This window comes from Culex quinquefasciatus, chromosome 1 (genome assembly GCF_015732765.1).
Source record: "Culex quinquefasciatus strain JHB chromosome 1, VPISU_Cqui_1.0_pri_paternal, whole genome shotgun sequence".
In the NCBI taxonomy this organism is placed as follows: Eukaryota; Metazoa; Arthropoda; class Insecta; order Diptera; family Culicidae; genus Culex; species Culex quinquefasciatus.
The window spans coordinates 62,399,546-62,543,724 of NC_051861.1; the positions used below are offsets into that span (position 1 = coordinate 62,399,546).

General features: G+C 38.6%; 4 protein-coding genes, 4 long non-coding RNA genes and 3 pseudogenes across 9 annotated transcripts; 6 read left to right on the forward strand and 5 right to left on the reverse strand.

The window, feature by feature from the left end:
• The first annotated feature begins 20,455 nt into the window (after positions 1–20,455).
• On the forward strand, positions 20,456–22,622 carry LOC119769950 (annotated as a pseudogene).
• Positions 22,623–25,843: 3,221 nt separating this feature from the next.
• LOC6041702 lies at positions 25,844–40,322 on the forward strand (annotated as a pseudogene).
• LOC119765269 lies at positions 35,379–36,568 on the reverse strand. Its single transcript, XR_005276608.1, has 3 exons — positions 36,495–36,568; positions 35,717–35,797; positions 35,379–35,615 (listed from the first exon to the last, which is right to left on the reverse strand). It is a non-coding gene; the product is annotated as an uncharacterized LOC119765269 (long non-coding RNA).
• LOC119765268 lies at positions 38,293–38,860 on the reverse strand. Its single transcript, XR_005276607.1, has 2 exons — positions 38,697–38,860; positions 38,293–38,629 (listed from the first exon to the last, which is right to left on the reverse strand). It is a non-coding gene; the product is annotated as an uncharacterized LOC119765268 (long non-coding RNA).
• Positions 40,323–56,656: 16,334 nt separating the features above from the next.
• Positions 56,657–57,358, forward strand: LOC119769957. The gene has a single exon (XM_038263867.1). It carries the CDS (start codon positions 56,657–56,659, stop codon positions 57,356–57,358), a length of 702 nt encoding a protein of 233 aa, XP_038119795.1.
• A 1,300-nt stretch (positions 57,359–58,658) lies between these two features.
• LOC119765124 lies at positions 58,659–59,807 on the forward strand. Of its 2 annotated transcripts, none has more exons than XR_005276512.1 (3): positions 58,659–59,121; positions 59,175–59,636; positions 59,692–59,807. It is a non-coding gene; the product is annotated as an uncharacterized LOC119765124 (long non-coding RNA). The 2 variants fall into 2 exon arrangements; XR_005276511.1 differs by having other exon boundaries at positions 59,175–59,306; positions 59,367–59,807.
• Positions 59,808–61,401: 1,594 nt separating this feature from the next.
• On the forward strand, positions 61,402–62,301 carry LOC119769959. The gene has a single exon (XM_038263877.1). The coding sequence runs from the start codon at positions 61,402–61,404 to the stop codon at positions 62,299–62,301; it is 900 nt and encodes a 299-aa protein (XP_038119805.1).
• Positions 62,302–96,780: 34,479 nt separating this feature from the next.
• Positions 96,781–97,458, reverse strand: LOC119769963. The gene is made up of 2 exons (XM_038263883.1): positions 97,424–97,458; positions 96,781–97,324 (listed from the first exon to the last, which is right to left on the reverse strand). The coding sequence occupies exon 2, from the start codon at positions 97,222–97,224 to the stop codon at positions 96,781–96,783; it is 444 nt and encodes a 147-aa protein (XP_038119811.1). The 5' UTR covers positions 97,225–97,324; positions 97,424–97,458.
• A 2,106-nt stretch (positions 97,459–99,564) lies between these two features.
• LOC119765612 lies at positions 99,565–100,222 on the reverse strand. Its single transcript, XR_005276849.1, has 2 exons — positions 99,860–100,222; positions 99,565–99,803 (listed from the first exon to the last, which is right to left on the reverse strand). It is a non-coding gene; the product is annotated as an uncharacterized LOC119765612 (long non-coding RNA).
• A 17,371-nt stretch (positions 100,223–117,593) lies between these two features.
• Positions 117,594–118,851, reverse strand: LOC119769964 (annotated as a pseudogene).
• Positions 118,852–118,971: 120 nt separating this feature from the next.
• LOC119765602 lies at positions 118,972–120,505 on the forward strand. The gene is made up of 2 exons (XM_038249846.1): positions 118,972–119,546; positions 119,737–120,505. Exons 1-2 carry the CDS (start codon positions 119,277–119,279, stop codon positions 120,385–120,387), a joined length of 921 nt encoding a protein of 306 aa, XP_038105774.1. The 5' UTR covers positions 118,972–119,276; the 3' UTR covers positions 120,388–120,505.
• Positions 120,506–144,179: the final 23,674 nt, after the last annotated feature.

The window sequence follows — 144,179 nt, forward strand, 5'->3', positions numbered from 1 at the left end:
ACAAACAGCAGAAGTAGGGAGAGCAAACGCACACAGTAGGAGATGTCTAGACGCTAGAACAGAACAATGAATGAAATACAAAACTTTAGACTAGTCCAATAAAATGAGCACCTCTTTTTGATTTCCTACCTGAAGTATTTTGTGTGATTATTTTGGAGTTAAATAAAGTCCCTGCAGTTAAAATGAGCTCACGTGTTAGTTTTTCTGGTCGATCCGGAGCGCTGCTTCCGTCACTTTAGGGTCCGTCCCCAGTCCTTTCCTCCCCAATGCAAAAGTTCTGCGTATCTCCCATGCTTCGTGAAGTTCTCTGGTGGCGGGTGTCGGTACTACCCATGATGATTCATACGGGCACGGGGGGTCCTATACTGGTGAATTTCTGAGGAGCTTTTTCGGGAGGCTGAGCTTTCCGTACCGTTCTTGTGGGTCACTTTGGTACGCTGGCCGATTCGATCTTGCTTCTTCCCTGCAACCGAGCACCTCTTCGAGAGTCTCAAACCGGGCAAATTTAACATGGCGGGCAGTCTCCCTCACGGGAGTGGCGCATAAGCTGCACCGTTTCCAACCGATCGAATCGCAACGGCTACAACATGCTGCCAATCTACGAGAAGGTTTTGGAGACGGTTGTAAGGGAGCAGCTGGTGGAGTACGTTGATCGGGCCGGATTACTTATCGAGGAACAATCAGGATTCAGAAAGCAGCACTCTTGTGAATCAGACCTTAACCTGTTGATGCTGAAGTGGAAGCAGTCTATCGAGAACAATAAGTTTATCCTGACGGTGTTTGTTGACTTGAAACGTGCTTTTGAAACTATTGATCGGCGGAAGTTGTTGGACGTGTTGCGGCGAAACAGGATTAAAGGGGACGTTTGGAGGTGGTTTAAAAGCTATCTGGAGTACAGAACCCAAACTACACGGTATAACAACACAGTATCAGAAGCAGAAGCAGTAGAGTTGGGTGTTCCACAAGGGAGCGTGCTGGGACCACTACTGTTTATCCTATACATAAACGACCTGACGAAAGCACTTAGGCGGGCATGTGTTAACCTGTTTGCTGACGACACCGTGATATATGTTGCTGGAGACAAACTGGACGAGTGCTACGAGATCATGAACGAGCTGGCAGTGTTCGCAGATTGGCTGAAATGGAAGAAGCTGAAACTGAACGTCAGCAAAACAAAATACATGGTGGTGGCAACAAGAAGGAGTGAAAGTAACTGTACAATATCTGTCGACGGTGAATTGGTCGAGCGGGTTAAAGCCATCAAGTACCTTGGTGTAATGTTGGACGAAAAGCTCTCTTTTGCGGAACACGTGGACTACACTATTCGGAAAGCTGCTCGGAAGTTGAGTGTGCCCCACCCTGGGCACGCTAGTGGTGTCCTGTGCCGAATTAATCGCTACCTATCGTTTGACAACAAAATTATGGTCTACAAAACGCTGATTGCACCACATTTTGACTACTGCGCTTCAATTCTGTTTCTTGCCACGAACCAGCAACGGAAGAGGATGCAGATCGTACAGAGTAAAGCTATGAGGATGATACTTAGATGTGACAAATTAACACCAAGAATTTTGATGCTTGACTCTCTGCAGTGGATGTCGATTAGACAACGTGTGGAGTATAGTACATTAGTGTTTATTTTTAAAGTTGTTAACGGATTGGCACCACAATACTAGACAAAAACTGTACAGTGCGGAAGAGACGTTCATCGACATTTTACTAGGCAAGCAGGAGATATCAGATTGCTGAATTTTAAGAAATCGTGCACACAGAACTCGCTATTCTACAGAGGATACAACTTGTTCAACATGCTACCGGAGTCAACGAGAGCGACAACTAATCTTCGTGAGTTCAAGAAACTGTGTAAACTTTTTGTAAGGCAGAGACCTTTGGAATCAGCCCGGGAGCATGTTGACAGCTCCCATACAAACTGAGCGTACCTCTTTTTGTGGGCCCAGTGGGCCTAAGATGGCGGCCTTTGATATCATCTAGCCAAACATTTGAAAATGGCGAATAGTTTAAATTAATATAGTTTTTGCCTACTTTCGGTTTAAAACGACAAAATAAGCATTCTGGAATCATTTTCTTGAAAAACTTGTTTAAAGATACGCCACGTTAAAATATTAGTCTCGAACAGTTGGAGGGAGCGTGCCGCGAAAGCCGTCACGGGAAAAGTTTCCCATGCAAATTTTGAGTTGCGTTTTTAATGGGCGGACTCCGACGAGGTCCACATGCCATCTGTCGGTGGATACGCGCAATTCACGAAAACTGTCATGTTAGGGGACGGCTGTTTGGAATGAAGTGGCATCCCATAGGTGTGGCTGTGAAGGAGAGCATGTCATAACGGTCTGCTTCTCTATATCGGTTCACGTCCTAATGAGGATGTCACTGGGCCGTATATGAAACAGTCCTAAGAAACGCAATTCTGGGCGCGGTAAACCCCTATGTGCTCATATGTGTGTGGAACAGGAAATGATTCCAGTACCCAAAGTGGATGTAAGCAATCTGGTGAAATGAAAAAGACTCTTGAAAGTATGAGCGCCTTGAGATGACAAATGAGAGAGACGGATGGGCATACACGGAAGTAGAGTTAGATTTAGGACACTCTCAAATACGGACAATTGAATTATCGAATGCTCGTAATCCTTCCATGCTACAAAGATGTGTATGGGTAAGAGGTGAGCCATCTAAGGAAAAAACTTGCTTTTGGCTTACCTTTTCTTGCGTTCTCGCATCACACTGCTCGATTTTTTTGACAGCGAGAACTGTCAAGAGCAAATGACAGTTCTCGTTGTCAAATCAGTCGAGCAGTTTGTTTTGCTGAATTTTTCTCCGTCACCGGACGGATGGTGTTCAAAAAATGGTGGCACCTGGAGCGGAAGAAGCAAGATTCTCGCCGCGTTGTGCTGGTCAAGAGGACTCCAGTGGCCCGACTTCTGCGAGTGCAATTTTCGGACGGAACCATTAATGAAAACGGGTATGTTCTGTTTCGCACGATGGGACCGGTGTTGGGTTGGAAGAGCCTGCCAACGGTGATGTATGACGACGAACCTGCGGAGGGCAAAAACCGGTGGGCTGCAAGGTCACACGAAAGGAGTTGAAGCCATAGATTGTGTTCCTGGGTTCTGGACGATTCACACGGTGCCCAAAGATCAGATCGGATGTCCTGTCAAAGCTTTCTGGAGCGAACCAGATAGATGCGATTGGCAGCCAACTGTTGCTGAACGAACCGCACGTGTCCTCGTACCACATTCCCAAGAATCGCAAGAATTTTCCAAGAAACGCTACTTGAAGGATTTGTACACGGACTTGATTAATCCGTCACTGCTGTCAAACCTTCTCTTGGAATTGTGAAGCTCGGGTCAAACATCGGCCAAGCAGCTGTTCCTTAAACATCAACCGGCAAAAACACCAGAAGGTCCACGGCGTAGGAAGCGTCTGCATCGAGCTACCCGGCGTGGTGGCTACGTATACGTTGAGATTAACAATTCAGTGAAAGTTGGTTTTTGTTTTCTTTATTGTTTGAATGTGACTTTACATTCAATAATCGATTATAGTATTGAAAACTCCCCCCCTCCCCCTCCCCAACAAAACGGAAACAATCGTCGTTTTTTTGCTTCTGCATCATGATCCGGCTATCCAGGAGGATCATCAGGCTGTGCATCGGTTATTAGTCCTCATTCCCCAAGCTTTACTATCGATCAACCCAAATTGATACGCGAAGCTGGTAGGTGTTGGACCTCGTGTTGGACAATCATCGCAACGGGTCAGCTCAAGGCATCGACTTGAACATGGAATTTCAATGAATACACACATCTGTTACAGTTATCATGTAACGATTGTTAATTGTAGAGCGGTAAATTTTCTAATATGAATAAATCTTCCGTAATTTTATTCAAATCCTTGTACACTCAAACCCCGATGGTTTGACACCAACTGTTGTCAAACGAACGGGGTCACGTTTTAGTTTGACACTTTTACACGGAGTTCACATACACTACCAAACGTTTGTTTTGATAGAGTGCGTGAGCGCCGTGTAAAAGTGACAGTTCGTCACTTTTTAGTTTGACTTTGACCAACCAACGAGGTACAAACTAAAAAGTGTCAAACGAAAAAGTGACCAAACACCGGGGGTTGAGTGTACATACAACATGAAGTTTAACCTAGAAGGGTTGAGGGATTTCTTCTTAAGGGTTCATTTAGACCAGTGGCTCGGGAACGTCCAGCAGTAACCACCCTTCCTCCAAATACTGCCCAGCTAGTTGAGTGTGCCCAGCTCCGGAATGTTGTAAAAGTGGCCACACGCAAACCAGGCGGTCTCAATTTTTGAGAAAAATGTCGCAAAATCGAGTTCGTTTAATCGATCTCACTGTTGAGATGAAATTTGTTTTGTTTACATTCTCAATTTTGAGTTGGCGTCTTCGAACTCAATTTTGAGAAGGGACTTAGCCGAATTTTGTTTTTGTTCAACTTGGGACTTAGCCACATTTTTCATTTCATTTTTTTTTTGTTGACAGCTGCGGAGTTGATCGCAGGGCAAATTAAACGTCCTCAGGGAAGAATTCCAAAAAATAGGTGTGAAGGTAAACAAAAATAGTAACCTGGAAGCGGTTCCGTAAGCCAAATTAACGGAACAGGTTCGTGGTTCTGAAGAGTAGAGGAACAATCTTTTCCGCTAATTCGGTCGGTGGAACCGCCCCCAAGCCCAATTTTCTGTTGTTATCCCCGCGTTACGACTTGGAAGCGGACAAAAGAAAAATCGGTTCCGGCGTTCAAAAACACTTCTTCTTAGCTGGTCCGTTGGTGAAACCAAGGGGGAATTGACAACATCAAGCGAAGTGACTGCCGGAAAAAAACGGATTTGTTGACATAACCCTAATTTATGTAATACGGTAATACATAACCGATTTTACTATTTTCAGGTTCTAGGACGGATCCGGAATCATCAAGACGGAAGATTCTTTAGTCATCAGCTGATCAAGGAAGAAGTTATCCTGGTCCTTGGTGCGACAATCGTGTACCGTAGATGGCCACGTTCCAAAAGTCCCCTTATGTCCCGGCATCGTAGAATAGAGCTTCCGGTGGCCGTACGCATGGTGACAGTAGGGAAGTCGGACCTACGAAAAAGATCAAGCTGGCTCTTTCCTTGAGCAGCTCGTCCAGCGGCTGGCGAAGTGTACGCAGCAGAGTCGGGACATCGTGAGGCGGGGGCATGTTGACGATGTCCTTCACTTTGTCCGTATCCAGTAGCTGGCCTTGGTAGTTGACCTGGCCTATGAAGCCGCTCTAAGACACGTTACAGATTTTCCTTGTGCTCCTCGGCAGTGAGACCACCGACCAGGATATTTTCGAGATACAGAGCTGTGAACGGAACCTCACTTAGCATGGTGCCCATGATCTGCCAGCACGCGCCGGGGCGCTTTTGACACCGGGAAAAGTCGGTCGTAGCGGTAGAGTCCCAGATGTCCGAAAGAAGGAGGCGAATAGTTTTGGACTCGAGCGCGTTGTTCAAACCGGTTGAGTAGTCTGCACAGATGCGATTGGAACGATCGACCTTGTGGACCACCACAATGGGAGCGGTCCAGTCCGAATAGCCTGCCAACAAATCTGCCGGTTGTCCCTGGATAACGACTTGCTCTCGCAGAAGCACCTTCAGCCGTAGCACCTCCTGCACCGCTTCGGAAAGCGATACAAACTCGGCTTCAGCGGTTGATAGCGACACACAGCTCTGCTTCCTGTACGCCCAGCTCACCGTTCCGCCGTTGACCCTGAACACGAACCTGCTGTTGAATTTTCTGTCCTCACGGTTCTCCGCCCAGTCGGCGTCGCAGAATCCAACGATCCCGCTGTCGGTTCCGTCCTAACTCAGTCGCAATCGATAATCTTCGGTTCCTTTCAGATACCGCGGGTCGCTTCAGCTCGTTCCAGTCGGCCTGCTGGACTTGCGACTCAAGATAGACATCGACGCTGAGATGTCCGGCCTCGTGTTGACGGCAATGTACAGCAGTTTCCGAACGAACTGTATCCCGGATCCAGGGGAACGGTAGACTGCGCGTCCGCAAGTCCGCTGGACTCGACGACCTCTCCGACGTATTTCCGTTGGCTCAGGAAGTAGTCACCTTGTGCGTTCTTCTCGATCTTCATGCCGAGGTAGTTCTGGATGTCTCCCAGAACGCTCGTAGAGTCGAGCAGACCTGCGGACGCGAAGGGGTCCACTGTTCTTCTGGATCCGGGGTACATCAAGCGCGAGTCGGAGGAGGAGCCTCTTCCGGACAACAAGCAGTACCAGACGTTGGTTGGGAAGCTGCTGTACATTGCAATCAACACGAGGCCGGACATCTCGGCGGCGGTGTCCATATTAAGCCGCAAGACCAGCAGGCCAACGCAGGACGAGTGGAACGAGCTGAAGCGGGTCGTGAGGCACCTACATGAAAGGAAGGAAAGATACGCCGCAGGTCCAAACGCCCCCGGTGTACCTTCACAAGCGTTTCGTCCTTGTTAATATTATAAAATTTGTGAAATTGCGTGAATTTGTAGTTTGAAAATTGTACAGGTAAGCGATGGGCAAGTTTATATCAGTTTTTCTTTTAAGAAATAAGTTTAAAAAATAATAAATATAGTTTTTTAAAGTCAGGTTAGGTTTAGATTTCATGTCCTCTTTTTCCTCTAGCGTTTCCAGCTCGTTCTCCCGACAGTCAGTGGTTTGTGCCGTTTGTGCGTATCCTAGGGAGCCTATGTTTCGGCAACACGTCCGCGTTCCGGAAGGTCAACCTCCCGGCAGTGGTTAGTGCGCGTCTCAGCAGCAGCTCGTGTTCCGGAGAGTTGTGGCCGATACACTGACCCGTCTGGCTCAGGAACGCAATGAGCGCATTCTAATGACGGAACTGCAAAAGGAACTAAAAAAAAAAGATACACTCGCTCGGTGGCGAACTGGAACTGCCCGTAACGCGGGAACAGCAAGCTCTTGAGGACAACCGCTTCCTGTCGGATCGGATCTACGACCTGCAGAAAGAAAACGCCTCCATCGAGTGCGAGCTGAAAGCCGTTCAGAACCGGTACCACTTGTAAATGCACGCCTACCAGGAAACGCAAAAGTCCCGAGTGCTGGACAAGTCCACGTCGATCGATTTGAACGAGTTCTGCAGAACTTTTGGGCCTCCAACACTGGTCAACAACATTGGAGGGACCAACCGACGGACAGAAAGCTCGCTTTGACATGAACAACTTGCTGCCGATACCGATACTGGACGCGGTCGTGTCTAACATGCACAGAAAAAAATATGTAAATTTACACAGCACGTAATTGCTGTTTCTTATGTAAACTCAATCAATGTAATGTTGAAATATGATGTAATGAGCAAAAGAAATGGAAATTACTCGATGTAAATCTAAATCTAATGTAAATCATGAATCTAATAGAAACGTTGAGCATGGAAACTCAAATCTGATGAATTTCTACCCGCGTTCGGCTTCCTGTAAATTCCTATTTAATGTAAATCATATATCCAATGTATTTCTGCCAAACGTTGACTTCAAAACTACCCGATCTAAAAATAGTTATGTTTGGTTCTCTTTCTATCGCTCTCATACTTCGCTGGCTCACTGCCTGTGCCTCGACCTGAACAAGCAGATGCTTTAGCCGCTCGATTATAAATTGCGAAGATGGCTCAGTCGGCAGCGGGTAGCAGCAGTAACACCGAGCATCTACCCGTCGCGGCCGTCCCCTACCTGTGAAACAACTTTTTAGAATCAGAATTTCCTTTGCTGCCCGCTTCAATAATTTTAAAATAGAACATAGGCCACACCCTTTTTACTGCAATCAAGTCGAGCTTCTCATTCCCATTGGCCAATCAGAATTAGTTGATTTGAAATAATGTAAATTCCAAAACTAATGTAAATTCCAAAACTAATGTAAATTTTCAAAACTAATGTAAATTTCCAATGAATCTAATGTAAATTTCCAATGGATCTAATGTAAATATACATCATTTATCATGATACCTTTTGGTACATGATAAATAATGTAAATTTACAGAAATATTTTTTTCTGTGTGTGGACACCTACACAGAAAAAAATATTCCTGTAAATTTACATTATTTATCATGTACCAAAAGGTATCATGATAAATGATGTATATTTACATTAGGTTCATTGGAAATTTACACTAGATTCATTGGAAATTTACATTAGTTTTGAAAATTTACATTAGTTTTGGGATTTACTTTGAAATTTACATTAGTTCAAATCAACTAATTCTGATTGGCCAATGAAAAAAGCTCGACTTGGATTGCAGTGAAAAAGGTGTGGCCTATGTTCTATTTTAAAATGGTTGAAGCGGGCAGCAAAAGGAAAATCTGATTTTAAAAGATGTTTCACAGGTAGGGACGCTTTCTCGTCGACGGCCAAGTGGAATAATGCTGGACTGGAATCGAACGGACGACGGGTAGGATGTTCGGTGTTACTGCTGCTACCCGCTGCCGACTGAGCCATCTTCGCATTTTATAAACGAACGGCTAAAGCATCAACTTGTTCAGGTGGGCAAGCGAAATATGAGAGCGATATAACTATTTTTAGTTCGGGTAGTTTTGAAGTCAACGTTTGGCAAATACATTGGATATATGATTTACATTAAATAGGAATTTACAGAAGCCGAACACGGGTAGAATTCCATCAGATTTGAGTTTCCATGCTCAACGTTTCCATTCTATTCATGATTTACATTAGATTTAGATTTACATTGGAGTAATTTCCATGACTTTTTACTCTTTACATCATATTTCAACATTACATTGAGTGAGTTTACATAAGAAACAGTAATTACGTGCTGTGTAAATTTACATATTTTTTTCTGTGTAGTTTCGAGTAGAAATCACGCAATAGAGAAACGCCAAGACAATGCTGAAGCTCGAACAAGTTATTTTTTTTTTGTATAATTGACCTGAAAACCGAAATTACAGCACACCACAATGTTCCTGAATAACAAAACCGTGCGTCGTCGCTAGAAAACCGCTTAACAATGTCGAAAAATATTGATATTTTGAATTTTGACGTCGTACGTACTGATAGACGGACTCAGCAAGGTGTACAAAAGTACCTCGAAAATGTGAACTTTTTGTACTTTGCTTTTGAGTGTAAACAAATTGATTTTTTAATTCATTATTGTTTTGTGTATTGTTTTCCAACGTTTCCAGCTAAGAAGAGATCAGAACAAAGCTTTCTGCCAAATGGTTTTCTGCTGAACGACTTATTCGGCCCAATTAGTTATTCTGCCATTTGTACCATTCCGCCTAATGACATTCTGCCTTTTCTACCTTTTCTGCCGAATGACCCATTCCGCCGATTATTTTTCTGCCGTTCGGCTTTCCGTCGAATGTCATTCTGCCGAATGGCCCAGTCCCGTTGAAACTACTCTTCTGTTTTTAAAATGTTATAAATTCATGTCAAGAAATAATTCCAGCGTTTTAGTGTCATCAATGCGTTAAGTCGTCCTCCCCCTCTTTGAATGGTGTGCGTTTTTCCTCTTGTTTCCCATCTAAGGGATGCCTGAAACTTGTATGGAAAGAGAGAATAGAAACTTGCTACGAGGCATCCCCGCATAAAATTATATGATGATTTGCACTGTTAAAATCATGCAGTTACAATAGATATTATTATATCTGTACGAGCGCAGCTCTTCACGACACCTGACGACAACAAAATGAGCAACGACAAAACTGAAGAAATACAAACAAACTAAATTACATGAAGAAAGTGAAGTGTGAAATTAAATGACATCCCGCATAGTCAACAACCATACAGTCACCATTTGTCGAATGATTTTTCCTAAATGATCTTAATAATACACCAAATAGGGTGCAACCGTACATTTTCCATTCCCCAAACAATCCTACAATTTATTAAATAGGTCGTTAGGTAATGTTACAATACATTTTTACAAGAGATTTTTTTCGTGGATCATAGCCATACCCTACCCCAAACTGTTCAATTCTTATTTTATGTGAACCGTACCACAAATTAATAAAATATGATTTTAAATGGTGAACTGCTTTACCGACACTTACCGACACCATTTGAAAAGGAGGAGCCAAAAATAAACTTTACAAATGTTCTGGGAACTATGGATTCAACGGGAATGGTAAGTATATGATTATTAATGGTGAGCGTTTTTTTTGTAATGTCCGGGATTTGTTACCGCTTGATGATGATGTCTCCTGTTGATTCTTCCGTGGTGCTGCCGCCTTATCTAATTGAGCTATCTCAGTTACATAACGTTTGGCGGTTTAAAATGCATTTTATTATGAAATGTGGCCTCAAAATTTATCATAAATATATCGTAACATGTATGGTAGAACCAAACAAATAAATTATAGACCAATCACATGGCGAACAGTTATCGTTCTGATAATGGTCAATCAATTGTTTAAATTATTTGGACTTATAAAAATTATCACGAAAATAAATTAGCTCCCGGATAAACGAAAACTATATCGATTCTGGTGAGGAACTTAAAAAAACCTTATGAGATAAGGTCACCATTTGTAATAATGTTATTTGGCGGACCTTGATGACTATTTGTCAAATGGTCACCATAAGTAATAGAGTTATTTTAATGTTTGTAATGGTCAACAATTTTCTTGATAACTTTAAAAAACTATTTGCCGATGTTTTTTCAAATGGTTACCCTAAATCATAAGGTAATTTTAAAGTTCAAATGGTTCAAATGGCGAACTTGGATGATTATTTGTCAAATAGTTACCATTTTTATAAAGGTTTTTAAAAAGTTGGCAATGGTGATTTTTTTTCTGAATGACTTTGAAAAACTATTTGAGGATGGTTACTGGAATGGTTATCCTAAATCAAAACGTTATTTTAAAGTTGAAATGATCAACTTCGATACGCGAGTACCATCTATAAATATTAAATAACCGTTCGAAATTTTGCTTTCAAAAAGGTTTATTTTCTAATGAAGCATTTTTTTACTCTAGCTTTATTATTTTGAATAAAAGTGAGCCTCGAAACGTAATAAGGTTTTGCCGTTTTTTTTTTGTTTGTGGAGGGCAGCCTTTCTCGTCAAGGGTAAAAATGATTGGGGGAAGGGGAGGGGAGGCAAAATGTCCCGTAGCCCCCTCCCTTCCTCATTTCGGCGCCCCTCAAGCAAAAAAATAAAGTGATGTTAACAATACGGGAGCACTTTCTTTGAAAATCGTTTCTATCATTTGAAGAATCTCGAATTTGCACGGCTAATTCTTGGTCCCTGCCAATCTTTTCTTAATCCAGGAGGAGTACCCATTCGGCCAGACCCTCCACAAATGGAAGCAATCCGTTCGCCGTGCTTTAAAACGCATGCGACAGCGGCCCTATGTTTGGATCTACCATGATGCAAAAATGGTCCAATCAAAGCAATAGCCCAAATAAACCGGATTAGAACAGTCGACGCATAAAAATCCGCTAACGGCGTACATCTGTCCACCATGCGACAACTTTCCTTGCAAATCCGATCAATCGTGGTTGATCCTCTTATTCTCATCCAGCCAACTAAAATCAAACCGATTAAACACCAGCATCGAAAGCTACATCAGGCAAATGATCCGCCGCTCTTAGTTCTTCAAGTTCTTCAAATAACCCAATACGAAGCCCAACATTTGAGTGTTCGTTTTTTTTAATGTTCTATAAAAAAACTCAAAAAAAGCAGAATCTGTTTTTGGAAATTCTGGTAGATATTTAGTCGCCCGGTGCGTCATCAGCCTCTCCCGATTTCCCATAAAGAAGTTTACCCCAGAATACAGCTCCTCCAAACATCCGTGTAGCAGGTGCAGCTTCTCCTAGTATTTGGCCAGCAGTTCTGGTACGCCTCCTCCACCAGGTCCTCGGTCAGCTTGGCCCCCTCTAAATTCCGAATCAGTTTAGAGATTCTGCTCCGATCGCCCGCAGCGAACATGTCCAGCATGTTCTGCGGCGTGCCGTCCAACGGGTTCTTGCATTCGTCTGCCACCGATTTGACCATCTTTCAGCCAGTTTTTAAGCAGAAATTCACTAAAACAGCACTTTTTTAACAGGACTTGCGACGAAGAATTTTTTGTTTTTTGTTTCGGTTGCGCCGGTTGCTCACACCCACTTCAACTTTTGGGGGGGGAGCGGGCGATTGTCGTGCTTCGCCAGTGCCAGTTAAGACGCTTAAGCAAAGACACACACCTTAAACATTTAAATTTTTGTGTTGCTCACTCACACCAATACCACTCGCACTCGCCAGCACACACACTGCCTCAGTTATCGTAACGCCCAAGCTGTCAAACATTTTTGTTTGTTTTTCCAAACGTGATTAGTGCGCTTTTTTTCAATTTAATCGATTTGCTTGCGAAATTGAAGGTAAGTTTCATATTGATTAATCACATTACACATAATTACATGACGCGCTTCTTTCCCCGGCAACAGATATGATGATTTTCCAGCCTGTGGAACACCGGGACGAGTTGGCAGCTTGCTCCTCCGCCACCTCTTCCAAGCGCACAGCTTCTCCGACGACCAAAACGGCCACCGTGGCCTGACCCAACTCCCGGCAACATTGGCGCCCAATCCGTATCATGCTGAACGCGCTGCTACTCAGGTCGTCGAACCGGCCACTGTCAATCCGGCAGGCAGTTTTTCTAGGCTGCAAGAGCGAACTAATTCTCCGCGCCGTCGCCTCGGCCAACTCAATGTTCCCCGACGGATCAACCGCCGTCGAGCTGGTCAACTCGCTGCAGCGCAAGATGCCAATCCGGCCGTCCAGCAGTTTGTTCAGTCCGTCCTGCCCCAACATCCAGCGCAGTATGTCGGTGCTGAGCCAAACGGTCGCCGGAGCGAAACAATTCTCTGCGCTGCCACCGTAGCAGTCTGTGGCCAACTCATTGTTCCCCGGGAGATCAACTACGACCGAGCAGTCCAACTCGCTGCAGCAGATTCAACCTCTAGCAACTTCAGTGACGTCACGCAACCGGGGCCGGCTGTTTTGCACTTGAGGCGACTACCGTGGAAGCGACCAGCCCGGAGGCCACGAAATCGCTGAAGGAATCCCTGCGGGAACCTCGCCTTCGCAAGACCAAACTGACTCGAAGCAACAAGATCTTCCAGCGGAAGTTGATTCTGTGGCCACTGCAGCAGTCTGTGGCCAACACATTGTTCCCCGGCGGATCAACCGCGACCAAGCAGTCCATCTCGCTGCAGCAGATTTCACTACTTCAGGGACGCCACGCCGACGGGGCCGGCCGATATCGCTTCGGCAAGAGTTTCGTCAGTTGTAAACTCTTTTGATTAGCGTTTGAATTTCATCTCAAAACAATCCTTTTCCGATGGATTCTTACCTGTGTTCCGTTCCCTCGCTATTTTTTACAACTTAAAGTTATAAAAATTGCCTAAATGCAATTTTACCTAAATTTTACTACTTTCAGCTAAATTTTGCTTAATTTACCAAAATTGATTTGACAAATTTAACCTATATTTACCGAAATTGAATTAAATTGTAGTAAAAAAAAATTTAATCCAAACTCGTTTTAAGTAAATTGCACCAAATTTTAATAAATGTTCCTAAACTTTACTTCATTTAACTGAATCTTACTTATTAAAACCAATTTTTGGCATAGTTAAGTAATTAAAACCAAAATTTGCTTAGATTTAAGTTCTATTCCCTCATTTTGAGCTATTTCAGCTTATTTTAACTAAATTGACCTAATATAATCAATGGATTAAACTTATTTTAACTAATTTGAAATTCAAAAACTAATTAATACTCAATTTAAGCTTATTTTTTAAACTTATGTTTACTTAGTTAACTACCTAATTTAACTTGATTAAATTTATTTTAATGTAACTTAATTTTACAAAATTAAACTAAATTGTACAAAAATTAAGTAAACTCAGTCAAATTTACTAATATTATATTAAACTTAATTAATTTTAACTAAGTTCAACATAATTCAACTTAACATTACTAAATTTAACTAAATTAAACACAATTCAATATAAACTAACTGAATTCTACCAAATTCAACAAAGCTCAACTTGATTTGACCTAATTAAACTTAATTTTAATTTATTTTAATTTAACTTAACTCTACAAAATTTATCTAAATTTCACCAGAATCTTAACTTAACTTTATTTAACTTAATTTAACGAAATTCAACATTATTTGACTTAATTCAAAGTAATTAAACTTAATTTAACTTAATACAAGTTTATCAAAATTCTGGGTGGTCTCTCATGCTCATGCTTAATACAAGTTTATCAAAATTTAACTTAGTTTATCAATATATAACTAAATTTAGCTCAATTTAACTCAATGGAACTCTATTTAACTAAATTTAGCTTAACTTAAAAGATTTTTTCAAAAATTATTTTACCTAATTTATCTTTGTTGAACCTGATTTACCTTAATTTTACTTAGTTTATTTTAATTTATCTTTATTTATCTTAGTTTAAAATAATTTATCTTAATTAACGTAATTCAACTTATTTTTACCAAATCTAACTAAATTTAATTCCATTTAAAATAAAATGACCAAATTAAACTAAATTTAATCAAACATAACTAAGTATAACTAAAATTAACTTGTGTTAACGTTATTCAAGTCTAGTTATATTTAGTTAGTTTTGTTAAATAGAATTAAATTTAATTGAATTTAGCAAAATTAAGTTGAATTACGTTGAATTAAGTTAAATGAAGTTGAATTACCTTAAATTTATCCAAAAATAAAGAAACTCAGATAGACTTAGGTAGTTGAACACAATTTAACTTCAAATAACTGAATTGATCTTGGGTTATTTAAGTTAAGCTTTATTTAACTTAATTTATCTTTATTTAACTTAAATCACATTAATTTGGCTTAATTTACCTTTATTTAAATTAATTATACTAAATTTTACTCAATTACACAAAATTTAATTTGATAAATCTATTCTGAACTTAATTTATCTTTATTTTACTAAATTTACCTTATTTATTCAACTTCATTTTACTTAATTTATCTTGAGTTAACTTAATTTAACTTAATTCAACTCAATTTATCTTTAACTTAATTTAACTTAAATTAATTTAATTAAACTTGATTTAACTTAATTTAAGTTAAATCAACTTAATTAAACTTAATTTAACTCAACTTGATTTATTTTTCTAGTAATTTATTTTACCTAATTTATCTTTGTTGAACTTAATTAACTTTAATTTAACATAGTTTATTTTAAAGTCTCTTTATGTATCTTAATTTAAATTAATTTAACTAAATTAACGTAATTCAACTTAATTTTACTAAATTGAATTCTATCTAAAAAATAACTGAATTGAACTAAATCCAATCAAACTCAACATAGGTTAGCTGAATTTAAGTAAATTGAACTTTATTTAAATTAACGAAATTTAACTTAATTTAACTAATTTAACAAAATTAAATTTTAACTAATTTAACTTAATTTAAATTAATTCAACTTCATAAGCATAAGCATAAGCATTCAACTTCATTTAGCTTAACTTATTTTAATTTAACTTAATCAAACTTAATTTAATTAAATTTAACTTAATTCAACTCAATTTAACTAATTTAACTTAATAAAACTGAATTTAATATAATTTAACTTAATTTAATTGAAATGAATTTAACTTGCTTTAGCTAAATTTTAATTAATTTACTTAATTCAACTTAATTTACGTAATTTAAATAATTTTACTTAATTCAACTTAATTTAACTAATTAAATTTAATTAAACCTAATTTATGTTAATTAATTTAAATGAATTTAACTTAATAAAAATTTATTTAACTTAATTTAACTAATTTTAACTTGATTCAGCTTAATTTAACTTAATTCAAATAAATTAATCTTTATTTAACTAAATTCAACTTAATTTAACTTTATTTAACTTAAACTAACATCATTTGACTAAATTTAACTTTATTTGAATCAATTAAACTCTATTTAACGTAATTTAACTTAACAATTTTTTTTTCAAAATTTATTTTACCTTATTTATTTTTATTCAACCTTAATTACCTTTATTTTACTTTGTTCATTAGAATTTATCTTTATTTAAATTAATTCTACTTAATTTTAAAGATTTTAACTAAATTTACTTCTATTTAAAAAATAAACTAAATTAAACTAAATGCAATCAAACTTAACTAAGTTTAACTTAATTTAACTTAATTTAAATTGATTGAACATAATTTACGATAAATTGAGTTAAATTTAGCATAATTTTGTTAACTTATGTTAAATTTAGTTACATTATGTTATATTATGTTAAGTTATGTTGAATGTAGTTAAATTACATCAAATTACGTTAAATAACGTTAATTTACGTTTAATTAAGTTTAATTGAGTTAAGTTTAGTTTGATTCAGTTTAGTTGAATTTAGTTATTTTTTTAAATAGAATAAAATTTATTTAAATTAAGTAAAATAAAGTTGAATTAAGTTAAAATAAGTTAAACTACTTAAAATTTAGCTTAAAAAGAAACTTAGATAAACTTAGTTTATTGAACATAATTTAACTTCAAATAGCTTAATTTAGCTTAGGTTATTTAAATTAAGCTTTATTTCAATTAATTAATTTTTATTTTACTGAAATACCCTTATTTAGCTACATTTATCTTTATATAAATTAATTAAACTCAATTTAACAAAATTTAACCTAATTAATCTATTCTGAACTAAATTTTGCTTTATTTATATTTATTTTACTTAATTTACCTTAATAGATTTCAATTAATCTTTAGTTAACTTAATTTATCTCAATTTAAATTAATTTATCTCAATTTAAATTAATTTATCTTAAGTATCGTGATCAACTTAATTTTTCTAAATTTAACTCTATTTAACAAAAATTTACTAAATTCAATCAAACTTAACTAAATTTAACTGAATTCATCCTTATTTACCTAATTTTATTTTTAATGTATTTAAATTGAACGTAATTTTACAAAAAATTACTTAATTCATTTAAATTCAATTAAACTTAATTAAATTCTAGCTTTAACTGAATCTCACTTTAACTGAATTTAACTGCATGAGCATGAGCATGAGAGACCACCCATGGTTGTCCTTCTCCGTTGCTGAACAGAACCGTAATATCCTTTCAGCACTACTGATCATAGGCTTCGACTACCAAGTGGTATTTCCCTTATCAACAGCATGTATGAATGCGCTGAAAAGATAAAACACCATGATTGCCAAAACAAGATCAGTTGCGAATAGGTAACAGTCATTGGCCACCAACGGCGCCCGCCATGTCAGTTTGTAGATCTCGATTTTAAGGGACGGGAATGTTAGTTAGCGCAGGTTGCTACTAGGGCAGCTGATTTACTCTGTGCTTACACCCCACAAGCGCCAGGAACCTGAAAATTTGTTAGTAGGATAGGGTGTTTGGTCAGGATTCATCATAGAAGATGATGATGCGACCCAAAATCATAGTGTTTGTTGAAAGGTATTATATTTTATTCTCAAGGCAAACAATCGGTTGCTGCGGATGAGACATTTCCCGTTTAACTGTTGTTAAATTTTTAATGAAATGGTTTAATCTTAGACAGCCGGCTGTGGAAAGATATAACCAAATAATATTTATTTATAAAATGAGGTGTTAAACGCAATGCTGCAATGATAGCGTAGTCTGATTTTTAATTATATAATCATTTAGTTCATGAATTTGTTACGGAATAGACGCGACGAACTCAATCATCAAGTGCCTTCCGATCTTCTTTCTGTTAGCTAGATAAGGTATTGATTTTCGTTGCCTCTCGAGCTACGATGCTATGGAGAGGGCTTAACACACAAACAACCGACGTCGAGCCCTCCGAGCTACGGAGCTATGGGAAGGTCTTTTCAACACAAAAAAGACTCGCGCACCACACGACGTTCTTGATGAATCAAAATAATTTTGTTACGCGATAAACCTAGCGAACTCGGATCGTTTTTATCGAAAACTATATCACAATTCACGACAAAAATGCGAAACAAAAGGCACACTAAAAAAAAAACACTTTTCACTCCGAATATTTTTTACGACCACGCGCTCCCTTTGTCAATTATGCACTGATGACGCTGCATTTTCAGAGGGTAATCTTCTCCTCGCAGCGCACAATCCACGACAAAAATGCGAAACAAAAGGCACACACAAAAAAAAAATCACTTTTCACTCCGAATATTTTTTACGACCACGCGCTCCCTTTGTCAATTATGCACTGATGACGCTGCATTTTCAGAGGGTAATCTTCTCCTCGCAGCGCACAATCCACGACAAAAATGCGAAACAAAAGGCACACACAAAAAAAAATCACTTTTCACTCCGAATATTTTTTACGACCACGCGCTCCCTTTGTCAATTATGCACTGATGACGCTGCATTTTCAGAGGGTATTCTTCTCCTCGCAGCGCACAATTCACGACAAAAATGCGAAACAAAAGGCTCACACAAAAAAAAACACTTTTCACTCCGAATATTTTTTACGACCACGCGCTCCCTTTGTCAATTATCTGAATCTCACTTTAACTGAATTTAACTAAATATTATGTCAATCTTAAAATCATATGTTTATTTAACTCAATTTAACTAAATTCACTATTTTCAACTTTACTTAGCTATCTAAATTTAACTTAGTTAACCTAATTTAACTTAAATTTACTTGGTTTAACTTTATTTAGCTAAATTTTGCTGAATTTAACTTATTGTAACTAAATTTAACTTAATTTTATTTTATTTAACTAAATTTTACTGAATTCAACTTAATTGAACAAAATTTTAAAACATTTAACCTTATTTTGCCAAATTTTACTAAATTTAATTGAATTTGTCTTAGTTTAACTGAATTAAACTTATTTTAACTGATCTTAACTTAAATCAATTTAATTTAATTTACCAAAATTTAACTAAACTGAACTATTGAACTAAATTTAACTAAATTTAGCTAAATTAAACTAAATTTTACAAATTTCAACAAAATTTTACTAAATTTAACTAAATTTTACTAAACTTTACTAGAATAACTTAATTTTACTAAATTTTACTAAATTTTACTACATTTTACTAAATTTTACTAAATTTTACTAAATTTTACTAAATTTTACTAAATTTTACTAAATTTTGCTAAATTTTACTAAATTTGACTAAATTTGACTAAATATGACTAAATTTTATTAAATTTTACTTAATTTTATTTAATTTTACTAAATTTTACTTAATTTTACTAAATTTTACTAAATTTTACTAAATTTTACTAAATTTTACTAAATTTTACTAAATTTTACTTAATTTAATTAATCTTTACTAAATTTTACTAAATTTTACTAAATTTTACTAAATTTTACTAAATTTTACTAAATTTTACTAAATTTTACTAAATTTTACTAAATTTTACTAAATTTTACTAAATTTTACTAAATTTTACTAAATTTTACTAAATTTTTCTAAATTTTACTAAATTTTACTAAATTTTACTAAATTTTACTAAATTTTACTAAATTTTACCAAATTTTACTGAACTTTACTAAATTTTACTAAATTTTACTAAACTTCACTAAATTATGCTAATTTTTTTCTAATTTTTACTAAATTTCACTTAATTTTTATAAATTGTACAAAATTTTACTATATTTAACTAATTTTAAACGAAACTTTACTAAGTTTTAATAAACTATTTTTTTTTCAAATTTTACTAAATTTAACTTATTTTTACTTATAGATGAATTAATCTGAATTTCTTCAACTTAATTTATCTTCATTGAACTTAAATTAACTTGATTTAACTTAATTTAACTTTATTTAACTTAGCTAATATCAACTAAATTTTAATAATTAATACTAATTTAAAGTTATTAAAACTATTTTGGTTAGTAAATTTATAATAATAATGTTATCAAATTCAGTTATTTAAACCAATAGGACCAGTTTAAATTAATTTAAACATATTAATTCTACTTTTATTTATATAGGCTAGTTTTAAATAGGTTGATTGGCTTTTATTGTAATCAAAAACTCTTTGAATAAACATTTTAATCTGTTTTGTTTTTTATCACCCTATTCGTATTGATCACCCTAACCACTCTAAACTGAATCCGGAAATACTAAAGAAGAAGAAGCACCCCCAAAATGCGCCCCGTTCCGCCATCGCTTTTTTGCCCGTTATTGTGGTCAAAACGGGCCCAAAAGCGTGCCACAGACGGGCGTAACACAGCGGCCAAAATGCGTAACGCCCGCCTAAATGTTGCATTCTGGCACGCAATGGGCCACAATGAGGGGAAAAAGCGTGCTGAAAATCGGGCCCGCTTTCAGGCAAAACGTCCCCGCTTTTTGGACGTTTTCCGCCCATTTTTCTATGTGGGCAGGTGACAGGACACAGATTGACAGATGAATCAGCGCGAGCCCAGTCACGAAATAGTCTAGCACAGCTGGTTCTGCCAGACTCCTGTAAGAATAGTGGAACATTTCTGCTAGAATGCTGTAAGAATGAGAACTCTTCCAGAATCCTGCTAGAAAGCCGTGACTGGGAGGGCGTTTGCGAAGGAGGGGAGAATTGTCAAAACGGGGCGATACACGCAAAATGTGAGTTGATCATTTTGAGGAATTGCCGGAGATTACCACATTTTATTTTGGTAGGTGTACACTGTAACTGAAAATCGCACATTGCTAATGCGTTTCGCACTTTTTCATACGATTTTTTCAATTCAACTACGTTTACCAAAAAAAATGTAATCGCAGTTGAACTGAATAATTAGTACATTAGTTAGTCAGCTGGAGGTACTCAAAATCAAGTTCAAATCCAAAATGACACTGTCAACTTGGTGTTGCATTTGGTGCAACGTTCGTTGGAGGCATGGCTTTCTACCTATGATATACAGCCTTGCGTTGGAGGAGGAATGTTTGTTTTGATTTTTTACTTTCCCTGTGCCGTCAAAGTTTTTTTTTTCGTTGAGCACGCGGCGGCCGCAGCAGCAGCATCGGCTGGCAGCAACAAAACTGATGGGCATGACGTCGGCCATCAGTTTGGCGGAACCGAAGACGGAAGACCACACCAAGACGGTGGAGCTGCAGAAGTCGCTCGAGCCGTACAACGTGTTTGAGGACGAGTCCAAGCTGAACCACCGGATGGAGATTCTGTCCAAGCTGAACACGCTGGTCAAGCAGTGGGTGCGCAATGTGTCCATCTCGAAGAACATGCCGGAAGTGCTGGCCGAGAAGCTCGGCGGGAAGATCTACACTTTTGGGTCGTACCGGCTGAGCGTTAACCACAAGGGGACGAATATTGACGCATTGTGCGTGGCGCCGCGCAACATCGAACGGCAGGATTACTTTGGGTCGTTCTTCGAGCTGCTGAAGAAACAGCCCGAGGTGACAGTACCGCGCCGTCGAGGAGGCGCTTGTGCCGGTCGTCAAGATGAAGTTTGACGGCATCAAGATTGATTTGCTGTTTGCGCGGTTAGCGCTGAAAGAGATTCCGGACAACTTTGACCTGCGCGAAGATATGCTGCTGAAGAATTTGGACCCCAAGTTGGTGCGCAGTCTGAACGGGTGCCGCGCCACCGACGAGATCCTACGGCCGGTGCCCAACATTGACAACTTTCGGCTGGCGCTGCGTTCGATCAAGCTGTGGGCGAAGTGTAAGTTGAGATTTGGTTGGTATCTTTTAGGGTTTTTGTTAATATTAGGGTTTTCTTCTTTTCACTGTTTTTTTTCTGTTTTCAGAGCATGGAATCTACTCCAACTCTTTGGGTTACTTTGGAGGTGTGTCGTGGGCTATGCTGGTGGCCAGGACGTGTCAGCTCCCGAATGTCGTCGCGGCCACGCAGGTGCACAAGTGCTTTCTGGTGTTTTCGCGCGGGAAGTGGCGCCAGAATCTGGGCTTTCAAGTGTGGGATCTGCGGGTGAACGTGCAGGGCCAGTTCCACCTGATGTCGATCATCACGCCGGCATATCCGCAACAAAACTCGACCTTCCACGTGTCTAGCTTGACGCGGAAGGTCATGCTGAACGAGTTCAACCGCGGCATGCAGATCACGGACGAAATCATGCTCGACAAGGCCGGCTGGGACAAGCTGTTCGAGGCGCCGAGCTTCTTCTTCAAGTATCGCTACTTTATCGTACTCTACACTCGTGACCTCGAACAACACCGACGACCACCTCGAGTGGTGCGGACTGGTCGAGTCCAAGATCCGCTACCTAATCCAGAACCTGGAGCGAATCCTGCCCATCAACCTGGCCCACGTCAACCCGAAGTGCTTCGAGCAGCAGGACTAAAACCAAAAGGACGACGGCGGCGAGGGCGCAGACAACACTGCTCGCTCTGGTTCATGGGGTCAGAGCGGTAAGAGAACCTGAACGTGGACCTGACCGAAAGCATCCAGAACTTTACCGATGCCGTGCATAAACATGCGGTGCGTTGAGCGATTCTACAGCCAAAAAAACGCGTCTCTAACCGAGTTGTTTTCTTTCAGGTGCACATCAAGGTCCTCGAGACGACACGCGACGGCATGAAGATCGAGGCGCGGCACGTCCGGCGGAAGCAGCTCAACCAGTACCTCGACCCGAACCTGCTCAAGCGGGAGCGCAACTCCTTCGCCGTCGCAAATGCGCAAACGACCTGCTCAGAAGAAACTAGAAACTAGAGCGAAATTCAACGGGTTTTGATTCGCGGTGTTTCGGTGAGTGATCGTATCACTATGGCAGCGTTGGGTTTTTTGGCCGCTGTGGAGGTGTAGTGTGATATTTTAAACAAATAGGGCGTTTTGTCCCGGCGAAATTAAGTTTCAGATCCTCTGCGAAAGTTATTCCTTGTTTCGCATAATCTACACCAACCATCAAAGGAAACACAGTCATCAAAAAAGTTAGCACTTGCCTTCTTTTGAATGCAGAATCTCTTTTTGCATTTAATTTCTAAATCAATTTATCAATAATTTATATTCAACGCAAAAAAAAATATTTGCCTTGCGCGTTCTCTCTTTTCTCTTCTCTCGCTACGCTTCGTTACCTGCTCTCGCGCAGGCAAGCGCTTAGCGCAGACAAAAACAGTCTGAAGTGAAACGTTTGTGCGGCTGGTCGTTGTTTACGTTTTGTGCGCAGGTATAATTTTCAAACAAATCATTTAATTTACCAGATACTTTGTTTATATTTTTCTTGTTGATCATTTCAGCGCCGTGGAGAACTTGATAAAAACGGAACAGCTGGTGCTGGAGAACTCGATCGGTGATCAAAAGAGATTTTGCCGGCAGACGGCCGACAATATTGTTCCGCCGAGGATGCGACCAAGCGAACAAACGATTGGCATCAATCAATCTGAATAATCAGATAAGTACATATGATATTTGAATATTATATTCAACTTGATACTTTGTGATTTTTTTCTTCTTACTTTTTCAGGTTTGGCTGATTTTGGCAGTATGATCAACGAAACAGAATCAACATTCAACTAGAATTTATGCCGCTAAAGTTCAAATATTATTGCTGTGAACCATCCGTCAAAAAGTGAACTATTCTGTAAAAAAATAGGTAGGTAAAAAATGTAAGAAAAACTTTTAAAAACTATTTCTCAAAAAGTGTAAATTTGTATGATAAACTTTAATTTACCATTTGAAAACTATTTCTGAAATAGTGAAACTGGGAAAAATGTAGGATAAACCTTAAATAACCATATGAAAACTATTTCCAAAATAGTAGCGCTATGTAAAAATTGCAAGAAAACCCCTTAAAAACCATTTACGAACCATTTCTAAAATAGTAGCAGCAAGGTTAAAAATTGTGCGAACAACCTTAAAATACCATTTAAAAACCTTTTCTGAAGTAGTAAAAACCGGAAGAAAAAGGTCGCTTTTTCGCGAAAATTGACTTTATTTTTACCATTACACAAATGGTAATTTGACGAATCGTTGTTCGGGGATTTTTAAGGTTACCGTTGCTAACCACCCTCAATTCAGATGGTCGAACTTTATGATAAATGGTAGGGTACCATTTCCGATATGGTATTTTTAAGGTTTTCCTACCATTTTTCAAATAGTGACTACGATCTCTGAAATGGTGAGAAAACCATTTAACAAAAAGTTTTTTTAATGTTCTCGTTTATGCGGGCTTTACATACAAACTATATGGCAAACAGGTATATCGTTCCATGAATTGTTGAACAATGGTTTGAATTGTTGGGACTTAGGAAAATTTTCGCTTAATTCAGGTATATCGTTCCATGAATTGTTGAACAATGGTTTGGATTGTTGGGACTTAGGAAAATTTTCGCTGAATTCAGGTATATCGTTCCATGAATTGTTAAAGTATTATTTGAATTATTCGGACTTAGGATTTTTTTTTGCTGTAGTTCAATTGGCTCAATCATACAATACCTGTTTCAAATAATCCTAAGCGTTTGGCGAACAGTTATATCGTTCCATGAATTGTTGTACAATTGTTTGGATTATTGGGACTTAAGAGTTTTTCGCTGAGCTTCAAGTTGGAAATACTACGTCGGCTACACAGAAAAAAATATTTCTGTAAATTTACATTATATATCATGTACCAAAAGGTATCATGATAAATGATGTATGTATATTTCCATTAGATCCATTGGAAATTTACATTAGATTCATTGGAAATTTATATTAGTTTTGAAAATTTACATTTGTTTTGGAATTTACATTAGTTTTGGAATTTACATTATTTCAAATCAACTAATTCTGATTGGGCAATGGGAATGAGTAGCTCGACTTGGATTGCAGTAGGAAAAGGTTGTGGCCTATGTTCTATTTTAAAATTATTGAAGCGGGCAGCAAAAGGAAATTCTGATTCTAAAAAGTTGTTTCACAGGTAGGGGACGCTTTCTCGTCGACGGCCAAGTGGAATAACGCTGGACTGGAATCGAACAGACGACGGGTAGGATGCTCGGTGTTACTGCTGCTACCCGCTGCCGACTGAGCCATCTTCGCATTTTATAAACGAGCAGCTAAAGCATCAACTTGTTAAGGGCGAGGCTCAGGCAGTGGGCCAGCGAAGTATCAGAGCGATAGAAAGAGAACCAAATATTACTATTTTTAGTTCGGGTAGTTTTGAAGTCAACGTTTGGCAGAAATACATTGGATATATGATTTACATTGAATAGGAATTTACAGGAAGCCGAACACGGGTAGAAATTCATCAGATTTGAGTTTCCATGCTCAACGTTTCCATTAGTGTAGTGTCCCTCGGATGATATAAAAGTATTTCCAGCCTCAATTAGATAGGTAGCATTATTTTGTAAATTATGGCATCAGTCTAGGTGCACACAAATGTCCAATTGTCGTTCCCTTTCGTCTTCCGATCGTCGTCCGGAACAGACGTCCTAAGTCGGTCTTAAATAAAGTGGTGTAACAGAAGTCTAACGCGTGTTTCCCTAACCTCAAATCACATCACTTCAGTTGGCGACGAGGATAAAAGAAGTGTCTGGTGAGTTAAATGTAATGAAATAAGTCAAGAAAGCCGGTTAACTTTGTTGGACACGTGATCATATGCGTAACTTCAAAGACAAGTCGAGTTTGAAGTACCCAGTCATGGATCTCAAAATGCAGAATCCTGAATCAGCAGCATGGGTTCTTGGTAGAAGCGAACGTTTCCAGTATCGTTTTTGTGCCGGAAGGAGTAGGAGCCGCTTCCCGAGAAAGCTGAATTCGATCGTCGTTTCCGTGTAGATCTGTGTCACATCCTTGAACGCGTCAGGGCAATTAGTAGCCAAACCGAAAATTTTGCGGAAGATCACGTGGATGTCTATGGTCAGTAAGTAGTCGTTTGTAGTCAGAGCAGTCGTCAGTAAAACAGTCAAGAAACTAGATTCTAAAGTAACCGATGTCGTCCGGTGGTATAAAGTCGTCAAATGGAATCGGTTTCGTTTAATAAGTCGGCCAAGTCAGAAAGCCAAAGTAAATTGAAGGTAAGGTTATGTCGTCGCTAGTCAGTAGTTGTTTAAAAAAATCCTAACCTAACAAAGTCACGTGTAAAAAGTCGTCAAGGCCAAAGTCGTCAGTTTTGTAGTCGCTAGTCAGCAAAGTCAGGAATAACCTATAAATCTATTATAACCTCAAAGTCGGTCAATTGTAAGTAGTCAAAGGTTAAGGGAGGGAGAGATGTAGTGTCCCTCGGATGATATAAAAGTATTTCCAGCCTCAATTAGATAGGTAGCATTATTTTGTAAATTATGGCATCAGTCTAGGTGCACACAAATGTCCAATTGTCGTTCCCTTTCGTCTTCCGATCGTCGTCCGGAACAGACGTCCTAAGTCGGTCTTAAATAAAGTGGTGTAACAGAAGTCTAACGCGTGTTTCCCTAACCTCAAATCACAACACTTCAATTAGATTCATGATTTACATTAGATTTAGATTTACATTCATGATTTACATTAGATTTAGATTTACATTAGAGTAATTTCCATGACTTTTTACTCTTTACATTATATTTGAACATTACATTGAGTGAGTTTACATAAGAAACAGTAATTACGTGCTGTGTAAATTTACATATTTTTTTCTGTGTATGGTACCCTTATGTTTTAACAATAGCTGTTCTGAAAAATCCTTACCATAAGGCGAACAGTTATATTTCTCCATGAATTGTTGAACAATTGTTTGAATCATCGGGACTTAAGAAAATTTTCGCTAAAATTCATTTTTGGCTCAATCATACAAATACTGTTTGAAATAATACCAAACATTTGAGGAATAATTATATCGTACCATTAATTGTTGTGCAATTGTTTCAATTATTAGGACTTAGGAAATTTAGGAAATTTTCCGCTTAGGTTTCTTTGACTAAATCATACCGAGTATCATAACTTTTATCATACCGGCTACAGTACTATTATGTTCTAACAATAGCTGTTTCGAACCATCCTAATCGTATGACGAATAGATACCGTTCATTAAATTGTAGGAAAAAAAATCAACCATTCGAATATGTCAAGATAAGTGTAACAATTCGGGAAATAGTACCATTTTAATTTTGTTATATGGTCGTGACATTATATCAACAATATCACAAATGGTAACCATACCAGAAATAATTTTCTTATGATTTCGACAGTTTCACCTTTGGTATTTGATTATGCGGGATGTAATTGAACCACCCTAATCTTAAGCATACTCACGCACACTAACACAAAACATAAATGTACACACCTCTCATTACAAGTCTTGGCCAAGACACATCAAACACAACACAACACACTACTACACTCACACCTAGCTCGTAAGAATGTAAATAGTAGTTTGTAAGTGTTGTTTTGGATTGATAAATAAACAGGATTTGAAAACTCATTGCGCAGTGCAGTCGCATATCTTTTTTGCTCCCGCGAACCAAAGTTCCGCGCCATCGCGAGTCCGCGGGTTTCTTTTGTGCCTCCGAAAAGCCGCCATCGCTGAGGACTTCGCCGCTAGCCGCTGTCTGCTGGAATTACGGTAGGAACCGATCAAGGAATTCCGGGGCGTCCGGAGACAAAGTTGGAAGCGAGCCACCAGCTCGTACAATATCTATGGTAAGTTAAATGTTGACTTTTTCGAACTTTATTGGAATGACGATAGAGCTACCTTAAAATTCATGGTTACAGCAAGTATTATGGTTCTGTTATTGGAAATCTCATAATGCATTTTTTCCAATTATTTTTACAGTAAGTTTCATTGTAATGTTAAAGTTACGTAGAGTAACTTTTTTTTAATATTGCGAATCTTGTAAATAAAGTATTGAAAACAGAGTTATATTTTAAATACAAAACATTACAAACGATTTTGACAAGCTCAAATCAAATAATATCAAATTATTAAAATAGTAAAGTACTTAAATATAAAAATATTAAACTATTTTCATTTGAAAAGTATTGAAATACTAGAAAAATAAAATATTTTCTTATAAAATATATTGAAAAATTAAAATGTTCAATTATTAAAACATTGAAATATTTAAAAAAAATAAATATTAAAATATCAAAAGAGTCGAAAATAGAAATATTTCTGTAATAAAATATTCGTAAAATAATACTAAATATATCAACATCAACATAAAAAATATTAGATTTTTTCGAAATTTTTACATTTTAGAATTAAATGTTGTTTGATTGCTTCTACACATTGTGAAGTTTTGATACTCTTAAACTTTATATTTTTTGATTTTATTGAGCATGAGCATGAGCATGAGAGATCACCCATGGTTGCCCCTCCGTTGCTGAATACAACCGTTATATCCTTTCAGCACTACTGATTATAGGCTTCGACGATCTAGTGGTGTTTCCGAGGGGAACGACAGTGATCCATTGCGGTTTAATTACGTCGGATTTTGTTTACTTTTTATCATTTTCGTCGATTTCATTCGTTTCGTTCACGCAGAAAAATGTTTTGTAGAATCAGCCTGTACGAGGTTTGTTTCAACAAAAATTTTGTTGAATATAATCAACGCCGATTTTGCGTTGAAACAAACCTTGATTTTCTCAATTCCACAAAAATCATTTGTTGTTTTGAAAAAGTTGGTTTGACGTTTAGCGTTGATTCAACAAAAATCTAGATTTTCAAATCAACAAAATGTTTTGTTGATTCAAATATGCCTTATTTTTCTGCGTGTTAGATTTCATCGATTTAATCCATTTAATCGGATTTCCAAGATTTTATCGGATTTCATCAGAATTTGCAGTGTTTAATCGATTTTTTATTGATTTCATTTTAGTGTGTTCGCAAAGTGACAGATTTATATCAAAACAAAATAAACGTCAAAGCGAAAATCTGATTTTTTTGGAGAAAACGTGTGTGTTGTCCGGGGGGATGGCAACCCTATTCCGACCAAAGCAAACTGACAACAGTCGACATTAGCACGGTTGTCAAATGAGAGCCCACAACAAAAGCACTAGCTGTCAAATGGTAGCCCATAACCAGGGGGTAGCGAAGAAGCCGCCATCTTGGAAGTTCAGATAACAAACACTCAGAATCAGTATTATTCATATTACTTTGGTAACACGAAGTGTGTTATCCTGGTTAAACTCAAAAGTCCCATGCAAATGTGTAAAACCAAACTGAAAAATGTGTAATGCCGATTCACAGTGTACGGGCGCACTGTTTGATCGACCAAAAGAAAAAAAGCAAAAAAGGTAAACAGAAAAATCACTTTTTTCGATATGAATTTTCAGCCAATATTGGGATGGAATCTCCAAGGATATGATAGAATTTGCCATCAGCAACACAATTCACGTGTTTTTTTTCAGGTATTTATCGATTGAATTGCGGGAAATTTGAAAATAAAAAACCCAAACAATGATTTGTTATGGGCTACCATTTGACAGCTAGTGCTTTTGTTGTGGGCTCTCATTTGACAACCGTGCTAATGTCGACTGTTGTCAGTTTGCTTTGGTCGGAATAGGGTTGCCATCCCCCCGCCCATAACAAATCATTGTTTGGGTTTTTTATTTTCAAATTTCCCGCAATTCAATCGATAAATACCTGAAAAAAAACACGTGAATTGTGTTGCTGATGGCAAATTCTATCATATCCTTGGAGATTCCATCCCAATATTGGCTGAAAATTCATATCGAAAAAAGTGATTTTTCTGTTTACCTTTTTTGCTTTTTTTCTTTTGGTCGATCAAACAGTGCGCCCGTACACTGTGAATCGGCATTACACATTTTTCAGTTTGGTTTTACACATTTGCATGGGACTTTTGAGTTTAACCAGGATAACACACTTCGTGTTACCAAAGTAATATGAATAATACTGATTCTGAGTGTTTGTTATCTGAACTTCCAAGATGGCGGCTTCTTCGCTACCCCCTGGTTCAACCTGCTGTCGTTGTACATGCTCTTCGGCAGCGGACTGTTTAATGGTATAGTTGTCGTTGTAGATACCCACGGTGAAACCGACCACCTTCGGAACGTCGCGAATGTCAGTCTTCACTTCATGTCCAGCAGCTCGTCCAGGTTCCCGCCGCGGTTCGTGAAACTTGTGGAACGCGCGATTTTTCTTCAGTCCGTAGGCATCGGCAGAATAGTCAAGGTTGTACATTTTTGTGACTTTGGTCACGGACCGCAGGCGGATTTCGGTCACGCTCTTCACGTAATGGTTGCGAACAGTCACTGAATGCGCCCGCTCTGCCACTGGCGATCTCCACAATCGACCGAGCGACGTCCGGTTGCCCTTCTGAAATCCTGGCCACGGCTAGTTGCATTGAAGCTGGGTTACTCCGACTCCTGCTCCAGAATCGTGTTTTGTGTCCTAATTCTGCAAAGAAATACAATTAATTGATTCGCTAAATATTGGATAAAGACCTAAGATGATAAATACGAACTCACCTGCTAGCGAACGAATTTCAAGAGTGATTCATTGCGTTTGTGATCTGTTGCTTTTGCTGCTGCTGACTATTCCTTGGCTTCGTTTCATTGAAGTTGTGCATCCTGTTACGTTCGATCCGGGGCGCGTTTGAAGCATCATTCTCCGGAACCGGAGTTGAGCATGATCGTCCAGGAGTCGACCAGGTGGTGTGAGGGTTGCGGGTGCGCAGGAGATTGTGGCAGCACTTTAGCACCATTCATAAAGAGGAGAGACGCTACTGGATATTTGTTGAGCTGGAGTGACCGCGACCACCACCGGTTACCGGGGCCTGTTCCTGGGCCTTCGGGAGATGGATCGGTGGATGAATTCCACCAGAGTGCTCTCCAGACTCAAGGCCACCTCCTATGACAGGGCACTTCTGTTAACATCACTTGTTGATTATTCGCTCGGTACACGATACATGGTTCCGGGAAGGTTGCGCTATGAATAAAATGAAGATGAGAGGTTGATGGTTGAGAATGTTTGATGGGTACTTACCAAGCTGCACGACTTCCAGATCAGCTGCGGCTTTCGGAGCCAAGTCTGAAGCGCGAACGGGACGAGCAAGTTCCGTAATGCTTCTTCGTCGTATTCGTCACTTTCAAGTTTGTCTCCTCTCTCTGGTTCTCGGTTTTGGTAACTGCTCTTGGAGCGGCGGCCTTCGCCCAAATCTGTTCGTCCCGGAAGTCCTCACCGGTTTGGATCGTAAGTTTAGTTTATGGTTCTGGTCAGCCAGTGTGAGGACGCCACCTCACAGCGTACTTGCTGCGACCGACCGGCGAGAGGGACGATCGCGTTGGGAATCAAGAAACGCTGCTCGACGGGTGGACTTGCTGCTGGTTCAGACCGGTGAAATATACGCTTCGTGCTTGCTCCGGCTTTTGCTGGAGTAGAGGGGGCACGGGACGACTTGCTTGTGATTTCGCGGACGTACTCCGACGACGAAAATCGGCGAGACGTTTTGTGCTTGCGGGTAGTGAGCGATTTCTTCCCCGAGGGTCCAGCCGACGCGCACCTGACTCGTGCCGGACTCAAACTGATCCTTATGCTGGACGATCTGCACCTCAAACTAGTGCATCTTCAGCAGGCGAGCTTGGTTGGCCTTGCTGCCTCCACCGTCGTCGGAATTGTCATCTTCGCGTAGTGAAATGTGTGGTGGAGCTGCAACCGGACCCAGCGTGCCTCACTTACCGGTCGTGACCGTTTCCCACTTTCCCACTTGGATGGGATGTTCTTAGCTTCTTCTCCGAGCTCTGCATCGGAACGCAGTCAATGTCCTCCGTGGTGACTAGCGGCATCCCGTCGATGTCCTCCTCGTCGCTGTAGATCTTGCTTGAGCGCTGGCGTAGATCTGGACCGGGTTGTCTGGAGAAAAAAATAATGAATTGTATTAGTTGTATGACTTCAAAAAATTATTGCCAGAAGTTAGAATTCCGCTTCCAACAGACCGAGGGACCTAGAATTTAACTGGAATCGGCCACAAAAGCGTCCACCGGCTCGCTATTCTTCATTATCCGGTTTGGGGGAGTCGGAATCTTTCCTTTCCAAATCTTAGCCAACGATTTCGAAAAAAAATCATTGCCGGAAGATACGATTCCGCTTCCCCCAGACCGGGGAATCAAGAATTCAACCGGAATCAGCCACAACAGTGTCCGCCGGCCCACAATTCTTCGTTATCCGGTTTGGGAGAATCGGTATCTTTCCTTTTCCGATCTTAGCCAACGATTTCGGAAAATCATTGCCAGAAGGTTCAATTTCGCTTCCGGAATCTTGCCTTTTCCGATCTTCGCCAACGATTTCGAAAAATCGTTTCCGGACGGTACAATTCCGCTTCCCCCAGACCGGGGAACAAAAGATTCAACCGGAATCGGCCACAAAAGTGTCCGCCGGCCCACAATTCTTCGTTATCCGGTTTGGGGGAACCAGAATCTTGCCTTTTCCGATCTTCGCCAACGATTTCGAAAAATCGTATCCGGACGGTACAATTCCGCTTCCTCCAGACCGGGGAACCAAAGATTCAACCGGAATCGGCCACAAAAGTGTCCGCCGGCCCACAATTCTTCGTTATCCGGTTTGGGGAACCGGAATTTTGCCTTTTCCGATCTTCGCCAACGATTTCGAAAAATCGTTTCCGGACGGTACAAATCCGCTACCCCCAGATCGGGGAACCAAGGATTCAACCGGAATCGGCCACAACAGTGTCCGCCGGCTCGCTATTCTTCGTTATCCGGTTTGGGGGAACCGGAATTTTGCCTTTTCCGATCTTCGCCAACGATTTCGAAAATCGTTTCCGGACGGTACAATTCCGCTTCCCCCAGACCGGGGAACAAAAGATTCAACCGGAATCGGCCAGAAAAGTGTCCGCCGGCCCACAATTCTTCGTTATCCGGTTTGGGGGAACCAGAATCTTGCCTTTTCCGATCTTCGCCAACGATTTCGAAAAATCGTATCCGGACGGTACAATTTCGCTTCCTCCAGACCGGGGAACCAAAGATTCAACCGGAATCGGCCACAAAAGTGTCCGCCGGCCCACAATTCTTCGTTATCCGGTTTGGGGGAACCGGAATTTTGCCTTTTCCGATCTTCGCCAACGATTTCGAAAAATCGTTTCCGGACGGTACAAATCCGCTACCCCCAGATCGGGGAACCAAGGATTCAACCGGAATCGGCCACAACAGTGTCCGCCGGCTCGCTATTCTTCGTTATCCGGTTTGGGGGAACCGGAATTTTGCCTTTTCCGATCTTCGCCAACGATTTCGAAAAATCGTTTCCGGACGGTACAATTCCGCTTCCCCCAGACCGGGGAACCAAGGATTCAACCGGAATCGGCCACAACAGTGTCCGCCAGCCCACAATTCTTCGTTATCCGGTTTGGGGGAACCGGAATCTTGCCTTTTCCGATCTTCGCCAACGATTTCGAAAAATCGTTTCCGGGCGGTACAAATCCGCTACCCCCAGACCGGGGAACCAAGGATTCAACCGGAATCGGCCACAACAGTGTCCACCGGCACGCTACGAAGAACGTTATCCGATTTACGAAAGCGGAATATTGCCTTTTTCGGCAACTGTGCGCAATTCAAAGCCAAACTTACCTCAGCACCTACTCTTGCCACCAATTCCAAAATTGCACAAGTCCCGATTTGACAGCGGACAAAAATCTCGAAATTATTCTAAGTCCAAAAGTTACACCTTTTTCAGTTCGGACCCCTGAACTGGCAAAGGTGTAACTTTTACACTTTTTGCAGTTCGCACTTTACACTTTTTTCAGTTCAAGGGTTGAAACTAGTCGGTGGTGTAAAATCGAACTGCAAAAAGTGTAATGCTGATTCTCCGTGCACACGGAGGATAGGCATTACACGAAATCGAGTTCGATTACACGAAATTCAGTTCAAGTACGATTACATACTTTCGTGGGGTCGGGGGTACACGGAGGATAGGCATTACACGAAATCGAGTTCGATTACACGAAATTCAGTTCAAGTACGATTACATACTTTCGTGTAACAGGGGTCGAACTGGATTTCGTGTAAAATTGAAATTGAAACGTTTCACCCGTTTCACTGGTTGGAAAATTGCATACATGCGGGCGTATTTTCATTTTGTTTCGGATTTTTATTTATTGATTATTAAATTGCAATAAAAACTGGCGCATCAAGTATTTTTTATTATATTCTAAATTGTTTACAATTATTATTTTTTTATTTCACAATAGAGAAATTGACATTTTTGCTGAAATTCAAGTTCACACACTCCGCTCTCAGGTCATGGCGTAATTTTTGTTGCAGGGAGTGGCCATGGCCTCTTGGCAATGCCCATCCCGATCCACAGGTGTTGACGGAAACTTAGCGCCACCGGCAACAACTCTTTCCCGTCCAAATTTCTCCGGATTTTCAATCCGGATCGATCGCTTTGTGGTGCACTAAGTCGATGATGTTGATGAGACTTAGAACGGCTTTCGGGTTGACCTTCAGTAGAAAATCCGGCGGGTCGCGAAGTCGGACCTTCTTTTCCCCGGATCGGGAACAACGGATTTTCCGAGTTGATTGTTGATAGCTGTCACTACAGGTTTGGGGGAGAAAGAGGAAGCCATCGGTTGTTCCTGATGAGGTCCCGGAGTTGGCTGTTTATTTTGGGAAGGTTGGTTGATGTTTCCCGGCTGGGATAAGAGCGCCACCGCCGCCTAGACGTACCCGAACCGAGAGTTCCCGATCCTGGAAGCGCCTGGGAGCTGATGAATCCCTTGGGACGGGATTCGACTTCAAACACTTCGTCCTCCTTCGAGAAGGATACGGATATGGCCAGCTCAACGTCCGAGTTTATGCGGTCAAAGCTGCGCCGTCGCGAGGAGACCGACTGGTCGTAACCTGCCGTGACCACCTTGGCCGGGATCTTCTTTACCGGAACGACGTTCTGGATTTGGGAGGGAGTTTGCGGGTGGGTTGTTGCTGAAAAAGTTTAAACGTTAGTGAGGCAGCCTGACTTCTTCAGTATCCCGGCGGGCACTTCGTCACTTTGCTCTCTCTCTGGTTGCTCTTCTCGCCCAGCCGCGAAAAGATTGAACCGCCGCCGCCGCCGAAACTGTCACTCTTCTTCCCAAGCGCCTCGATATCCTTGAGCGTGACCTTCGAGGCCATCTTCTTCGGCAGTTCCCTTCCGTTTCCGGCGTCGTCAATGTCGTCTTTCAATTCTCCATCCTCCTTCTCCCCGTCATTGAGTTGTGCTCGAGCCGTTCGTAGACGGCACTCCGCCTGCCTAAGCTACCGACCGTCGACACGAGCGATGCCTTATTGTCCGAACACTCGTTGATGATGCGCACAATGTTCGTGGTAGATTCGCCGCCATCCGGAGGTTTGATTTTGTGCTCTAAATAGTGTTTCTGCGATTTGCTCGGCAGAGACACCGCCAAGCTGGGGCCTGAAAAGGTCAACAAGGGTTAAAGGCAAATTCTTCAGCGCTCCTGAAGAGAAAGGATCTTACGGGACACCGCCGATTTGGGTGGGTTGCTCAAGCGTGGCGGAAACCGCCGCTACCGGGACCAGATAGGCCAAGTGTTCCGGCAGCACTGACCCTCGACGACTGCCGACTGCGAGGACAGCACCCGGTCGCGGGCACACTGGTTGCACACCGTCTTCGAGTGGCACAGGATGGCAATGATTTCCCCATCGTCGTGATGCCCATCTAACGCAGGTACTCCTTGTTCAAATCCATCAGCATGTCCATCTGGAACCGGTTCTCAACAAAAACATGCGCGTACTCGGCGGCCGCCTGCGACGGGACGCCGGCATTGGTGAAGAACTTCACCCATGACGCTGGAAGAGAACAAAATAAAAACGGTCCCCCGATAAAGAGCAATCAAAAAATTAGCTCCACTTTTAAAGTGGCTACACAACAAAACCCCCCAAATACTTACAGGCGCTTGCCGTGGGCATCTTTCAAGCCGGACCGAGTTCCGTGGCGCGCTGGGTTCACTTTAGCGTCGGTTTAGCTTCACCTGGAAACAAGTTTAAAAGTTGGGTTAGTTTTCAGTCTGAAAATCCTCCAGTCTGGAAAACCATGAATTCCACTTCCCTCCGACCTAAGAACCATGGATTAACCCGAACCCGGCCACAAAAATATTCACTGGTCCGTAATTCTTGGTTATCCGGTCTGGGGGAACCGGAATTTTCCTTTTCTGACCGCATCCGACAGATTTGTGTTAACTCCTGCCGGATAGTAGAATTTTACTTCCCTCAGACCGAAGAACCAATAATTCAACCGAATCCGGCCACAAAAAAATTCACTGGCCCGTAATTCTTGGTTTTCCGGTCTGGGGGACCCGGAATCTTACTTTTTCTGAGCGCATCCGACAGATTTGTGTCAACTCCTGCCGGAAGATAGAATTTCGCTTCCCCCAGACCGAAGAACCAAGAATTCAACTGAATGCGGCCACAAAAACATTCACTGGCCCGTAATTCTTGGTTATCCGGTCTGGGGGAACCGGAATCTTGCACTTTCTTGCCGCAACCGACAGATCTGTTTATGTTCCTGCCGGAAGATAGAATTTCGCTTCCCCCAGACCGAAGAACCAAGAATTCAAACGAATCCGGCCACAAAAACATTCACTGACCCGTAATTCTTGGTTTTCCGGTCAGGGTGAACCGGAATGGTGCCTTTTCCGGCAACTGTTCCCTAATTGGCGCAAAACTTACCATTTCAACTCCTCTGACCACCAGAATTCAAATTGCACTAAGTCCCGATTTGACAGCGAGCGAAACGTTTCCGCAGAATCTTCAAAAAATTTCTAAGTCCAAAAGTTACACCTTTTTCAGTTCGGACCCCTGAACTGGTAAACGTGTAACTTTTACACTTTTTGCAGTTCGCATTTTACACCTTTTTCAGTTCGAGGGTTGAAACTAGTCGGTGGTGTAAAATCGAACTGCAAAAAGTGTAATGCTGATTCTCCGTGTAGCGAAGAAGCCGCCATCTTGGAAGTTCAGATAACAAACACTCAGAATCAGTATTATTCATATTACTTTGGTAACACGAAGTGTGTTATCCTGGTTAAACTCAAAAGTCCCATGCAAATGTGTAAAACCAAACTGAAAAATGTGTAATGCCGATTCACAGTGTACGGGCGCACTGTTTGATCCGGGGGGATGGCAACCCTATTCCGACCAAAGCAAACTGACAACAGTCGACATTAGCACGGTTGTCAAATGAGAGCCCACAACAAAAGCACTAGCTGTCAAATGGTAGCCCATAACAAATCATTGTTTGGGTTTTTTATTTTCAAATTTCCCGCAATTCAATCGATAAATACCTGAAAAAAACACGTGAATTGTGTTGCTGATGGCAAATTCTATCATATCCTTGGAGATTCCATCCCAATATTGGCTGAAAATTCATATCGAAAAAAGTGATTTTTATGTTTACCTTTTTTTGCTTTTTTTCTTTTGGTCGATCAAACAGTGCGCCCGTACACTGTGAATCGGCATTACACATTTTCAGTTTGGTTTTACACATTTGCATGGGACTTTTGAGTTTAACCAGGATAACACACTTCGTGTTACCAAAGTAATATGAATAATACTGATTCTGAGTGTTTGTTATCTGAACTTCCAAGATGGCGGCTTCTTCGCTACCCCTGGTTTGATCGACCAAAAAAAAAAGCAAAAAGGTAAACAGAAAAATCACTTTTTCGATATGAATTTTCAGCCAATATTGGGATGGAATCTCCAAGGATATGATAGAATTTGCCATCAGCAACACAATTCACGTGTTTTTTTTCAGGTATTTATCGATTGAATTGCGGGAAATTTGAAAATAAAAAACCCAAACAATGATTTGTTATGGGCTACCATTTGACAGCTAGTGCTTTTGTTGTGGGCTCTCATTTGACAACCGTGCTAATGTCGACTGTTGTCAGTTTGCTTTGGTCGGAATAGGGTTGCCATCCCCCCGGTGTTGTCCTTTGGCCAGATACTAGAGCATAATCCGCTACCGTCGGATTGCTCCGTCCAACAGAATCCTCCGGAGCCAAATACGGCGGAATTGAGACACTCTCAGAGTTGAAATTCAATTGTAAATCTGCAACAGCAGTATCAAGCAAAGCATCATGATCTTCCTGGAAGGCGCTGAAGTTTGGTTGTCGGTTATCGGCGCGAAAAGAGAGAAATTTTCTGGTAAGTTCAAGGTTGCTTTGTTGTGAACGAATGCACTGAAAGAAAGGCACATAGTAATATCACATGTCTCACACGTGAATCTGCCCCATACGGTTTAGCATGTGAATGTCATGTGCAAATCACATAGAAAATTTCAACCATGATACATATTCAAACCAAGTGAAAATCATGTTAGATTCATTTGTCATCGCACATGATTATCACATGAAATGCTGATGAAAATTAAATGGATTTCACATTCAAATCTAATGATTTTCTTTTGTTTTTCAAGTGAATAGTTAAAAAAGAGCGGATTGTTTTGTTTTTTGAAGAAAAATACGTTTCATACAGTACATACATTGTTAGCTTTTATTTTTTAAATGCAAATTACATTTTAGGTCTCCTAAACCAACATTTCACTTTTTCACATCACATTTCGACTTCACACGTTAAAATTAACTTTTCGGGCGATCGACGAACCTTGGTTCCGGTGCACAATCCGGAACACCTTGATAATTTTAGGATCTTTGTCGTCATCCGCAGTAATCTTTAGGTAGATACTTCGGAAGCCACTATAAGCAGCTATGGCAGGATGCGGACGATCGAAACTGTTCTGTCCGCAGCAAGTTTCCCAGGAATTCAAGTTAACTTTTCAGACTCATCAACCAATTTTTAATCCGAACCTGGAAATATCAGAAAATTTCTTGCTTAGCGTATATTTTATTAGAGATCTAAATAGAAATTGATTACCTCTGTTTTGCAGTATAATTTTAATTATTAAAGTGCACTTTTCTAGCAAAAAAATCAATTTAAAGGCGCGAGCTGTTTTCTCATACTATTCATGTAGCCATATTGCTTGGAACTAATTTTCACCATTTCAACTTCAATATCTATAACATTTGACATTAACGCGAATTCCACTTGAAAATCAAAGGATAAGTCAATTGGGGCGAATCGAAGTGCGATTTGTGTGAATCAGACATGAAAATCCCATGAAAAAAGAGTGGATCAAGATGGGTTGAACTAACGTGGTTTTCACATCCATTCGACGTGCAAAACATGTGTAGGGCAAATGAAAAGCATGTGAATTTACTGTGTTGATTTTGGAGACATTCACGTGAAAAAGCACATGAAATTGCCATGTTGGATTTTTTCAGTGTGGGGGGAAGGGGTCCCAGACAAGTAGAGATGTTAAAACTCATTTAACTAAATACTGTGTTTATTATAATAGCTTCTTCCACGTAAAATTTAAACTCTCACTCTTTATTACAGCTCGGAGCACTCCAGCTACCAAACGCATTCCTGCCTGTCGGCCAGCCGCAAGGACGTTCAGGTGCCGGTCTGTCCGCGGTGTAGCGAGCCGGTTCCCACGTCACAAGACGTTTCACCGGACGTAACCTTGGGCGCCCACATCGATCAGTTTTGCCGCTCGGAGAAGAATAAAATCTACACCAACCGGTGCACGTTGCGAAATTGCGAAAAAAAAGGAGCTGATTCCAGTTTTGTGTACGGTGTGCCGGGCAAACTTTGTCTCAAACACCGCCACACAAGCGATCACAACTGCCCCGGAACAGCCGCAAACAGCAGTCGAACCCCGGCCATCGCACCCATCTGCAGGGAAACCGTCCAAGCCGTCATGCAGCGACAACAGCGCCAAGCATCCGTTCCGGTGTGGGAACTACCGTTGCGACCATCTAGGGAACCATGTAGGAGGAAGAGGCGCTGACGAGGGCACTGACGCTTTCAATGCAGGAAGAGGAAGAGGTCCGGACGAGGGCGCCTCGTGGCAATGGTTGTTTGGTTGTCGATTATCGGTGCCCTCAACGCCGCCTAACTAGACGTTTCTGAGAGGTTACGTGTTACTCCGCATTAACAGACACTGAAAGAACCGGCATTTATCTACTTCCAACTTTCTCAAGACGAGCATCGCACCAATCGAAACGCTGCTACCTGAACTGAACGCGACCATGACGATTCCGGTGGCTTTCAGAGGTAAAAGAGCTTGGTGATGACCAATCTGGAATAGAGATCCTAAATAGGGAGACTGGTCGAAGTGAATTTGACGTACCCAAACAGACACGAGTTTGACGTATCCAAACGAGCATTTGCCTTTACGCCCAGCAAAACTTATCAGTGTTGCCAAGCTAAAAACATACGTTGCCAGATCGATTTAGCAAGCTTAGACCAGTCTCCCTATTTAGAGTCTCTAATCTGGAAGAGGTGCACAAAAGCAAGAATCCGCTGGACCGTTATACTGGATTTTTACTGTACATAACCTCGAAAAAAGATAATGCGTTTTGTCAATATGGTGAAATTTTAAATTAAGATAATTTATAAAAAAAGAAATAAAGCAAGTCAAAAGTTGGATAGACGAAATAATCAGCCCTAATCAGCCAGTTGAAGTGAAATGTTTTCTCTAAATATGACCTCTTCAGGATGGCTCATAACCCGGATGACCAGGACAATAGGAAGGTTTACCAACGGTCTTAAAATGTTCATGGTGAGTTTGCCGCAAGTGTGCTGTACGGACACTGGAATGACTACCGTTGTCCGGTTCGTGTTTCACTACTTGCAAGATAGAACTCTAGAACTTTAGTAAACCACGTCCTTGTGTTTTTGATTTCGTCCGATTGACCCGGCCACCTCAATTCACCGTTTCACTCCGAACTCTTCTCCGCTTGATGGTTCCTCGCGCCAGTTTCCCCTTTTCCGATGTCTCGGTCACCTGTTCCTATTCCCTGCTCCGGGGTCAGCCTTCACGGCCACTTTCGCACCTGCATGTTCAGGCTCTAAGACCCCTCGTCTCTGTAAGTATTATGCGCACCATTAAAGCTTTTCGGGAACCTGTTTCCTCGTTTCAATACGTGACCACACCGGAGAGTGCTTTGCTAGCAAAAAATCTAAACAAAATTTGATAAGTGTCATTTCTGACATAACGTTTGACAGGTTGCCGATCGATTTCGTCGAGATTTCGGCTCGCTGAAGTCGGATTTGCTTAGCTGAAATCGGATTTGCTCGGATTAGTTGGATTTCACACGCTGAGCCAGATTCAATCGGATTGAAGAAAATGCTGGAATTTGAACCAAAATCCAGGATATTTCGCTGTGTCGTTCCCCTCGGGTGTTTCCCTTATCAACAGCATGTATGAATGCGCTGAAAAGATAAAACACCATGATTGCTAAAGCTAGATCAGTTGCGAATAGGTAACAGTCATTGGCCACCAACGGCGCCCGCCATGTCAGTTTGTAGACCTCGATTTTAAGGGACGGGAATGTTAGTTAGCGCAGGTTGCTACTAGGGCAGCTGATTTACTCTGTGCTTACACCCCACGAGCGCCAGGAACCTGAAAACTTGTTAGTAGGATAGGGTGTTTGGTCAGGATTCATCATAGAAGATGATGATGCGACCCTAAACTATTCGACGCAATCCGGTGCTTTCGGGACCCGCTGCTCATCCAGCGCCGCAACTATCACCACCCTACCTGGATTACCGACGCCGAACCTAGTCGCGCCCTCCGCACCTTTAACCTTCCGTGCAGGTAATGCTCGTTCGGGTATATGTCCGGCCGAAGCCGCAGGTGCTGCCGCCCCCTCATTTGGATTCCCAACCGTTCCAGTTTTTCGTTTCGGATCCACTACCAACCGGCAATCTGGCAGCTCTCGATCAGCGTCTGGACAACCACAAGCTCACAATGCCTTCCAAACACCACAATCAACATTGGCTGGGTTCCATCTTCCTGCAGCCAACAGTAGTCCGGCATTTTCGCTTGCTGCCAACACTAGAGTGCAACCAATCAACAACAATCCACAATCTGTGCCACAACAAAAAGCTGCTCGTCCCCGGAACCGGAAGCAGCTACAGCCCCACTTACAGCCCTTCCTACAACCACCATTAGTTCAACACAATTTGGCTCCTCCTCTTCAGCAAACTGCCCCGGCTTTTACCTGCAAGCATTTCTATGTTAAACCGTTTGACCCCGCAACAACGGCCGAGCAAATCGCTAATTACATCCAAAGCCGTACCGGCTGGAGCTATGATAACTTGTTACGTTTGTTTTTTGTATGGTCTGTTTTGTGATGATATTTGTAAACGAAACCAGTTAGTTTTTCTTAATTTTAATGTGTAAGCACGATAGCAGAATAGATAGATTATTTCTTTCTGTGCGCGCCGACATAAATACGCCACCTGGGACTTATTACATCAAAGTTTTCTTGCAAGCAGAAGGCGGAAACGAAATCCCCAATCGCCTGCACCAACACACTTAATTCATCGTGAGGCAGAGAACGCGGAACGACAACCAAGCGCGCAAGTGGCTTCATTTTGTGCGAGATTACGTTCCGGCAAAGTTGGGTTTTGCACGCTAGTTCCAACTTAGAAGTGAAATTGAAACGGTCCGCGTCTTCTGCAGCGCTGGAAGGATTGTGTTTGGTTAATTCCTCCTATTTTGGCCAGAACAAGGTACGTGTACACGAGCATGTGGATTGTCTTCTCTAAACGGACGCCATCTCCACAGCATCGTTCCGCAGAGAAGCAACAGGAACTGTCCGCAGAGAAGCCGCAGGATCAGCAAGCTTTCCGAGACGATTATCACGGCAAGACGGCGCAGACGGCGAGGATTAATCAGCTCAAGTGTAGCCAAGCCGAGGTAAAACTACCTTGACCTTGATTTGCTTCTATTAACTAAGGTCGATTTCTACATATCTAGATCGCCTGGCCGGACGGAGCAGAGCACCCCACAAGACTCCCAATCGCTGGCACTGATACACAGGACGTTCACCCTCTTTAGAGGCCGTATCAGGTACGTTCCATCAACTGCTGGAAGAAAACAAGTTGAAACTAATGGAATCATATCTACAATAGCTAGCCACAAGCGTTAACGACCGAGTGGGCCACGAGCGGTCACGACCGAGTGTAGAACGCCGAACCAACCCACGGAAGTCGTGCACACATTGGACAACAGAAAACCCTCTCAGAGGTAAATTTGTTCTCGTTCTGGCTGAATCCACTCCTAACGCAACTATCGTTTTTAGGGTTTTCTTTGGGAGTGCTAAGCTGTTCTTCCGTCGCTTGCTGGCGTGACGCACAGCTGTCCATGAGTGAACTTCAATACGTCCTGCCGAAGACCGGCGGTGTACGGCTACAAGTGTGTGTGTGCCGAAAGCTGTAGGAGAAGAGGCCAAGTGAAGTTGCGGTTTTGTTGGGACGGAGTACACGGCGCTGGGAGAGATTCTGTTTCGGTTGAAACCGGTATGAGAAGAAACCATCTCGAGCGGAATTGGTCTGGCGAAGTCGGCGCGCGTAATGTCAGTGAGTGCTAGAACTGTAAGATTAGGGTGCACCCAAGTAGAACTAGACTAAGCAAAACATTTTGGCCAAGAGCCTGGTATTCGATGTTAGATTAAGGGAAAAATTTGCCATTTTGGCCGTGCAATAGAAGAATGTTAAAAGCAAACGTTGTTGGTTGGTATTTATTTTGATGAGCAGCCAAAGGGTAAAGAGCTCTCGTTACATTGGCGCCCAACCAAATAACCCAAATTTGTAAAACTTTACCGCAATCAAATTTTGTATTTTTGTCACATTTTGTTTTTGATGTTGTAAATTTGTGGATGTTGAAGCAAATTTTAAATTTATGACAATATATTTTGATGTTTGTTAATTTTTTGGTTTACGATTCGATTCTTCAAGATGGAATACGCACATTTAACCGATGAAGAGATCAACTACGAGTTGGCTTTGAGACATGTTGTGAATCTCGGCCCAGCCACACATCGCAACAAAGTTCTCAAATTGAAAACATTGGTGCAAGAGGATCAAATCAGAGACACTCATCGCACCAGCTCAGAACATGTCATGAGTCCAACTGTCAACCTGGAAATATGTCAAGTACGAGTAAATGAGCTGCAAAGGCAGCTGTCTTCAGCTTTGAAATCTGGCAACCTTGAACAGGTTTCCCAGACAAAATCGCGACTCTTACACTACCGAGACAGACTTGCAATCTTACGTCCTCCGGGATTTTTAACGGACGCACACCTGTCACTTTGTACCGCTGTTAACAAAATGCTTCGTGAAGCCAACAGTGTTGTGAATCCAGTGCGACGTGAAAATCCAAGTGAGGGTAGCAGCCAGATGAATCGTAGCGGATCAACGCAGAGGATACTTCGGCTGAGACGATTCGTATGGACGAAAGAGAAGCTGCTGGAGGTGAGGAAGAAGGAGCTGTTGGAGGAAATGTAGAAGGAGCTGTTGGAGGAAATGTAGAAGAAACTGGAGGAGAGCAACAACATTCACTAAATAGTTCCAGAAACCGTACTGAACGGCGAGAAACCACACCACCGCAGCAATTGGAGCAACTACCAAGGAACGAGAGATTCAATCCCAGACTGGATATCAACCCGTTCGACGGCATTTCGCGTAGTAACAGGCCGGAAGGTTTCGGTTTCCGGGATAACAACCGGTCAATTCGGGATCATACGCGGGGAGATACACCAGAGAATCGTTTCTCCAGGGACAACCGCTTTAATGAACGCAGACGTAGTCAAGACTGGCGATACCAAGATAACGTGCCACCACTACCGCCCAGGTCAAATCGTCGGAACAATCCAGAGAACAGGAACAATCCAGAGAACAGGAACAACCGAGAAGACTACGAGCAGATGTGCGATGTTATCTTGGAACATCTCTTACGTCGCGAAGTTGATCGGTACGAGCATCATGACGTGCTGGGTGAACGCAGAATGTTAAAGGCAGTCCACAACTGGCCGTTCAAGTTCCGCGGAGAGAAGGACACCACTTCACTGAACAGTTTTTTGGACAGAGTCGAAACTTTCGCTTGCTCGGAAGGAATGACCGACGAAGTGCTGTTGGCTTCTATTAAACATCTTCTACAAGATGACGCTCTTGACTGGTACGGTCGTGCTATGGCTCAGCACCGTTTAGTTTCCTGGCAATCGTTTAAAGCGGAGATTCGCAAGGAATTTTGCCCACTGGTTACGAGCAGATTCTACGTCTGGAGGCCTACTTTCGCTTGCAAGGACAGAACGAGTCATTTGCTAAGTTTTATCGGGATATTTCTGCTTTGTTCCGTTTCGTATCGCCGCCCATGTCGGAGGAGGAGAAACGTTTTATCGTTAAGAAGAACATGAACGCTGATTACGCGACGGTGGTGACGGCAGCGCGATCTGCTACATTAGCTGAAATGGTGGATGTATGTATCAGCTACGACGAGACAAGGATGTTGCTGAATAGGCAACGCCGTTTCCCGATGCCGCATAATGCGCTTTTGGAACCAAACTTTGCTACTCCAGCTATCCAGAACCGAAGCTTCCAGCGTTGGAATCGCGTTAATGCGGTTCAAACACGTTCCCAACCAGCTTTGGAAGAAGGACAACTGTCACAACACTCGGTGCAGCCTGCTGCGGACTTTGATTGTCAAGAAGAAGAGGATGACTATTCCTGGCAGCTAAAGATGGACAACCTCCTAGAACAGGTGAACGCGTTAAGAGTTAGTTTCAATCGCAAATGGCAATTTCAACCTCGACGTAACGGATGGCAAAGTCAACAACAACAGCAGTTTCGATCAAGAGAGGAGCGTGATGGATCACGGTTCCAACAACCTTATCAGCAAGAACAGAAAATTCAGCGCAATGATACCGCAAAGCAACAGCAGAACCCACAACAACTGTTTCAGCCTTGGCAAGCTCAACAACAACAAGAGCAACAACCGGATGCTACACAACAAAATCAGAATCTGGACGTGGGTCCACCCCAGAACCAATCCCATCAACAACCAGCATGGCAAGGACAACGTCGTGTGTTGGTTTGCTGGAACTGCGACGAGGAAGGGCATCGTTTTCCGGATTGTCCAAAACCACAAGCTATACTCTTCTGTTACCGTTGTGGACGTAAAGGTTATTCGTTGAGGAGTTGTCCAACATGTTGTCCGGATTCGGAAAACTTCCAAGCGGGGAATCAGCAGTAGAGAGGGACGACTCTCCGCTTTCCAAAGCTTTCCTCTCACTAGCACCAGATGTCCACAAGCTTAACTCCATTGTCATTAACCCTGGCTTTGATAACCGTCCCCATGCAATCATTAGTGTGCTTGGAAAACAGCTGAAGGCGCTCCTGGATAGTGGAGCAAACTGCTCACTCCTAGGAGGAAAATACGTCAACATCATTGAGCAACTGGGATTACGGAGGGGTGCGGTGCAAGGTGGCATTCAGACTGCAGATGGTACTGAGCATGAAATTCAACACTTTTCACGACTGCCGATTGTCTACAACAACAGGAATGATACCCTGGCAGTGCTACTCATACCGTCGATGCCAGATTGTGTTATTCTGGGAATGGACTTCTGGGAGAAATTTGGAGTGAAAGCAGTGTGTTGCAGCATAGAGTCGACATGGAAGGAGGAACAAGGAGAGGTTGCGGTGAAGGAGTTATCGAAGGATCAGAAGCAGCAGTTAGCTCGTACGGTCGCCAAGTTTCCGGTGGCAGAAGCGGGAAAGCTTGGAAGAACTACAATCTATCAACACAAAATCATCCTCAAAGAGAACCTACCAAAAAGCAACGACATTACCCGATGTCGCCGTACGTGTTGAAGGAAGTCAACGCTGAAGTTGACAGGATGTTGGAGCTTGATGTTATCGAGGAGGCGCACTTTTCCCCTTGGAACAATCCGCTTGTTGCTGTGAAGAAGAAGACGGGGAAGTACAGAGTCTGCTTGGATGCTCGCTACCTGAATTCGGTGACTGTAGATGAAGGTTACCCTATTCCGCAGATGGCGTCTATCATCAACCACTTGGGAGGGTGTGAATACATCTCTTCAATTGATCTGAAAGATGCTTTCTGGCAGATGCCATTACATCCGGACTCCAGACCGATGACAGCTTTCACAATCCCGTCTCGCGGCCATTTCCAGTTCAAGGTGGTACCTTTTGGACTTTGTACCGCCAGTCAAGCTCTGGCGAGAGTGATGACTCATATTTTTGCTGACCTGGAGCCCAAAGTCTTCCACTACTTGGACGATGTGGTGATTTGTTCCAAAACGTTCGAAGAGCACATCCAGCTGCTGGAGGAGGTCGCTAGTCGTTTGAGGAAGGCTAACCTAACAATTTCTCCAGATAAGTCGCAGTTCTGTCGCCGGGAGATCAAATATCTTGGTTACGTGCTGAACGAAAACGGCTGGCAGGTGGATGAAGAAAAGGTGGCATGTATCGTAAAATTCCCAGCGCCTACCTGTCGCAAAGAGGTACAAAGATTTCTTGGCATGTGCAACTGGTATCGGAGATTCGTTGAGAACTTTTCTAAGATAGTCGCGCCGCTAACTGAGCTGACCAAAATCAAAGTGAAGTTCCGTTGGACGGTTGAAGCGGAAGAGGCTTTCCTGAAGCTGAAAGCGGCACTTGTTTCTGCCCCAGTTCTTGCGATGCCGGACTACTCCAAGCCTTTTTCGATTGCAACCGATGCAAGTGATGTAGCGATTGGTGCGGTGCTGACGCAGGAAATTGACGGAGAGGAACACCCCATCTGCTACTTCTCGCAAAAGCTGTCGGCGGCGGAGAGGAAGTACTCAGTGACGGAGCGAGAATGTCTGGCGGTAATTCGTGCTAGAGAAGTTCAGATGCTACGTCGAGGGCGTAAAGTTCGATGTCCACTGCGATCATGCTGCTTTGACGTATCTGAAGTCGATGAAGAACCCTACTGCATTGATGAGTCGCTGGTTGCTTCGCTTGAATGCATTTCGCTGCGAGATCAAGTACCGGAAAGGAAGTATCAACGTCGTACCCGATGCGCTATCCAGGATAGTGTCTGCTGTGGTTTTTCTGCTACATGAGGTGAAGGATCTGTACTACAAGAAGCTGGTTGATCGGGTGAAGGAGGAAGGGGACAAGTTTCCGGACTTCCGGCTGGTCAATGAAGAGCTGTACAAAAACTGTACATGTGTTGACGAAACGGGTGTGAAGTATCATCAGTGGAAGAAGGTCGTGCCGCAGGAGGAACGAGCGTTGCTGATTGAGAAGTTCCATGATTCGCCGACTGCAGCGCATCTTGGTGCTGCAAAGACCTGGCAGAAGCTCCCGCGTTACTACTACTGGCCAAAGATGCAGGAGGAAGTGTTTAATCATGTCAAGTCTTGTAGCACGTGTAAAGGATGCAAAGCGGCGAACTTGAAGATGATGCCGGACATGGGCAAGCAGAAGCCAGCGAAGCTACCGTGGGAGTTAATCTCGATCGACTTTGTCGGTCCGTTGACACGGTCTAAGCGCGGAAACACGGTGATGTTGGTGATCGTTGACTGGATTACTAAGTATGTCATTGTTCATCCAATGCGAAGCGCAGACGCGGTCCGCATGGTAGAGTTTCTCGAACGGGAGGTCTTTCTCAAGTTTTCTCGTCCCCGGATCATACTTTCGGATAATGGAAAGCAGTTCACTTCACTCGTCTTTCAAGCGCTCCTGGCCAAGCACAAGATCATCCACATGAAAACGGCATTTTATTGTCCAATGGTAAACAACGCTGAGCGCGTGAATCGTGTGTTGGTGACTTGTATTCGCGCTTTGTTGGACGAGGATCACATAAGCTGGGATGAGAATCTACAAGCCATTGTAGCAGCGATCAACAGCGCGAAGCATGAGGTGACTGGTGTGAGTCCGCACTATGCCAACTTTGGGCGTGATCTACTGTTGCATACGGACCTGTACACCCAGCAAGATCTCAATACCGCGGATGACCCTAAGGTTGCACAGGACATGCGGCTGTCGGCGATTCGCCGTATACAGGAGTTCATCAACAAGCGGATCAAGAAGAACCATGAGAAGAAGCAGCAGAAGTACAATTTGCGGACGAGAACGGTAGCGTTCAAGGTCGGTGATCTGGTGTGGCGTAGGACGTTCAACCTGTCATCGAAAGCCGACAAGTTCAACCAAAAGTTAAGTCCGAAGTTTGTACCAGCAGTCGTACGGGAAGTTCTTGGAACCAACCTGTATACGCTCGAGGATGTGACCAGTGGAAAGCGCGGCAGGTATCATGCCAAGGATATCAAGGAGGATTGATCGTTATCACTCAGCTATGTCGACAACATCTAGTTGTCAACCAATGAAGACGTTTTCGGAATCACACAAAACACGCAGGACGGAAAAGTTGATTCTTGTAGATTCGTTGAGTTCACTCCGGATCTACAGCCCAGACGGCACTGACACCGTTAGCTCGTACGGCAAAATGAGCAAAAGTTACAGCTATGAATTTCCCAAAAGGTGTAGGACAACAAGCAGAAAATACGCAAGACGGTAACCTAGAAGAAGCAGCAACACATTGGACAAAAGACGACGCGTGACAAAGTAGCGGCAAGCACTAGACAACAGTACAACTACTGGCGGGTTGATCCAGCGACGAACATCTTCGACTCGCTTCGCAGGACGAGGATCATTTTCCTGACACTGCGGATCCAAACCTACGAACTGGACATGCTGCACTTTGTTCAATCGTCTGACGGACTCGATCTCCACGTGAAGCAGCTGCTCAACCTGGGACCAACGGGACTTGACGGTACTACAACACACGCTCACCCAACGTAGGCCTTCCCGGGCTACTTCCAGTTCTAGCTGGAGCTCAACCGTTGCCAGAACGAGATAAACTGGTCCAAAACCTTCGGGTTACCGTTGCCAGACGGTAAAACTGGTCCATCTTCAGCTATGAAGGAGAAACAGATCGCCGGTCGCGATGATCGGGATCTTTGGTGAGCCACAAAACCAACGAGCTATGGAAGCACCTACCCAAGGAGGAAACCACCAAAACACGCTAGCGGAAGCCACCCTCAAATGACTGGATTTGGTGCACGATTCTGTCTGATCCAGTTGTCTCTAGTGATTCGGTTATTCCATCGGATCAGGAACAGTAGATTGTGGGGGGTCGCCAGGAAACTTCCAAACAAAAGTAACGCGAATCTGGGGCGCGGTAAAACCCCTTTCTGGGCTCCTGGTGTACCGAAGGTTAATCCCTTCTTTCCCTTATCTCTGTGTCCTTGTGAACCAATTGTGACTAATTTAACTTCTCGTTTTTTTGTATGATCTGACTTGTTTACCTTTAACAATAAGTTTTGATCATATTTGCGTGTGTTTATCGCAACGATGTGGGGGGGAGGTGGAGAGAAAGAGACTAGGCTAGAAACACATTTACCAGAACTTGCTGGTGTATTGGTTTGTGTTTTGATTTAGTTGGGGATTGCACGATCTGCCGAGCTGAGGGCTTGCATTTTATGTTATGATTGCGTTTGTATTGGTGACTAACAACGCAAGGGTCTGCCTTGTATCCCACTGTCTCTAGCCGAGGTCGAGAAGAGAAGTTTTGAATCTTCCATGAGCTTCTGCCGGCGCTCATGGAAGATTATCTCGTTGCGGTAAAGTTGTGTTACGTTTGTTTTTTGTATGGTCTGTTTTGTGATGATATTTGTAAACGAAACCAGTTAGTTTTTCTTAATTTTAATGTGTAAGCACGATAGCAGAATAGATAGATTATTTCTTTCTGTGCGCGCCGACATAAATACGCCACCTGGGACTTATTACATCAAAGTTTTCTTGCAAGCAGAAGGCGGAAACGAAATCCCCAATCGCCTGCACCAACACACTTAATTCATCGTGAGGCAGAGAACGCGGAACGACAACCAAGCGCGCAAGTGGCTTCATTTTGTGCGAGATTACGTTCCGGCAAAGTTGGTTTTGCACGCTAGTTTCAACTTAGAAGTGAAATTGAAACGGTCCGCGTCTTCTGCAGCGCTGGAAGGATTGTGTTTGGTTAATTCCTCCTATTTTGGCCAGAACAAGGTACGTGTACACGAGCATGTGGATTGTCTTCTCTAAACGGACGCCATCTCCACAGCATCGTTCCGCAGAGAAGCAACAGGAACTGTCCGCAGAGAAGCCGCAGGATCAGCAAGCTTTCCGAGACGATTATCACGGCAAGACGGCGCAGACGGCGAGGATTAATCAGCTCAAGTGTAGCCAAGCCGAGGTAAAACTACCTTGACCTTGATTTGCTTCTATTAACTAAGGTCGATTTCTACATATCTAGATCGCCTGGCCGGACGGAGCAGAGCACCCCACAAGACTCCCAATCGCTGGCACTGATACACAGGACGTTCACCCTCTTTAGAGGCCGTATCAGGTACGTTCCATCAACTGCTGGAAGAAAACAAGTTGAAACTAATGGAATCATATCTACAATAGCTAGCCACAAGCGTTAACGACCGAGTGGGCCACGAGCGGTCACGACCGAGTGTAGAACGCCGAACCAACCCACGGAAGTCGTGCACACATTGGACAACAGAAAACCCTCTCAGAGGTAAATTTGTTCTCGTTCTGGCTGAATCCACTCCTAACGCAACTATCGTTTTTAGGGTTTTCTTTGGGAGTGCTAAGCTGTTCTTCCGTCGCTTGCTGGCGTGACGCACAGCTGTCCATGAGTGAACTTCAATACGTCCTGCCGAAGACCGGCGGTGTACGGCTACAAGTGTGTGTGTGCCGAAAGCTGTAGGAGAAGAGGCCAAGTGAAGTTGCGGTTTTGTTGGGACGGAGTACACGGCGCTGGGAGAGATTCTGTTTCGGTTGAAACCGGTATGAGAAGAAACCATCTCGAGCGGAATTGGTCTGGCGAAGTCGGCGCGCGTAATGTCAGTGAGTGCTAGAACTGTAAGATTAGGGTGCACCCAAGTAGAACTAGACTAAGCAAAACATTTTGGCCAAGAGCCTGGTATTCGATGTTAGATTAAGGGAAAAATTTGCCATTTTGGCCGTGCAATAGAAGAATGTTAAAAGCAAACGTTGTTGGTTGGTATTTATTTTGATGAGCAGCCAAAGGGTAAAGAGCTCTCGTTACATTGGCGCCCAACCAAATAACCCAAATTTGTAAAACTTTACCGCAATCAAATTTTGTATTTTTGTCACATTTTGTTTTTGATGTTGTAAATTTGTGGATGTTGAAGCAAATTTTAAATTTATGACAATATATTTTGATGTTTGTTAATTTTTTGGTTTACGATTCGATTCTTCAAGATGGAATACGCACATTTAACCGATGAAGAGATCAACTACGAGTTGGCTTTGAGACATGTTGTGAATCTCGGCCCAGCCACACATCGCAACAAAGTTCTCAAATTGAAAACATTGGTGCAAGAGGATCAAATCAGAGACACTCATCGCACCAGCTCAGAACATGTCATGAGTCCAACTGTCAACCTGGAAATATGTCAAGTACGAGTAAATGAGCTGCAAAGGCAGCTGTCTTCAGCTTTGAAATCTGGCAACCTTGAACAGGTTTCCCAGACAAAATCGCGACTCTTACACTACCGAGACAGACTTGCAATCTTACGTCCTCCGGGATTTTTAACGGACGCACACCTGTCACTTTGTACCGCTGTTAACAAAATGCTTCGTGAAGCCAACAGTGTTGTGAATCCAGTGCGACGTGAAAATCCAAGTGAGGGTAGCAGCCAGATGAATCGTAGCGGATCAACGCAGAGGGATACTTCGGCTGAGACGATTCGTATGGACGAAAGAGAAGCTGCTGGAGGTGAGGAAGAAGGAGCTGTTGGAGGAAATGTAGAAGGAGCTGTTGGAGGAAATGTAGAAGAAACTGGAGGAGAGCAACAACATTCACTAAATAGTTCCAGAAACCGTACTGAACGGCGAGAAACCACACCACCGCAGCAATTGGAGCAACTACCAAGGAACGAGAGATTCAATCCCAGACTGGATATCAACCCGTTCGACGGCATTTCGCGTAGTAACAGGCCGGAAGGTTTCGGTTTCCGGGATAACAACCGGTCAATTCGGGATCATACGCGGGGAGATACACCAGAGAATCGTTTCTCCAGGGACAACCGCTTTAATGAACGCAGACGTAGTCAAGACTGGCGATACCAAGATAACGTGCCACCACTACCGCCCAGGTCAAATCGTCGGAACAATCCAGAGAACAGGAACAATCCAGAGAACAGGAACAACCGAGAAGACTACGAGCAGATGTGCGATGTTATCTTGGAACATCTCTTACGTCGCGAAGTTGATCGGTACGAGCATCATGACGTGCTGGGTGAACGCAGAATGTTAAAGGCAGTCCACAACTGGCCGTTCAAGTTCCGCGGAGAGAAGGACACCACTTCACTGAACAGTTTTTTGGACAGAGTCGAAACTTTCGCTTGCTCGGAAGGAATGACCGACGAAGTGCTGTTGGCTTCTATTAAACATCTTCTACAAGATGACGCTCTTGACTGGTACGGTCGTGCTATGGCTCAGCACCGTTTAGTTTCCTGGCAATCGTTTAAAGCGGAGATTCGCAAGGAATTTTTGCCCACTGGTTACGAGCAGATTCTACGTCTGGAGGCCTACTTTCGCTTGCAAGGACAGAACGAGTCATTTGCTAAGTTTTATCGGGATATTTCTGCTTTGTTCCGTTTCGTATCGCCGCCCATGTCGGAGGAGGAGAAACGTTTTATCGTTAAGAAGAACATGAACGCTGATTACGCGACGGTGGTGACGGCAGCGCGATCTGCTACATTAGCTGAAATGGTGGATGTATGTATCAGCTACGACGAGACAAGGATGTTGCTGAATAGGCAACGCCGTTTCCCGATGCCGCATAATGCGCTTTTGGAACCAAACTTTGCTACTCCAGCTATCCAGAACCGAAGCTTCCAGCGTTGGAATCGCGTTAATGCGGTTCAAACACGTTCCCAACCAGCTTTGGAAGAAGGACAACTGTCACAACACTCGGTGCAGCCTGCTGCGGACTTTGATTGTCAAGAAGAAGAGGATGACTATTCCTGGCAGCTAAAGATGGACAACCTCCTAGAACAGGTGAACGCGTTAAGAGTTAGTTTCAATCGCAAATGGCAATTTCAACCTCGACGTAACGGATGGCAAAGTCAACAACAACAGCAGTTTCGATCAAGAGAGGAGCGTGATGGATCACGGTTCCAACAACCTTATCAGCAAGAACAGAAAATTCAGCGCAATGATACCGCAAAGCAACAGCAGAACCCACAACAACTGTTTCAGCCTTGGCAAGCTCAACAACAACAAGAGCAACAACCGGATGCTACACAACAAAATCAGAATCTGGACGTGGGTCCACCCCAGAACCAATCCCATCAACAACCAGCATGGCAAGGACAACGTCGTGTGTTGGTTTGCTGGAACTGCGACGAGGAAGGGCATCGTTTTCCGGATTGTCCAAAACCACAAGCTATACTCTTCTGTTACCGTTGTGGACGTAAAGGTTATTCGTTGAGGAGTTGTCCAACATGTTGTCCGGATTCGGAAAACTTCCAAGCGGGAATCAGCAGTAGAGAGGACGACTCTCCGCTTTCCAAAGCTTTCCTCTCACTAGCACCAGATGTCCACAAGCTTAACTCCATTGTCATTAACCCTGGCTTTGATAACCGTCCCCATGCAATCATTAGTGTGCTTGGAAAACAGCTGAAGGCGCTCCTGGATAGTGGAGCAAACTGCTCACTCCTAGGAGGAAAATACGTCAACATCATTGAGCAACTGGGATTACGGAGGGTGCGGTGCAAGGTGGCATTCAGACTGCAGATGGTACTGAGCATGAAATTCAACACTTTTCACGACTGCCGATTGTCTACAACAACAGGAATGATACCCTGGCAGTGCTACTCATACCGTCGATGCCAGATTGTGTTATTCTGGGAATGGACTTCTGGGAGAAATTTGGAGTGAAAGCAGTGTGTTGCAGCATAGAGTCGACATGGAAGGAGGAACAAGGAGAGGTTGCGGTGAAGGAGTTATCGAAGGATCAGAAGCAGCAGTTAGCTCGTACGGTCGCCAAGTTTCCGGTGGCAGAAGCGGGAAAGCTTGGAAGAACTACAATCTATCAACACAAAATCATCCTCAAAGAGAACCTACCCAAAAAGCAACGACATTACCCGATGTCGCCGTACGTGTTGAAGGAAGTCAACGCTGAAGTTGACAGGATGTTGGAGCTTGATGTTATCGAGGAGGCGCACTTTTCCCCTTGGAACAATCCGCTTGTTGCTGTGAAGAAGAAGACGGGGAAGTACAGAGTCTGCTTGGATGCTCGCTACCTGAATTCGGTGACTGTAGATGAAGGTTACCCTATTCCGCAGATGGCGTCTATCATCAACCACTTGGGAGGGTGTGAATACATCTCTTCAATTGATCTGAAAGATGCTTTCTGGCAGATGCCATTACATCCGGACTCCAGACCGATGACAGCTTTCACAATCCCGTCTCGCGGCCATTTCCAGTTCAAGGTGGTACCTTTGGACTTTGTACCGCCAGTCAAGCTCTGGCGAGAGTGATGACTCATATTTTTGCTGACCTGGAGCCCAAAGTCTTCCACTACTTGGACGATGTGGTGATTTGTTCCAAAACGTTCGAAGAGCACATCCAGCTGCTGGAGGAGGTCGCTAGTCGTTTGAGGAAGGCTAACCTAACAATTTCTCCAGATAAGTCGCAGTTCTGTCGCCGGGAGATCAAATATCTTGGTTACGTGCTGAACGAAAACGGCTGGCAGGTGGATGAAGAAAAGGTGGCATGTATCGTAAAATTCCCAGCGCCTACCTGTCGCAAAGAGGTACAAAGATTTCTTGGCATGTGCAACTGGTATCGGAGATTCGTTGAGAACTTTTCTAAGATAGTCGCGCCGCTAACTGAGCTGACCAAAATCAAAGTGAAGTTCCGTTGGACGGTTGAAGCGGAAGAGGCTTTCCTGAAGCTGAAAGCGGCACTTGTTTCTGCCCCAGTTCTTGCGATGCCGGACTACTCCAAGCCTTTTTCGATTGCAACCGATGCAAGTGATGTAGCGATTGGTGCGGTGCTGACGCAGGAAATTGACGGAGAGGAACACCCCATCTGCTACTTCTCGCAAAAGCTGTCGGCGGCGGAGAGGAAGTACTCAGTGACGGAGCGAGAATGTCTGGCGGTAATTCGTGCTATAGAGAAGTTCAGATGCTACGTCGAGGGCGTAAAGTTCGATGTCCACTGCGATCATGCTGCTTTGACGTATCTGAAGTCGATGAAGAACCCTACTGCATTGATGAGTCGCTGGTTGCTTCGCTTGAATGCATTTCGCTGCGAGATCAAGTACCGGAAAGGAAGTATCAACGTCGTACCCGATGCGCTATCCAGGATAGTGTCTGCTGTGGTTTTTCTGCTACATGAGGTGAAGGATCTGTACTACAAGAAGCTGGTTGATCGGGTGAAGGAGGAAGGGGACAAGTTTCCGGACTTCCGGCTGGTCAATGAAGAGCTGTACAAAAACTGTACATGTGTTGACGAAACGGGTGTGAAGTATCATCAGTGGAAGAAGGTCGTGCCGCAGGAGGAACGAGCGTTGCTGATTGAGAAGTTCCATGATTCGCCGACTGCAGCGCATCTTGGTGCTGCAAAGACCTGGCAGAAGCTCCCGCGTTACTACTACTGGCCAAAGATGCAGGAGGAAGTGTTTAATCATGTCAAGTCTTGTAGCACGTGTAAAGGATGCAAAGCGGCGAACTTGAAGATGATGCCGGACATGGGCAAGCAGAAGCCAGCGAAGCTACCGTGGAGTTAATCTCGATCGACTTTGTCGGTCCGTTGACACGGTCTAAGCGCGGAAACACGGTGATGTTGGTGATCGTTGACTGGATTACTAAGTATGTCATTGTTCATCCATGCGAAGCGCAGACGCGGTCCGCATGGTAGAGTTTCTCGAACGGGAGGTCTTTCTCAAGTTTTCTCGTCCCCGGATCATACTTTCGGATAATGGAAAGCAGTTCACTTCACTCGTCTTTCAAGCGCTCCTGGCCAAGCACAAGATCATCCACATGAAAACGGCATTTTATTGTCCAATGGTAAACAACGCTGAGCGCGTGAATCGTGTGTTGGTGACTTGTATTCGCGCTTTGTTGGACGAGGATCACATAAGCTGGGATGAGAATCTACAAGCCATTGTAGCAGCGATCAACAGCGCGAAGCATGAGGTGACTGGTGTGAGTCCGCACTATGCCAACTTTGGGCGTGATCTACTGTTGCATACGGACCTGTACACCCAGCAAGATCTCAATACCGCGGATGACCCTAAGGTTGCACAGGACATGCGGCTGTCGGCGATTCGCCGTATACAGGAGTTCATCAACAAGCGGATCAAGAAGAACCATGAGAAGAAGCAGCAGAAGTACAATTTGCGGACGAGAACGGTAGCGTTCAAGGTCGGTGATCTGGTGTGGCGTAGGACGTTCAACCTGTCATCGAAAGCCGACAAGTTCAACCAAAAGTTAAGTCCGAAGTTTGTACCAGCAGTCGTACGGGAAGTTCTTGGAACCAACCTGTATACGCTCGAGGATGTGACCAGTGGAAAGCGCGGCAGGTATCATGCCAAGGATATCAAGGAGGATTGATCGTTATCACTCAGCTATGTCGACAACATCTAGTTGTCAACCAATGAAGACGTTTTCGGAATCACACAAAACACGCAGGACGGAAAAGTTGATTCTTGTAGATTCGTTGAGTTCACTCCGGATCTACAGCCCAGACGGCACTGACACCGTTAGCTCGTACGGCAAAATGAGCAAAAGTTACAGCTATGAATTTCCCAAAAGGTGTAGGACAACAAGCAGAAAATACGCAAGACGGTAACCTAGAAGAAGCAGCAACACATTGGACAAAAGACGACGCGTGACAAAGTAGCGGCAAGCACTAGACAACAGTACAACTACTGGCGGGTTGATCCAGCGACGAACATCTTCGACTCGCTTCGCAGGACGAGGATCATTTTCCTGACACTGCGGATCCAAACCTACGAACTGGACATGCTGCACTTTGTTCAATCGTCTGACGGACTCGATCTCCACGTGAAGCAGCTGCTCAACCTGGGACCAACGGGACTTGACGGTACTACAACACACGCTCACCCAACGTAGGCCTTCCCGGGCTACTTCCAGTTCTAGCTGGAGCTCAACCGTTGCCAGAACGAGATAAACTGGTCCAAAACCTTCGGGTTACCGTTGCCAGACGGTAAAACTGGTCCATCTTCAGCTATGAAGGAGAAACAGATCGCCGGTCGCGATGATCGGGATCTTTGGTGAGCCACAAAACCAACGAGCTATGGAAGCACCTACCCAAGGAGGAAACCACCAAAACACGCTAGCGGAAGCCACCCTCAAATGACTGGATTTGGTGCACGATTCTGTCTGATCCAGTTGTCTCTAGTGATTCGGTTATTCCATCGGATCAGGAACAGTAGATTGTGGGGGTCGCCAGGAAACTTCCAAACAAAAGTAACGCGAATCTGGGGCGCGGTAAAACCCCTTTCTGGGCTCCTGGTGTACCGAAGGTTAATCCCTTCTTTCCCTTATCTCTGTGTCCTTGTGAACCAATTGTGACTAATTTAACTTCTCGTTTTTTTGTATGATCTGACTTGTTTACCTTTAACAATAAGTTTTGATCATATTTGCGTGTGTTTATCGCAACGATGTGGGGGGAGGTGGAGAGAAAGAGACTAGGCTAGAAACACATTTACCAGAACTTGCTGGTGTATTGGTTTGTGTTTTGATTTAGTTGGGGATTGCACGATCTGCCGAGCTGAGGGCTTGCATTTTATGTTATGATTGCGTTTGTATTGGTGACTAACAACGCAAGGGTCTGCCTTGTATCCCACTGTCTCTAGCCGAGGTCGAGAAGAGTTTTGAATCTTCCATGAGCTTCTGCCGGCGCTCATGGAAGATTATCTCGTTGCGGTAAAGTTGTGTTACGTTTGTTTTTTGTATGGTCTGTTTTGTGATGATATTTGTAAACGAAACCAGTTAGTTTTTCTTAATTTTAATGTGTAAGCACGATAGCAGAATAGATAGATTATTTCTTTCTGTGCGCGCCGACATAAATACGCCACCTGGGACTTATTACATCAAAGTTTTCTTGCAAGCAGAAGGCGGAAACGAAATCCCCAATCGCCTGCACCAACACACTTAATTCATCGTGAGGCAGAGAACGCGGAACGACAACCAAGCGCGCAAGTGGCTTCATTTTGTGCGAGATTACGTTCCGGCAAAGTTGGGTTTTGCACGCTAGTTTCAACTTAGAAGTGAAATTGAAACGGTCCGCGTCTTCTGCAGCGCTGGAAGGATTGTGTTTGGTTAATTCCTCCTATTTTGGCCAGAACAAGGTACGTGTACACGAGCATGTGGATTGTCTTCTAAACGGACGCCATCTCCACAGCATCGTTCCGCAGAGAAGCAACAGGAACTGTCCGCAGAGAAGCCGCAGGATCAGCAAGCTTTCCGAGACGATTATCACGGCAAGACGGCGCAGACGGCGAGGATTAATCAGCTCAAGTGTAGCCAAGCCGAGGTAAAACTACCTTGACCTTGATTTGCTTCTATTAACTAAGGTCGATTTCTACATATCTAGATCGCCTGGCCGGACGGAGCAGAGCACCCCACAAGACTCCCAATCGCTGGCACTGATACACAGGACGTTCACCCTCTTTAGAGGCCGTATCAGGTACGTTCCATCAACTGCTGGAAGAAAACAAGTTGAAACTAATGGAATCATATCTACAATAGCTAGCCACAAGCGTTAACGACCGAGTGGGCCACGAGCGGTCACGACCGAGTGTAGAACGCCGAACCAACCCACGGAAGTCGTGCACACATTGGACAACAGAAAACCCTCTCAGAGGTAAATTTGTTCTCGTTCTGGCTGAATCCACTCCTAACGCAACTATCGTTTTTAGGGTTTTCTTTGGGAGTGCTAAGCTGTTCTTCCGTCGCTTGCTGGCGTGACGCACAGCTGTCCATGAGTGAACTTCAATACGTCCTGCCGAAGACCGGCGGTGTACGGCTACAAGTGTGTGTGCCGAAAGCTGTAGGAGAAGAGGCCAAGTGAAGTTGCGGTTTTGTTGGGACGGAGTACACGGCGCTGGAGAGATTCTGTTTCGGTTGAAACCGGTATGAGAAGAAACCATCTCGAGCGGAATTGGTCTGGCGAAGTCGGCGCGCGTAATGTCAGTGAGTGCTAGAACTGTAAGATTAGGGTGCACCCAAGTAGAACTAGACTAAGCAAAACATTTTGGCCAAGAGCCTGGTATTCGATGTTAGATTAAGGGAAAAATTTGCCATTTTGGCCGTGCAATAGAAGAATGTTAAAAGCAAACGTTGTTGGTTGGTATTTATTTTGATGAGCAGCCAAAGGGTAAAGAGCTCTCGTTACAAACTTTAACTGTCAACGACTGACTTCTGAGTCTCGTTCAGACTCTCGACCACTAACATTCGTGTCGTTCAAAGTTACCGTGCCCGATGTTGTAGCTTTTAATATCAACGATGTCAACTATCAACTTCGGTGCTCGAAACTTTCTTATGCTGACGATTTCAAACTGTTCACTATCATCAAGAAACCCTCAGACTGTCGCTTCCTTCAACAGCAAATCAAAGTTTTCTCCGATTGGTGTCAGCTGAACCAAATGGTGTTAAACCCCACTAAATGTTCAGTTATAACGTTTTCACGGAAGAGGTCGCCGGTCTGCTTCGACTACACACTATTTGAAAACTCTTTAAAACGTGATCGTTGTGTCAAAGATTTGGGTGTCATGCTTGACGCAGAACTTTCATTTAAGGATCATGTGGCTTACATGACTTCTAAGGCATCCAAACTGCTCGGTATGATCTTCAGAATGACTAAGTACTTTCGAGATATTCAATGTTTAAAAACTTTATATTGTTCACTAGTCAGATCCACCTTGGAATACGGTTCTATCGTCTGGGCGCCATTTTATGCTAACGAGATAAATCGAATTGAAGCTGTTCAACGCAAATTCTGCATCTGCTACTTCTCGCAAAAGCTGTCGGCGGCGGAGAGGAAGTACTCAGTGACGGAGCGAGAATGTCTGGCGGTAATTCGTGCTATAGAGAAGTTCAGATGCTACGTCGAGGGCGTAAAGTTCGATGTCCACTGCGATCATGCTGCTTTGACGTATCTGAAGTCGATGAAGAACCCTACTGCATTGATGAGTCGCTGGTTGCTTCGCTTGAATGCATTTCGCTGCGAGATCAAGTACCGGAAAGGAAGTATCAACGTCGTACCCGATGCGCTATCCAGGATAGTGTCTGCTGTGGTTTTTCTGCTACATGAGGTGAAGGATCTGTACTACAAGAAGCTGGTTGATCGGGTGAAGGAGGAAGGGGACAAGTTTCCGGACTTCCGGCTGGTCAATGAAGAGCTGTACAAAACTGTACATGTGTTGACGAAACGGGTGTGAAGTATCATCAGTGGAAGAAGGTCGTGCCGCAGGAGGAACGAGCGTTGCTGATTGAGAAGTTCCATGATTCGCCGACTGCAGCGCATCTTGGTGCTGCAAAGACCTGGCAGAAGCTCCGCGTTACTACTACTGGCCAAAGATGCAGGAGGAAGTGTTTAATCATGTCAAGTCTTGTAGCACGTGTAAAGGATGCAAAGCGGCGAACTTGAAGATGATGCCGGACATGGGCAAGCAGAAGCCAGCGAAGCTACCGTGGAGTTAATCTCGATCGACTTTGTCGGTCCGTTGACACGGTCTAAGCGCGGAAACACGGTGATGTTGGTGATCGTTGACTGGATTACTAAGTATGTCATTGTTCATCCAATGCGAAGCGCAGACGCGGTCCGCATGGTAGAGTTTCTCGAACGGGAGGTCTTTCTCAAGTTTTCTCGTCCCCGGATCATACTTTCGGATAATGGAAAGCAGTTCACTTCACTCGTCTTTCAAGCGCTCCTGGCCAAGCACAAGATCATCCACATGAAAACGGCATTTTATTGTCCAATGGTAAACAACGCTGAGCGCGTGAATCGTGTGTTGGTGACTTGTATTCGCGCTTTGTTGGACGAGGATCACATAAGCTGGGATGAGAATCTACAAGCCATTGTAGCAGCGATCAACAGCGCGAAGCATGAGGTGACTGGTGTGAGTCCGCACTATGCCAACTTTGGGCGTGATCTACTGTTGCATACGGACCTGTACACCCAGCAAGATCTCAATACCGCGGATGACCCTAAGGTTGCACAGGACATGCGGCTGTCGGCGATTCGCCGTATACAGGAGTTCATCAACAAGCGGATCAAGAAGAACCATGAGAAGAAGCAGCAGAAGTACAATTTGCGGACGAGAACGGTAGCGTTCAAGGTCGGTGATCTGGTGTGGCGTAGGACGTTCAACCTGTCATCGAAAGCCGACAAGTTCAACCAAAAGTTAAGTCCGAAGTTTGTACCAGCAGTCGTACGGGAAGTTCTTGGAACCAACCTGTATACGCTCGAGGATGTGACCAGTGGAAAGCGCGGCAGGTATCATGCCAAGGATATCAAGGAGGATTGATCGTTATCACTCAGCTATGTCGACAACATCTAGTTGTCAACCAATGAAGACGTTTTCGGAATCACACAAAACACGCAGGACGGAAAAGTTGATTCTTGTAGATTCGTTGAGTTCACTCCGGATCTACAGCCCAGACGGCACTGACACCGTTAGCTCGTACGGCAAAATGAGCAAAAGTTACAGCTATGAATTTCCCAAAGGTGTAGGACAACAAGCAGAAAATACGCAAGACGGTAACCTAGAAGAAGCAGCAACACATTGGACAAAAGACGACGCGTGACAAAGTAGCGGCAAGCACTAGACAACAGTACAACTACTGGCGGGTTGATCCAGCGACGAACATCTTCGACTCGCTTCGCAGGACGAGGATCATTTTCCTGACACTGCGGATCCAAACCTACGAACTGGACATGCTGCACTTTGTTCAATCGTCTGACGGACTCGATCTCCACGCGAAGCAGCTGCTCAACCTGGGACCAACGGGACTTGACGGTACTACAACACACGCTCACCCAACGTAGGCCTTCCCGGGCTACTTCCAGTTCTAGCTGGAGCTCAACCGTTGCCAGAACGAGATAAACTGGTCCAAAACCTTCGGGTTACCGTTGCCAGACGGTAAAACTGGTCCATCTTCAGCTATGAAGGAGAAACAGATCGCCGGTCGCGATGATCGGGATCTTTGGTGAGCCACAAAACCAACGAGCTATGGAAGCACCTACCCAAGGAGGAAACCACCAAAACACGCTAGCGGAAGCCACCCTCAAATGACTGGATTTGGTGCACGATTCTGTCTGATCCAGTTGTCTCTAGTGATTCGGTTATTCCATCGGATCAGGAACAGTAGATTGTGGGGGTCGCCAGGAAACTTCCAAACAAAAGTAACGCGAATCTGGGGCGCGGTAAAACCCCTTTCTGGGCTCCTGGTGTACCGAAGGTTAATCCCTTCTTTCCCTTATCTCTGTGTCCTTGTGAACCAATTGTGACTAATTTAACTTCTCGTTTTTTTGTATGATCTGACTTGTTTACCTTTAACAATAAGTTTTGATCATATTTGCGTGTGTTTATCGCAACGATGTGGGGGGAGGTGGAGAGAAAGAGACTAGGCTAGAAACACATTTACCAGAACTTGCTGGTGTATTGGTTTGTGTTTTGATTTAGTTGGGGATTGCACGATCTGCCGAGCTGAGGGCTTGCATTTTATGTTATGATTGCGTTTGTATTGGTGACTAACAACGCAAGGGTCTGCCTTGTATCCCACTGTCTCTAGCCGAGGTCGAGAAGAGAAGTTTTGAATCTTCCATGAGCTTCTGCCGGCGCTCATGGAAGATTATCTCGTTGCGGTAAAGTTGTGTTACGTTTGTTTTTTGTATGGTCTGTTTTGTGATGATATTTGTAAACGAAACCAGTTAGTTTTTCTTAATTTTAATGTGTAAGCACGATAGCAGAATAGATAGATTATTTCTTTCTGTGCGCGCCGACATAAATACGCCACCTGGGACTTATTACATCAAAGTTTTCTTGCAAGCAGAAGGCGGAAACGAAATCCCCAATCGCCTGCACCAACACACTTAATTCATCGTGAGGCAGAGAACGCGGAACGACAACCAAGCGCGCAAGTGGCTTCATTTTGTGCGAGATTACGTTCCGGCAAAGTTGGGTTTTGCACGCTAGTTTCAACTTAGAAGTGAAATTGAAACGGTCCGCGTCTTCTGCAGCGCTGGAAGGATTGTGTTTGGTTAATTCCTCCTATTTTGGCCAGAACAAGGTACGTGTACACGAGCATGTGGATTGTCTTCTCTAAACGGACGCCATCTCCACAGCATCGTTCCGCAGAGAAGCAACAGGAACTGTCCGCAGAGAAGCCGCAGGATCAGCAAGCTCCGAGACGATTATCACGGCAAGACGGCGCAGACGGCGAGGATTAATCAGCTCAAGTGTAGCCAAGCCGAGGTAAACTACCTTGACCTTGATTTGCTTCTATTAACTAAGGTCGATTTCTACATATCTAGATCGCCTGGCCGGACGGAGCAGAGCACCCCACAAGACTCCCAATCGCTGGCACTGATACACAGGACGTTCACCCTCTTTAGAGGCCGTATCAGGTACGTTCCATCAACTGCTGGAAGAAAACAAGTTGAAACTAATGGAATCATATCTACAATAGCTAGCCACAAGCGTTAACGACCGAGTGGGCCACGAGCGGTCACGACCGAGTGTAGAACGCCGAACCAACCCACGGAAGTCGTGCACACATTGGACAACAGAAAACCCTCTCAGAGGTAAATTTGTTCTCGTTCTGGCTGAATCCACTCCTAACGCAACTATCGTTTTTAGGTTTTCTTTGGGAGTGCTAAGCTGTTCTTCCGTCGCTTGCTGGCGTGACGCACAGCTGTCCATGAGTGAACTTCAATACGTCCTGCCGAAGACCGGCGGTGTACGGCTACAAGTGTGTGTGCCGAAAGCTGTAGGAGAAGAGGCCAAGTGAAGTTGCGGTTTTGTTGGGACGGAGTACACGGCGCTGGAGAGATTCTGTTTCGGTTGAAACCGGTATGAGAAGAAACCATCTCGAGCGGAATTGGTCTGGCGAAGTCGGCGCGCGTAATGTCAGTGAGTGCTAGAACTGTAAGATTAGGTGCACCCAAGTAGAACTAGACTAAGCAAAACATTTTGGCCAAGAGCCTGGTATTCGATGTTAGATTAAGGGAAAAATTTGCCATTTTGGCCGTGCAATAGAAGAATGTTAAAAGCAAACGTTGTTGGTTGGTATTTATTTTGATGAGCAGCCAAAGGGTAAAGAGCTCTCGTTACAAACTTTAACTGTCAACGACTGACTTCTGAGTCTCGTTCAGACTCTCGACCACTAACATTCGTGTCGTTCAAAGTTACCGTGCCCGATGTTGTAGCTTTTAATATCAACGATGTCAACTATCAACTTCGGTGCTCGAAACTTTCTTATGCTGACGATTTCAAACTGTTCACTATCATCAAGAAACCCTCAGACTGTCGCTTCCTTCAACAGCAAATCAAAGTTTTCTCCGATTGGTGTCAGCTGAACCAAATGGTGTTAAACCCCACTAAATGTTCAGTTATAACGTTTTCACGGAAGAGGTCGCCGGTCTGCTTCGACTACACACTATTTGAAAACTCTTTAAAACGTGATCGTTGTGTCAAAGATTTGGGTGTCATGCTTGACGCAGAACTTTCATTTAAGGATCATGTGGCTTACATGACTTCTAAGGCATCCAAACTGCTCGGTATGATCTTCAGAATGACTAAGTACTTTCGAGATATTCAATGTTTAAAAACTTTATATTGTTCACTAGTCAGATCCACCTTGGAATACGGTTCTATCGTCTGGGCGCCATTTTATGCTAACGAGATAAATCGAATTGAAGCTGTTCAACGCAAATTCACTCGATTTGCATTGCGCTACTCTCCCAATCAATCTTTGGATTATGCCAGTCGATGTGATTTCCTTCATCTTGATTTTTTGTCTGTCAGGAGAGATTTAGCGAAAACCGTGTTTGTTTCTGATCTGTTGAGATCCAACATTGATTGTCCTTACTTGGTCGGACAACTCAACATCAACATTCGCCGGCGAACACTTCGCTCATTTGCCTTTCTGACCCTACCCTTTGCTCGCACCAATTACGCCTTCAAGGGAGCGTTCTTTTATTACGTAACGCGAAAAATCGGACTTTTAGACCCCCTCCCCCCCCCTCGTAACAAAATTTCCATACAAATTTTAAAAATTTTGTATGGAGCGTAACACGGCCTCCGACCCCCTCCCCCTACTGCGTTACGTAATAAAAGAACGCTCCCCAATGAACCATTCTCCAGCATGTGCAGAGTCTTCAATCGGTGCTACTCGTCTTTCGATTTTAATTTGTCTCGTCCTGTTCAAAAACTTCAATTCTTGACGTTTCTCCGAGAAGAAAATCCCCGACCCCTTAACCCTCTAGTTTAGGTTTACACTTGTAGCTTATTTATTTATTTATTTATTTATTTATTTATTTATATTGTATGTAATTTTCGTTAGCTTAATAGGTTAGTTTAAGTAATTATGTAAAAGCCTTTTTGTCATTTGGACTGTAAATCTGTTGACAATAAAAAAAAGAGGTTTTGTGCCTATTTGAGAAGGACCCATCGGTTGGCGATCCACTCAAACGGGCTTTTCCCTCCAAACAAAACAAAACAAAACAAAGACCCAAAATCATAGTGTTTGTTTAACGGTATTTTGTTTTATTCTCAAGGCAAGCAATCGGATGCTGCGGATGAGACATTTCCCGTTTATCTGTTGTTAAATTTTAAATAAATGGTTTAGTCTTAGACAGCCGGCTGTGGAAAGATAGAACCAAAATCATATGAAATTAATGAATGAAGGATTGAACAGTGCAATTTTTAACTTGAGATGATTTAACGAGTTTTAAATGATTGATGTTTAGTGAGGTACTGGTTAACGTTGCGAACGACGAGTTACAATGTTTATCGAACTGAAATGGTATGATAAGGTTTTGTTGTTGTTGCACACCGACAACGGACGCAAAAAATTTTGCGACCCAACGAAAAGGCATCGCAAATCGAACTGGCTAACTGTCATCGGGACAGCCAGAGCCAGCCGCACCTTCACACGCACGCGAAAGGAAGCATAGCATAGCATAGCATAGCATTGGTGTCTACCCGTAGCTGCTACTTCGTTATTGACCAGGACCCCCAAACATTGCTCCGTGGACCACAGATGAAAAGTAGGAACCAATCATCACCCCTTCGCAATTTTCAAAGGTCCCTATCGTGCTGATCAATACTGACGCCGGCCACGACCAGTGGTAAGAACACGGGGAATTCGACCGCGATTCTCCAGAAATTCTCCGTCGGCGTGCCTTCCGATCAACGGTGATGTAGGAAGGGCTTCATTCATTAAAATTATTTTATATCATAAGCCTTAAAACATATCCGTCGACGTGCCTTCCGATCCTCGATGATATGGAAAGGACTTAATCCAGCAATACGACTTGCTTGTCTCAAAAACAAAAATCGGATCGTTTCTATCGAAAACTATATAAAGAGAACAAAAATAAAATTCATCGGCCAACGAACGCGCGAACAAAAAATAAATGAAAAAAGAAGAAGAAGAAATCCAATCACCCCATGCACTCGAACAGCGACACAAAAGAGACGGAAAATAACACGAAAAACAGGACTGAGCGTCCACACAGGCACCGCACTACTGATGCCATTGTTTAATTATAATGACCAATCACCCCATGCACTCGAACAGCGACACAAAAGAGACGGAAAATAACACGAAAAACAGGACTGAGCGTCCACACAGGCACCGCACTACTGATGCCATTATTTAATTATAATGACCAATCACCCCATGCACTCGAACAGCGACACAAAAGAGACGGAAAATAACACGAAAAACAGGACTGAGCGTCCACACAGGCACCGCACTACTGATGCCATTATTTAATTATAATGACCAATCACCCCATGCACTCGAACAGCGACACAAAAGAGACGGAAAATAGCACGAAAAAGCAGGACTGAGCGTCCACACAGGCACCGCACTACTGATGCCATTATTTAATTATAATGACCAATCACCCCATGCACTCGAACAGCGACACAAAAGAGACGGAAAATAACACGAAAAAACAGGACTGAGCGTCCACACAGGCACCGCACTACTGATGCCATTATTTAATTATAATGACCAATCACCCCATGCACTCGAACAGCGACAAAAGAGACGGAAAATAGCACGAAAAAACAGGACTGAGCGTCCACACAGGCACCGCACTACTGATGCCATTATTTAATTATAATGACCAATCACCCCATGCACTCGAACAGCGACGCAAAAGAGACGGAAAATAACACGAAAAAACAGGACTGAGCGTCCACACAGGCACCGCACTACTGATGCCATTGTTTAATTATAATGACCAATCACCCCATGCACTCGAACAGCGACACAAAAGAGACGGAAAATAACACGAAAAAACAGGACTGAGCGTCCACACAGGCACCGCACTACTGATGTCATTATTTAATTATAATGACCAATCACCCCATGCACTCGAACAGCGACACAAAAGAGACGGAAAATAACACGAAAAAACAGGACTGAGCGTCCACACAGGCACCGCACTACTGATCTTTATATATATATTTTTTTTTTATATATATATATTTTTTTTTGTTATATATATTTTTTTTTATATTTTTTTTTTTATATTTTTTTTATATATATATTTTTTTTATATATATTTTTTTTTTTATATTTTTTTTTTTTTTTACACTCAAACTCCGACGGTTTGATACCAACTGTTGTCAAACCAACGGGGTCACTTTTTAGTTTGACACCCCCTTAGAACATGGAGTTCACATACACTACCAAACGTTCGTTTTGATAGTGTGCGTGAGCGTCGTGTAAAAAGTGACAGTTTATCACTTTTTAGTTTGTTTTTTTTTTTCAAACGAAAAAGTGACCAACCACCGGGGGTTGAGTGTATTGAAACATTTAAACATTTAAACATTTAAACATTTAAACATTTAAACATTTAAACATTTAAACATTTAAACATTTAAACATTTAAACATTTAAACATTTAAACATTTAAACATTTAAACATTTAAACATTTAAACATTTAAACATTTAAACATTTAAACATTTAAACATTTAAACATTTAAACATTTAAACATTTAAACATTTAAACATTTAAACATTTAAACATTTAAACATTTAAACATTTAAACATTTAAACATTTAAACATTTAAACATTTAAACATTTAAACATTTAAACATTTAAACATTTAAACATTTAAACATTTAAACATTTAAACATTTAAACATTTAAACATTTAAACATTTAAACATTTAAACATTTAAACATTTAAACATTTAAACATTTAAACATTTAAACATTTAAACATTTAAACTTTTAAACTTTTAAACATTTAAACATTTAAACATTTAAACATTTAAACATTTAAACATTTAAACATTTAAACATTTAAACATTTAAACATTTAAACATTTAAACATTTAAACATTTAAACATTTAAACATTTAAACATTTAAACATTTAAACATATTTCCTTCATTTTGCCTCTTTTCATGCGATTGAAATTCTGACAATAAATTAGAATTTCATTCGCATTCTGTTGTTCCGTTGAAGAAATTTTTGGAGACATACTTAAATTATTAATAGTACTTACTGCCTCTTGCGAAGGTGTCATTTCTTCTTCCGTGTTAGAAGGCGTCAATGCTTGTAAAAATTCGACGATGTACATAGTCGGCAGGTAAAATTTGTTGGGGCTTCGCGCGAATGCTGCAGGTATTGAAGTCTTCTACTTGTTACATATTTCCTGTAGGTTTCAGGTCGGTGAGGGTTTGCTTAGGTGAAATTCCAATTGTTGAGTTGTATTCCATGAAGATGTTCATAAGATGTTCAGGTTCAGTAGGCAGGCCATTGGATGCAAAAAGACATGCATGCTGGTTAGGCTTTCGTTTCATGGAGTCTGCCCGAGCAGGGGTAAACAACACGGGAATACCACTAAAGCCCTATGTACATTTTTATGTACAACGGTAAAAACACGATTAAAACCATTTCTGATCACTTTTTTCATTTTAATGCAATTTTTTTGTCAGGACAACATTTTTCTATGGATCAACTATGGTCCCCTTGGAACGAGCTGTCAAGTAGGAGCTTTTCTGTCTAGAAGGACCGCGATTAATTTTTCAAAATTGATTTAAAATCCATTTTAAACTCTTTGTGGTCGTACAAAGGGTCATTGTACTCAGAAAAATAAGCTTTATCGCTGTAAACAATATTATCAGCAATCTAAGCTTCATTTTAGGACCCAATTTTGATATTACTTGAGCAAATAACAGCGACCAAAATGTGCCCTTGGTTGCCCAGTAATAGATGGTAAAATACCATGAAATCATACCAAAGTCTAGTATATGGAAGGGCACAACAATACCAAACCATGTTATTCCAAGAGTAAAATAATACCTCAAAATAAAACCATTTCAATACCAAGTTGAGGTCTTCTGAATTTTTGAACATTGCTTGAATACCAAAACTTGGTATTGCCATGGTTTAATTTTTAGGTATTCCCGCGCCCTTGGAAAATCATATTTTGGTATTCCTGTGGTCTTCCACATACATGATTTTGGTATGATTTGATGGTATTTTACCATCTATTACTGGGCAACCAAGATCACATTTTGGTCGCTGATATTTGCCCAAGTAATACCAAAATTTGGTATTTTCATACCATTTTTAGTGCAGCAGTTGCAGTGAAAAAATCCATATGCAACAGCCAAATCTACTCACCTGATGATTCCATGTTGTTCTTAGTGACCCGGTCGGAAATGGCGGACGCATTCTGGCGTTCGTCTGGGGGCTTGCGCCAGCCATCTGTCAGAATTTCCCCCAGATTTGCCCCAGATTTCTGCCATGATTTCTGGCGAATATGACACAAACCGGTCGTGCACGGTTCAACCGATTGAACCGGTTGATTTTGTTGCCAGACAGCTGGCAGAAATTTCGCCCGATTATCGCCAGATTCGTCTGGCGTTACGCAAATTTTGGCTAGGATAAGTGTGCCAAGTGTGTCTGAACTGCACGACAAACGTCCGCCTGCGCCAGACACTCGAATTTACCAGATTATTTTCCGAGTGGGGATATTCTTCACCACACCGAATGCATTTGTCATTGATGAACGGTCTGTGCATGAAGTTCTTGAAGATTCTGAAAAATAACAAGATTGAAAAATAAGTGTTATTAACCCTCTCCCGCCCATGGTTACTCCAGAGCACCAAAACTTTGAACTCAAATATCTCGGAACTGACACAATTTTTCATGGTGCTTTAAGTTGCAGGTGTTCATGTAGAATGTATACTAACATCTCCCCAAATTTCATCAAATTTGTTACAAGCAAAGTTACAGTGTGAAATGTAAACAAAAATGGGCCAATTTTAGGAAATAAATAAGACCTGTTTTCGAAAGTTTGTAAAATTACCAAACACAAATTTTATGAAACAAAAATGTTTTGCTATAAATTTGAACCTTGGACAAGAACCCTGTGAATAACATTGTGAGTTTGGACCGGTTTTAAGTGTTTTTCAACCTTTTTCATTTGGTGCACCAGAGCACCACCTAGGCATATGAGCAACTAAATATTCAGGAGCACTTTTTCTAAATTACAGAAAAGCTTATTTTTATCAAAACAAAAGTTTATAAACGTTTTGACTATTGATAAACAAGACGAATAATTGTTATTAGACCGATTGTTTTATTATTTTCCTCATTTTTCATGAAAATGGTTGTTTGTGGGTTTTGAATGAGCCAATCAAAGAAACCTGAAAATGCAGAGATTTTAGAATGTGTAGTTAATACTTCAGAAATATGGTCTTACAGCAAAGAATAAGTAGTTTTTAACACATTTTGAAGCGTTTTCAAACAAATGAACCAATAGATTTGAAGAAAGCGAGATTTTGTGGTTTAAAAAAAAGTTGCTCATCTTCCTGATGGTGCTCTGGTGCACCACTTCAAATTCTACTTTTTTGCCCCAATTCGATGTTTGTGGGTCAAAGTAAAGTATTTCCTGCATTATTGTACCAAAATTAATCCATTTACTATTTTTACGATAAGCAAACAGCTCTGGGCGTTAGAGGGTTAAAATAAAACTGGATTGAAATTAACCAAAATTCAATAATCTTTCGATTGACTCGTTTTTCAAAGTATTTGTTTTTTTTTCAAGTCATTTTAGCGCAAAATTTATTATCTTGCCCAAATTGGTAAAAAAAATCCCATAGTTTCAGAGAAAATTGATAAAACACTGTAATACCAAAAGAATACCAAAATGTGCCATCCTGACTTAGAAAATTTTCCACAATTTCAAGTCATTTCTGTAGGGGGGTATATCAAAAATGTTTAAAATAAAGTTTGAAATTTCCGGTTTTCAATGAAAGCATTCGCTTTGAGACATCATTTTAGTGCAAAATTAATTATTTTGTCAAAATTGGTCAAAATTTTCCTATAGTTTCAGAGGAATTTGATAAAACACTGTTATACCAAAAGAATACCAATATGTGGTGTTCGACCATTGACAAATTCTGCAATTTTGCAATATCAAAACAATACCTTTAATTGGTATGATAGCACATTTTGCTCTTGCATAATCCTTAAGACAAATTTTAAAGGGTCCAGGAATACCAAAATTTGGTATTGATACCAGAGGATGGTATTATTACGCATTTCCCTTGTTATTTACCCATGCTCGGGTGACCAGCAGGAAACGGCCATCGCCGACTGCCGACTGTTCAGTTAGGCGGCTTCATTGGGTCCAGACAGAACATACTGTCTGTTACTTCAGGAGTTTGTGATGACGTTTTTGCTGGCTGCGGCGTGGTGGCGTTTAGAGGTGGGACGATTGGCGTTTTTTCCTTCCGGTAGGGGTTGATGGTCTCCCCTTTTCGGAAGTTGATGAAGTTTGAATTCGATGTAGTTGGAGGTTGGCCAGAAAATTCGACCCTTGCCCGGTCTAAATGTTCCTTGTCGGACAATTTGGTTGACGAATGAGTGAAAAAGTTGCTGCTACTTGCGTTGTCCTGGTCGAATTGATTGTCCTTTAAGTTAAAATGTGGCGTACTTGGGTTTCGGCCTGCGTCAGAGTTTCAGTTGGTCTGGTGCTGTTGCCGACGAAGATGCTGATGTGATTGTTGTTGCTGCAGGTGTTGCTGTTGCCGGCGTTGCTGATGATGTTGTTGTGATTGTTGTTGTTGCTGGTGCTGAATTTGTTGTTTTTATCACCACTAAATAAAACATTCAACGTTATATCAGGTGACAAAGTATCGGTATTAGGTACCTAGCCTGTAAAAGTCCAATTAAAGGACAAAATTGTTGAATTAACCCTAGTAGTGATCGATTCCCAAAAAGAATTTGTGCCTTTAATTGGCCGAGACTGGCTGAACATTATTTGGCCAAACTGGAGAAAAAGCTTCGCTCTCAACTCAGTTAAATCTGAATCCAGAGAGGAATGGACCAAACATGTTGTGAACAATTTAAAAAGAGAGTTTTATAAAGCTTTTGATGAGGATCTCACGCAGCCAATCAAAGATGTTGTAGTTGATATTAAAATTGAAGATAACGCTAAACCATTTATCCACAAACCCTAGAGAGCCTGGAGCTTATTAGAACGGACATCTCAAACCAGTACCGAAGCACGAGAACTGTCAAACGGAGATACCAATCGAGCAAAATCCTTTGTCTTATGCTCGATTGGTACCTCCGTTTGACAGTTCTCGTGCTTCGATTGGTACTTTTGGTTTGAGATGTCCGTTCTCTAATAAGCTCCAGGCTCTCTAACAAACCCTATACAGTGGCATTCAAACACAAAGATAAAGTAGCTAAATACTTAGATGATCTTGAAACAAAAGGAATTATCACAAAAGTAGAACATGCCGAGTGGGCTTCTCCCATAGTAGTGGTGGTGAAACCAAACAAAACTGACATCAGAATTTGTATGGACGGTTCTAAAACTGTTAACCCTCATATAACAACACATCATTATCCCTTGCCGCTCATAGAAGAATTGATTACTAATAAAAGTGGAGCAAGAGTTTTTGCATTGATTGATTTACGAGGCGCATACCAACAACTTGTGGTTTCAGAACAAACAAAAATTATTAGTAATTAACACCCACAAAGGTCTATATGCATTCAATCGACTACCTTTCGGGGTTAAACCTGCAGCTACTCTTTTCCAATGTGCAATGGATAATATTCTCAATGGAATTCCAAATGTTCAGGCTTACATAGATGACATCCTTGTATGGGCAAATTCAGATAATGAGTTACTTGGTAGGCTTAAAGTTGTGTTGAAAAAATTAGCTGAACATAATGTAAAAATCAACACCGATAAATGCAAATGGTTTGTGCCCTAGGTGAAATATTTGGGCCACATTCTCTCGGAGGCAGGAGTTTCGCCAAATCCGGAGAAAGTGGAAGCGATAACGGCCGTGCCAGTGCCAGAAACCAAAACACAACTAAAGGCATTTTTCGGCATGATAACATTTTACAATAAATTTGTGTCAAAACTTAACTTATTACTAACACCACTATATAACTTGCTTACAAAAGATGCGATATGGAATTGGACAACACAGTGCCAAACCGCATTTGAAAACAGCAAGAGAGCTATCTGTAGTGCACAAATACTTACACACTTCGATCCTACCAAGCTTATTACTGTAACGTGTGATGCAAGTGATGAGGGCATCTCTGGGGTTTTAAGCCACAACATAATGGGGAAAGAAAAGCCAGTTTTCTTTATTTCGAGAAGATTATCCAAAGCAGAAAGAAAGTATCCCATTTTGCACAGGGAGGCTCTCGCTATTGTATTTTCCATGGAAAAATTTTACAAGTATGTTCTTGGTCAAAAAGTTTTGATAGTCGCTGATCATAAACCTTTAGTGGGTGTTTTCGATAATAAAAAGAATGCACCGATAGTAATTGCAAACCGGTCAGAGCGCTATTTCTCACGATTGTCGATTTTTGAGTTCACCATCATCTACAAACAAGCCCAGATCGAAAGTCCGTAAACCCACGATGTTTTGTAAGGCCACGATGTTTTTCGGCTATTTCGATGAACTGGTATGCTGCGCGTTAGAGTGACAGAGACGGAAAGATTTTATTTTTCGTCGAAGTTTCGATCCTCATTCTGTCTCTGTCATACGCGGTTGCGAATTTTCGGTGGAACTGTCAAATGAGTTTTTTTTCGACTGGAGAACTCGTTTTGTGGTGTTTTTTCCCGTTTTTGTTTTTCTGGTAAGTTTTTCAAAATTCAATCCAAATTTTAAAGTCTTTATAAGAATTAACAATATGCATTCTGTTGTTTTACACTTCTTCCGCAGGGCTTAGCGTGGTAACGTTCGGCGGGGTGGCCTACTCAAAGATAAAACGCAGGACACTTCCGGAACTCATTTTGTCCCAGAACCGGATTAAGCCTTTCCACTTGACCACCTGGGAGATGGCCAAGGAGCAGCCGGTTGTAGCGGAACCGTTGCTGCAGGAGTGCAGGTACAACATTATTTTTTGGAATCCTCCAACCCGGACTAACCTTCTTCTTTTTCTGATTAAATGATTGGGTCGTCAACTCCACTGCCGTTTTACGGCGATATGATGTATACGCCATTTTGGACATTTTCAATTTTATTTTACAGTCTGATAAAGAATCTTAACACTGGAACGCCCAACGCATGTCCAACTTACACGGACGCCCAAGCCTCCCAAAAAAGTTGGAACGGTAACTTCAACTCGCTGGTTCTCGGGCATAACTCACTCAATCAAGATGATTCTTTTTTTCAGTGATTTGTTAGGATGTCTAGATGATCCTAGAATTTTCAGAACTCATTTGATCAACTGTGCGACCGAAAACATCGCCCAACTTTTCAAAAGACTGCCTCCGCGGAATTTTTGGCGATTTTTTTTTACACGCGAAAAAAAAAGTTGGAACGATGTTTTCGGTCGCAGAAATACCTGATTTGATCAAATTAAGTTCTGCAAAGTTCTAGGATCATCTAGACATCCTAACAAATCACTGAAAAAAAGAATCATCTTGATTGGGTGAGTTATGCCCGAGAACCAGCACTCAAAATATTGTTCACCACAATGTTGCATGAAAATACAGGTGATTATTTTCCATATGGATGTTCATGCCAAATCTACGTGAACCTCTGGAGGCTAGGCTGTATCAATTTTCAAGTGTACCAATACAATCATACGCCACATCACAAGAATTTCACGTTCATGTTGCAGAAAATTCACGCAACCCATGCCTGATTTGAATGTGAATACCATATGATTTTCTACTAACTTTTACAGTGTGGAAGGTTGGGGGTGGGGCATTTTCTTCTTCTTTTTATTGTTATTTAGGTTCTCAAATGAATGAAAAAATTGAGTTGTTCTTTTAAAATTTTATTTTCACAATCGCTGTTCATATTCACTAATACACCATCTCAAATAAACCACTCTATACAATACACTATTTTTTTTGTCTGGAAATTCCGAAGGGCATTTCACAAACGCACCCATGGTCCTTAGTTCCGGCGTTCTTGCTGCTCGCGGGGTTCCCTAACCTCCTGCCGTACGCGGCTGACATTTTCGCCATCAACTTCCTAGCACCGACGTCACGAAAATCAGCGCCCAAGAATGATCCGTCGCGGCCTGGGGTTGGGCATTCTTTCCACTTAAAACCGTCGATCATATCAGCAAGCGACGGTCGGGCTCCAACTTGGCACACGAATTTTCTGTGGCGATGACCGAGGCAGCATTCCCGTAGAAAATTTTCGGTTCGGTTCCATTGAAGAGGGCTTTGAATTCGGGCCTCCTGTCGTGGAAACAAAACCTGAAAATAGAATGATTTATTTCACTTACCAGAATACGGCAACAATTGTCAAACATTTGATCAGCCAATCAAACTGTTTTAATTTCAAACAACGGAGAACGCCAACACTTCATCCGTTCGACACGAAAATAATGGCTCAACTGAATGGAAATTTGCTAAGTGCCGATCGCCAAGGGCTGAAATTTTCAGACAGGAATTTCACGCAACCTTGACTGGATTTTCACCACAAAGTTGCATGAAAAGGTGTACAGATTTTTTCCATACCAGTTTCCATGAGGAGGTTGCATGATTCTCATGCAAACACAAAACCAGCTGACTGCAAGCCACGCCTCCAAATTTTCAGGCATGGATTTCACGTGGCATTCGGTTGTGTGAGTGTAAGCTGCTTGAAAACCAAGCAGAGTTGACATGAATGCATGGTGAAAGTTGCATGACTCATGTGAAACGTTGTTTTGGACCAAAAATTGGCTGCCACCGGAATTTTCATGCGACTATGTAGTGAAAGGTTTTTTGAGTGAGCGAGTTGAAGTTACCGTTCCAACTTTTTTGGAGCCTTGGGCGTTGGAATGTTAAAAGCTACCTCCTGACGAAAGAATTTTTCAAAAAACTGCTCTGGGGCCCATTTTATTAAGCAATCAAACAATGATGTATACGCCAATTTTACTCATCAAAGATGTATGTATACATTGAGAATTGATAAAAGTCAAATTCAATACTATTTTAATGTTGATTTGAGGTTTTGGGACCAAATTAAGACTGGGTAATATTTTATTACATTATTTCGACTTAATTCTTAAGGGGACGTCCATTAGGCGTCATCCATAAAGTACGTCACGTTCTGAGAGAAGAGGGGGGTTTTGAGCAAGCGTGACGTTGCGTGTTAAAAGCATAGGGAAATCGTGACAAAGGGGGGTGGAGTAAATTTTGGCTGATTTTAATGTGACGTACTTAATGGATGTCACCTTATCCACATCCACGAAGACAATTTTGAAAATTTTAGCCCCACCCAACTCCCTTGCGGACAATTGTTTTTATGGAGCGTAGACAATCGCTAAGGGAGCGTTCTTTTATTACGTAACGCAAAAAAATGATTTTTAGACCCCCTTCCCCTTGCCCTTCCCTCTGGTAACAAAATTTCCATACAAATTTAAAAAAAATGTATGGAGCGTAACACGGTCTCTGACCCCCCCCCCCCCCCCTTCCCCTTGCAGTTGAGTCTTTTTACCGGACGGACGCGTTTTTAATTCGCTCTACACCTTAAATTTTTATTTACCTTCACTGACCCAGTCCACAAACGTAAACGTAAACATATTTATTTTTTTTGTCGCGCGTCGCGTGTGCCCTTATTAACAAACGTAAGCAAAATGCAGTGCTATGTGCCGTCGTGCTCTTCACCTTTCGACCAACAATACCTCTGGAACTGCTCGGGGATCTGTAACCGAAGTTTTCACGCGGCCTGTATTGGGGTCAAGCGTGGCTCGAAGACGACTTGCAACTACATGTACTTCCAATATGCAGCCTTTGTCGAAATAACCTACATATGGAAATCGACATTAGGAAAATAATGCAGCATCATTTAGAAGGCAGTCATATGATCTTGACTCACATCAAGACAAATGACAAGACAAACCAAGAAGCCCTTAATGAATTGCATAATAAAATCATAGGCCTGCAGGAAGAAATTAAGAAATCTGCAGAAATCGCAAGTCGAATACATACGGCAGTATTAACACAGGCACCGGCAATGGACTTCCCTTAAACGAAGTCAGAAAAGCATTTGAAGACACCACCTCGGACCAGAATCAAAAACTCGCTGAATCATTCTGCCGTATCCAGGAAATTACGTCATCCCACCGGGATGACATAATTAAAACAATTGCCTCAGCAGAAAAATGCCCTCGGACATAATTCTAGCAGTCCACGATGAAGTGAGGGCCCTCACTTCATCCATCAATAAACTGCAAGACAATGAAATTGAAGTCCGGCAAAAATCACTTGCAGAAGAATTAAACGAACAAACCGTACTGGAAATCGAATCTGGCTGGCGACTTATCGGCAGCAAAAAAATCTGGAAGCCAGACTGGACCGACTTCGACGCCAGACAGCGGACTCGCCGTCTTCAGGAAAAGGAAGCCGAAAAAGCACGTCGCCGCAACCGAAAACATCGTCAACAAATGCAGCACCAGCAACAACAACAATCACAACAACATCATCAGCAACGCCGGCAACAGCAACACCAGCAGCAACAACATTCACATCAACATCTTCGTCGGCAACAGCACCAGACCAACTGCAACTCTGACGCAGGCCGAAACCCAAGTACGCCACATTTTAACTTAAAGGACAATCAACTCGACCAGGACAATGCAAGTAGCAGCAACTTTTCCACTCATTCGTCAACCAAATTGTCCGACAAGGAACTTCTAGACCAGGCAAGGGTCAAATTTTCTGGCCAACCTCCAACTACATCGAATTCAAACTTTATCAACTTCCGAAAAGGGGAAACCATCAACCCCTACCGGAAGGAAAAAACGCCAATCGTCCCACCTCTGAATGCCACTACGCCGCAGCCAGCAGAAACGTCATCACAAACTCCTGAAGTAACAGACAGTATGTTCTGTCTGGACCCAATGAAGCCGCCCATAGTACGCCTAACTGAACAGTCTGCAGTCGGCGATGGCCGTTTCCTGCTGGCCAGACTCCGCGAAATTAAAGTCTATGACAATCTCAGACTATACTTGGCGTATCTGAAGGACCAAAAACCGAACGTCTGCATAGACGGAATAACAGTAACCAGCATGCATGTCTTTTTTGCATCCAATGGCCTGCCTTCTGAACCTGAACATCTTATGAACATCTTCATGGAATACAACTCAACAATTGGAATTTCACCTAAGCAAACCGTCACCGACCTGGAAACCTACAGGAAATATGTAACAAACAAAAGACTTCAATACCTGCAGCACTCGCGCGAAACCGCCAACAAATTCTACCTGCCGACTACATCGTCGAATTTTTACAAGCATTGACGCCTTCTAACACGGAAGAAGAAATGACACCCTCGCAAGGGGCAGTAAGTACTATTAATAATTTAAGTATGTCTCCAAAAATTTCTTCAACGGAACAACAGAATGCGAATGAAATTCTAATTTATTGTCAGAATTTCAATCGCATGAAAAGCCCAGGCAAAATGAAGGAAATTTCTTTAAACATTCTCTCACATTCTTTCGACATTATTCTTGGAACTGAAACTAACTGGGACAGCGTCCACCCTGAAGAAATTTTTGGAAACAATTATTTTGTATTCCTAGGCAATAGAAATTTAAATCTAAGTCAGAAAAAGTCAGGAGGCGGCGTCCTCTTAGCCATAAATGCCAGACTTAATCCAAAAGAAATTGTAACTGAAAAACATTTTCAATTTGAACAAGTCTGGGCCAAAGCCACTATTGCAGGCCAAGTACACATTTTTGCATCAGTATACTTTCCGCCGGACCATGCAAATAAACAGTCGTATGAACTATTCTTTAAAACAGTAGAAATCATAACATCAAAATGGAACCGGAAGTAAAACTTCACATTTATGGCGACTTTAATCAAAGCAAAGTCGAATTTATATCTGACCAAGAAAATGAAGCAATTCTTCTCCCAGTCATTGGGGAAAATGAAACATTGCATTTTCTCTTTGACAATATTTCAAATTATGGACTTTTCCAAATCAATCATGTAAAAAACCAAAGAAATTCATTTTTAGACCTTTTATTCACTAACTGTATTGAAGACTTTCATGTACAAGAATCTGTAACCCCCCTTTGGAAGAATGAAGTCTTCCATACAGCAATTGAATATTCTATTTATGTCCATAAAAACACTTTGCCCATTGACTGGGAATATGAAGAAGTCCTGGAATACAATAAAACAAACTTTGTAGAAGCCAAACGTAAACTACTTGCAATTGACTGGCAAAATTTATTTAATAATGAAGGAAATGTCGACGAATTAGTAGGAAAATTCTATACGGAAATTAACACTATAACATCTGAAACCGTACCTACTAGAAGAAGACGACGTAATAACACAGGCAATAAATACCCAGTGTGGTTCACTCCACAACTAAGAAATTTAAAAATAGAAAACAAAAAGCCTACAAACTATACAGAAACAATACCAATGACACAAATCTTCTGAATTATCTGAATATTTCCGACCATTTTTCGGCACTCAATTCTGCCAACGAAGAATATAATAGTAAAGTCGAATCTGAAGTCAAATCATGCCCGAAAAATTTCTTTAATTACGTAAAATCCAAATCCAAAAGTAGTAACTTCCGCAAATGCAACTGGACGAAAATGTAGGCAGTAACTCAAAAGAAATTTGCAATCTTTTTCAAAATTTTTCAAAGTATACACCTCATTTTCCGAAGAAGACCGCGACCGCGACTATTTTTCATATATACCAGAATTTCCAAATGACGTCTCAGTCAATTCTTTGTCAGAAACGGAAGTACGCCAGGCATTGAAGGACTTAGACTCATCAAAAGGACCAGGACCCGACGGAATAGCACCTGCATTCCTAAAGAACCTTGCAGAAGAATTGACATTTCCACTGCATTATCTCTTCAACATGTCAATAAATACTGGAAAATTCCCACAAACATGGAAAAAGTCTTTTTTGGTGCCTATTTTCAAATCAGGCCCAAAATCAGGCATACGTAGGGGAGAGTGGGGAGACTTGATCCCCGGGGACACTTGATCCCAAGCCTGTATCTCGTCAGCATGTGGGTAAAACAATTAGCTTTGTTCTAGAAAGTTGTGCGAAATTGACTAAAACTCATTGTAGAAAACAAAGAAAAAAATTAAAAAATGTTTAGATTGAGTTACACACATTTTTCTAAAAAGTGCTGAAAAAACATCAAAGAGATCTTTTTTCTTTGTTTTGATAAAAATAGAAAACACTCAAAAATTGTTCAAAAAAATATTTTTTATACATCAATTGTTTGATAAACATATCAACTCCAAAAACCTTACGCATTTGACGTTAAATTTATTGTCATACTATTTTTACAATCAATTGTTTAAAAAAGTGCGTTTAGGAAGACTTGATCCCTGCATTTGTAGAGTCACTGGAATCAGCCTCAAGATTAAATAATTGGGCTGGGTTTTCGTACATTGTTTCCTTTAGTATATTTGTACATAACTTACTGCAGTTTGAACCATTTTTCAAAAGTTTTGTTAACAAAAAATACCAGCTTTTGTAAACATGCTCAATTTTGGTCTAAAAAAGAAAATTTTAAGTTTTTTAATATTTTGCATGCTAAACTTGTTATATTTTGAACACAAACGTACAGGTTTAATGTAAAATTGCTGTAACTTATAGAAAATTAAAAGTTTGGATGAATAAAAAACATTTTGCTTAAGATTTCTTCAAAATGTTGAAAGAGGGATCAAATTACCCCCAACATTTTAAAAATGCTGGTCTAAACAAGGGGTTGGAAACTCTTAGATCTATAATTATTTTGTTAACCAGTATATCAAAATATATGTTAGTATACTTATTATTTCCTTCCAATCGCCAGTATACTTACCAATATACTGAGAGTATCTTAATATACTAACAGTTTATTGCTGTTCGGTAAGTATACTAACAAGTATACTGGAATATCGTTAGTATACTCAGTATTCTTAAGTAATATTAGAGTTTCCAGCCCCTTGGGTCTAAAATATTTTTTTTTAAACGCTTGGCATGATTCGAAGAGTTTATCTGATGAAATACCCTTATCAGCCAAACATAGTTGAATGTTTAAGCTTTCAATTCATGCAAAAAGATCATAGTTTTGTGAGAAATTGACAGAGTTATGTGCGATACAAAAAATGGGGATCAAGTCTCCCCACTCTCCCCTAATTATCGCGGAATTGCCCTTTTGTCTTGCATTCCAAAACTTTTCGAATCTATTATAAATGAAAAAATCTTTCAGCAAGTAAAAAACCGCATCACATGTAAACAGAACGGCTTTTTTAAAGGCCGCTCTACTAGCACCAACCTTTTAGAATTTGTAAATTTTACACTGAATGCAATGCATAATCGCAATTTCGTAGAAGCAATTTACACAGACTTTAGTAAGGCATTTGACAGAATCGACATACCATTATTAATCTTCAAACTGCAGAAAATTGGAATTCAACCGAATCTTTTGGAATGGCTTAAGTCATATTTGTTTGTTTGTTTATATTTATTCCGAACTTAAGACATACATCTTATCTGTTCACGCCGTGACGTAGAATGAAATGCGCTGAGAAACAATTGGTAAACAACGAAAGAAAGAACTAGACAATCAAACTGAATTAATCTAAAAACTAACTATTATTAAAATGCTCTAAACATGCTTTCTTAAATCCTATACTCGAATTTAACAATTGTAGATTAGGCGGCAATTGATTCCATTCTGCAATACCTCTAACAAAAAAAGAATTGGCATAGTGAGATGATCTAAATCTTGGCAAGATGAATTTTCTTCCTCTTCGGCTTCTCATAGGAGTTATTTTTGAGGTGATGTATGGAGGGGACTGATTGACAATAAATTTATGTAAGAGTAGAACTGATCTAAGCACACCAAAACGAGAAAACGGACAACCAATTAGGATATTCTGTCTGTGAGTCACGCTTGCAAAACGATTTAAACCAAACACAAAACGTACACAACAGTTTAAAGCAACTTTTAATTTATTATAAGCAAAAGTGGACGATTGTTTCAACACAAAGTCACAGGTTATAAAGTGCGGTAAAATTAAAGCTTTAAATAATTTTAGTTTAATCTGAAAGTCGAGATGATTTGCTTTGAGACGAAGGGATCTTAAAGCAGCATAAACTTTTCCACATTGCATCAAAACAAATTCGTCCCACTCGAATTTACTGGTAATTTTCACTCCTAAGCTGATAACTGTATCGTTATAATGAACTAATTGATTATTTAAAATATGTCGGGTTTAAACACAGGTCTTTTGATCTTGAAATACAAATAGCTTGCGTTTTTGATGCATTAAGTTTTAGATTGTTTGAAATAGCCCAATTGGCAACAATGGTCATATTTGTATTTATCATGTTAGATATTTCAAGTTGTGGTTTATTGGTACAGTCAAAATATATCTGTACGTCATCTGCGAACAAGTGAACACCACATCCTTGTAGGTGTGACGGTAGATCATTAATGTATAATGAGAAAAGTAATGGACCAAGAACGGATCCTTGTGGCACTCCTGAAAGAACCGGAAGCAACTGAGAAAATATTCCGTCGTTAAAAACAGTTTGAAATCTATTTGACAAATAAGATCGTACTAAACGTACTGCATCAGGACAAAAACCAAAAATCATTTTTAATTTATCACACAAAGTTTTATGACAAATAGTATCGAATGCTTTAGAATAGTCTAAAGAATAAGCACAACGTATCCACCTGAGTCTATCACTAAACCAATATCATCACATATCTTTAGCATTGCTGTTTTAGTACTATGTCTTGGGCGATATCCCGACTGGCAAGGTGTTAATAAATCAAAACGAGAAACAAAATCCGTAATTTGTTTTTAATAACTCTTTCAAAAGCTTTAGAAAGCGCAGATAAAATGCTAATTGGACGTAAATTGTCCAAACTAATTTTAGGACCTTTCTTTTTAATAGGTACAACTTTCGATATTTTCCAAACTTTGGGGTAAATACAAGTTTTAATTATTTTATTAAAAATATGTCGAATGGGTTCAACTATGAGGGAATTATAGCTTTGCAAAATTTAATTGGAATTTCGTCCAGACCAACTGCATTAGATTTTATTTCATATATTGCATTAACAACATGATATGATTCAATAGGTTTAAAAGCAAAAGCCTCAGGTACAGGTGCGATAGCATTCAATGTTGTGGATGAACTGATCCCAGTTGAAAAATTACTTGCAAAGAAATGATTGATTTGATCTGAATTTAGGTTGTTTTTTTCGTTTTTATTTTTTTTTCTTAAATCCAATAGCATTGAGTTTATTCCATAATTCTTTCGAGTTCAAATTTTGAGCAAACATTGTGCTGAAATAATTTTTCTTGGCATTGTTGATCATATTTGTTGCCTTATTTCTAAGCCTTTTATAAAGCGTGAGGTCATTATCACGTTTAAATTGTTTCCATTTAGAAAAAGCTAAATCTCTATCAACAATTACTTTAGACAAGTTTGCATTAAACCAAGGTTTATTATGGGGTTTTTGGATAAAATTCCGTAATGGAACGCAGTTATCATGCAGATTTTTAATGTTTGTATTGAAAAAATCTACTAAGATATCTGGATTGTCAAGGCTAAAAAAATAATTCCAATCGATCTGATCAAACATTGTTAAAAGCAGAGACGAATTCATGTGACCATAATCACGAAAACAAATCTAATCTAATCATCTAATCTAATCAGACCCTAGCGCAGCCAATCTTTCGAAGGGATCCTGGAGAGTGCCTTAGGTTAGATGACGCCTAGCAATCTTCTTGTCATTTATTAACATTTGTAGTGCGCCATTGCATTGAAATGCATTGAAACATCACAAGCGTTAAAGCGGCCAGGCCTACTGCGTAAAGCCGTATCGCAGAGATGATTCGTAATTGGGTTGAGTTTGAGCACTGAGTGTTCGAACAACAACACAATTCTGAATCGACAGGGAGGAAGAAGCGTGGGGACACACCATACGCTCCGAGATTTTGGTTGTATTCGTTGGGAGCACCATGCTAAGAAGGTTTGGTACTCCGGGACCCTCTGAGATGGGACATTGTATTTCCACGAATGCCCTGGACACTATTTGCCGTGGTTATAGCGCCACAACTCGCTCTCTGTAACAGTATTCTAATTCCAGTCCAAGCACCAAGTCGTCATGGCCTAGTGGTTAGCATTTTTGCTTACCAACCCAAAGGACGGGGGATCGAACCCCGCCTCGAGCGACTTTGATTTTTCGTTCATATTCATCATTTCAAATTCTGTGTACTTAAGTTTCTCGTTGGGAGCAGATGGGAATCGAACCCAGAACCATTCGCTTACAAAGCGAACACCGTAACCAATCAGCCACGGCCGCTCCATAATCACGAAAACAAATATTTTCATTAACATTCGATACATCAACATCAACATCGTGGGTCTCGTGGCGCAGGGGTAGCGGCTTCGGCTGCCGATCCCGATGATGCTATGAGACGCGGGTTCGATTCCCGCCTTATCCACTGAGCTTCTATCGGATGGTGAAGTAAAACGTCGGTCCCGGTTTCTCCAGTCTCGTCAGAGGCGCTGGAGCAGAAATCCCACGTTAGAGGAAGGCCATGCCCCGGGGGGCGTAGTGCCAATAGTTTCGTTTACATCAACATCAACAGACGCAAAAATTAAATCATGATTGGACATAAACGGTACAGACACTTGGTTAAAACGCAAAATAAATTCTTTTTTGTTAGTTAATAAAAGATCTATCAAAGATGCTCCTGTTCTGTGAAAATGTGTAGGAATTTCTCCAACAGGTTTCAGAGACAAACTTTGTAAACACTTTAAAAACGTCTTGTGTTAGAAGAGTTCAGGTCAAGAAGATTGGTATTGAAATCGCCCATGATAATCATGTGTTCATGCTGTAAATTACTACGGGAAAGCAAGTCGATCATCAACTGAGAGCAATCGGAATTTGGAGTATTGTAGATAAATCCCATGAGTAAACTTTCATGATTTACAGAAACTTCGACGAAAATAAATTCAGTTGGTGCATTGTCAATATCATGTGATGATATGATGACTTTACAATTTAAAAAGTTTTTAACATACAACAAGATACCACCTCCAATTCTTCCTTTACGATCACATCTTATAATTTTATAACCATCAATTTCAAGTACGTCGTTTGGTATTTCCATGACTCACAAACACACATGACGTCGACTTTGGAAATGTATGCAATATTGCGAAGTTCATCCAATTCAGTTAATTTTCGAGCACATATACTTTGGCTATTCATACAGCATACAGAAAGTTTGTTGTGAATGAGAGCAGATTTCATCACAATACCTGGAATACTCAAATTGTTAGAGTTATTGCTTCTTGAATCATCAACCGACATCGAACAGAAAACAGATAGGAACTAAGAAAACATGATTTAAGAGCATTTTAAAGTTGTTTAGAGAAAACAAAAATGACTACAATCTTCACGATCTGTACTTTAACCACAAATACTTTAAACAAAAGCGCATTCATCTACAAATGATTTTGGAATAACAATAATAATAATAAGAGAAATACTTGTATCATCTTCGACTTCGGCGACGACAGCGATTTGGCCACAGCAACATTACAGCAACACCAGCAGCAGTCATCCCCAGCGGCACAGCAACACCAGCAGCAGGCATCCACAGCGGCACAGCAACATACAACTCCTTCTTCTCGAACAGCATAACTTTCAGGAGGAGTCAAAGGAAAAAAAGGATAGGATTGGAAGGACGAGAATAACTTGAATGGAAAGGTCTAGCTTGTTTAACTTTCAGGAGAGGAGATTGGAAAGGAATAAAAGGAATGGAAGATGAAGGAAAAGAAAAACTATTTGGAAAGGGGTAATTGACGTTGGAACCGTTGCAGATCTTCTGTTGTTTTGATCTGGAGACTCTGGTCGGAAGAAGCGGCTTTCACATGGATCACACCACTCCGGGAGAACACACTGGCCAGTTTTCCTCCTTCTTCAGTTCCATAGCTTTGGCCTTGATTTTCCTCGCAGACGGAGTCAAGCTTTCATTGACGTAAACTCTACTGTCCGTTTGAAACCCGACTTGCCTCAGAGTGAGCGAATGCGAGCGTAAATATTTGCTGTAGAAATCGTTTTTCTGATTAGGGATGGCAAACTGCAGCAGAATCAAACAGTTGTTGCCATCGTTCAGAGGTGTAGGGAATAGGACCAGCCAGTATCAATTCATAGCAATATTGAAGAATAAATGTTTTGACATTAAGCCAAAAAAAATACAAAATCATTTATGAACTATCAATCTTTCAGTCTTTATAGTTTTGATCTGTGTCATTCGACGATTTGAACCGGTTGATACGTTGAACCGGTTGAGTTTCGCGAAAAGAGAGCAAACTCTGACAGATGGAAACAAGAGCGAAAGAAAGAGAGAGAGAGAGAGTGAGAGTGCATGGAATCGAGTCCAAACGTGCTGCAAACGAGTTCGGCTCTTCAGTTTACAAACGAGTTTTGGATCGGACGGACGCGAAACGAGACGGAAAAGACCAAGGAAAAGACGTTTAAAAGAAAATGTGCAGTAGTGATGAGCCGCCGAAAATGGCGGCGAAGATTAGATTTATGCGAGGAGAGGGTGGTGGGACCGCATAAAAAAATAAATGTATATAAATATAAATTTATTAATAAAGGCTGTCGTGTACGGGCACGACAATGGCGCGGTCGGTAAAGTTTAAATGAAGATTAAAGGCGTCGAAAAATGTGATTTTAAATATGTTGTGCGAATTCGCAAAAAAAAAAGCAATAGTGTGTGTGTGATAGTCTGGTTGGGAAAACTCAACTGTCACGCTCGTGCTCTGTTTACAGCGGCACACGGTAAGGCTTTCTTCGCAGGCCGGTATGCACCAAGTGCTAAGTTTCTACAGTGATAAATTGAAACAAAATAGCTAAAACGGAGAAGGGGCTCGGAACCCCTAACGAAAAGGAGAAACGCTGGTGAGTTTGTTCTGATTAGAAATTATGAACGTGGGTTGTTTCATAGCTGTTTCATAGGCGTTCGGGGCAAAAATCAAATATTAGCAACGTAACTAATGTAAATCGAAGTTTTGTATAGTATATTGTATTTATATCGTCATTCTCCCTGAACTTCTATATCAGTATGGTGTGAATCTATGATCAGTTCTTTAAGCAGATAAGATTTTTTTAAATTTAAATCGTATTAAATGAATCTAAGGTTCGAGTATTCTGCACCTAGAAAAGTATGTGTTCTTGTTACGGAAGTGATTTCAAAAATCTCTGGTATGAGAAAATTGTTGAAGAATTATTTCTAAGTTAAATATTACTTAGGATGAGACTACATCAGTATTAAAACTTATTAAAAATGATCATCAACTAAATTTAGTTGTTGTTTTAGTTTGATTCAATTAGAAAAAAAAGAAGTACTGATTTTTTAGAACTCAAATTCGTAGAAAAGTTAGTTGATTGATAACGGTATTCGTTAAAAAAAAGAAAAAAAAACAAACAGGTAATAATTGACTTCAACAAGATATGAAGAAAACAACAATGACGAAACCCCAACAAAAGTTTTGACGTTTGAAGCGACTCAGAGCCTGACAGCCTGGGAAACTGTCACTGGGAAGTAGAAAACACTTCTAAGATTTATCAAACTTAAACACTGGCATTCGTTTAAACAAAAAGACAAGTAATAATTGACCTCAACAAGATATAAAGAAAACAACAATGACGAAAACCCAAAAAAAATTAATAATCTCTGGTATGAGAAAATTGTTGAAGAATTATTTCTAAGTTAAATATTACTTAGGATGAGACTACATCAGTATTTAAACTTATTAAAAATGATCATCAACTAAATTTAGTTGTTGTTTTAGTTTGATTCAATTAGAAAAAAAAGAAGTACTGATTTTTTAGAACTCAAATTCGTAGAAAAGTTAGTTGATTGATAACGGTATTCGTTAAAAAAAAAAAAAACAAACAAACAGGTAATAATTGACTTCAACAAGATATGAAGAAAACAACAATGACGAAACCCCAACAAAAGTTTTGACGTTTGAAGCGACTCAGAGCCTGACAGCCTGGAAAACTGTCAATGGGAAGTAGAAAACACTTCTAAGATGTATTAAACTAAAACACTGGCATTCGTTTAAACAAAAAGACAAGTAATAATTGACCTCAACAAGATATAAAGAAAACAACAATGACGAAAACCCAAAAAATTAAATAGTTTTGACGTTTGAAGCGACTCAGAGCCTGACAGCCTGGAAAACTGTCACTGGGAAGTAGAAAACACTTCTAAGATGTATTAAACTTAAACACTGGCATTCGTTTAAACAAAAAGACAAGTAATAATTGACCTCAACAAGATATAAAGAAAACAACAATGACGAAAACCCAAAAAATTAAAAAGTTTTGACGTTTGAAGCGACTCAGAGCCTGACAGCCTGGAAAACTGTCACTGGGAAGTAGAAAACACTTCTAAGATGTATTAAACTTAAACACTGGCATTCGTTTAAACAAAAAGACAAGTAATAATTGACCTCAACAAGATATAAAGAAAACAACAATGACGAAAACCCAAAAAAATTAAATAGTTTTGACGTTTGAAGCGACTCAGAGCCTGACAGCCTGGAAAACTGTCACTGGGAAGTAGAAAACACTTCTAAGATGTATTAAACTTAAACACTGGCATTCGTTTAAACAAAAAGACAAGTAATAATTGACCTCAACAAGATATAAAGAAAACAACAATGACGAAAACCCAAAAAAATTAAATAGTTTTGACGTTTGAAGCGACTCAGAGCCTGACAGCCTGGAAAACTGTCACTGGGAAGTAGAAAACACTTCTAAGATGTATTAAACTTAAACACTGGCATTCGTTTAAACAAAAAGACAAGTAATAATTGACCTCAACAAGATATAAAGAAAACAACAATGACGAAAACCCAACAAAAGTTTTGACGTTTGAAGCGACTCAGAGCCTGACAGCCTGGAAAACTGTCACTGGGAAGTAGAAAACACTTCTAAGATTTATTAAACTTAAACACTGGCATTCGTTTAAACAAAAAGACAAGTAATAATTGACCTCAACAAGATATAAAGAAAACAACAATGACGAAAACCCAAAAAATTAAAAAGTTTTGACGTTTGAAGCGACTCAGAGCCTGACAGCCTGGAAAACTGTCACTGGGAAGTAGAAAACACTTCTAAGATTTATTAAACTTAAACACTGGCATTCGTTTAAACAAAAAGACAAGTAATAATTGACCTCAACAAGATATAAAGAAAACAACAATGACGAAAACCCAAAAAATTAAAAAGTTTTGACGTTTGAAGCGACTCAGAGCCTGACAGCCTGGAAAACTGTCACTGGGAAGTAGAAAACACTTCTAAGATTTATTAAACTTAAACACTGGCATTCGTTTAAACAAAAAGAGTCTTTGCGACGGAAGCATTGGCGACTTTTAGCGTTTGCGATGGAAGCAATTCGCGAGTCTTTACGACGGAAGTAAAGAGCGATTGATTAGCATTTGCGACGGAAGCACTTGCGAGTCTTTGCGACGGAAGCATTGGCGACTTTTAGCGTTTGCGATGGAAGCAATTCGCGAGTCTTTACGACGGAAGTAAAGGCGATTGATTAGCATTTGCGACGGAAGCACTTGCGAGTCTTTGCGACGGAAGCATTGGCGACTTTTAGCGTTTGCGATGGAAGCAATTCGCAAGTCTTTACGACGGAAGTAAAGGCGATTGATTAGCATTTGCGATGGAAGCACTTGCGAGTCTTTGCGACGGAAGCATTGGCGACTTTTAGCGTTTGCGATGGAAGCAATTCGCGAGTCTTTGCGACGGAAGCATTGGCGATTATTAGCGTTTGCGACGGACAGCATTCGCGAGTCTTTACGATGGACAGTAAAGGCGGTTTGAACGAATAGCATTTGCGCCGTACAGCATTTGCGAGTCATTGCGATGTACAGCATTGGCGATTATTAGCGTTTGCGATGGACAGCACTCGCGAGTCTTTACGATGGACAGTAAAGGCGGTTTGAACGAATAGCATTGGCGCCGTACAGCATTTGCGAGTCATTGCGATGTACAGCATTGGCGATTATTAGCGTTTGCGATGGACAGCACTCGCGAGTCTTTACGATGGACAGTAAAGGCGGTTTGAACGAATAGCATTTGCGCCGTACAGCATTTGCGAGTCATTGCGATGTACAGCATTGGCGATTATTAGCGTTTGCGATGGACAGCATTCGCGAGTCTTTACGATGGACAGTAAAGGCGGTTTGAATGAATAGCATTTGCGCCGTACAGCATTTGCGAGTCATTGCGATGTACAGCATTGGCGTTTATTAGCGTTTGCGACGGACAGCATTCGCGAGTCTTTACGATGGACAGTAAAGGCGGTTTGAACGAATAGCATTTGCGCCGTACAGCATTTGCGAGTCATTGCGATGTACAGCATTGGCGATTATTAGCGTTTGCGATGGACAGCACTCGCGAGTCTTTACGATGGACAGTAAAGGCGGTTTGAACGAATAGCATTTGCGCCGTACAGCATTTGCGAGTCATTGCGATGTACAGCATTGGCGATTATTAGCGTTTGCGATGGACAGCATTCGCGAGTCTTTACGATGGACAGTAAAGGCGGTTTGAACGAATAGCATTTGCGCCGTACAGCATTTGCGAGTCATTGCGATGTACAGCATTGGCGATTATTAGCGTTTGCGATGGACAGCACTCGCGAGTCTTTACGATGGACAGTAAAGGCGGTTTGAACGAATAGCATTTGCGCCGTACAGCATTTGCGAGTCATTGCGATGTACAGCATTGGCGATTATTAGCGTTTGCGATGGACAGCACTCGCGAGTCTTTACGATGGACAGTAAAGGCGGTTTGAACGAATAGCATTTGCGCCGTACAGCATTTGCGAGTCATTGCGATGTACAGCATTGGCGATTATTAGCGTTTGCGATGGACAGCATTCGCGAGTCTTTACGATGGACAGTAAAGGCGGTTTGAACGAATAGCATTTGCGCCGTACAGCATTTGCGAGTCATTGCGATGTACAGCATTGGCGATTATTAGCGTTTGCGATGGACAGCATTCGCGAGTCTTTACGATGGACAGTAAAGGCGGTTTGAATGAATAGCATTTGCGCCGTACAGCATTTGCGAGTCATTGCGATGTACAGCATTGGCGTTTATTAGCGTTTGCGATGGACAGCACTCGCGAGTCTTTACGATGGACAGTAAAGGCGGTTTGAACGAATAGCATTTGCGCCGTACAGCATTTGCGAGTCATTGCGATGTACAGCATTGGCGATTATTAGCGTTTGCGATGGACAGCACTCGCGAGTCTTTACGATGGACAGTAAAGGCGGTTTGAACGAATAGCATTTGCGCCGTACAGCATTTGCGAGTCATTGCGATGTACAGCATTGGCGATTATTAGCGTTTGCGATGGACAGCACTCGCGAGTCTTTACGATGGACAGTAAAGGCGGTTTGAACGAATAGCATTTGCGCCGTACAGCATTTGCGAGTCATTGCGATGTACAGCATTGGCGATTATTAGCGTTTGCGATGGACAGCACTCGCGAGTCTTTACGATGGACAGTAAAGGCGGTTTGAACGAATAGCATTTGCGCCGTACAGCATTTGCGAGTCATTGCGATGTACAGCATTGGCGATTATTAGCGTTTGCGATGGACAGCACTCGCGAGTCTTTACGATGGACAGTAAAGGCGGTTTGAACGAATAGCATTTGCGCCGTACAGCATTTGCGAGTCATTGCGATGTACAGCATTGGCGATTATTAGCGTTTGCGATGGACAGCACTCGCGAGTCTTTACGATGGACAGTAAAGGCGGTTTGAACGAATAGCATTTGCGCCGTACAGCATTTGCGAGTCATTGCGATGTACAGCATTGGCGATTATTAGCGTTTGCGATGGACAGCATTCGCGAGTCTTTACGATGGACAGCATTCGCGAGTCTTTACGATGGACAGTAAAGGCGGTTTGAACGAATAGCATTTGCGCCGTACAGCATTTGCGAGTCATTGCGATGTACAGCATTGGCGATTATTAGCGTTTGCGATGGACAGCACTCGCGAGTCTTTACGATGGACAGTAAAGGCGGTTTGAACGGAATAGCATTTGCGCCGTACAGCATTTGCGAGTCATTGCGATGTACAGCATTGGCGATTATTAGCGTTTGCGATGGACAGCACTCGCGAGTCTTTACGATGGACAGTAAAGGCGGTTTGAACGAATAGCATTTGCGCCGTACAGCATTTGCGAGTCATTGCGATGTACAGCATTGGCGATTATTAGCGTTTGCGATGGACAGCATTCGCGAGTCTTTACGATGGACAGTAAAGGCGGTTTGAACGAATAGCATTTGCGCCGTACAGCATTTGCGAGTCATAGCGATGTACAGCATTGGCGATTATTAGCGTTTGCGATGGACAGCACTCGCGAGTCTTTACGATGGACAGTAAAGGCGGTTTGAACGAATAGCATTTGCGCCGTACAGCATTTGCGAGTCATTGCGATGTACAGCATTGGCGATTATTAGCGTTTGCGATGGACAGCACTCGCGAGTCTTTACGATGGACAGTAAAGGCGGTTTGAACGAATAGCATTTGCGCCGTACAGCATTTGCGAGTCATTGCGATGTACAGCATTGGCGATTATTAGCGTTTGCGATGGACAGCACTCGCGAGTCTTTACGATGGACAGTAAAGGCGGTTTGAACGAATAGCATTTGCGCCGTACAGCATTTGCGAGTCATTGCGATGTACAGCATTGGCGATTATTAGCGTTTGCGATGGACAGCACTCGCGAGTCTTTACGATGGACAGTAAAGGCGGTTTGAACGAATAGCATTTACGCCGTACAGCATTTGCGAATCATTGCGATGTACAGCATTGGCGATTATTAGCGTTTGCGATGGACAGCATTCGCGAGTCTTTACGATGGACAGTAAAGGCGGTTTGAACGAATAGCATTTGCGCCGTACAGCATTTGCGAGTCATTGCGATGTACAGCATTGGCGATTATTAGCGTTTGCGATGGACAGCACTCGCTAGTCTTTACGATGGACAGTAAAGGCGGTTTGAACGAATAGCATTTGCGCCGTACAGCATTTGCGAGTCATTGCGATGTACAGCATTGGCGATTATTAGCGTTTGCGATGGACAGCACTCGCGAGTCTTTACGATGGACAGTAAAGGCGGTTTGAACGAATAGCATTTGCGCCGTACAGCATTTGCGAGTCATAGCGATGTACAGCATTGGCGATTATTAGCGTTTGCGATGGACAGCATTCGCGAGTCTTTACGATGGACAGTAAAGGCGGTTTGAACGAATAGCATTTGCGCCGTACAGCATTTGCGAGTCATTACGATGTACAGCATTGGCGATTATTAGCGTTTGCGATGGACAGCACTCGCGAGTCTTTACGATGGACAGTAAAGGCGGTTTGAACGAATAGCATTTGCGCCGTACAGCATTTGCGAGTCATTGCGATGTACAGCATTGGCGATTATTAGCGTTTGCGATGGACAGCACTCGCGAGTCTTTACGATGGACAGTAAAGGCGGTTTGAACGAATAGCATTTGCGCCGTACAGCATTTGCGAGTCATTGCGATGTACAGCATTGGCGATTGATTAGCATTTGCGACGGAAGCACTTGCGAGTCTTTGCGACGGAAGCATTGGCGACTTTTAGCGTTTGCGATGGAAGCAATTCGCGAGTCTTTACGACGGAAGTAAAGGCGATTGATTAGCATTTGCGACGGAAGCACTTGCGAGTCTTTGCGACGGAAGCATTGGCGACTTTTAGCGTTTGCGATGGAAGCAATTCGCAAGTCTTTACGACGGAAGTAAAGGCGATTGATTAGCATTTGCGATGGAAGCACTTGCGAGTCTTTGCGACGGAAGCATTGGCGACTTTTAGCGTTTGCGATGGAAGCAATTCGCGAGTCTTTGCGACGGAAGCATTGGCGATTATTAGCGTTTGCGACGGACAGCATTCGCGAGTCTTTACGATGGACAGTAAAAGCGGTTTGAACGAATAGCATTTGCGCCGTACAGCATTTGCGAGTCATTGCGATGAACAGCATTGGCGATTATTAGCGTTTGCGATGGAAGTAATTCAAGAGTATTTACGACTTAAGTAAAGGAAACTGAAAAGCAATGACAATGACTTAGTCTTGGCAATGGACATCATTGGCGATGGGAAGCATTTGCGAGTCTTTACGAGTCTACAAGAATTACACAGCTTAAAAAGTAGTAATCCAGCTGCGTGTAAAAGCCTGGGTGTAAAATAAATATTGCATTATTGTATGCCATTTAATGTGATTTTACACCCTGAAATATGTAGCCCATCAGTATGGAAAACCTACTTGACCGAAATGTCAAGCTCATAGAGCTTTACATCGGTCTGATGGCCGAGTGGGCTAAGGCGCCAGTCCTTACGGTTGGTGCTGGGTTTGAATCCCGTCGATTGCAACTTTTTTTTTGTGTTTGCAAAAAAAATGTAGATGCAGTGTGTAATATTAAGTGTTTATTTTGCTTACCATCGGATTTATTGCTATGTACTTAGGCTTTTCAAAGTTTTACATTATACGGAATGAAATGAGTTGCTAAATTGTTTTTTTTTACATCATCGATTTGAATGTGATACATTTTTGTTCTGACAGTATTTTCTTTATTTCGTGTTCTGTTATTAAATACTTGTTTGAAAAAAAAAATAAATCAAAGAGCAATCTAATTATATTTGTTGACACTTCGATCATACATGTGTTCAAAATCCACTATATTTAGAGTGGAGGAGAAGGAGAATGTAGGGAATAGGACCAGCCAGTATCAATTCATAGCAATATTGAAGAATAAATGTTTTGACATTAAGCCAAAACAAATACAAAATCATTTATGAACTATCAATCTTTCAGTCTTTATAGTTTTGATCTGTGTCATTCGACGATTTGAACCGGTTGATACGTTGAACCGGTTGAGTTTCGCGAAAAGAGAGCAAACTCTGACAGATGGAAACAAGAGCGAAAGAGAGAGAGAGAGAGAGAAAGTGAGAGTGCATGGAATCGAGTCCAAACGTGCTGCAAACGAGTTCGGCTCTTCAGTTTACAAACGAGTTTTGGATCGGACGGACGCGAAACGAGACGGAAAAGACCAAGGAAAAGACGTTTAAAAGAAAATGTGCAGTAGTGATGAGCCGCCGAAAATGGCGGCGAAGATTAGATTTATGCGAGGAGAGGGTGGTGGGACCGCATAAAAAAATAAATGTATATAAATATAAATTTATTAATAAAGGCTGTCGTGTACGGGCACGACAAGAGGTACCCTGGTGAGGCGTCGAATATCCACGGAAGGAACTGAGTGCTGAGTGTATCCCAAGGCCAGACACCAATGCCGAAAATAGCTGTACAGGTCTTCTTCACGGGTGTACGGCACTCCGCTGACGATCAGGTCGCTGGATCGCTCAGTGCGAGCAATCGCCTCGGTGTTGTCCATAACATCCAGTTTTATCTGCTCCAAGCTAGATCTGACATCCCTAAGCTCCTGGTTGATCCCCATCAGTCCTTGTTTCAGCTCATTGCGAAGTTCTTCTCCTAGTTGGTTGAACTGTTGTTTTGTTGTTTTGGTCTGCTCCGCAATCAGCTTAGCCAGGTCGCGATTGGAGATGTCTTGGATCGGCGATGTATTGGTATCATCAGGCTTGTTGCGTTTCTTATCATTCTCCGACATTTCGTAGCTGCAACGTGACCACAGTTGACCGAAGATGATGGTAGTGATCGAAAAACGATAACTGATCGCACGTGATCGACGACGATGAAGTGGTATTATTCTAAACACAATATGCGTTTCTTTTTTCACGATTTTGTGCTTTCACAGTGGGTGGATCAAATAGATAACGTCGTCCCAGGTGCTACGCACGGCAACTTACGATCGCGATCACTACCCGTTGATAATACGGCAAAAAACAGCTTAAATTTGCAGATTATTTGCTCTTCGTTCTCACACCCACTTCATTCTACCACTACCACAGTAGACACAGTTGACTAAGCGCGAACAAATTGTTCGCTTCCAAAATGTACTATCGGAATCAATTCACGTCACCTCTGGGGTTCCGCAAGGATCCCATCTAGGACCTCTTCTTTTCATCTTGTATGTAAACGACATTTCCTTCATTCTTAAAAAAATTAACGTACTTGTATATGCAGACGACATGAAATTGTATATGGAAATAGGAAATGCCAACGACAGCCATGTATTCCAAAACGAAATTAATCTTTTCTACACATGGTGTAGTAAAAGCCTACTCCAATTGAATGTAAATAAATGTAATTCCATTGCCTTCAGCAGAAAACATGAAACACCAAACATAACAGTATTATTAGGAAACCAACCAGTAGAAAAATGCAAAGTAGTACGTGATCTAGGTGTCATCCTAGACTCACAACTAACTTTTGTAGAACACTATAACACAATAATAAACAAGGCAAAAAGTACATTAGGCTTTATAAAGCGCTTTGCATTCAACTTCCAAATTAAATTTAATTACTCTATATAACGTATGTCAGGCCACTCTTGGAATACTGTAGTATCGTCTGGAATCCATACTATGCCATACACCAAGCACGTATTGAATCTTTCCAAAAACAATTCTTACTGTACGCACTACGTAAACTTAACTGGACTGCATTTCCTCTCCCATCGTATGAAGCACGCTGCATGCTCATAAACATACAATCATTACAAGAACGTCGTAAATTTGCCATGCTCTCTTTCATCAACGACATTATTTCTCAACGCATACAGTCAGCAGCATTATTGTCAGAAATACGCAATAGTATTCATGAACCAAGCCGTACTCTTAGACATTCACCACTTTTTAGAATAACTGCATACACGACAAATTATTTAAAAAATTCGCCATTAAATCAAATGATGCGCTTTTATAATGAAAATTCACAGTACATACATTTCGACATGTCTAAACCGGAACTACGAAAAAATCTATACAATAGAAATAATATCTAGTATGTAAGAAAATTGTAAGTAGTCTACATAAGCTTGACGAATAAACAATAAACATTTTTTTTATAGCATCTGCGTTACGTAATAAAAGGACGCTCCCTTAATACCCTCCCCCCTCTTAAAGCAACCACGTGGACAATGCATTAAGGAATCCGCTCAGCTGTCAAAATAGCTGGAACAAAAAATATAGCCTGCATTGATCGAGCAATGTATACATACATCATTGGGAAGGAAAAGTACCCAAGTAACCATCCAGCACTAAAACATGGTCACTATGGAAAAAAAAACGGAATCGACGTAACACCTTATAATGTGGCCCTCTTAAACCTTGCGGTTTCGTCAACGGATCCACAGGCGTGTATCGTTCTTTTTTTGCGACAAGACTCCGCCTCCCGGGTCTCCTAAGTGTGAAGGTATGGGCACGGGGAGAGGGCACCGAATACCTATATTTACACTTAGAATTTTTTGCGTCCGCCCCGGGATTCGAACCGGCGACCTCTGGATTGTGAGTCCAGTGCGCGGTCCGATTGATCCACACAGGCAGGCATGGTCACTATTCAGCACTGAAAGCGCTTTCACAGCTACCAGCAAAAGCTAAGAAGTTTTGAGATCAGCCCTAACAGCTACTTCAGTGCTGGACAATGACCGAGTTTGGACTTTACTCGGCCGGTTTAGTGCTGGCCCCTACTGTTGGTGTCCACCCCTGCAGAAAATGTCAAAAAATGAGAGAGACAAAAATATTACGTTCTCTCTCGCCTTCCCCATTCTCACTATTCTATTTTGGTTTGTCTTTTTACTACATTATCGACTCAGCTGACCGAGTTTGTGAAGTCGATTTTTTTGGTTGAAGTTGATGAGATTGGGATGTGAAGCCAGATGCAAGATGTTGCCGTCGCTGTTGATTGCCGAGCTCGTGCCTTCTCACCTAAATAAGAGATGGTTTTCCTAGCTGGTTTTAGAGACATATATGCAGCCACTTATAAGAATGCCAAGCAACTTCTTGTGTTTACTCTTTCACCCTGTTGGAAAGGGCACTTAAGAAAACAGTTTTTGACGATGGTCTAAAGATGTCTTTTATTCATGAAAAAATATAATAATCTAATTACCACATACAATTTTGAAAGCCTTTCTGATTGAACTGGCTTGAAGAGATCTAATTAAATGTCCGCCGCCCGCTTAGTTCGGCGGGGGAATCCGGACCCACCAGCAGGACAAAAACGCCATTTCTGCATGCGGCTTATTGTTGCGGTCAACCAACAAGGTGGAATGGCACTGGTACGTGTTAGCTGTGAAGAATTAATTTTTATTAAGTTATATAAATAAATACTTGTTAAATACTTACGAGGATGATGATGATGCAAAGCGAGATGAAAAAGGTTTTGAGCCGGCTGGCTTCGACAGCTTTCAATCATTGTTTATTTTTTGGTGCAAAGCGAGAAAGTGAGAAGGTTGTTGTTTTCTCGCACTCTCTCTTTCACTCTTCTCTCAGAATGAGAACAATGTTGCTAGTTTGATGGAAAAACGTATGACAGTGTTGCTAGCAGTTGCACTTAAACAGCATTTAATCAGCTTTGAACAGTGCAGTTGAATTAGTGCTGAATTGCATTTGTAAATGCTGTTGCATGACTAATTAGCAATGGAATGCCAATCTGTTGCCGATTTCTGACTTTTTGCTAGTGCTGGATGGTTACTTGGGTAGTGATTTTTTATTGCTATTTTTTCGGCCAAATGATGTTTGTGGTTTAAAATCGTAGAGAATAGGAAAAAACAAGAAATTTTGTAGGGGCCACATTTTTATTGTACTTTTTAACAGTTTCTACAGAGTAAATACGGCGATGTTTTGACCATCACCAACGACCGCTGGATTAACTTCTTCCCAGGGATCTCAAATGGAGTTCGGACCCTGCGGATGTTGCTGAAACAGCCAACGCCGAAATCAATCACTGTAAACAATGCTGCTGCAGCAGTGACGATTATAGGCAAAAAATCGCTTTGCAAACTGAAAGCAAAGAACAAAAAATGTGCGGATTAGAGTAAAAAGGTGAACCAAAAAAGCAGTAAACAACCGATTGAACCCGAGCCAAGCAGCAGCAGCAGTAAAAGCAACAACAGTAAACCAGAACAAAATGCAATGGAAACAAGTGAAATTGACGAAGAAGACAACGATGGATTCGAGACCGTGCTTTCTAAGCACACCCGCCGCCGAAAGCGCTTACAGGCATATTTGGACGCGGAAGACGAACTAACAAAAAAACGAAGAGAGATGGCTACAGAAGAAACAGATGAAGAAGATGAAGATGTCATAAAAGCAAAATATTATAAGAAAAAATGTTGTGAGATAACTTCTAAATCCCTGGAAGAAGAGAATGAAGATAAACTTGAAGAACTTGATAATTCACTCTTTAAATATTCCGCTAAATATTTGAAACATAGACAGAAATCGTTAGAAAAAAGGCATGGTAATAATTATTGAAGTGATTTTAAACTCTGTAATCTTTCCTCTTTCACTATCCACCTTGAAGAGATGAATGCACAATGGTGTAAAGTCTCTATAATAACAATAAAAAAAATCACCTCAATGGCGTATACATCATATCGCCGTAAAACGGCAGTCCAGAGAGCGTAGAAACGGCAGTAGGCTCCTGAGTAGGGCGACAATCACTTGGGGCGGCCAGTTCAACAGACGGATAATGGGAAGCTGAAGTGGTTCTGGCGAGGTTCACCGAACGCAGTGGCGTCGTGCTTCGAAGTATTCTTCCAATACGCCCAAGAGGACACCGGCCGCCAAGAAGACCTACCGTAACAGTTTAGCTTCCGATGACAGTTCCGTGGCACCGTCAAGAATGACGGGAAGGCACCAAAAAAATCGTTGGCCGCAGACAAGCCGAGAGCCAAACTTTAAGACCTGGACCATTAGGAACTCGCCATTTTCGTTTCGAAGTCCCCAAACCGGTGGTAAAGGATCTGGCCGGAGAAATGAGCTTAGTCGAAATGGAACCGCTGGTGGTGAAGAGGAGCACCGAGGCTGAACGACTCGGTGTCCTGAAGCAGGCAGAAGTTGCCGAAAGCGTTAGCCATCGACAAACTGACCAAGGTCAAGAGGGCGGAGAAAGTCGTCGAATCATCGCTCGTTGGCAAACAATCTGCAGGACGACAAAATGGTCGGAGTCGGCGACTTGAGTTGGTCAAATCGAGACAATTTCAATAGCACGGCGGCTTTGGAGGCTATGCTGGTGTCTTCTGTTTTGAAACGGAACATGACAACACAGGTTCTTAGGTAAGTTTGTATTACGTGTATTTTGGGAGAACAAGTTAAAATTAATTTAAACAATTAGTCATAATTGCATTATTTTCCTCTCTCCTCCAGAATATCAGCGACTCCGAGCTTAATTGAATAAGCCATACTCGGACATAAATCAGCAGAATCGGCAACAGCCGGGACTTCTCCGATGACGTAATGGTGGAGAAAACGATGAGAGTGAAGGTTATGATAGGGAGTCGGCGAGGCGTGACGGCGGTATCCAAACAGCAAAATCATCTCAAATCCATTCTGGTAAATTTTAAATTCAAGGATCTTTCATGATATGATCACACTTGTTAATTTTTTGTAACATTTTTGTAAACGGTTTTCTGAAAAAAAAATTAGCAGCGATTTCCTACTTGCAAACCTCCGATTGGTCAATCCCGATCCCATTGCCGATTGAATGAGTGTTCCGGCCTCTCCTGGTAACGACCAACACAAATTCAACCCTGGTTCAACCAAATTATTGTAGTTATTCTTTTTCAGCTTGTGCCCGCTTGCTACGTTGACGATACTGCGAAATGTTCCGGTGTGATGCAAACGCGTTTGGGCCGGTCAGTTCAACGTCAAAAATGACCGACACCTTCGACGCGTAGGAAACGTCACAATACTGGAGTGTGGCCAGTGACGGCGCTGGCGCTAGAGCTCAGTTTTGGGGACAACTATGGTGAGCAAGAACTACATCTAGTTCAAAGTTCAAAGATTGAAAAGCTGACCAACCGCTCCGTTAACGTCCAAGCCGGAGGAGAAAAATCTCACCCACCACTGGGATCAACACCGCAACCCGGCTTCCAGAAGCTGCACGATCGTTCCATGTGGCCGACTCCGGTGGCATCCCATGAAGACAGCAAAACTGCTAGCTGGTACCCGGAAACGAATCCGTCGAGAAGCGGGCCCGGGAGCCGCTACCGCCGGTGAACATCAGGCCAATATTTAGCAGCAGCAGGGTGACGGCACGAGCGATACTATGCGCGGTTCATTCACACCCAGCAAAGGGCAAGGTTCAACCAGCGGGCCAGCAGCTTCGTCGGGAAATTGATCGTAGCGACCGGGACGATGGTGACAGCGATATGGTCCCCGGGAGATCATGAAGCGTCACATCGACTCCGAGGAGGACGATCGCTTCAGCAGCCGTGCCCGGAGTCATCCAGCAAGATGGGCGGCGACGGTGACCGTACAACGCTGCAGTTGAATCAATGCGTTTCGAGCGACGACAACAGTCATTAGACGTGTTTATATCCGGGCTGTGGATTCAAAGCTGGAGTCGGATCTTTTGGCCTTGCAACTGTTCCACTTGGAGATGGCCCAGGAGCAGCAGATGGCAGCGAAACCAGTGCAGCGGGAGCTTAGGTAAAACAACCTTTCTTGACATTTCTCAACACGAACTAATTGTTCCTTCTTCCAGGTTATTTTTTTTAATCTCCAGAAAGTGGGTTCTGTGCATCGATCAGGACGTCGGTCCGGGAATGAAAGAAAAGGTTACGTGCTGAATTTTCGATGACCCCGCAGGATGTCAACAGATGATCAAGAAGCTGAGGATCCATCGGAGGCGTGCCGCCTCGTTGACAGGAAAAAGTAGAAGCTGCCTTGTTATAAACTTCCGTTACGCCAAAATCAGCACCGGCCGCCATTCGCCGAAATGCTACGTGGAGTCATGAAGAACAAGGACATAACCCTACCCAAGATGCGAATGTACATCGAGAAACCCTATTCGTTCTGTTGGATTGGATCAGGACTTTAGCAAGCTGCTGCAGGAGGTACATGGTTGCCCTCTAGCCGGAAGTCGTTTTCACTGAGATGGGCGTCTCCGATATGGCCTAACACTTCGAAAACGACCGACTGGTTCGTGCTTACACCAACCATCGTCAACCAAACGGAGAAAAACACTGATAAGGACCTAATCTGCCGTAATCTGCCGGACGCTCTGCACGTTAAACGAAAACTTATGCTCAAACCGCGTCTCCTCCTGGGCGGTGACGCCGTTGCAATTGACATCTCACGGGCCCTCGTCAACTAGCCTGTTTATTGTTTATTCGTCAAGCTTATGTAGACTACTTACAATTTTCTTACATACTAGATATTATTTCTATTGTATAGATTTTTTCGTAGTTCCGGTTTAGACATGTCGAAATGTATGTACTGTGAATTTTCATTATAAAAGCGCATCATTTGATTTAATGGCGATTTTTTTAAATAATTTGTCGTGTATGCAGTTATTCTAAAAAGTGGTGAATGTCTAAGAGTACGGCTTGGTTCATGAATACTATTGCGTATTTCTGACAATAATGCTGCTGACTGTATGCGTTGAGAAATAATGTCGTTGATGAAAGAGAGCATGGCAAATTTACGACGTTCTTGTAATGATTGTATGTTTATGAGCATGCAGCGTGCTTCATACGATGGGAGAGGAAATGCAGTCCAGTTAAGTTTACGTAGTGCGTACAGTAAGAATTGTTTTTGGACAGATTCAATACGTGCTTGGTGTACGGCATAGTATGGATTCCAGACGATACTACAGTATTCCAAGAGTGGCCTGACATACGTTATATAGAGTAATTTAATAGTATACGGGTCCTGGAAGTTGAATGCAAAGCGCTTTATAAAGCCTAATGTACTTTTGCCTTGTTTATTATTGTGTTATAGTGTTCTACAAAGTTAGTTGTGAGTCTAGGATGACACCTAGATCACGTACTACTTTGCATTTTTCTACTGGTTGGTTTCCTAATAATACTGTTATGTTTGGTGTTTCATGTTTTCTGCTGAAGGCAATGGAATTACATTTCTTTACATTCAATTGGAGTAGGCTTTTACTACACCATGTGTAGAAAAGATTAATTTCGTTTTGGAATACATGACTGTCGTTGGCATTTCCTATTTCCATATACAATTTCATGTCGTCTGCATATACAAGTACGTTAATTTTTTTAAGAATGAAGGAAATGTCGTTTACATACAAGATGAAAAGAAGAGGTCCTAGATGGGATCCTTGCGGAACCCCAGAGGTGACGTGAATTGATTCCGATAGTACATTTTGGAAGCGAACAATTTGTTCGCGCTTAGTCAAATATGACTTAAGCCATTCCAAAAGATTCGGTTGAATTCCAATTTTCTGCAGTTTGAAGATTAATAATGGTATGTCGATTCTGTCAAATGCCTTACTAAAGTCTGTGTAAATTGCTTCTACGAAATTGCGATTATGCATTGCATTCAGTGTAAAATTTACAAATTCTAAAAGGTTGGTGCTAGTAGAGCGGCCTTTAAAAAAGCCGTTCTGTTTACATGTGATGCGGTTTTTACTTGCTGAAAGATTTTTCATTTATAATAGATTCGAAAAGTTTTGGAATGCAAGACAAAGGGCAATTCCGCGATAATTACGTATGTCTGATTTTGGGCCTGATTTGAAAATAGGCACCAAAAAAGACTTTTTCCATGTTTGTGGGAATTTTCCAGTATTTATTGACATGTTGAAGAGATAATGCAGTGGAAATGTCAATTCTTCTGCAAGGTTCTTTAGGAATGCAGGTGCTATTCCGTCGGGTCCTGGTCCTTTTGATGAGTCTAAGTCCTTCAATGCCTGGCGTACTTCCGTTTCTGACAAAGAATTGACTGAGACGTCATTTGGAAATTCTGGTATATATGAAAAATAGTCGCGGTCGCGGTCTTCTTCGGAAAATGAGGTGTATACTTCTTTGAAAAATTTTGAAAAAAGATTGCAAATTTCTTTTGAGTTACTGCCTACATTTTCGTCCAGTTGCATTTGCGATGGGAAGTTACTACTTTTGGATTTGGATTTTACGTAATTAAAGAAATTTTTCGGGCATGATTTGACTTCAGATTCGACTTTACTATTATATTCTTCGTTGGCAGAATTGAGTGCCGAAAAAAAATGGTCGGAAATATTCAGATAATTCAGAAGATTTGTGTCATTGGTATTGTTTCTGTATAGTTTGTAGGCTTTTTGTTTTCTATTTTTTAAATTTCTTAGTTGTGGAGTGAACCACACTGGGTATTTATTGCCTGTGTTATTACGTCGTCTTCTTCTAGTAGGTACGGTTTCAGATGTTATAGTGTTAATTTCCGTATAGAATTTTCCTACTAATTCGTCGACATTTCCTTCATTATTAAATAAATTTTGCCAGTCAATTGCAAGTAGTTTACGTTTGGCTTCTACAAAGTTTGTTTTATTGTATTCCAGGACTTCTTCATATTCCCAGTCAATGGGCAAAGTGTTTTTATGGACATAAATAGAATATTCAATTGCTGTATGGAAGACTTCATTCTTCCAAAGGGGGGTTACAGATTCTTGTACATGAAAGTCTTCAATACAGTTAGTGAATAAAAGGTCTAAAAATGAATTTCTTTGGTTTTTACATGATTGATTTGGAAAAGTCCATAATTTGCAATATTGTCAAAGAGAAAATGCAATGTTTCATTTTCCCCAATGACTGGGAGAAGAATTGCTTCATTTTCTTGGTCAGATATAAATTCGACTTTGCTTTGATTAAAGTCGCCATAAATGTGAAGTTTTACTTCCGGTTCCATTTTGATGTTATGATTTCTACTGTTTTAAAGAATAGTTCATACGACTGTTTATTTGCATGGTCCGGCGGAAAGTATACTGATGCAAAAATGTGTACTTGGCCTGCAATAGTGGCTTTGGCCCAGACTTGTTCAAATTGAAAATGTTTTTCAGTTACAATTTCTTTTGGATTAAGTCTGGCATTTATGGCTAAGAGGACGCCGCCTCCTGACTTTTTCTGACTTAGATTTAAATTTCTATTGCCTAGGAATACAAAATAATTGTTTCCAAAAATTTCTTCAGGGTGGACGCTTTCGTCCCTAGCAGTTCCATGGTCCGTACTGTGCCGTCGCCCAAGCCGTTAACAGGATGATGCCGTCCAGAACCGAAAGGCCGGTCCTAAACTGTAGCAAGCTCCGTTAACGCCGCAGTTCCGTGCGCTGATGTCACCGTCCATGTATTGTGGCAGCGAAGGCGCAGGAGAAAGTTCCGGATCGCCACCGTCTTCGTCGGACGGTCCACCTTCGTCGGGACCGATGAACGACAACCGGGACAATCGTGGAATACGAAACAACAGTGTTGGCGGAGGCAGATACAACGGTATGCTACCGAACGTCTCGGGCGGCAGCGGCAACGGTACGAATAATCAATCACATGACATCGCGGACAAATGCAACCTCCAAGGTTGGCCACCCGGCAGCAACGTGACCAGCACCAGGATCACGACGATCATCGGCGGCGCCTTCTTTCATGGAGCCGGAGATTGTCGTTCAGCGGCCCACCATCGACCGTCAGTCAACCACCATAGCCCTCGAAAAATGGCCACGCCGGCGTCGGAGGTCTTGGACTGGACGCCGAGGCCAAGGACCGTCTTAAATTGCGTCTCGAGAAGTACCAGCAAAAGAAGATGGAACGCAAGCAGGGCGCGGCCAGGAAGCTGCAAGAGTTGGAGCAGCAGCAGGAGCTGAACAGTAAGAAGGGTGAAGACGGAGGACCGGGGTCTTCAACGGTCAAGCGTCAGCATCCATCGGCAATAACGACGCTACTCGGTCACAGACTCGAAGGAAGGCCACGTCCTTGCGGGTACCCTTGGAAGGACGACTGAGATGCTGCACTAACACGCCCACGAAATACAAATAGCTTGAATCCGTCCCCGAAGACAAATCTGCTGGCAACAACGCCGCCGGAATGAGCAGGCGGTGAAGTGAAGCGCCACTGCGTTGGGCAAGAAAATGTAGATGCAACACGATTCGCGGGCTGTGGAATCGAACCCGGAGTCAGTTTGAAGATGGTCCAGGAGCAGTTGGTGGCAACGGAATCAGTGCTGGGGAGCTTTGGTAAAACAGTTATTCTTTACATTTCTCAACCCAAACTAACCTTTCCTCTTCCAGGTTCCAGGTTCTGAAGACGAAGATGCCCAAAGCGGCACTGGCCATCCGGCGCAAAGCACCGTCAGCGACACAAGCTGGAGGAGGTGGTCAAAACTTGCATAGGAACTAAGTATATCCGCCGTTGGTCCAATTTGGGGGTCAAGATTGCGCTGGATGCGGTAGGCCTCTTGCGATGTTCGAACAACCTTGACAGGTTGACGTTTCGGGTGCAAAATAGCTTGATTCGGGTCTGATGCGTGTCTCAAAATCAGACCCGATCGGCCCCGTATTTCTTACTGGGAGGCAAAGATAGCAAATTGTTTGATATTCAGCAACATCATTAAAAATGTATGCACTTCAACTACTGCATGCAAATCACAGAGGAATTCAAAAAATTAAACAATTATCAAGACAATTTGTTTATTGGGAGGGAATTGGCGTAGATATTGAGGTTTTTGCTAACTCTTGTAAAATTTGCCAATTAAAAGGAATTGATAGAACACCACAAACATACGGCAATTGGCGAGGGGGATGACACTCCCGCGATGAGCTCGCGATTTAGCCTCGATGTCCACGATTTGCCTTGATTTTTTTATTTTCCACGCGATTAGCGCGATTTGGCACGATTTGCCGCGATTTGATTACGATGCGGTCGCGATGTAATCAAAATCTCACGATGAGAGATGTCAACTGCTCGAATAAGTTTGACAGCTACCAAATGACAGTCATTCTATTCGAGCAGTGAAAAAAACATAAAAAATAAACGTGGTCGACGGGAAGATCGCCGATTTCCGCCAAGTGTCTCTAAAGCCGGTTCCTCCCTGCTGGACGTGCCGTTTTACCGGTTGAATACGGTTCTGTGCGGAGGAACCGTATTCAACCGGTAAAACGGGACATCTAGCAGGGAGGAACCGTATTCAACCGGTAAAACGGGACATCCAGCAGGGAGGAACCGGCGGAAGTGGTGGTGGACAATAACATTGACGGTACAGACGACGACGTCTGTTAGGACACCGGCCCCGGCCGGACAGCAAATGGACCAGTGCATCGAAATTTCGGTCTTGGAGGACACTGTCCTGCGAGGACACAAACGTGAGGGGATTATCTGTGCGTCGTTTCCAATCATGGATTTTATTAGTTCCGGTGTTAGCCCGATCCGCCTTTGGACATGCCAGACAATGCGACGAATCCAAACGACGCTGTATCTAGTAGGACACAAACGGTGCGCCAGGCTACAAGGACGTAACGTCGCTGGAATGGAACGCTGCTGCTGCTGTTCGCAAGTGTGCGGAAAGAACAACCATCATCTGGGACGCAGAAGCGATCGCAGCTATTTGGCTTCCACTTGGCACCTGACCACTGGACGTGGACTGGCTGTCGAATCTGTCGTTTGCCAGTTGCAGCAAGGATTAGTGCAAACTGGGCGTGAACAAGCCGATCAAAACGTTCCAGGTGTAGTGAATGTAGTGACAAACGGTTCGTGTGGAGGTTAAGCCTCCCAATGGCAAGTCATTACTCACTTTTAATCTAAGAAACAAAGTCAATGTCATCAAGTGGGGACCACAGGGGCAGCTCCTGGCCTTGTGCTTAGATGATGCCATTTGGCAGGACATGTACGTGCACGATTTGCTGGTGAGTTTTGTCAAAACGGTAAAATTAAACTTTGTTTTTATTTTTAATCCTATAAACAGCCAAATTTGCTTTTCATTCTTATTCGCAGGAGATTTACACTATAAAGTAATCCTCGACCAGCACCGGAACCTAATCTAACAACCCGTCAATGAATTTGATCCTGGCTTCCGCTTCGTTCGATTCGATCTCGTGTGGGACGTCAAGCGGGTTGCGTGGGTCAACTCGGTGGCGTTCAGTCCGGACTACAAGTTCCTGGCTTCGGACAGCTTCGACAAGAGCATCCACATCTTAATATGCAGATTGGCCAACAGGGGCACCGGCGGTATCTTCGAGGTGTACTGGAACTCGCACGGTAGCAAAGTTTGGGCAGGTGGAAGACGTATCCATGCAGCCAATGGTCGCGCCAGGTCTCCGCCCAGCCAGCTGAATTTGGAAGCTGCCCGGCTTGGTGGTTCTTGGGGTATTCCTAAAACGCAGCCCTCGTAGGACACTTCCAAACCGTCCCAAACGGCACCGGCTGCTGCTCGGCAAGTGACAAAAAATCCTGGCTCAACGTGAATGTGAAGACGTGCAACGATATCGACCGGACGTTACGGAAGCCAATCCGTCTGTCGTGGGCATTTGCAAGCTGCGCGTTCGTGTCGAATCATTTTGTTACTTTAACCAAAAAACAGCGATCGCGAGTTGGAAAATTCTGCGCACGTGAAACTACTAGGGGCAGGGGGGGCAGAATGGACCGCCTAAGGGAAATGCACCAAAAACCATAGAAAAACATAAAAATTTATGAATCCAGTGTAGTACACAGAAAAAAAAGTGTAAATTTACCCTACACTTAAACCACGTTTCTCACGTAAACATGCTCAATGTAAATTTGAATACCAATGTAAAGAGTTGTATTGCATTTAAACAGCCTTGTTGTAATGTGAGATTCAATGTAATGAATGAATCTATTGTAAACACATTGTTTGTGGCTGGCAAATCCTTAATTTGAAATTATAAAGAACATGTAAAATCATTTCTCATGTAAAGTTTCATAATGTAAACGAAATAAGCATTTAAATTGTAAGTTTGTTTTTGACAACTAAAGCGAAAGACAAAAACAAATTGATTCATTGTCGTTCTTGAATCGTAGTAAAGTGGAAGTGTTTTGAAATACCGGTGCCAAACAATGTTCGATTATTATTAAACTGTGTTGTCGACTCTCAGAGAAACATCGATTAGGTCAAAACAAAGCAAGGGAAAATTTTGGTATCGTTTTTGGCCAGCAAACCAACCGGTCGCGTTTCGCCGAATCCGCGAAAGAAGCTTCGGTTCTACGCGACATGAGTTCTACTCGGTGGACGGGAACAACTCCCGGCCGAATCCCGCTGCGAGTCTCTCCAACCACCCAGCCGGGTCGAGGCGATACACGTCGATAATCGGACGCAGTCCGACGAGCGACGGGAGGCCGCGCAAGATCGACGTCGTCGCCGGAGTCCGGACGAATTCAACCGGAGTTCATCGAGCTGGAGGCAGGACGACGCCAGCTGCCAAGGAGTCCGGAATCCGGAGGAGGACCTGCCACGCCGCCAAATCCGCTTCGCCGTTCAGAACAACACAACCGAACGTGCCGTTCCAGAATCTGCACCGCCGCGAAAAGTCTGCGCAACAACCGGACTCGCGCAGCGGCGATGAAGATCGCGACGGTCCGGCAATGATCGACGGCGGGGCCGGGTGATCCAGAAAAACCAGCCGGAGATGGGACGGCTGACAAGACGGCCACGCGGAGCAGTAGCACGCTGTTTAGTAAAAGGAAGAGGCGGGGCGAGTGGTGGAAGATGAAGTAGAGAAAGAGAGGTTAGGGTCTACGTTGCATTACGGGGGTTTACGACTAGTGAATCCCGGAAGTGTCTTTTCGAGTGCGGTTCCGTAGCAAACGGAATAACACGGCTTCTTTCTATCTTGTCTTTGTTCTTAAAACGCAATCCCAGCTCAACTCACAGCCGCATGTCCTTGATCCTGGACAACATATTTTTTTACAGAAGCATTCCGAACGGGAATGAACAGGAACAAGGGAGGTTCAATGGATTCGAAGTGATTTCTATGTCTATCAAAATTCCTGACTTCTTCACGGTGCAACTTTTATCTAAGTTTATGGTTCTCCTGGGCAAAAGAAATCTTGATCAATTTCAAATGATTTGGCTTTTCGTTTAGTTTTTGTTAACTTTTATTATTTATTACTATTGTTATGAGAAAACGGCAATTTTGACAGTATTACACGATGCATAAGGGCTAGCCAACAAAATCGTATTTAGTGAAGAGTCTACACGTCTAATTTAGAAAACGTGTCTAAAAACCAAGGTTAAACCATCTTTAAATCAGTATATTCAAGTGAACGTGCACACTTTCACCCTTTCTCTTGCAGAGTGCACAACTTGTTTTGATTTCTGTTTTGTTTTTGTTTTGAATTTTGTAGTTTTGTGCTCCGCCTGCTGCGACTGCAACTGTGGCGTTTGTTTTTTTATTCGCGAGTGCAGAGCAGAAATAAAATTTATTAATGATTTCGTGAGAGTTACACGTATCAAACGATTTGGATAGTGTGAGGAGCCCCGAGGAGCTGTCCTCAAAGTGGGTGGAGATCTCTTGTTCTCTTGGCAAAGGCTTCTCGTAAATTTCTGGAAGAGTAAGTTCGGTGTTTTTCTTTCACTAGACGTGGCCTTGTGGGCCTTTGATCGGAGTAATGGAAGAGATTGGAAGCGGTTTTGGTCTGTCAAGCTGGTAAGTTGTTTTCGCTGAAAAAAAGAAATAAGATTAAGAATATTTATCATTGTTTTCCACAGTCCTGCGCCACCGGGTAGATTCGCCAACTTGTTGCGCATAACCTAGAACATGCAGTCTAGAACTGTGCGCAGAACGCCAGCTTCTGTAAATTGCTTCGCCACTGGTGTCCAAGTGGGGACCTTACCGGAACACTCAACGAATGACACGCAACCCTCCCAGTAGCTGCAATTGATGGCCATTCCGTTCTGTTGCCGATTGAGACGCGCCTTTTCTCTTTCCATGCCATGTTGATTGATCGAGCGCTGTCGTGGCTGACTCCACATCGGAATATAACTCGCTGGACACGAATAAGGTTGTCGTCAACACATGTGGGTGACACCGCGCGAGGAGCAGGCGGAATCGATCATACAGGTGGGTGACTTTTCTGTTAAGACAAAACGACCGACTCGCATAACGCTTTCCCATTGTCGTGCTGACCGAGTGCTTCAGCGAATTAAAAATCTTCATCGCCAACAGGTACGACACTCATCTGATCTTCCTGTCATGCGTGCAGGAACCGTAACAACGCCGTGTACGACATCAGGTCAACGGCAACGAGTGCGCGTACAGGTGAGTTTCGATTTGAGAAGTAAACAATTTCGAAATTAGCGATCTTTCTGTTTCCAGACACTTAGTGGAAGTTTTGGCCTCGCTTTTGATCTCGAAGGAACAGCGTGTAGACACGTTGCGTTGCCTTCGCTTGTATCGTCACCACCAATAGTCCCGTCTTTGTCAATACTACTTCTGCGACCTTGAAGAGTTTCGGCCCTGGTGCGCAGTCTGGTCATCATCTACTGCCAGGGCAACGAACACCTAATCCGCTGCTGCTGCCTATAGGCCACCTGGTGAACATTGACCAGCAGGTGCTGTACAAGAAGATACAAAACACTGGCGGTGAGATCATAGATTGAACTTTTGATTTTTTCATTTTCAACTACTTCTTTTAGAGTTTTAGGTTGTGCGCAACTACGCCGAGAGTCCGAATTAAGCTTCCGCCGCAAGAGAAGTGGTTGCGCATGCTTCTGATTCACGAACTGTACGTGTCCTACAACAACCCTAACCTGAAGATCTGCGTTCTCCTCGTCGAGCTTGACACCAGCTACTGGAGCGGTCAAAGCGTTGGCGTGACAAGATGTGTTTCCAGACCGCGCGATTCCACTGACAATATCGAACCGGTGCACGATTTCGAGAAGCGAAATCTATCTGCGTGAGAATAGATCGAGTTCGACGAATGGACCATGACATCCCGATTGCTGAAGATGACCCGCAGCCAGATCCCGCAAAAATCGAGCATGAAAAAGATCAGGACAACCTCCAAAACAGAAAAGCACACTTATTATAGTTAGGTAAGAAAATCCCGTATTGCCAAAATCACCATCTGCCAGACAGTAAGTTTATGTTTATGTAATATGTTGTACTAGTAGTTGTATTTAGTTTCTATAAGGAATGGGAAAATCATCAGCCCCAATTATCCTCTTTTGTATGAACGTGTTCTTTCCATTCAAACTTTCGGCAATGGTCTTTGTTCATTCAAATCATTATTCGATTCAATGCTCAGTTGAATCTGGTTTCTGGTGTAACTTTCAAACACTTTCTTTGCTAAGCAGGTCTACTTTTGAGATTTTGTTATGATCAAATTCTAAATAGCTCAAATCAAATCCAAAAGTATGTCACCACAAGCAACAGTTTACAAAAACGTTTGAAATTTACATCGGATTCTAGATTCAGCGGAGCAAAAAAATTTTTTTGCTTTTGGTAAATTTACGTTATTTTCATCGGAAATTTACACGATTTCGAAAAAAATTGCCTAGGCTCATTTACATTGGATGAAATGTAAATTTCCATTGAAAATGTTGTAAATTCGCATCATTAATGACGTGCACTTTTGGTACATCATAAATGATGTAAATTTACCCGATTTTTTTTTTCTGTGTAGGCTTATGCTTTGGAATGTTACCTTCAATGTTGTATACTTGGTTGATGAAATTTTTTTACTTAAAACTGTTTTTGAGCCACTTTAAAAAAAAGTTTTTTCGACTAACTTTCCAGGGTGCGGGGCAGAATGGACCACCCTGCGGGGCAGAATGGGCCACTTTAGAAAACCAGTCATTTCTTCTAATACAACGTTGAAGAGTGATAAGAAATTACTTGAGGGACCTTTCCATTATAGTTTCTATGAAATTTGATCACTTTTATAAAAATAGTAACTTTTAAAAACAAAGCTTTTTGAAAATATTGTAAATATGTCGAAAAAAGACACTATTTTTACAACTAAGCGTCGAAACAACTAAAATCTACTTTTGTTGCATTAAACGTGATTTGTGAAGCTACCAGGAGTGAAATAATCCATTTAGCTCAAATTTTTAACTTTTGATTGCTTTTATAAGGCAGGAAAAGGGTGGTCCATTCTGCCCCCAAGTGGATTTTAATTTAACACATCCACCACCAAGCCTCTAAATGATTTTAAGGTTCCGTTGTTGTTTGTATACCTTGGTAGTAGCATCTAGTAACGTTATAAGCATTGAGCAAACTTTTTCAAACAATCCAACTTTTCAGAAAGCTTATTTAAAAACCTCGAAATAAACAACATTTGCGTGGTTTTGTCTGTAATTTACATTTTTGCTCATAATTTGAAAAATACAATAAATTCAAACGTCGTTTTCGGTATGGTGATGCTATTTGACGTCCTTTATAAGACCCTTGCCTTACAGTTGGTCTAAATCCATTCTAAAACCCAAAACCAAGGGTGGCCCGTTCTGCCCCCCTGGTCCATTCTGCCCCCTGCCCCCTGCCCCTAGTTGGACGAAGTTACGAAACTGAGTAAAATGGAAGTGAAATAGTTATTGAACGCGCGCGTCAAGAACTTTTACGCTTTTTTAATTTAAACACCTGACAGTGTTCCAGTGTATTTATGTTAAGCAAAGTAACAACAGTGTTATTTTTAAAATTATAATGAAGATGGCTTAAGAAAGCGAATGTGCTAAGAAAGTAAAGGAAAGATTTTCTTTGAAATAAGTCTATTTTACTTGATTCTCGCCCTTAACCCTTGCCTTCTGAAGATGGCTCTCAACCATGCCGTCAACACTTAAACTACTCCAATCTTGGTGTCATCCGGAAGCATCTCGTTCTTGTCGCTGTGGACGACTTGGCGGAGTGTGTTGACCGTTCCGTAGACATGTTTGATCGTCCGCGCAATCCACCAATGCCCAATGAATTCTGTACGTGCTTCAATTTGCCAGAAAGTCCAATAAAATGAATAAGTTCTTTCGACAGGCTTGTCAGCTGATGACGTTCGACCAGTAGTGATGAGACTGATAAAGAAATCGTCACTTCCGTTGCTGAGCCCGACCTAAACAATTGTTAGAGTCTAAACAATTAGCATTAGCATTAGCATTTGGAGGACGCCCCACCACCGGAAGGCTCCACAACGCTTATCCCACTGTTTGGTGTGGTTGTGTTAGACCCTCATCCGGAATAATAATCCAACACGGGAGATACCATGTCTTCATCTTTTGATGAGTGTGTAATACAGCCCAGGGCATAAGGGGTCCACGCCGGGTCCAAGCTATCCTCGGGGAAATGAAGGAATGTTAGTAAACACCTATCTAAAGTGCGCAGGGACCCCTACGTCACCTTAGTGGTATAGATGTTTGTAGGGAGGTTTTGGACTCAATGTTAGTAGAAAGGTAAGACCCTAGGATATACCTTGACAGGTATTGCGGGTGTGTCAAAAGTTTTTAACTGATAGTGTATTGAGCAGTACCTGCATTAAAATTTAAAAGTTAAACTCAAACAGCCGGCTGTAGAGTGAAATTAACTATTTATAATGTAAATTTTAATTTAATTTTATTTAATACGTAGAAAATGATTTTTAACTGATAGTGTACTGATGGTAAATTTAGTTAAGGCTTGTTTTTTAGTTGTTGAATTGTTTTATTTTAGTTTAATGTATTTAAATTTAGTTTTGATTTTGGTTGCACACACACACACACACACACATGTATTTAAATTTAGTTTTGATACTAAGTTGAAATAGTTATTGTTTTGATATATTTAAAACGAGATTCATTGTATTTCGAACAAAAGACCGACGAAGAAGTCACGAACACGAAAAACCGAAACAAAATTGTCTTATCCAGAGTTTTTTTTTTGAAAAAGTCCTATAAACTATTGTCTTTCATATGTTTTCAGGACCTAATCAAAAAAAATGTCGAGTTATGATGAATTATAATACTGCTGGATTTTAAGTATTAATTCCGAACGCGTTATGTAGTTAAATATGAATTTTCACAAGAGCTAAACACAAAATTATACACACGCGATTAAACTACTGGATTATTTGTCAATATAACTCCTATTTGAAATGCCGATTCAAATCTTCTTAAATAAATAAACACATTTCATTCAAGAACAACCCTACTCAAAATCAAACACACTTTACACACATATATAAAAAAAAATCCAATTGGAATTCGCTCACCCAGTTCTTTTGAAGAATTTTCGTTTGCGCACTCAACACCAGAGCGTTAGTTAGTGTGTGTAAGTACTGCCATCGCTACCAGCAGAAAACATGCAAACACACCGAAAGCTCACCCGCACGCTGGGTTGCTATGCTTCACATTTACACACACGAAGGCGTGCGCGCCGCCGAGCCACATCGTCATCGCCAAACCAAAAAACACACACACACTTTGAATCGCCCCTCTCTCGCCGACGCTCTTTGAGAGAATTAACATGCCAAGTTGGCACTGCCAACACCAACACCAACGATACTCAGCACCTCTTCTCCTCTCACGAAAATAGAACTCTCGCGAAATGCCTCGGCTTGGCAAAAGTGAAAAAAACATGGCCGCCTTCAAAATATTAAATCTTCGTCCAATTCAAACACTGAATTCTGGTTTAATTCCAGGAATTTCGCGAAAATTTCTTCACGGGTGCATGCACGCTCTCACTGCACAACACGTAGCACTAATTTCAACCAGACGCGTCACTTTTTACACGGCTAAAAACCAACTTCAAATACTAGCCCCGGACGAACGTGACTGTACCGCACAAGAGCACCACTCTCTCTCCAATTGTTAGAGTCTAAACAATTCTGCATTTAATTTTTCTTGAATGCAATTCAAATAAAGAATTTCGTGAATATTCGATTTAGTAACACATTATCACAAATTCTTTTTTTTTTTTAATTTACTTTATTTATCGTTGTATTAAAATTCCATAATTAGGTGACTTCCTGTCCAAATGTCCAAACAGATATAACATCAATGTTCCGCCGCCAGAGGCAACCCAGCTGGACAGTGGACTGCGTGTGGCCAGTGAGGATTCCGGCTCGCAGATTTCCACCGTTTTTCTGTGGATCGATGCCGTAACGCGGTACGAGGATGCCTGCAACAACAGCGTCGCGCTTTTCCTGCGTGAGATGCAGGAATTCAAGGGTAACTTGCAGTAAGTAGTTAGTCTTGGAACATCTGCACGCGAACGCCTCCCAGGGAATTCCTCTCGGGGTTTCTTGGGTCGGCCAAAACATTCAACCGATTAGCAACACGACCCCCGCATCGTCCTGGGCACGGCCGGTGAAGTCAATCTCGGAGACCTGGTCAAGCTGGCCGAGTCCAGCCTAGGAATGATTGGCTACACCTTCGTCGGAAAGGCCCCCGCCGATTCACCAGTTCGGAAGTGCGCGTCTGCGATGATTCTCTACGGATGGCGCACGTTGCCATTGCCATCGAGGGTTGTTCCCATTGGTAGCAATGTCCTCACGCAGTGCCAACCGCCTCCGATCCAGCACTGCTGCTCTACGCCCAGGTTATCAGTCATCAGAATCTGCGACACAAAATCGATCGCGTCTTCCAGCATCGGTGAGCCACTCCAGCAGTTTGCGATCCCTCCGGGATCGGAGTGGTTAATCGGGTTAATCGGCCACCAACCTCGCGATGGATGAGTTGCGCACGAGATTCAGTCGTCTCCGACGGCCCGCTTCACTGCTGAGGGCTTAGCTTGGGGGACACTTTGCGCCCTTGGGGAAGTTTCGGACCTTCTTGAGCGTCTTCGCGGGGATCCACTCGTAGTCGACGTCCTTGTTGTTAGTGTTTCCGGTTCGACGGTCTTGCGCACCGCCGACGATCGCTTGCGCTTGCCATACGAATCGCGGAACTGCTCCATGCACCGTGATTGCGGCCAGGAACACGTACTTGAAGAACGTTTCGCCGTCCAGGCCCTAGTCGACTTCGATGATCGAGAAGATTTTCTTGAAGACAGCCTCCGAGAACTGATTGCTACTGGCGTCCCGGTAGATCGGCGCTATGTTCATCACGAACGGATGTCCGATTGCCGAGATGTTCTGGAAGTAGTCAAAGTCCCTCCGATAGCGGAACAAAGTCTGGATGGTTTCAACGATGAAATCGTCGCTTCCCTTTTTGTCGAATCCGACCAGAAACTCAGCCGGGTAACCGGCCGGAAGCTCGTGAACCAGATCCAGCAGAGTGTAGCGGGCGGATCAACCACAGAAACGTATCGGCGTCGGGAGATTTCGTCGTTTCCGGATCATCATCCATTTCAGTTTCCTCAACCTGGTCTGTCACCGACTCGTCCTCTCCCTCAACCTCCGCATCTAACTTATCCTCAGCGACATGGGCCTTCAACCGAGAACCACCATCCACGGTGAGCAGGAACGACGGAAGAACCAGTAGGACATAAATGATGCACTGGTGGAGGGGTCACTTTGGATCTTTGACACTTTTCGCAGATTTGTACGCCGCTCCGATGGGAGGATGAAATCGGACGGCCAACTCAGCACTTTCAAAGATGCCGACTCGGACTACGGCAGTGAAGAAAACGTTAGTTTACGTGGGGTTAGTTTGGTTTTATCTTGATTGATTACCCTTTAATTATATTTCAAAAGCGCTGCTCCAAAACGTTCTTAAAATTCTTTAAAATTTATGTTTATTTACATTTTTGACTGCTCGAATAAACATTTGTGCAGTGCGGCTAGTATCACGGAAAACTGCAAGAACGGATATTGCATGGCAACCCTGACTGCATGAACAAGAATTTTCATTCGAGCACGATCTGACCACGATGAGCACGATGAGCGCGATCTGGCGCGATTTGCCGCGATGAGCAAAAAACAACCACGATGAAGGTGCGATGTGCGAATGAGGTGGAATTTGATGCGATTTTAGTCAAATCGCGGAGTGTCATCCCCCTCGGCAATTGGCCATTAGCTTCAACAACATTTGAGCGAGTGCATATTGACTTTTTCCAGAAATACAATCGCACTTTCATAATATTAGTAGACGCACACTCACGATGGGTTGAAATAATAAGAATGAACAAAACAACAGCAGAAGAAGTGGCCCAGGAACTTGACACAATTTTTGCCACCTTTGGTTTTCCTGGCTCCATGGTGAGTGATAAAAATTCCTCCATTTAGTAGCCAAAAATTCTCATCATTTTGTAAGGCAAGCAATATTGAACTTATTTTTTCACCACAGTACCGCCCAGCCAGCAACGGACTTGCTGAAAGAGCGGTTCAAACCACAAAAGCGGTGCTGGACAATCTAATCAATTAAAAAGATTCCCTTTCATCGTTACAGATAGACAATAATATTCGCACATTTCTACATCACCATCACCAAACTCCCACAACTGGAGACCGAATTATTCCAAACGAGAGAGTTTTCAACTTTATTCCACGTTCTGAACTTATAAATTTAAGAGAAAAGAAAACAGTTTTCTGCACGAATTACGAAAATGAAAACACTAGAAAATTTAAGAAAAACGATAAGGTAATTTACACTTATAAGATGAATGGGAAGAAGTTCACTCATGAAGCTGTAATCATAAAGCCAATGTCAGAATTAATTTTTCTTATTCAAATTCAGGGAAACATTCGCAAAGCTCATGTAAACCAATTAAAAAGAATCCCACAAGTTCCATTTACATTAAAAATCAGGCCAGATAATTCTACTCCCATACACCCACACAACACATCCCCAACATTGTCAACAAACAGTTCTGATGAAGAAGACAACACAAAAGATTCGTCAGCTGATGTAGAGGCAAACAATAAAGAATCATCATCTGAAGAGTCACTTTCATCAGCTGACGAAGAAACAGAACCAAAACAAAAAGACAAACCAATTCGGCGATCCAAAAGAAGCAAAAGTTCTAGACACAGCTCTCTCAATTTGAAAGTTCTTGGTAAAAGAAATGATCAACGTTGTCGAATTAGGGTTTTGTCTTAAAAGGGGGGAGATGAGAGGCGAGAGAAGAAGAGAGCAATCTGGGCCGAACACGATACTACTCTCGGGTAGTAGAACCGAACGTTAACTATTAATAAAGCAGTCTCAACTTGAACTACAACCACGAAGGACGTATTTTGTTAAGCTATCCGAAAAGCACACTTTAAGGGCCCACATCAGCCGGGGAAGTTGTTCTCTTCTTCTTCAAAAAATGTTGCATGCGACATCACGAAAAAATGTCGTGCAACGTTTTGAGGTGGTTGGATTGTTCTGTAGAGTGATTTGAAGATAGTTGATTGAAATACCTTTCAACCATTATTGGTTTAGTACACTTTTTTGTAATAATTCGTGATTTTACAATATTTTTTGAATATTCGGAAATAATGCAACACAAGTGCAACAAGCAATTCAGTTGCGCAGCGCAAAAATGGCAACAGCGCACCATTCTTGGCTGCTGCTGCTGCACACGGCCAGCACCAAGCGAAGACAAAGGAACGATATAGGGTAGACTTCACATTTTAGCTCTCTATTATGAAAATACATTTTAGAAAGTTGATATTTTTCATAAACATTTTTTCTAACATATTGAAAATACATGCGCAATAATGTATCGTTTTGCTAATAAAATTTTGAGATGTCTCACAAAGACCAAAGCCCATTATCATCCCTTTTGCTGAGCAATTTTTCCTTCTCAAACAAAAGATAAAATAATGAATAGAAAAAATGCTAAATATATTTACAATTGTTAGAGCACACTTCAATATAATAAAAATTATATATTCTAGTTTACTATTTTATGTCTGTGATCGATCGAGTACTTGACCCTACTCCAGCAGCAGAGGCTCGCCAGGAGTATTGTTTTGAATTTGAACGATTGTGATTGGCTGAAATTTCAAGCACGTGGTTCTCGTGTGTAAACAAACTAACATACTCTCGCGCATGGATATCTCTATACGCATCCTGTCTTAGTAGTTGAATTGTTTCTAATTTTGTTTCAATGGAATGCATGATTTTTAGGTTTTTCGGCATGCTTCGTGACTGTCCACGTGACTGGTAACGGAGTTGTTTACGTAAGAGTCTTTCATGTGATTACTCACGTGACGACTCAGCCACGTCTCTAGCTACTCACATGACTGACTTTGGACGTTAGATGAAGTGTCGTGGAAGTTAGTAGATTGCTCTAATATTGTGTTGTAGATAATCGAAGAGTTATCAAATGCTTCGAACCATCGAATCATGAAAAATGACGTTTCAGTGATATTTTTAATATTCAGTTCTGCAACCCTAAATAAAACAAATTTTAGTAATTTGAAGCGATACCAAATAAACATTCTTTACCTACCATACAAAAATACAAAAATTCAAAAATACAAAAATACAAAAATACAAAAATACATAAATACAAAAATATAAAAATACAAAAATACAAAAATACAAAAATACAAAAATACAAAAATACAAAAATACAAAAATACAAAAATACAAAAATACAAAAATACAAAAATACAAAAATACAAAAATACAAAAATACAAAAATACAAAAATACAAAATACAAAAATACAAATAATACAAATAAATTAAATAATACAAATAATACAAATAATAAAAATAATGCAAATAATAAAAATAATACAAATAATACACGGATAGAAATCCTGTCCGCGAAATCGACAACATTGTTGTCGATTCGTTCTAAAATTCGTTTCGGAATGTTTTCGACCAGTCGTCCGGTAACAATTGCAACGAAATCGATAAAAAATGTTGTCGATTTCGGCAACATCAATTTCTGGCATTTCTGATGTTCAAAGAGCTGAATGGATTAGGAGAGAGATTAGTGAATGTACAAATGAGTTTGAGCTTGAGAAACTTACCCGCTGCCTTTTTAGATCAGCACTTGGAGCGAATCATATGCGACATACTCATCGGGCGAAGTCAGAGTGACCGCGTCGGTGCGCAGCATCAGCTCAAAGAAGTCCGGTTAGTCAGACATGAGCGAACAGCAGGCGCCTTGACAATCGGCATTTTGGAAGATACTGCTTGGAGTCGCCGAATAGATGGAGGACTCCGACCTGTAGAAAGTGGTGGTTAGCCTGATGAAACATGAATATATCTTAAGACTACTTACTTCCAGCAGATTATGGGACACAGTTGGATTGGGACACACGTCGGGGTCCCAGTAGCTTTTCCTCGCCACCAAGGGCAGACCGTTGAATACTTCCAACTACGTAGAATTTGATCTTTCCTCTCGATTCTGCCAAACCGATGTTTCCTCCGGTTTTTGTACTAAAATTGGAAGAGAGAGCACTTAGGCTGGATTTCAACTTAAGATTCTTATTATGTACTCACCCTGCTACACATCGAAGTTTCTTCTTCGAAATAATCCAGCCAAGGTTAATCGCCGACGACGTCGCCGCAATCAACCAACAACATGGTTGCGGTCTCTGGCCAACCACAACGGATCATGGTCATCGAATTAGACCAAATGGAATGGCACGAGCGGCATGCACCAAGCTAGATATAATCAAACAAATCTCACGATCGTCCAGCAACCCCTGCAGAAGAAAGGAATAAGTTAAACATCTAAAAATCTAAAAATCTGAAAATCTAAAAATCTAAAAATCTAAAAATCTAAAAATCTAAAAATCTAAAAATCTAAAAATCTAAAAATCTAAAAATCTAAAAATCTAAAAATCTAAAAATCTAAAAATCTAAAAATCTAAAAATCTAAAAATCTAAAAATCTAAAAATCTAAAAATCTAAAAATCTGAAAATCTAAAAATCTAAAAATCTAAAAATCTAAAACTCTAAAAATCTAAAAATCTAAAAATCTAAAAATCTAAAAATCTAAAAATCTAAAAATCTAAAAATCTAAAAATCTAAAAATCTAAAAATCTAAAAATCTAAAAATCTAAAAATCTAAAAATCTAAAAATCTAAAAATCTAAAAATCTAAAGATCTAAAAATCTAAAAATCTAAAAATCTAAAAATCTAAAAATCTAAAAATCTAAAAATCTAAAAATCTAAAAATCTAAAAATCTAAAAATCTCAAATCAAATCAAATTCGGTTTTATTGGTGAATAATCAGATACAATAAGTTCTTTTAAGGTACAAAACAGAGTTTTGGAGTTCCTTTCAGCTGTGTGTTACATCATAATCCATATTGGAACAATTGGGTACTAAAGCCCTATGTCAATTTTTATGTACAACGGTAAAAAACACGATTAAAACACCATTCCTGATCACTTTTTTTCATTTTAATGCAATTTTTTTTTTGACAAGACAACATTTTTTCGATGGATCAACTATGGTCCCCTTGGAACGAGCTGTCAAGTAGGAGCTTTTCTGTCAAGAAGGACCGCGAGGTTAATTTTTCAAAATTGATTTAAAAATCAATTTTAAACTCTTTGTGGTCGTTCAAAGGGTCATTGTACTCAGAAAAATGAGCTTTATCGCTGTAAACAATAATATCAGCAATCTAAGCTTCATTTTAGGACCCAATTGTTGCTTGTAGTTAAGGGGTTACCGAAAGTAAGAAAAAGTTAAGAAAAAAACTTACTAAAATTGCAAGGGAAAGGGGATAGAAATAGAAAAAGCTTAAAACTAGATCACAGTTTTTTATCCTTTATAGATGTGCTTAATCATCAGCTCCCCGAGGGCCAGAAATTGCTCCGCCTTGTTACGGCAGGTCCGAAACCGCGTCATCATCTCCCCGCGAGAGCAAAGAACTCCGGCAGGGTAAAGAGATCTTCCCGGTGACTCCTTGCTGGGCCGCATCGCCGCTACCGGCAGCGACCACGCTTGCAAACGATCGCCCCCATCCAGGAGGGAACGCTGGGTTGTCCGTTGGAACCGTACACTGGCCAGCTGCAGGAACGGCTGCGCTCGTACTTCGTTGAGAAGGGTGGGATGCTGCTGCTTTCTTCTTCCTCTTTCCTGCTCCTCGAGGTAGGACTTTCGCGCGACGCATCCGCGGTAATTACCGGTATGGTTACCGCCACAGTTCGCGCACTTTACGCGCGGCTTGGTTTGTTCTGCGTTTTCCCCCAAGTCCGCCTTTCGTGGCAGTGCGCACACCTCCGAGAGGTATGACTCACCGCACTTCACGCAGCGGGGCCGGAGGTTGCAGTTCCGCGAGCCGTGGCCGAATTTCTGGCAACGGTGACATTGCGCTGCGTCCGTCGGATTTTTGGAGTAAAACCGCCAGTTTACCCAAAAACCGTCCAACGCCTTAGTCCGCCGCAGGTCTTGAATTTTGACGGTGCCGCGGTCGAAGTACAACAGGTACAGTGTGTGTGTGTACCTGTGACGGTTGTCTTCCGCGAGAGGACTTTTATGTCTCGCGGCGTTATTCCGACACCAGAGAGGTGCTCCTTGAGGACGGAGATCGGGCGGTCTTGATACCCCTGCAAGACGATCTTAACAGCGGTCTTCTGCACGGGGTCGAATGTGTAGAACTTGAAGTTTTGACGCTTCAATTTCTCCACAACCAGGTCGAAGTTCTTTTGGTCAAATGTGAACACTTGCACTGACGATTTACCTATTTTGAGGCAGTACACGAGGCCTTCCAGCTGCTCGTCAACATCGTCCGCCAACGTGTCCAAAACAAATCTAAAAATCTAAAAATCTAAAAATCTAAAAATCTAAAAATCTAAAAATCTAAAAATCTAAAAATCTAAAAATCTAAAAATCTAAAAATCTAAAAATCTAAAAATCGAAAAATCGAAAAATCGAAAAATCTAAAAATCTAAAAATCTAAAAATCTAAAAATCTAAAAATCTAAAAATCTAAAAATCTAAAAATCTAAAAATCTAAAAATCTAAAATCTAAAAATCTAAAATCTAAAATCTAAAAATCTAAAATCTAAAAATCTAAAATCTAAAAATCTAAAATCTAAAAATCTAAAAATCTAAAATCTAAAATCTAAAATCTAAAATCTAAAATCTAAAATCTAAAATCTAAAAATCTAAAATCTAAAAATCTAAAATCTAAAAATCTAAAATCTAAAAATCTAAAAATCTAAAAATCTAAAATCTAAAATCTAAAAATCTAAAATCTAAAAATCTAAAATCTAAATCTAAAATCTAAAATCTAAAATCTAAAAATCTAAAATCTAAAAATCTAAAAATCTAAAATCTAAAATCTAAAATCTAAAAATCTAAAATCTAAAAATCTAAAATCTAAAATCTAAAATCTAAAAATCTAAAAATCTAAAATCTAAAAATCTAAAAATCTAAAAATCTAAAAATCTAAAATTCTAAAATTCTAAAAATCTAAAAATCTAAAATTCTAAAAATCTAAAAATCTAAAAATCTAAAAATCTAAAAATCTAAAAATCTAAAAATCTAAAATTCTTATATCTTAAAAGGGACCTCCCGCCCGGTTTATGTTAAAAAAATCTAAAGTTTAAAAAATTCAAAAATTAAAAATATAAAAATCTAAAATTCTTTAAATTTAAAAATCTGAAAGTCAAAAAAATAAAAATTACAAAATCTCAAAATCATAAATTCTTTAAATTTAAAAATTTTAAAAATTTAAAATTCTTTTAATTCTTTATGTTCTTAATATTCTTTAAATTCTTAAAATTCTTTAAATTCTTTAAATTCTTTAATTTTTTTAAATTCTTTAAATTCTTTAAATTCTTTAAATTCTTTAAATTCTTTAAATTCTTTAAATTCTTTAAATTCTTTAAATTCTTTAAATTCTTTAAATTCTTTAAATTCTTTAAATTCTTTAAATTCTTTAAATTCTTTAAATTCTTTAAATTCTTTAAATTCTTTAAATTCTTTAAATTCTTTAAATTCTTTAAATTCTTTAAATTCTTTAAATTCTTTAAATTCTTTAAATTCTTTAAATTCTTTAAATTCTTTAAATTCTTTAAATTCTTTAAATTCTTTAAATTCTTTAAATTCTTTAAATTCTTTAAATTCTTTAAATTCTTTAAATTCTTTAAATTCTTTAAATTCTTTAAATTCTTTAAATTCTTTAAATTCTTTAAATTCTTTAAATTCTTTAAATTCTTTAAATTCTTTAAATTCTTTAAATTCTTTAAATTCTTTAAATTCTTTAAATTCTTTAAATTGTTTAAATTGTTTAAATTGTTTAAATTGTTTAAATTGTTTAAATTGTTTAAATTGTTTAAATTGTTTAAATTGTTTAAATTGTTTAAATTGTTTAAATTGTTTAAATTGTTTAAATTGTTTAAATTGTTTAAATTGTTTAAATTGTTTAAATTGTTTAAATTGTTTAAATTGTTTAAATTGTTTAAATTGTTTAAATTGTTTAAATTGTTTAAATTGTTTAAATTGTTTAAATTGTTTAAATTGTTTAAATTGTTTAAATTGTTTAAATTGTTTAAATTGTTTAAATTGTTTAAATTGTTTAAATTGTTTAAATTGTTTAAATTGTTTAAATTTTTAAATTGTTTAAATTGTTTAAATTGTTTAAATTGTTTAAATTGTTTAAATTGTTTAAATTGTTTAAATTGTTTAAATTGTTTAACTTGTTTAAATTGTTTAATTTTTTTAAATTGTTTAAATTGCTTAAATTGTTTCAATTGTTTAAATTGTTTAAATTGTTTCAATTGTTTAAATTGTTTAAATTGTTTAAATTGTTTAAATTGTTTAAATTGTTTAAATTGTTTAAATTGTTTAAATTGTTTAAATTGTTTAAATTGTTTAAATTGTTTAAATTGTTTAAATTGTTTAAATTGTTTAAATTGTTTAAATTGTTTAAATTGTTTAAATTGCTTAAATTGTTTAAATTGTTTAAATTGTTTAAATTGTTTAAATTGTTTAAATTGTTTAAATTGTTTAACTTGTTTAAATTGTTTAATTTGTTTAAATTGTTTGAATTGTTTCAATTGTTTAAATTGTTTAAATTGTTTAAATTGTTTAAATTTTTAAATTCTTTAAATTCTTTAAATTCTTTAAATTCTTTAAATTCTTTAAATTCTTTAAATTCTTTAAATTCTTTAAATTCTTTAAATTCTTTAAATTCTTTAAATTCTTTAAATTCTTTAAATTCTTTAAATTCTTTAAATTCTTTAAATTCTTTAAATTCTTTAAATTCTTTAAATTCTTTAAATTCTTTAAATTCTTTAAATTCTTTAAATTCTTTAAATTCTTTAAATTCTTTAAATTCTTTAAATTCTTTAAATTCTTTAAATTCTTTAAATTCTTTAAATTCTTTAAATTCTTTAAATTCTTTAAATTCTTTAAATTCTTTAAATTCTTTAAATTCTTTAAATTCTTTAAATTCTTTAAATTCTTTAAATTCTTTAAATTCTTTAAATTCTTTAAATTCTTTAAATTCTTTAAATTCTTTAAATTCTTTAAATTCTTTAAATTCTTTAAATTCTTTAAATTCTTTAAATTCTTTAAATTCTTTAAATTCTTTAAATTCTTTAAATTCTTTAAATTCTTTAAATTCTTTAAATTCTTTAAATTCTTTAAATTCTTTAAATTCTTTAAATTCTTTAAATTCTTTATATTCTTTAAATTCTTTAAATTCTTTATATTCTTTAAATTCTTTAAATTTTTTAAATTCTTTAATTTCTTTAAATTCTTTAAATTTTTTAAATTCTTTAAATTCTTTAAATTCTTTAAATTCTTTAAATTCTTTAAATTCTTTATATTCTTTAAATTCTTTAAATTCTTTAAATTCTTTAAATTCTTTAAATTCTTTAAATTCTTTAAATTCTTTAAATTCTTTAAATTCTTTAAATTCTTTAAATTCTTTAAATTTTTTAAATTCATTAAATTCTTTAAATTCTTTAAATTCTTTAAATTCTTTAAATTCTTTAAATTCTTTATATTCTTTAAATTCTTTAAATTCTTTAAATTCTTTAAATTCTTTAAATTCTTTAAATTCTTTAAATTCTTTAAATTCTTTAAATTCTTTAAATTCTTTAAATTCTTTAAATTCTTTAAATTCTTTAAATTCTTTAAATTCTTTAAATTCTTTAAATTCTTTAAATTCTTTAAATTCTTTAAATTCTTTAAATTCTTTAAATTCTTTAAATTCTTTAAATTCTTTAAATTCTTTAAATTCTTTAAATTCTTTAAATTCTTTAAATTCTTTAAATTCTTTAAATTCTTTAAATTCTTTAAATTCTTTAAATTCTTTAAATTCTTTAAATTCTTTAAATTCTTTAAATTCTTTAAATTCTTTAAATTCTTTAAATTCTTTAAATTCTTTAAATTCTTTAAATTCTTTAAATTCTTTATATTCTTTAAATTCTTTAAATTCTTTAAATTCTTTAAATTCTTTAAATTCTTTAAATTCTTTATATTCTTTAAATTCTTTAAATTTTTTAAATTCTTTAATTTCTTTAAATTCTTTAAATTTTTTAAATTCTTTAAATTCTTTAAATTCTTTAAATTCTTTAAATTCTTTAAATTCTTTAAATTCTTTAAATTCTTTAAATTCTTTAAATTCTTTAAATTCTTTAAATTCTTTGAATTCTTTAAATTCTTTAAATTCTTTAAATTCTTTAAATTCTTTAAATTCTTTAAATTCTTTAAATTCTTTAAATTCTTTAAATTCTTTAAATTCTTTAAATTGTTTAAATTGTTTAAATTGTTTAAATTGTTTAAATTGTTTAAATTGTTTAAATTGTTTAAATTGTTTAAATTGTTTAAATTGTTTAAATTGTTTAAATTGTTTAAATTGTTTAAATTGTTTAAATTGTTTAAATTGTTTAAATTGTTTAAATTGTTTAAATTGTTTAAATTGTTTAAATTGTTTAAATTGTTTAAATTGTTTAAATTGTTTAAATTGTTTAAATTGTTTAAATTGTTTAAATTGTTTAAATTGTTTAAATTGTTTAAATTGTTTAAATTGTTTAAATTGTTTAAATTGTTTAAATTGTTTAAATTGTTTAAATTGTTTAAATTGTTTAAATTTTTAAATTGTTTAAATTGTTTAAATTGTTTAAATTGTTTAAATTGTTTAAATTGTTTAAATTGTTTAAATTGTTTAACTTGTTTAAATTGTTTAATTTGTTTAAATTGTTTAAATTGCTTAAATTGTTTTAATTGTTTAAATTGTTTAAATTGTTTCAATTGTTTAAATTGTTTAAATTGTTTAAATTGTTTAAATTGTTTAAATTGTTTAAATTGTTTAAATTGTTTAAATTGTTTAAATTGTTTAAATTGTTTAAATTGTTTAAATTGTTTAAATTGTTTAAATTGTTTAAATTGTTTAAATTGTTTAAATTGCTTAAATTGTTTAAATTGTTTAAATTGTTTAAATTGTTTAAATTGTTTAAATTGTTTAAATTGTTTAACTTGTTTAAATTGTTTAATTTGTTTAAATTGTTTGAATTGTTTCAATTGTTTAAATTGTTTAAATTGTTTAAATTGTTTAAATTTTTAAATTCTTTAAATTCTTTAAATTCTTTAAATTCTTTAAATTCTTTAAATTCTTTAAATTCTTTAAATTCTTTAAATTCTTTAAATTCTTTAAATTCTTTAAATTCTTTAAATTCTTTAAATTCTTTAAATTCTTTAAATTCTTTAAATTCTTTAAATTCTTTAAATTCTTTAAATTCTTTAAATTCTTTAAATTGTTTAAATTTTTAAATTCTTTAAATTCTTTAAATTCTTTAAATTCTTTAAATTCTTTAAATTCTTTAAATTCTTTAAATTCTTTAAATTCTTTAAATTCTTTAAATTCTTTAAATTCTTTAAATTCTTTAAATTCTTTAAATTCTTTAAATTCTTTAAATTCTTTAAATTCTTTAAATTCTTTAAATTCTTTAAATTCTTTAAATTCTTTAAATTCTTTAAATTCTTTAAATTCTTTAAATTCTTTAAATTCTTTAAATTCTTTAAATTCTTTAAATTCTTTAAATTCTTTAAATTCTTTAAATTCTTTAAATTCTTTAAATTCTTTAAATTCTTTAAATTCTTTAAATTCTTTAAATTCTTTAAATTCTTTAAATTCTTTAAATTCTTTAAATTCTTTAAATTCTTTAAATTCTTTAAATTCTTTAAATTCTTTAAATTCTTTAAATTCTTTAAATTCTTTAAATTCTTTAAATTCTTTAAATTCTTTAAATTCTTTAAATTCTTTAAATTCTTTAAATTCTTTAAATTCTTTAAATTCTTTAAATTCTTTAAATTCTTTAAATTCTTTAAATTCTTTAAATTCTTTAAATTCTTTAAATTCTTTAAATTCTTTATATTCTTTAAATTCTTTAAATTTTTAAATTCTTTAATTTCTTTAAATTCTTTAAATTTTTAAATTCTTTAAATTCTTTAAATTCTTTAAATTCTTTAAATTCTTTAAATTCTTTAAATTCTTTAAATTCTTTAAATTCTTTAAATTCTTTAAATTCTTTAAATTCTTTAAATTCTTTAAATTCTTTAAATTCTTTAAATTCTTTAAATTCTTTAAATTCTTTAAATTCATTAAATTCTTTAAATTCTTTAAATTCTTTAAATTCTTTAAGATCTTTAAATTCTTTAAAATTCTTCAGATTCTTTAAATTCTTTAAATTCTTTAAATTCTTTAAATTCTTTAAATTCTTTAAATTCTTTAAATTCTTTAAATTCTTTAAATTCTTTAAATTCTTTAAATTCTTTAAATTCTTTAAATTCTTTAAATTCTTTAAATTCTTTAAATTCTTTAAATTCTTTAAATTCTTTAAATTCTTTAAATTCTTTAAATTCTTTAAATTCTTTAAATTCTTTAAATTCTTTAAATTCTTTAAATTCTTTAAATTCTTTAAATTCTTTAAATTCTTTAAATTCTTTAAATTCTTTAAATTCTTTAAATTCTTTAAATTCTTTAAATTCTTTAAATTCTTTAAATTCTTTAAATTCTTTAAATTCTTTAAATTCTTTAAATTCTTTAAATTCTTTAAATTCTTTAAATTCTTTAAATTCTTTATATTCTTTAAATTCTTTAAATTCTTTAAATTCTTTAAATTCTTTAAATTCTTTAAATTCTTTATATTCTTTAAATTCTTTAAATTCTTTAAATTCTTTATATTCTTTAAATTCTTTAAATTTTTTAAATTCTTTAAATTCTTTAAATTCTTTAAATTCTTTAAATTCTTTAAATTCTTTAAATTCTTTAAATTCTTTAAATTCTTTATATTCTTTAAATTCTTTAAATTCTTTAAATTCTTTAAATTCTTTAAATTCTTTAAATTCTTTAAATTCTTTAAATTCTTTAAATTCTTTAAATTCTTTAAATTCTTTAAATTCTTTAAATTCTTTAAATTCTTTAAATTCTTTAAATTCTTTAAATTTTTTAAATTCATTAAATTCTTTAAATTCTTTAAATTCTTTAAATTCTTTAAATTCTTTAAATTCTTTAAATTCTTTATATTCTTTAAATTCTTTAAATTCTTTAAATTCTTTAAATTCTTTAAATTCTTTAAATTCTTTAAATTCTTTAAATTATTTAAATTCTTTAAATTCTTTAAATTCTTTAAATTCTTTAAATTATTTAAATTCTTTAAATTCTTTAAATTCTTTAAATTCTTTAAATTCTTTAAATTCTTTAAATTCTTTAAATTCTTTAAATTCTTTAAATTCTTTAAATTCTTTAAATTCTTTAAATTCTTTAAATTCTTTAAATTCTTTAAATTCTTTAAATTCTTTAAATTCTTTAAATTCTTTAAATTTTTAAATTCTTTAAATTCTTTAAATTCTTTAAATTCTTTAAATTCTTTAAATTCTTTAAATTCTTTAAATTCTTTAAATTCTTTAAATTCTTTAAATTCTTTAAATTCTTTAAATTCTTTAAATTTTTAAAATTGTTTAAATTGTTTAAATTGTTTAAATTGTTTAAATTGTTTAAATTGTTTAAATTGTTTAAATTGTTTAAATTGTTTAAATTGTTTAAATTGTTTAAATTGTTTAAATTGTTTAAATTGTTTAAATTGTTTAAATTGTTTAAATTGTTTAAATTGTTTAAATTGTTTAAATTGTTTAAATTGTTTAAATTGTTTAAATTGTTTAAATTGTTTAAATTGTTTAAATTGTTTAAATTGTTTAAATTGTTTAAATTGTTTAAATTGTTTAAATTTTTAAATTGTTTAAATTGTTTAAATTGTTTAAATTGTTTAAATTGTATAAATTGTTTAAATTGTTTAACTTGTTTAAATTGTTTAATTTGTTTAAATTGTTTAAATTGTTTAAATTGTTTCAATTGTTTAAATTGTTTAAATTGTTTAAATTGTTTCAATTGTTTAAATTGTTTAAATTGTTTAAATTGTTTAAATTGTTTAAATTGTTTAAATTGTTTAAATTGTTTAAATTGTTTAAATTGTTTAAATTGTTTAAATTGTTTAAATTGTTTAAATTGTTTAAATTGTTTAAATTGTTTAAATTGTTTAAATTGTTTAAATTGTTTAAATTGTTTAAATTGTTTAAATTGTTTAAATTGTTTAAATTGTTTTAATTGTTTCAATTGTTTAAATTGTTTAAATTGTTTTAATTGTTTTAATTGTTTCAATTGTTTAAATTGTTTAAATTGTTTAAATTGTTTAAATTGTTTAAATTGTTTAAATTGTTTAAATTGTTTAAATTGTTTAAATTGTTTAAATTGTTTAAATTGTTTCAATTGTTTTATGTATTTTTTAATATTTTAAGTTCTTTGGATGAACCAGTTTAGCTATATATTTATTTTTCTGAGTACAATGACCCTTTGTACGAACACAAAGAGTTTAAAGTGGATTTTTAAGTCAATTTTGAAAAATTATCTACGCGGTCCTTCTTGACAGAAAAGCTCCTACAGTTCGTTCCAAGGGGACCATAGTTGATAAATCGAAAAAAAAATTGCATAAAAATTAAAAAAATAGTGATTAGAAATGGTTTTTAACCGTGTTTTTTACCGTTGTACATACAAATTGACATAGGGTTTTAGCACCCAATTTACGGTAACGCATTTTGCTATGTTATTTTTTCGTTCAGCCCCTCTCCCCGGGCCCCGCCCAAAATACACTAATTTGCATATTTTTTCCTTCAAGTAGACATCCTGACGATTTCACTACAAATAATTGATGTTGCAATTATGCCTATTTCCCAAGCCTGCGAAAATTTACTTTAACGCATTTTGCAGCCTTCGGGTTGAACAGGGGTTTTTTTGCTTCGGGTTCGGACTGTTAAGTTGTCCCGTAAGGGAGCGTTCTTTTATTACTTAACGCAGTAGGGGGGGAGGGGGGGGGTCGGAGGCCGTGTTACGCTCCATACAAATTTTTAAAATTTGTATGGAAATTTTGTTACGAGGGGGGGGGGGAGAGGGGGTCTAAAAGTCCGATTTTTCGCGTTACGTGGTGGCCAATGTGGTTCACTCTATAACACTCACTTGGCTGATCCGGGCTGTTCCGGCTAAAACTTACCAAACTAACCCATCCAAAACTGCGTCCAAAGAAAAACACTGAGGCCACTGATAAGTACGGAGCCAGCTTTTCCGCGGTTTTTTCTTTTACAACCTTATATTTTTAATTGCCGAAAACGCTCACCGCACCGGGACTGTTCCGTATTCAAAAACGTGGACGAGGAACCGGTCGCGTCTGCCGAAGTCGCCAATAAAAAAACGACCACCGTAAACTTCGGAAACGTTGACGGCAATGGAGATAATTGGCCACTGCAATAGAAAAACGGCCCGGGAACCCGGCGCTACGCGACTAAATGGCCAAAAAGTTTGTTTTGACCTGTTTGCAAAAAAAACAAAGTCCCGAAACGTCATCACTGTTTACCGTGGTGGTCGATATTTTGTAAAGCAGAAAACGGCGGGCGCCGAAATGTAGGCAACAAAATCACCGATTTCGTCGACATTGTAGACATTATCGAAAACTTTGTTTTCAAAATCGAAAACATTCAATGTTTTCGATTTTATCGCCTAATGTTTCCAAACACACGGACAGGATTTCTATCCGTGTACAAATAATACAAATAATACAAATAACACAAATAATACAAATAATACAAATAATACAAATAATACAAATAATACAAATAATACATATATAAACAAATTATACAAATAATCCAAATAAAACATATAAAACAAATAAAACAAATAATACAAATAATACAAATAATACAAATAATACAAATAATACGAATAAAACCAATCAAACAAATAAAACAAACAATACAAATAATACAAATAATACGAAAAATACAAATAATACAAATAATACAAATAATCCAAATAAAACAAATAATACAAATAATACAAATAATACAAATCACACAAATAATACAAATAATACAAATAATACAAATAATACAAATAATCCAAATAAAACTGTTTGTGCATGCAAAAGGTTCAGATTGTAGATTTGTATCAGTTCAGTTAGATCTAGTACTACCGTCAGTGGGGGTGACATTGGGTCTGGGGGGTGAGATTGGGTCAAAGTGATTTTTTACGGATTTTACCATTTCTCAGATTCTTTTCAATGAAACTGAATTCTGTTAAAAGGGTTGTGTAGGGGACATCTTAAGATGACTTCGCTGAAAAAAATTCGTTCCTAGAACATATCCTGTTATTTTGGCAGATGTCTAAAGTTGGGGTACGTTTTTGGCCAAAAATGACCTCTCGAAAAATCATTTTTCTAATATTTTTGTTAGAATTGCTCGAAAACTACCCAAGTGTTTGAAAATCTCCACTTCAAACATTGTAGCGTGTCAATACGATTACCTCGAACAAGAAACGCTGTTGGATGACTTGTTTTTACCATATCTTTGTATTTCAGCATCATTTTAGTTTCATTTGACCCAATGTCACCCCCTCTAAGGGGTGAGATTGGGTCAATTTTCAAACAATTGGCATTTAAGGTAGTGTTCATCAAAATCGACCATATTTTGGGAAAATGTTAGTAAACTATCTAAGAACAAATCTACGTTAAAAGATTTTCGATGTTATTTAAATTGTTTTTGTTATTAAGAAATTTCGAGAGGTGTTTCGTTTTTTGACCCATAATCACCCCCACTGACGGTACAGAATAATTCTAAGCATCTCCAAATGAGTTCTTGGCATTGTTATAGAATTTCCCGCTAGAACTACGTGCTTTGGTCACAAGTCGGTTTCCCTTGAAGCACATTTCCACGGCGTGATTTTTGTAGTAATGGCGATTGCAGCACAAACAAAATGGCGTTTTTTACACGGAGTTTGTTACAGCGCAGAGCAAAGCACTTTTTCATACATCTTTTTCTTTTTCGTCAGCATTTTTTCGTGCAGGACTCTGCAGACTTTATAACCCTGTACAGAACTGTGTGGAGTGCTACTGGCACTTCTTCTTGTTCGAACTTTTCGAACATGCACTTGAAATCGAGTGACGTTTCACAAAAATAATCACTGTCAGACACGATGTGGTTTGTTGTGAATGCAGTTCGGGCGGGTTTTGATAGCAGCAGAAATTGTTCTAGTTTTCTGTGAATATTCAGGCAGTGAATGATTCACAACGTGACACTGAGCTGTATCTGGACTGTGCGGTCTTCGGGTCTGAACATGGCGGTCATCTTCCATCACTTAGCAGCTTCAGAATGGCGACGACCAGATCCGCCATCGCGCCTGATTCCAGGTACACAACACTTGCACAACTGAACTGTCCTTTTTTCAACTTTACAATCGATTAGCCAACTTCGACCCCAAGCGATCCAGGATTTCCTGGATCCGGCTCGAAGGACCATTTTATGTTAACGCACATAAGAGCGTCTGTTGCTTGGGTCGTGGCATAATCGGATCTGGACAGAACTGAAACTCGCGGGTTTACTAGTGCACAGTAATTTGTAATCAAAACTTTATTGCTCTTGGTTTCTGTCGGTTTATTGAACTGTACTGGACGGTAATTAAACAAGAAAACTGTAACTTTCTACATCTTGAGCTGTATTTCAGAACAGGACGGTTCTGTTCTGTCTGATCTGTTCTGTACTGTGTCTCGAGGAGCAATGGCCACTTCTCGAGAAGGTTCTTGTGACCAAAGCACGTAGTTCTAGCGGGAAATTCTATAACAATGCCAAGAACTCATTTGGAGATGCTTAGAATTATTCTGTAGTACTAGATCTAACTGAACTGATACAAATCTACAATCTGAATCTTTTGCATGCGCAAAAAAACAAATAATACAAATAATACAAAGCACACAAATAATACAAATAATACAAATAATACAAATAATACAAATAAAACAAATAATACAAATAATACAAATAATGCAAATAATACAAATATAACAAATAATACTGTTTTATTCGTATTATTTGTATTATATGTTTGATTTGTATCATTTTTAATATTTGCTTTATTTGGATTATTTGTGTGATTTGTATTTTTTTTAATAATTTGCATAATTATGTTTTGTTTGTATTGTTTGTATTATTTGTATTTTTGTATTTATGTTTTTTTTTGTATTTTTTTGTATTTGTTGTATTTTTTGTAATATTTGTATTATTTGTATTATTTGTTTTATTTGTATCATTTGTATTATTTGTATTATTTGTATTATTTGTATTATTTGTATTATTTGTATTATTTGTTTTGTTTGTATTATTTGTATTATTTGTATTATTTGTATTATTTGTATTACTTCTATTTTTTGTATTATTAATATTATTTGTGTTGTTTGTATTATTTGTATTATTTGATTTATTTGCATTATTATTTTATTTTTTTTATTTGTTTTATTTGTTTTATTTGTATTATTTGTATTATTTGTATTATTTGTATTATTTGTATTATTTGTATTATTTGTATTATTTGTTTTATTTGTATTATTTGTATTATTTGTATTATTTGTATTATTTGTATTATTTGTATTATTTGTATTATTTGTATTATTTGTATTGTTTGTATTATTTGTATTATTTGTATTATTTGTATTATTTGTATTATTTGTATTATTTGTATTATTTGTATTATTTGTATTATTTGTATTATTTGTATTATTCGTATTATTTGTATGATTTGTATTAATTGTATTATTTGCATTATTTGTATCATTTGTTTTATTTGTTTTATTTGTATTATTTGTATTGTTTGTATTATTTGAATTATTTGTATTCTTTGAATTATTTGTATTATTTGTATTATTTGTATTATTTGTTTTTTTGTATTTTTTTTGTATTATTTGTATTTTTTTTGTATTATTTGTATTTTTTTGTATTATTTGTATTATTTGTATTATTTGTATTATTTGTATTATTTGTATTATTTGTATTATTTGTATTATTTGTATTATTTGTATTATTTGTATTATTTGTATTATTTGTATTATTTGTATTATTTGTATTATTTGTATTATTTGTATTATTTGTATTATTTGTATTATTTGTATTATTTGTATTATTTGTATTATTTGTATTATTTGTATTATTTGTATTATTTGTATTATTTGTATTATTTGTATTATTTGTATTATTTGTATTATTTGTATTATTTGTATTATTTGTATTATTTGTATTATTTGTATTATTTGTATTATTTGTATTATTTGTATTATTTGTATTATTTGTATTATTTGTATTATTTGTATTATTTGTATTATTTGTATTATTTGTATTATTTGTATTATTTGTATTATTTGTATTATTTGTATTATTTGTATTATTTGTATTATTTGTATTATTTGTATTATTTGTATTATTTGTATTATTTGTATTATTTGTATTATTTGTATTATTTGTATTATTTGTATTATTTGTATTATTTGTATTATTTGTATTATTTGTATTATTTGTATTATTTGTATTATTTGTATTATTTGTATTATTTGTATTATTTGTATTATTTGTATTATTTGTATTATTTGTATTATTTGTATTATTTGTATTATTTGTATTATTTGTATTATTTGTATTATTTGTATTATTTGTATTATTTGTATTATTTGTATTATTTGTATTATTTGTATTATTTGTATTATTTGTATTATTTGTATTATTTGTATTATTTGTATTATTTGTATTATTTGTATTATTTGTATTATTTGTATTATTTGTATTATTTGTATTATTTGTATTATTTGTATTATTTGTATTATTTGTATTATTTGTATTATTTGTATTATTTGTATTATTTGTATTATTTGTATTATTTGTATTATTTGTATTATTTGTATTATTTGTATTATTTGTATTATTTGTATTATTTGTATTATTTGTATTATTTGTATTATTTGTATTATTTGTATTATTTGTATTATTTGTATTATTTGTATTATTTGTATTATTTGTATTATTTGTATTATTTGTATTATTTGTATTATTTGTATTATTTGTATTATTTGTATTATTTGTATTATTTGTATTATTTGTATTATTTGTATTATTTGTATTATTTGTATTATTTGTATTATTTGTATTATTTGTATTATTTGTATTATTTGTATTATTTGTATTATTTGTATTATTTGTATTATTTGTATTATTTGTATTATTTGTATTATTTGTATTATTTGTATTATTTGTATTATTTGTATTATTTGTATTATTTGTATTATTTGTATTATTTGTATTATTTGTATTATTTGTATTATTTGTATTATTTGTATTATTTGTATTATTTGTATTATTTGTATTATTTGTATTATTTGTATTATTTGTATTATTTGTATTATTTGTATTATTTGTATTATTTGTATTATTTGTATTATTTGTATTATTTGTATTATTTGTATTATTTGTATTATTTGTATTATTTGTATTATTTGTATTATTTGTATTATTTGTATTATTTGTATTATTTGTATTATTTGTATTATTTGTATTATTTGTATTATTTGTATTATTTGTATTATTTGTATTATTTGTATTATTTGTATTATTTGTATTATTTGTATTATTTGTATTATTTGTATTATTTGTATTATTTGTATTATTTGTATTATTTGTATTATTTGTATTATTTGTATTATTTGTATTATTTGTATTATTTGTATTATTTGTATTATTTGTATTATTTGTATTATTTGTATTATTTGTATTATTTGTATTATTTGTATTATTTGTATTATTTGTATTATTTGTATTATTTGTATTATTTGTATTATTTGTATTATTTGTATTATTTGTATTATTTGTATTATTTGTATTATTTGTATTATTTGTATTATTTGTATTATTTGTATTATTTGTATTATTTGTATTATTTGTATTATTTGTATTATTTGTATTATTTGTATTATTTGTATTATTTGTATTATTTGTATTATTTGTATTATTTGTATTATTTGTATTATTTGTATTATTTGTATTATTTGTATTATTTGTATTATTTGTATTATTTGTATTATTTGTATTATTTGTATTATTTGTATTATTTGTATTATTTGTATTATTTGTATTATTTGTATTATTTGTATTATTTGTATTATTTGTATTATTTGTATTATTTGTATTATTTGTATTATTTGTATTATTTGTATTATTTGTATTATTTGTATTATTTGTATTATTTGTATTATTTGTATTATTTGTATTATTTGTATTATTTGTATTATTTGTATTATTTGTATTATTTGTATTATTTGTATTATTTGTATTATTTGTATTATTTGTATTATTTGTATTATTTGTATTATTTGTATTATTTGTATTATTTGTATTATTTGTATTATTTGTATTATTTGTATTATTTGTATTATTTGTATTATTTGTATTATTTGTATTATTTGTATTATTTGTATTATTTGTATTATTTGTATTATTTGTATTATTTGTATTATTTGTATTATTTGTATTATTTGTATTATTTGTATTATTTGTATTATTTGTATTATTTGTATTATTTGTATTATTTGTATTATTTGTATTATTTGTATTATTTGTATTATTTGTATTATTTGTATTATTTGTATTATTTGTATTATTTGTATTATTTGTATTATTTGTATTATTTGTATTATTTGTATTATTTGTATTATTTGTATTATTTGTATTATTTGTATTATTTGTATTATTTGTATTATTTGTATTATTTGTATTATTTGTATTATTTGTATTATTTGTATTATTTGTATTATTTGTATTATTTGTATTATTTGTATTATTTGTATTATTTGTATTATTTGTATTATTTGTATTATTTGTATTATTTGTATTATTTGTATTATTTGTATTATTTGTATTATTTGTATTATTTGTATTATTTGTATTATTTGTATTATTTGTATTATTTGTATTATTTGTATTATTTGTATTATTTGTATTATTTGTATTATTTGTATTATTTGTATTATTTGTATTATTTGTATTATTTGTATTATTTGTATTATTTGTATTATTTGTATTATTTGTATTATTTGTATTATTTGTATTATTTGTATTATTTGTATTATTTGTATTATTTGTATTATTTGTATTATTTGTATTATTTGTATTATTTGTATTATTTGTATTATTTGTATTATTTGTATTATTTGTATTATTTGTATTATTTGTATTATTTGTATTATTTGTATTATTTGTATTATTTGTATTATTTGTATTATTTGTATTATTTGTATTATTTGTATTATTTGTATTATTTGTATTATTTGTATTATTTGTATTATTTGTATTATTTGTATTATTTGTATTATTTGTATTATTTGTATTATTTGTATTATTTGTATTATTTGTATTATTTGTATTATTTGTATTATTTGTATTATTTGTATTATTTGTATTATTTGTATTATTTGTATTATTTGTATTATTTGTATTATTTGTATTATTTGTATTATTTGTATTATTTGTATTATTTGTATTATTTGTATTATTTGTATTATTTGTATTATTTGTATTATTTGTATTATTTGTATTATTTGTATTATTTGTATTATTTGTATTATTTGTATTATTTGTATTATTTGTATTATTTGTATTATTTGTATTATTTGTATTATTTGTATTATTTGTATTATTTGTATTATTTGTATTATTTGTATTATTTGTATTATTTGTATTATTTGTATTATTTGTATTATTTGTATTATTTGTATTATTTGTATTATTTGTATTATTTGTATTATTTGTATTATTTGTATTATTTGTATTATTTGTATTATTTGTATTATTTGTATTATTTGTATTATTTGTATTATTTGTATTATTTGTATTATTTGTATTATTTGTATTATTTGTATTATTTGTATTATTTGTATTATTTGTATTATTTGTATTATTTGTATTATTTGTATTATTTGTATTATTTGTATTATTTGTATTATTTGTATTATTTGTATTATTTGTATTATTTGTATTATTTGTATTATTTGTATTATTTGTATTATTTGTATTATTTGTATTATTTGTATTATTTGTATTATTTGTATTATTTGTATTATTTGTATTATTTGTATTATTTGTATTATTTGTATTATTTGTATTATTTGTATTATTTGTATTATTTGTATTATTTGTATTATTTGTATTATTTGTATTATTTGTATTATTTGTATTATTTGTATTATTTGTATTATTTGTATTATTTGTATTATTTGTATTATTTGTATTATTTGTATTATTTGTATTATTTGTATTATTTGTATTATTTGTATTATTTGTATTATTTGTATTATTTGTATTATTTGTATTATTTGTATTATTTGTATTATTTGTATTATTTGTATTATTTGTATTATTTGTATTATTTGTATTATTTGTATTATTTGTATTATTTGTATTATTTGTATTATTTGTATTATTTGTATTATTTGTATTATTTGTATTATTTGTATTATTTGTATTATTTGTATTATTTGTATTATTTGTATTATTTGTATTATTTGTATTATTTGTATTATTTGTATTATTTGTATTATTTGTATTATTTGTATTATTGTATTATTTGTATTATTTGTATTATTTGTATTATTTGTATTATTTGTATTATTTGTATTATTTGTATTATTTGTATTATTTGTATTATTTGTATTATTTGTATTATTTGTATTATTTGTATTATTTGTATTATTTGTATTATTTGTATTATTTGTATTATTTGTATTATTTGTATTATTTGTATTATTTGTATTATTTGTATTATTTGTATTATTTGTATTATTTGTATTATTTGTATTATTTGTATTATTTGTATTATTTGTATTATTTGTATTATTTGTATTATTTGTATTATTTGTATTATTTGTATTATTTGTATTATTTGTATTATTTGTATTATTTGTATTATTTGTATTTTTGTATTTTTGTATTTTTGTATTTTTGTATTTTTGTATTTTTGTATTTTTGTATTTTTGTATTTTTGTAATTTTGTAATTTTGTAATTTTGTAATTTTGTAATTTTGTAATTTTGTAATTTTGTAATTTTGTAATTTTGTAATTTTGTAATTTTGTAATTTTGTAATTTTGTAATTTTGTAATTTTGTAATTTTCTAATTTTCTAATTTTCTAATTTTGTAATTTTGTAATTTTCTAATTTTCTAATTTTCTAATTTTCTAATTTTGTAATTTTCTAATTTTCTAATTTTGTAATTTTGTAATTTTCTAATTTTCTAATTTTGTAATTTTGTAATTTTGTAATTTTCTAATTTTGTAATTTTGTAATTTTGTAATTTTGTAATTTTGTAATTTTGTAATTTTGTAATTTTGTAATTTTGTAATTTTGTAATTTTGTAATTTTGTAATTTTGTAATTTTGTAATTTTGTAATTTTGTAATTTTGTAATTTTGTAATTTTGTAATTTTGTAATTTTGTAATTTTGTAATTTTGTAATTTTGTAATTTTGTAATTTTGTAATTTTGTAATTTTGTAATTTTGTAATTTTGTATTTTTTTGTAATTTTGTAATTTTGTAATTTTGTAATTTTGTAATTTTGTAATTTTGTAATTTTGTAATTTTGTAATTTTGTAATTTTGTAATTTTGTATTTTGTAATTTTGTAATTTTGTAATTTTGTAATTTTGTATTTTGTAATTTTGTAATTTTGTAATTTTGTAATTTTGTAATTTTGTAATTTTGTAATTTTGTAATTTTGTAATTTTGTAATTTTGTAATTTTGTAATTTTGTAATTTTGTAATTTTGTAATTTTGTAATTTTGTAATTTTGTAATTTTGTAATTTTGTAATTTTGTAATTTTGTAATTTTGTAATTTTGTAATTTTGTAATTTTGTAATTTTGTAATTTTGTAATTTTGTAATTTTGTAATTTTGTAATTTTGTAATTTTGTAATTTTGTATTTTGTAATTTTGTAATTTTGTAATTTTGTAATTTTGTAATTTTGTAATTTTGTAATTTTGTAATTTTGTAATTTTGTAATTTTGTAATTTTGTAATTTTGTAATTTTGTAATTTTGTAATTTTGTAATTTTGTAATTTTGTAATTTTGTATTTTGTAATTTTGTAATTTTGTAATTTTGTAATTTTGTAATTTTGTAATTTTGTAATTTTGTAATTTTGTAATTTTGTAATTTTGTAATTTTGTAATTTTGTAATTTTGTAATTTTGTAATTTTGTAATTTTGTAATTTTGTAATTTTGTAATTTTGTAATTTTGTAATTTTGTAATTTTGTAATTTTGTAATTTTGTAATTTTGTAATTTTGTAATTTTGTAATTTTGTAATTTTGTAATTTTGTAATTTTGTAATTTTGTAATTTTGTAATTTTGTAATTTTGTAATTTTGTAATTTTGTAATTTTGTAATTTTGTAATTTTGTAATTTTGTAATTTTGTAATTTTGTAATTTTGTAATTTTGTAATTTTGTAATTTTGTAATTTTGTAATTTTGTAATTTTGTAATTTTGTGATTTTGTAATTTTGTAATTTTGTAATTTTGTAATTTTGTAATTTTGTTATTTTTTGATTTTGTAATTTTGTAATTTTGTAATTTTGTAATTT

Bases quoted from the DNA above. Each gene is read 5' to 3' on its own strand.
- LOC119769957 (XM_038263867.1), top strand. From the start codon at position 56,657: ATGGTAGAGTTTCTCGAACGGGAGGTCTTTCTCAAGTTTTCTCGTCCC.
- LOC119769959 (XM_038263877.1), top strand. From the start codon at position 61,402: ATGCAAAGCGGCGAACTTGAAGATGATGCCGGACATGGGCAAGCAGAA.
- LOC119769963 (XM_038263883.1), bottom strand. From the start codon at position 97,224: ATGTCGGAGAATGATAAGAAACGCAACAAGCCTGATGATACCAATACA.
- LOC119765602 (XM_038249846.1), top strand. From the start codon at position 119,277: ATGAAGGTGCGATGTGCGAATGAGGTGGAATTTGATGCGATTTTAGTC. The intron at 119,547-119,736 runs GTGAGTGATAAA...TCATCGTTACAG, and splicing joins TTGGTTTTCCTGGCTCCATG to ATAGACAATAATATTCGCAC.